Source organism: Muntiacus reevesi, chromosome 1 (assembly GCF_963930625.1).
Source record: "Muntiacus reevesi chromosome 1, mMunRee1.1, whole genome shotgun sequence".
Classification (NCBI taxonomy): Eukaryota; Metazoa; Chordata; class Mammalia; order Artiodactyla; family Cervidae; genus Muntiacus; species Muntiacus reevesi.
In genome coordinates, this window is record NC_089249.1 from 83,111,426 (window position 1) to 83,213,685 (window position 102,260).

At 42.3% G+C, this 102,260-nt stretch overlaps 3 protein-coding genes across 5 annotated transcripts; all 3 read left to right on the top strand.

The window, feature by feature from the left end:
- The first annotated feature begins 20,205 nt into the window (after positions 1-20,205).
- On the top strand, positions 20,206-76,196 carry OTUD7B (OTU deubiquitinase 7B). 3 transcript variants are annotated; one of them, XM_065905117.1, is made up of 13 exons: positions 20,206-20,509; positions 51,200-51,300; positions 52,158-52,307; positions 56,764-56,952; positions 58,874-59,101; positions 60,527-60,628; positions 62,841-62,968; positions 66,688-66,800; positions 68,484-68,611; positions 69,019-69,168; positions 69,750-69,864; positions 70,819-70,903; positions 72,119-76,196. In XM_065905117.1, exons 3-13 carry the CDS (start codon positions 52,223-52,225, stop codon positions 73,325-73,327), a joined length of 2,532 nt encoding a protein of 843 aa, XP_065761189.1. In that variant the 5' UTR covers positions 20,206-20,509; positions 51,200-51,300; positions 52,158-52,222; the 3' UTR covers positions 73,328-76,196. The 3 variants fall into 3 exon arrangements, with proteins under 3 accessions (XP_065761189.1, XP_065761188.1, XP_065761190.1); XM_065905116.1 differs by lacking the exon at positions 51,200-51,300; XM_065905118.1 differs by lacking the exons at positions 20,206-20,509; positions 51,200-51,300 and having other exon boundaries at positions 59,008-59,101.
- Positions 76,197-79,467: 3,271 nt separating this feature from the next.
- MTMR11 (myotubularin related protein 11) lies at positions 79,468-88,474 on the top strand. The gene is given in 18 exon segments (XM_065905171.1): positions 79,468-79,785; positions 80,130-80,220; positions 81,346-81,467; positions 81,694-81,754; positions 81,926-82,068; positions 82,511-82,589; positions 82,717-82,852; positions 83,078-83,165; positions 83,323-83,411; positions 83,497-83,621; positions 84,060-84,126; positions 84,363-84,433; positions 85,096-85,262; positions 85,522-85,695; positions 86,417-86,599; positions 87,031-87,324; positions 87,600-87,731; positions 87,733-88,474. Coding segments are annotated over 18 exon segments (2,148 nt in total). The 5' UTR covers positions 79,468-79,719; the 3' UTR covers positions 87,793-88,474.
- Positions 88,475-89,265: 791 nt separating this feature from the next.
- On the top strand, positions 89,266-93,037 carry SF3B4 (splicing factor 3b subunit 4). The gene is made up of 6 exons (XM_065905183.1): positions 89,266-89,388; positions 89,859-89,987; positions 90,218-90,760; positions 91,079-91,285; positions 92,254-92,427; positions 92,627-93,037. Exons 1-6 carry the CDS (start codon positions 89,355-89,357, stop codon positions 92,812-92,814), a joined length of 1,275 nt encoding a protein of 424 aa, XP_065761255.1. The 5' UTR covers positions 89,266-89,354; the 3' UTR covers positions 92,815-93,037.
- Positions 93,038-102,260: the final 9,223 nt, after the last annotated feature.

The following is a 102,260-nucleotide window of genomic DNA, read 5'->3' on the forward strand; positions in this document are numbered from 1 at the left end:
CCTCTCCAGTGGACTCTGAACTCTGTGCTTAGCACCTGTGGGAATGACAATGGAAGCATAAGACCCCCTCTGGGCAGGGGAATCTTGAAGATCACATCACTAATCACCCCTGCCTCCAGACAGTATCTATCGGAATGTAACCACAGGCTTATCGGTTATTAACTGGTTGGAATGTAACTGCGGGCTTATTGATTATTAACTGTTTGAACACATAACACGTGAATGATGGGGTTATTGTGATTGTATTTACCCTTCCTTTGTAAGCCTCAAGGGATTTGGGCTGGTGGGTTTGGACATGTACACATGGGGTATAAAAGATTTTCACAAATGCTGGTCGGGGTCCTTGGATAAGAGGAGACTCTGCCTTGGGCCCACCGGTGTAATAAACTGCACTCCACTATCTGTATTGTCCTTCTGAGTGAGTTTGTTTCCTGGAAAGCGTGGCTATAACAAGATCGTGAAATCCTTATTACCAAATTCAGACTTAAATTGAAGAAAGTAACATAAACCACTGAACCATTCAGGTATGAGCTAAATCAAATCCCTTACTGTTATACAGTGGAAGTGACAAATAGATTCAAGGAATTAGATCTGATAGACAGAGTGCCTGAAGAACTATGGATGGAGGTTCATGTCATCATATAGGAGGCAGTGATCAAGACAATCCCCAAGAAACAGAAATGCAAAAAAGCAAAATGGTTGTCTGAAGAGGCCTTACAAATAGCTGTGAAATAAGAGAAGTGAAAAGCAAAGGAGAAAAGGAAAGATATCCCCATTTGAATGCAGAGTTCCAAAGAATAGCAAGGAAAGCTAAGAAAGCCTTCCTCAGTGGTCAGTGCAAAGAAATAGAGGAAAATAACAGAATGGGAAAGACCAGAGATCTATTGAAAAACATTAGAGATACCAAGGGAACATTTCATGCCAAGATGGGCACAATAAAGGACAGAAATGGTATAGACCTAAAGAAGCAGAAGATATTAAGAAGAGGTGGCAAGAACACACAGAAGAACTATACAAAAAAGATCTTCATGACCCAGATAACCACGATGGTGTGATCACTCAACCTAGAGCCAGACATACTGGAATGTGAAGTCAAGGGGGCCTTAGGAAGCACCACTATGAACAAAGCTAGTGGAGGTGAGGGAATTCCAGTTGAGCTCTTTCAAATCCTAAAAGCTGATGCTGTGACAGTGCTGCACTCAATATGCCAGCAAATTTGGAAAACTCACCAGTCACCACAGGACTGGAAAAGGTCAGTTTTCATTCCAATCCCAAAGAAAGGCAATGCCAAAGACTGTTCTAACTACCACCCAATTGCACTCATCTCACATGGTAGTAAAGTAGTGCTTAAAATTCTCCAAGCCAGGCTTCAACAGTACGTGAACCATGAACTGCCAAATGTTCAAGCTGGTTTTAGAAAAGGCAGAGGAACCAGAGATCAAATTGCCAACATCTGCTAGATCATCAAAGAAGCAAGAGTTCCAGAGAAACATCTATTTCTGCTTTATTGGCTATGCCAAAGCCTTTGACTCTGTGGATCACAACAAACTGGAAAATTCTGAAGGAGATGGGAATACCAGACCACCTGACCTGCTTCTTGAGAAATCTGTATGCAGGTCAAGAAGCAACAGTTAGAACTGGACATGGAACAACAGACTGGTTCCAAATTGGGAAAGGAGTATGTCAAGGCCGTATATTGTCACCCTGCTTATTTAACTTCTGTGCAGAGTACATCATGAGAAACGCTGGGCTGGATGAAACACAAGCTGGAATCAAGATTGCTGGGAGAAATATAAATAACCTCAGATATGCGGATGACACCACCCTTATGGCAGACAGTGAAGAAGAACTAAAGAGCCTCTTGATGAAAGTGAAGAAGGAGAGTGAAAAAGTTGGCTTAAAACTCAACATTCAGAAAACTAAGATCATGGCATCTGGTCCCATCACTTCATGGCAAATAGATGGGGAAACAATGGAAACAGTGAGAGACTTCATTTTTTTGGGCTCCAAAATCACTGCTGATGGTGACTGAAAACCATGAAATTAAAAGATGCTTGCTCCTTGGAAGGAAAGTTATGACCAACCTAGATAGCATATTAAAAAGCAGAGACATTGCTTTGCCAGCAAATGTCCATCTAGTCAAAGCTATGATTTTTCTGGTAGTCATGTATGGATGTGAGAGTTGGACTATAAAGAAATCTGAGTGCCGAAGAATTGATGCTTTTGAACTGTGGTGTTGGAGCAGATTCTTGAGAGTCTCTTGGACTGCAAGGAGATCCAACCAGTGAATCCCAAAGGAAATCAACCCTGAATATTCATTGGAAGAACTGATGCTGAAGCTAAAACTCCAATTTTTTGGCCACCTGATGTGAAGATCTTACTCACTGGAAAATATTCTGATGCTGGGTAAGATCGAAGGTGGGAGAAGGGAGTGACAGAGGATGAGATGGTTGGATGGCATCACCAACTCAATGGAAATGAGTTTCGGTAAGCTCCCTGAGCTGTAGATGGACAGGGAAGCTTGGCATGCTGCAGTCCACGGGGTCGCAAAGAGTCAGACACGACTGAGTGACTGAACTGAGTGAACTGAATGAACATCTGGGTGAATACCCGTTTTCAAATTATAGTTTTCTCTGGATATATGCCTAGGAGTGGTATTGCTGGGTCACATAGTAGTTCTATTTTTAGTTTTTTAAATGAACTTCCATACTGTTTTCTATACTGGCAGTACCAATTTACATTCCCATCAACAATGTAGGAGGGTCCCTTTTCTCCACACGCTCTCCAGGATTTATTGCTGTAGATTTTTTGATGAAGGCCATACTGACTGGTTTGAGGTGATACTTCACTGTAGTTTTGATTTGCATTTCTCTGATAATTAGTGATGTTGAGCATCTTTCCATGTATTTTTTGGCCATTTCTGTATGTCTTCTTTGGAGAAATGTCTATTTACATCTCCCCCATTTTTTGACTGAGTTATTTGTTTTCTGATATTGAGTTGGGTGAGCTGTTTGTGTATTTTGGAAATTAATCCCTTGTCAGTTACTTTGTTTGCAAATATCTTCTCCCATTCTGAGGGTTGTCATTTTGTTTTGTTTCTGGTTTCCTTTACTATGCAAAAGCTTTTAAGTTTAATTAGATCCAGTTTATTTTTTAAATTTTTCATTACTTTAGGAGGTGGATCCAAAAAAGACCTTGCGTGATTAATGTCAAACATTGTTCTGTCCATTTTCCTCTACTAGCCATGTAATTCTAAAGGAGGCTTCCATGTTCTTTCTTTCTTGTTTTTTGGGCTGGGCTGAGTGGTGTGCTGCAGGATCTCTGTTTCTGATCAGAGATGGAGTCGTCATCCCCCTGCAGTGGAGGCTCAGAGTCCTAACCATTGGACCAACAGGGAAGTCACCCTCCATATTCTTATATGACTCCATGTCACTGGCCACACTCTGGTCTAGGCCGGACATGTGATGCAAACATATTTCACCATCCCCAACAATAGACATAATTCATTGATCTGATGGGCACCAGACCCACTGCATGCTTCAGTAAGAACTATTTGCCCAGATTTTTTTTTTAACTTGGACAGAGACAGCTGGTCTCCACCTTCTCTGGTGGTGAGCACTGTGAGACACGAGGCTTTGGAGTTGTTATTCCCTCTTGAGTGAAAGAAGTCAGTCTGTGCTGGGATAGAAGGAAGCTCAAATGAAGAAAGAACTTTCAGTTCAGTTCAGTTCAGTAGCTCAGTTGTGTCCGACTCTTTGCAACTCCATGGACTGTGACACACCGGGCCTCCCTGTCCATCACCAACTCCTGGAGTCCACCCAAACTCATGTCCATTGAGTCGGTGATGCCATACAACCATCTCATCCTCTATCATCCCCTTCTCCTCCTGCCTTCAATCTTTCCCAGCATCAGTGTCTTTTCAAATGAATCAGCTCTTTGCATCAGGTGGCCAGAGTATTGGAATTTTAACTTCAACATCAGTCCTTCCAATGAACACCCAGGACTGATCTCCTTTAGGATGGACTGGTTGGATCTCCTTGCAGTCCAAGGGACTCTCAAGAGTCTTCTCCAACACCATAGTTCAAAAGCATCAGTTTTTCAGTGCTCAGCTTTCTTCACAGTCCAACTCTCACATCCATACATGACTACTGGAAAAACCATAGCTTTGACTAGATGGACATTTGCTGGCAAAGCAATGTCTCTGCTTTTTAATATGCTATCTAGGTTGGTCATAACTTTCCTTCCAAGGAGCAAGCATCTTTTAATTTCATGGTTTTCAGTCACCATCAGCAGTGATTTTGGAGCCCAAAAAAATGAAGTCTCTCACTGTTTCCATTGTTTCCCCATCTATTTGCCATGAAGTGATGGGACCAGATGCCATGATCTTAGTTTTCTGAATGTTGAGTTTTAAGCCAACTTTTTCACTCTCCTTCTTCACTTTCATCAAGAGGCTCTTTAGTTCTTCTTCACTGTCTGCCATAAGGGTGGTGTCATCCGCATATCTGAGGTTATTTATATTTCTCCCAGCAATCTTGATTCCAGCTTGTGTTTCATCCAGCCCAGCGTTTCTCATGATGTACTCTGCACAGAAGTTAAATAAGCAGGGTGACAATATACGGCCTTGACATACTCCTTTCCCAATTTGGAACCAGTCTGTTGTTCCATGTCCAGTTCTAACTGTTGCTTCTTGACCTGCATACAGATTTCTCAAGAAGCAGGTCAGGTGGTCTGGTATTCCCATCTCCTTCAGAATTTTCCAGTTTGTTGTGATCCACAGAGTCAAAGGCTTTGGCATAGTCAATAAAGCAGAAATAGATGTTTCTCTGGAACTCTTGCTTCTTTGATGATCTAGCAGATGTTGGCAATTTGATCTCTGGTTCCTCTGCCTTTTCTAAAACCAGCTTGAACATTTGGCAGTTCATGGTTCACGTACTGTTGAAGCCTGGCTTGGAGAATTTTAAGCACTACTTTACTACCATGTGAGATGAGTGCAATTGGGTGGTAGTTAGAACAGTCTTTGGCATTGCCTTTCTCTGGGATTGGAATGAAAACTGACCTTTTCCAGTCCTGTGGTGACTGGTGAGTTTTCCAAATTTGCTGGCATATTGAGTGCAGCACTGTCACAGCATCAGCTTTTAGGATTTGAAAGAGCTCAACTGGAATTCCCTCACCTCCACTAGCTTTGTTCATAGTGGTGCTTCCTAAGGCCCCCTTGACTTCACATTCCAGTATGTCTGGCTCTAGGTTGAGTGATCACACCATCGTGGTTATCTGGGTCATGAAGATCTTTTTTGTATAGTTCTTCTGTGTGTTCTTGCCACCTCTTCTTAATATCTTCTGCTTCTTTAGGTCTATACCATTTCTGTCCTTTATTGTGCCCATCTTGGCATGAAATGTTCCCTTGGTATCTCTAATGTTTTTCAATAGATCTCTGGTCTTTCCCATTCTGTTATTTTCCTCTATTTCTTTGCACTGACCACTGAGGAAGGCTTTCTTAGCTTTCCTTGCTATTCTTTGGAACTCTGCATTCAAATGGGGATATCTTTCCTTTTCTCCTTTGCTTTTCACTTCTCTTATTTCACAGCTATTTGTAAGGCCTCTTCAGACAACCATTTTGCTTTTTTGCATTTCTGTTTCTTGGGGATTGTCTTGATCCCTGTCTCCTGTACAATGTCATGAACCTCCCTCCATCAGGCACTCTGTCTATCAGATCTAATCCCTTAAATCTATTTGTCACTTCCACTGTATAACGGTAAGGGATTTGATTTAGGTCACACTGGAATGGTCTAGTGGTTTTCCCTATTTTCTTCATTCGTAACAAAGGCTGTAGACAGTCCTGAAGACATTTGAGTCCCTGATTCCAGTCAGTTCTTCTTGAGGTCACACATATAGTTACTGTCCACACCTCAACTCAGATCAGGTTGTGGTGTCTTATAAAACTTCACTGAACACTCATAATTAAAAGAAGAATTGCTAAGAGGATTAAGTAAGAAAAGCATCATCAGTCCTTTAGCTTTCTATGCCTGGCATGTAATACACTCTAAAATGATAGCTGCAATTGTTGCTATTTATTGAAATATTTGTTCTCAATAGCTATATTTATGTCAGTACAATTCTTGTCATATAATGTCTCTCAGGCTAAGCTCCTAAAAGATCAAAAATAATTTTTCTAGTTATTGTGAAAAACATGGAAAGCAGCATAGGAATTGATATCTTTAGTCTTCTTCAGTGTTCTTCATCAAGCCATCTGTTCCTAGGCTTTATCACCTTGTACTCAAATCCCTTATCCTCTTTATTGCTCCCCTCCTATTTAAGCTAATGTTCCCTCATAAGCCTGTGAGATCCTTTATTCCCCAGTGTGCAGAGGCAATAATCAGGGACAAGCTCCTAGCAGAAATACTGTTACCTCAGACATTATTGTTTGCTATCGTCTCATCCTTGACAACAAAAATGAAAATGGCTGTTTGAAGGGACACATAATTTGTGATCTAAAATCGATCATAGGTGCTTAGAAAAACTAAGCAAGGACTAGATTTGACTTGTGGAAAGGAATACTTATTCCATTGCCTTATGCAAATAAGTGCTTGGAAAGTATTTTATTGTGTGTGAATTTTATGCTAAGTGTGGTGCTCCATTGAGAAATTATTACCTTTCGTGCCCCTAGAACTGATGTAACTGATGTGTTCCAACTAGGAAGGAGGTAGTTCTTGGCTAAAAGTTAAATCCTATCATCAGTCACTGACATCTGTAGGAATAAGCAGGAAGTATGGCTGTCATTAGGTCAGGTTACTGCACCTTTCTGTATTTCTGTCAATTGTCCCTCCTGATTCTGCTTTTAGACTATACACCAGGTAAGAGGCATCTCTTTGTCTTTTCTACTGTCTAGTTTCCCACTGCCAGCTATCATTTAATTGTGATAAACCTCTTGCCACAAAAATGGCAAATAATAAAATCTTATTGGATTCTAATATTCCTTAGCTAGAGGAAAAGACCCTGATGCTGGGAAAGACTGAAGGCAGGAGAAGGGGGAGGCAGAGAATGAGATGATTGAATGGCATCACCAACTTAATGGACATGAATCTGAGCAAACTCCAATAGACAGTGAAAGACAGGGAAGCCTGGCATGCTGCAGTCCACGGGGTCACAAAGAGTTGGACACGACTTCACAACTGAACAACAATGAAAATTCCTTAGCTGAGGCTGCTGATCCTGAGGATAATGTTCTGGCCTTTTAGGAAAGAGATTCTTCAAAGTTTATAGTAATTGGGTGCTTTGAGATTTTTTTTTTTTCTCTTGGGTCTTAAAAACATAGCTACTATTGAACTTAAGATGAATCCAGTGAGATAATAGAGGGCTTAATAAACTGAAGGTAAATGGAGAGCGACTCCTCACTGACCTGCTCAGGAGATAGACTCCCATGTGTTGCTTGTGATTTGCAGAGCCTGTTTTAGAGACATGGTGATAAGCTGTCATTATATGGCCTGTGAAATCTCTCTATGCCCACAGGTCTATTTCAAATGAATTTCCAGGTCAGACCAGTCTGAGAACCACATGAAGTACACGCTCTAGTCACATGAGCACGTGTGGACAGGGACCAAGGGCTGGAATTGCTCCCTCAGTCAGATCAGCTGCTTTGGAATTAGGCAGGAGATTTTATGGTATTTGTTACAGATGAAGACTGTGGAACTAACCCTGACTCATCACTGCTTCCATTCCAAGTTCCAGACGTTTGGGTAGGGAAGCAGGAAGAATCATTTTTTTAAAAAAGAGACAGATCTGCTAGATTGTTCTTCATTTTGGAAGAAGAAGCTGTTTTTTCTTTTTTTTTTTTTAACAACAGTTGAAACTATTGAAATGCCTGGGTTAGATGTTGCATTTGGTGGCAAGAGAAAGTCGAGAGTAGCCACTGTGCCTGCAATGTTAGTGAACTTTAAATGTCCACGTTCATATGTTTTTTTCCCTTCCGCCTCTCTTCAGGAAAGCTACAGACTTACATAAGCATATTCTCATACAACTTATATATTCTTCATACATATTATTGACTAGTTAATAAGTGATTTCATCATCTGAAAAATATTCATTGAATACTAGAGCCTAGATTCCTTTGGGCTGCTGCTGTCACGTCTTTTTCACTAAACCTGACCTGGGCTTAGCCCTTGTTTTCTCATTCCACAACAGGGAGCTCTGGGGGCTCAGTCTGTTTCATTCTATAGTGGACTCTTTCACCTCATACCTGCCTTAATCATGGAACTTAAGTTTACCGAGTTCTTGATCTCTGACTTCATCTTCTATTTTTGGCTCTCAATTTGCCCCTTGGACTTGATGACAAGGTTTGGCTTCTCCAGATTAATAATTAACCCCTGCCAGACCTCCTTAGTATAGTTTTACACTCACCCTCTGGCTTCATTCCCTCCCAGCTGCTGTGAGTAAATACCTTACTCAAGTCCTCCAAGCCTCTGGGACCTTGCCCAGGGCTGCCTGCCTTCCTCCTTAACCCAACTGGAAAGAAATCAGACATCAAAAGACTTACAGTACATTATTAGATAGAGCAAAATAGAGTGCTTCCTACTAAAAGTATATGACCCAAAGGGGGAAAAACCTGACTCACTTAAAAAGATTGCAAATTATTTTTTCTTTTGAGAGAAAGGAATATAAAAGTCTATTCATTTACTATTGACTAAAAAGTCTTTTAATCTATGTACTTTAAAAATATGTGACTTTTGTTTCATTCAGAGGCTGATGGAAGTGGAAGGAGGGGGACTAAGCCCAAGCAGATGAGAAGAAGTGGAGGGGCTCCCCCAGGAGAGACCCCAGCAGGGTCAGAGGAGGCAGACTAGAGATCCAAGCCCTTGTTTGGAAACTAAGAAATCAACAAGTGCCCATAATTATTTTGTTACCCCAAACATGTTTAGGGAAAAGGTAATATTTAGGTACAGAAATTATTTGATAGGGGTCTACTTCACTTTAGAGGAAAATTTCCAGATAAATCAATCAGTAGCTGTAAATAAAAATCTAGGTTTGTAGCTAAGCTTTTAGTCAATAGCAGGGAAGAAAATATGCTCTTAAAATTTCTCTTAAATATTTTCTCTTAAATACACAGTTCTTCAGTCCCAAGCACTTTATTTAAAATTTTTTTTTTCTTATTTTTTAGTCTTCGCTGCACTGGGTCTTTGCAGCAAGCAGGGGCTACTCTCTAGTTCCGGTACACAAGCTTCTCATTGCAGTGGCTTCTCTTGTTGCAGAAAATGGTTTCAATAGTCACAGCTTGCCGGCTCCAGAACACAGGCTCAGTAGTTGCACCGACCAGGCTTAGATTCCCTACAGCACATGGAATCTTTCAGACCAGGGATCAAACCCATGTCCCTTGCATTAGCAGGCAGATTCTCTACCACTGAACCACCAAGGAAGTCCTAGCACTGCATTTTAAATAGGGTCACCCTTAACATTTGTAGGCATGGGGCAAGAATATCAGTAGAGGCCCATATACTATATGTCTAAATATTTAAAGCATAAAACTAACAAGTTTTTAGATAAAATATGTTTTAGGCTCCTAACTCCACAAATATATTTTCATTATAACTTGGAAGGCCAGGTTCCAATTTAAAATTACTGGACTCTTGGGGTTATGGCTTGGGGTGTAGCAGGGTGGGTGGAGTTAGCCAATTGGTGATCATCCTTAGGAATCTGGACCCAGAAAAGAGACCCACAGAGTCCCTGGAAGCAGACTCAGGACATGTGGGCTGAGAATTCCGAATTCCCAGGCACCCAGAAGTGGGTCCCAGGCTCCTGATATCTATGTCTCCCGATTCTACAGACTCCTCATCCGCTCATTCATTCTAGCCAGAGAAAGCCTGAAATACCTTTTCACGCTCAGGCCTCAAAGCAGAAACCCCTTGCATGGGCCTGATGGTTGGTGTGATTTGTCACCTGGAAACCATCCTTTATAATTTCTGCGTGTGTGCTAACTCATTTCAGTCGTGTCCAACTCTTTGTGACCCTATGGACTGTAGCCCACCAGGCTCCTCTGTCCAAGGGATTTTCCAGGCAAGAATGTCCATGGAGTGAGTAGCCATGCCCTCCTCCAGGGGATCTTCCCGACTGAGGTATCAAACCCAGATCTCCAGCATTGCAGGCGGATTCTTTACGGTCTGAGCCACCAGGGAAACCCCTTTATAATTCCCATTCTACTGCAAAGCCTCTGTCTTTTGCTTCTTCTCTTGTCTACTGTCTTCTTTCCAAACACACAGAGGCGACCGATTGTTAGGACACAAGGATGGTATCTTCCATTATTTTTCTCTCTGATTCCAATTCCCTTTACTAAATATCTGGGACCTTTCTTATTAGCAAAATTTACCTGGAGGCCTCTCCAGGAAGAAAGAGTGTGGATGGCAGTAAGTCTGGGGAAGAGACATGGAGTTTTCTTCTCACTGAGGAGAAGGCCTTAAGAATATTACCGTTTTCAGGGTCCGTGGCAGATTTCACCCCTGGGGAGAGGGGCACTGGCCTCAGCAGCACTCACATGGGAGGGAGGGAACCCTTCTTGTGAACACAGATGGAGGAGCAGAAAATGCATGATGGACCAGGCCTCTGAGCAAACCATTTTACACAAAAGGACAATGAAACAGAAATGTCAACACTATTATCAGATAGGTATCTATTCAGTACTCATGTGGGCTTCCCTGATGGCTCAGCAGGTGACGAATCCCCCTGCAGTGCAGGAGACACAGAAGACTGGGGTTCAATCTTTGGGTTGGGAAGATTCGCTGGAGCAGGATGTGGCAACCCACTCCAGTATTCTTGACTGGGAAATCCTACGGACAGAGGAGCCTGGTGGGCTTCAGTCCATGGGGTCGCAAACAGTCGGACACGACTGAAGGACTAGGCACACAGGCGTGGTGGGCACTGAGCCCCACAGAGAACAGGGGTAAAGAGCAGTGCACACTGCTCATCACATCGTAACCCACATCTCTGCGAAAGATCCAGTGCTTTTGTGCAGGTAGCAGGGAGATTCAGATGAAACTGCCTTAAGCTCATTCTCCTGCACAGTAAGAGCCCTCAGTCTCCCCTGCAATTAAGACCAGGGTATGTGTGTGGGGGGGTGTCTTATGGCTTTCCTGGGTACTGATTGGTTCAATGGATGGATTGGTTCACCATCTCTAATTGCTGTTGCTGTTTTGTACCCCCTTGCCCCAAGATGTGCAATGCCAACTTTCATTTTCCCCCCAAAATACTCCTCACATAGGGTATTTGTGTATGTGTTAAGCTTTGCTGGAGATTGGAGGCAATAAAGAAGTTTTATATTGCTCAGTCCTTTCTCTTCCTTTAAAAGACTCTTTATTTTCTTGACCCCCTTCCATGGGGCTCCCTTTAGATAATTTTATTTTCTTTGATGAGTTATAGCCAAGGACTTAGTGGGCTTACCAGGTGGCACTAGTGGCAAAGAATCTGTCTGCCAATGCAGGAGACATAAGAGATTCAGATTTGATCCCTGGGTCAGGAAGATCCCCAACAGAGGAGCCTCGTGGCCTACAGTCCATAGTGTAACAAAGAGTCGGACGCGACGGAAGCAACTTAGTATGCATATGTGCAAGGACTCAGTAATGTGTTGTGTTAATTTGTGAATCACCTGTTCCAATTCCCATCCTGAGAATCAGAAGGGTTAACAGGCTGGCAAAGGCCACCACTCCCTTTTTATAATTCTGTGAGGGAAACAGGCAGTGTGAATAAGTTTTTCTTTGCTATATGAATTACATCACTGCCTTTATTTTATTATTATTTTTTTACATCATTGCCTTTAAAAGGCAGCAGTTGTAGTCAATTTTGGTTTTAAGTAACATTACATATTTTCTTTCTCAGTTTACACAATTATCCCAAAGCAGTCTACAAGCTCTTTGAATTCTTTTAGTCCTTCAGGGATGTATAGTGCCAGCCACACTGACCAAAAAAAATTTACTCTAAGTATAAGATAAGAATATAATATATGTAATATAGTTATAATATTTAATTTTTAATATATCTATAATAATTATTATTATCATTATTATTATTTTCTTTGAGGACAATTGAAGGCTTTTGAACAGGGGAATGATGTGACTAGACCTTAGGTTCAGACAGAGCATGAAGGATAATAGGAGAAGAGAGATTAAAGACAAGAGACTAGCTGTGGGGTTTTGTACAGTAGTTTAGGTCAGAGGTAAGGAGCTAGGATTATGGCAGTAGGAATTGGGAGAAAGGAATAGATTTAATGATTTGATGTAGAGGTATTGACAATAGATTGAGACATTAAAAGAAAACTCACCTGGGTTTTAAGCAGAGACACAGAGCCCGTGTATTTCTACAGTAAGTCTACAGTAAAAATCACTGTAGATTTTTGTATGTCCAGTGCTAGGGCTACCCCTCAGAATAGGCAGGATGACACCAACTCACCGGGCTGTGCTTCAGTATTAAGAAGTAACCACTACGGGATCTCCCTGGTGGTCCAGTGGCTAAAACGCCCCGCTCCCAATGCAGGGGGTCTGGGTTCAACATCTGGTCAGGGAAGTAGATCCCACATGCTGCAATGAAGATGGAAGATCCCAGGTTCTGAGTACTGCACTAAGATCTGGGGCAGCCAAATAAATAAATAGATAAATGTTAAAAAAAAAAAAAAGTAACATGCTCTGGATATTAGAAGGAGTTTGCCACAAAAGGGCCATATAAATACTATTCTCTAGAGAAGGAGGGGAAGAGGAAACTAAAGATCAAAAGGAAAGTCTTATAGGAAGCAGATAATAAATGACAGAATGTACTGTATGGGCAGTGAGAATTGGCCCTTTCAGCTTCTTTTAGGAATGGATGTCTGTAATCAAAGGCCATATTGTTGTCCTTCCATAGTCTACATCACCTTCCTTTTTTTCTTTTCTTTTTTTTTCTGGATTAGGTGAAGGATATACGTTAAACAGAAAAGGATTTGGACTTCCAGTGCCTGGTCTTGCTCATGAAATCTCCTTAAGGGCTATGATTGTGTTTTTGCATTCCTTACACACGGTGGGTGCCTAAAAATATCAACAGAATTCATGGGTGGTATTAATTCCCAGTTTGCTGCTCCTGTAGAGGACCTAAATAAGGAGGCAAGCATTCTCGTGCTATATTCAGTATCATTTATTGGCCCGTGAGAGCAGAGCGGCCACTTGTGTGTGATCTCCCGCCCAGGGGAGGGGCCTAAGGTCACGGCTTAGGGGAAACGGGCCCATTTAAACATGGCTGCAGGGGCAGCACCTCTGTTTAGCATTTGTAACCTTCTTCTTTGTTGTTGTTCAGTCGCTGAGTTGTGTCCAACTCTTGTGACCATATGGACTATAACTCACTAGGCTCCTCTGTCCACAGGATTTCCCAGGCAAAAATACTAGAGTTGAGTTGTCATTTCCTTCTCACAGGGATCTTCCTGACCCAGGAATCAAACCCACATCTTCATTGGCAGGTGGGTTCTTTACCACTGAGCCACCGGTGAAGCCTACTTCCTTCAAGAAGGCCTCAATTATCAGCCCCTCAGTTTTCTTTCCTTTATTTTCCCATAGTCAATGCTTTCTCATAGTCAAGGTCCCTCTGGTCTTTTCTCTTGGTGTTCCTGGAGTAATTTACTCACTCATGGATCTCCCTAGTTCTTGGTCTTGTTCTGATTTCCTCTAACCTCAGGGTTTGATCTCTTCTTAAACTAGGAAGTTTACCTGACATGCTAGGGGAAGTGTAACCTAAGGCAATCTTGTGATATTTTTTCAGACCCAGATTTTGTTTTTCCCAGCTGGAAGAACTATCATCTGTTTACTTCTCTATGAGGAGTTGCTATGATCGGCAGGCTTGTCCACAGACCACAAGCAACATGGGAACAAACCTGATAGTGATTAACTCAGTAACCTGGAAAGCGACAGTCAGAGGGCACATCACAAGAGAGGTTCTAGTGGATGCCGATTACATATAGTCACTCAACTGCACCACTTATAGCTGGATGGTAGCTCTCCAAGGCAGGATAGAAGCACGTATTTCTAATTTAGAAAACATTCCTAATGTGCAGTACCCATAGAGCTCAATGTGGGCCATTTGTCACATTAAAAAAGAGTTTGGTACAGTCTCACATCTCCTGTCCCCTGAATGCTCTATCAGTTTCCAGTAGCCTGAATTTGGCCTGCCTCCCAGTGCTGACCTAGTCAGGGGACGGAGTGACTTAGTCACCCTGTTCCCTGACCTCTCCTCATTGTGTCGGCCAATGTGTTAGCAGTTGAAATATTTGCTTTTCCTCCAAATATGAGGGTGTGTCACCTGTGAAGTGGAGATGAAGCTGACATGAATGGCATTCCAATCAGGTAAGGTAGCACTTACTATCTTCAAAGTCTCAGGAACTGGCTTCTCTTTCTTTATCTACTTGTTGCTAGGTCCCTGATGGCCTTAAATGCCCATTCTTTCCTTCTCAGGGGATTTGTCAGGATCAGACTAGGAACAAGCCCAAATCTTGCCAACAGCCCTGTAGCTAATGTCCTAACGTAGCTCTCCTGGGGACCAGCACTTGAAATAATGGAGAACTGATAAGTCCTATTTACAACATTCCTTCCAGTGATCTTTAGCACTCCTAGGGCCTGGAGGCAGGATTTTCTGTTTAGTATTTTCCTTAATGGGCTTCCCTGGTGGTTCAGACCACAAAAAAATCTGCCTGCACTGTGGGAGACATGAGTTTGATCCCTGGGTCGGGAAGATCCCCCAGAAGAGGGCATGGAAACCACTTCAGTATTCTTGCCTGGAGAATACCCATGGACAGAGGAGGCTGGCAGGCTACAGTTCATATAGTCACAAAGAGTCAGACATGACTGAGCGACTTAGCACAGCACAGTTCCCTTAATGGCTAACCTTAGGAACCCCTTAGAAGATGTGTGAAAGTGAATGGTATCACTGAACTCTTCTTTCTTGCTGTTTTGTTACTCCTAGGTTCTTTCTTATTTTTAAGATTTATTTATTTAATTTTTTGGCTGTGGCGCGTCTTTGCTGCTACACTTAGGCTTTCTCTAGTTGCGGTGAGCAGGGGCTATTCTTCGTTGTGGTGCACAGGCTTCTATCGCTGCGACCTCTCTTGTGGAGTACAGGCTCTAGATATGTGGGCTTCAGTAGTTGCTGCCCATAGGCTCAGGAGTTTCAGCTCATGGGGCTCTAGAGAGCTGACTCAATAGTTGTGCACGGGCTTAGTTGCTCTGCAGCATGTGGGATCTTCCTGGACCAGGGATCAGACTGGTGTCCCTTGCATTGCAAGTTCTTAACCACTGAACCACCAGGGAAGCCCACTCCTAGGTTCTTAACTTAATTGACTAAATAGTTGACAGATGAGCAAATGCTTGTGAAGACTAACAGTTCAAGGCAATTACTGGATTCCAATTGACTGGTGTTGACTAGTGAAGACATTTATAATTTAAGATTTTATAGGATGTCTTTAAAAGGGCATGATACAGGTTAAGCCTTGAACTCCAGTGAGAAACCTTATAGACAGAGGAGAGGAAGGTGGGTAGTAGTGTGGTAGAGTGATCTTACTGGCTAGCTAGTTGGCTAGTTGGTTGCGTGTCTCTCCCCAAGTCTGTGTTCAGTGACGTCACATTAGCAGCATGAAATTAATCAGAGCAGGAATATTTACACCATGGAAATTGGTAAATGCTATAAATCAGGGCCTTTTCCACCTGGAGAGCTGGTTGTTAATATTTACCACTGGTGGTAAAGAAAGCAGAACACAAATGGAGAGATGGAAGTTAACAAGCCACTTTCTGGAGTTAGTACTAGACTGGGATCAGGTTATATAGGATCTTACAGGGCAGACTGAGGAACTCTGGCTTCATTTTATAGATACTAAGGAGTTGTTGATGGCTTTATTAGCTCAGATGCTTTTCATTGCAAGCAATAGAAAAACTAAGTTCAATGTGGCTTAAACAATAAGGAGGATGTATTCTTACATAATAAGAATTTCAAGGAGGATGGTTGAGGGTTGGCTAATTTAGCAGTTCACCCAAGACCCAGATTCTTTGCATTTTTTTGCTCTGCCATCCTTAGTATGTAACCTTGTCCTCCAAACAGAACAGCAGCTCCAAATCCAGCCACACTCAGCAGCAGAAAAGAATCATTTCTTATTTCTCTTTCTTTGTCTCTTTGTAAGAGCAAGGAAGTCTAGTCGACTTCCTCAGATCTCACTTTGGAGAGAATTTTATCATATTCTTAAGCCAGGCACTGGCAAGGGCAATGATCCCCGTGATTGGTTTAGATCCATCAGTGTTTCACCCATCTCCCTCCCACTTAGTCCCCACCCTCCACTGGAGTCAACCTCCCTGAAGTCCATGGCCACACTGAAAACGATGGCTGCTTAAATGTGATCAGGATTCTATAAGCAAAGAGAGAGAAGGGGAATGGATACTGGTTAAGTGGCCAACATGCTGCTACAGCTTTTGAAAAGAAAGGAGAATAGCGATGAAACATTTTGGGAAGCATAATCTAGCAAAGGTATGCAAGCAAATAGAAGGTCAGGAAATAGACCCAGTTATATTATTCTAAGTCTAGATGTGACTCTAGTATAAATAGAGTCTGATATTTGCTACCAAAGCAATGGGTCTCAGCTGTCAGTTTCTTCATTCATTCATTCATTCACTCAATAGATATCTAATGAATGACTGCCATGGGTTAAGCAGTATGCCAGGTACTATAATTAAAAAATGGTGAACATTTGCAATCTAATGGATGAAAAAATGTAAATTTATAATTTAATTGTTATGAAGGAACCCAAGATTTTTTTCTATTTTTTTAAATTGAGGTAACGTTCACACTGTGAAATGTGCAGATCTTCAGTACACAATTTGACATACATGTGTAACAGCGATCACTGTCAAGATACAGAACACGTCTATCCAAAAAGTTCCCTTGTGTCCCCTTTCTATTCAATCCCTACCTCCACCAATATGCAACTATAACTTTGATTTCTGTCATCAAGTTTACTTTTGCCTGTTCTTGAATTTCATATAAATGGCTTCTTTTTCCTCAACAAATGATTTTGAGATTTACCCATTTGGTGGTCTTTAAATGGGGTTCATTTTTTAAAGATTGTATTCCATTTTTTGACTAGTGTATTTGTCATTTTTCCATTGGTAGACATCTGAAATATTTCCTGTTTGGACCTGTTACGAATAATGCTGTTATGAACATTTACATAAAAGCTTTTTGTGAACATGTTTTCATTTCTATTGGGTAAATCCCTAGGAGTGGAATTGCTCAGTCATTTGCTTCCCTGGTGGCTCAGTGGTAAAGAATCTGCCTGCAATGCAGGACACTGCCTGCAATGCAGGTACACATGCATTTGACACCTAGTTTGAGAAGATCCTCTGGAGAAGGAAATGGCAACCTACTCCAGTATTCTTGCCTGGGAAATCCCATGGACGGAGGAGCAAGGTGGGCTACAGTCCATGGGGGTCACAAAAGTTGGACGCGATTTAGTAACTAAACCACCAGTCACCGCAGGATAGGAAAACATTTCACTTTATAAGAACTGTGGATATCTTTAAAAAATATAGATTCATGGTCCTCAGTCCCAAGAGTTCTGAGTTAGTCCTCTGAGGTTCCCAGGCACAAACAATATGTAGTTTTTAAAACTCCACATAACCACTGGCTAAATTATAGTGATAGTAGTGAAAAGGAAGTTATTTTGGTTTGGTTTTCTTTTCTACCACAAAACCATATAAATGCAAACAATTGCTGTTTTTTTTTTTTCCTGGTTAGCTGCAAAATAGCTTTCTCTGAACATTTCCCTCTAGTCTATCCATTAGCCCCAGTGTTGAAATAATTTCTCCTTTTGGTTCCTCTGCAGAAAAGGCAAAGCTCTTTTCTTCTGTTCCTGCATAAAGTGAAGTGAAAGCTCTTTTAACTCCTTGGAGCAGCCCTTAGAATCACAGAAACAAGCTTTTAGGGAGGAGAAGAACTTTGTACTGAATGGCAGATAAGGGTGTGTGGCCCTGAGAACACAGGTAGGGCTTTCTCTGCTGTTTTTTACTTTCTTTCCTTACTATTCTTCTGTCAGAAAAAATAACCACCTGTGTTCTGGCTGCGGACAATGACACCGGACAGCTGCTTCGGAGAGTTTAGCATAGTGGCAGCCTGAGTGACCACTTCACTACAAAAGAGGTCCCCTGATCCTAGGCAGAGAAACTGACACGTAGGAATAGGGAGTCCCTTAATGGATCAGGGGCTGGCTGAGCCGGGACCAGAACCCAGGTGGCCTGGCTCCCAGCCCAGCTGACCACACTGCTACCCACACAGCCTGGGCTAACCCAAAACAAGCAGTCCATTGAGCAACTGCACAAACAATGAGTGATGGATGGTCAGAGCAAGAAACAGGCACACAGCAACTGCAGCTCCCTCACTTCCTGGCCCCTACATTTCCAGACAAGCCTGTAAAGTGTGGTCACTTAAATGAGTTTGACCAGCAACTTGGCCCAGCTTTCAAGTTTGGAAACTTTTCATAGTCACTGCCAAAAAGTAAAATTCGGCCTTGTACTGAGGGTGGAGCGTGCCTTTGAATGTCATACCTGGTCCTAATAAGTCTGTGGTAGTGGAGTCAAGACTAGAAAGACATAGTTGACAGATGGGCATAACCTGGTCCTGGGAGGGCCTTAGTGAAAAAGACAGCTTTAGATTTTTGATTCCTTATCTGTGGACCTTTCCTCCTACTTCAGATTTAGCTGGCAAAGGGGGTGGGTGTGACCTTAGTCTGGTCCCAGGCTCAAAATCTTCAACTCTAAACTCAGGGTATTACCAAGAGACATAGCTGTCTAGGAAGTTTCCTGTTTCAGGTGTCAATTTTCTGGTCTTGAGTTGGATAATTCTCAAGTGTCTATGCTCCTCTCCTTCCCTTTAGAATCTGAGGCCTTCAGAAAGTAGTCAGGGGACAGAAAAGTCAACTATTTGTTTTTAAATAGGCCTAATGGGCACAACATTTTGAGGATGCAAACCAGTTGCCACAATGTTAGGAATCTGAATTAAAATCCACCATTTCTTCGGCCCTATTTTGTGTTTGCCATAAGCGGGTTGTTTTTAAACGGCTCTTCTTACTTAAAACAGTCAACGTTTGTCTAATATTTTATTCACTCAACAAATATGAAAAGTCTGCTATGTGCCAGGCAAGGCTTATGTTCTCATAGCCATAGGTCCTCCTAACTCACACAGCACTTAACGTGAGTTCTGCTTTATATAATACGGGCTTCTCTGGTGGCTCAGATCGTAAAGAATCTGCCTGCAACACGGTTTGATCCCTGGGTGGAGAAGATTCCCCTGGAGGAGGGAATGGCTACTCACTTGCCTGGAGCGTTCCATGGACAGAGGGGCCTGGTGAGCTACAGTCCATGGCATTGCAAAAAGCTGGACATCACTGAGTGACTAACACTTTCACTTTATGTGTTTTACTAAAGTGTAAGGCCCTTGATGCCTGGAATTATGTCTTACTCATTTTTGTGATCCCGATATCAATGAGCACAATGCCTTGTACACAGCAGGGAGTCAATATTTGTGAATTGAACAATGCGATAGCATAGTTTAAAGGCATTACCAGTTTAAAAGGCATTACCAAAAAAAGTACAACAAAACTTGTTTTGATTACGCTGTCTAAAGTAGATATGTCAAGAGGATATAATTGTTATGCAAGCAAATAAATATTGAGTGTTTATAGAGAAAAGCATGTTCACTACATGAGTGAAGGAGAGAGAGTGGATAACTGGGTGGACACAGATCTAGAAGAAGCGTTATTAATTTTCCTCCAGTTAGTCCAGAATGACCGAGTAGGGTAACTAGAATTTCAGTCTTCTGGTTCTCTGAGAATTTTCATCCCTCTCACCTTTCTAGAACTATCCCGCCTCTTTCTGCTTCTTCCCAAAGGGCTGTGTCCAATTGACTACACCTCAAAGTCTCAAGAGTCCACCCAGTACCCATCTAGCTCCGGCTCAAGAACTCTCCAGACCAGGGATTTTAGGAACACCAGCCAGGAAAACACGGGTTCACGAACAGGGCAAGCGCCAAACTGGTCACAGCCAGGGGAGCGGCGCTCAGGGCGGGGCTGTTACGGGGCGGGGCCGGGCCGGGTCGGGCCGAGCGGGGCGGGGCGGGAGGAGCCTCGGGGGCCGCTTGGGTGTCACCACCAACCAGCTCCGGCCGGAAACTGGTGCTTGTTTCCGGCCGGACGGCCGAAAACCACCGATCCTGAACCAGCAGTCGGGAGTCCGAGTGGCGACCGAGTGTGGAGCGGGCAAAAAGCCACTCGGGAAGCCAGTCTAGATCAGTCCTGTCTGGCTCCAGCTACTGATCCTGTGCGGAGCAACAGCCGCGGTCTCAGTCTCAACCAACGCCTCCGCCTCCATCGTCGACGGGGGAGGGGCCGGCCGGACCCCTGGGTCACAGCCGAGGAATGAGGAGAGGCAGCCGGGCCCCGCGCTCCGCCCCGGCCTAGGGCCTTGCCCCAGGAGCCGCGAGGGTAACGGAGCCCCCGCATTGTCACCCTCCCCCGTCTGTTCCCGCCCCTCCCGCCTCTTCAGACTCCCAAACTCTGACCCTCTGATCGCCACTGTCCCTCTTCTCCTTTCTGATTGTATTTCACCCGGAGCCGTCTCCTCTCGGCACCCCCTCCTCGCCCTGACTGTTCCTTGCTTGGTCCCAACCTTTCTCCCGTTACTCCTCCCTTTTACCTGCGTCCCACCTTCCCAGCCCCCCTTCCCCGCTCGTGGCCTCCCTTCCTCAGCTGTGTTGGGCAGTTTGGACGGTTCTCCTTATCAGCTAGACTTTCGGGGAGGGATGGTGGAATTTTAAGGTGGCCAGGAGTGCCGGCTACTACTCTCATAGTACGATAAAGTTCATTTTAAAGTCTCAAAAGTAAAATGAGCAGAAACCAAACTGTTCTGCCATATCGGTAGTTAAACTGAGGTGCGTCCAGTAATGGAGGAAGGGAGCGAAAAAGAAGTGTGTATATGAGAAAGAGTGATAGAGAGATAGATTGATTCTATGGTAGGCTTATGAACTTTGGAAAAAAGAAAAGTTGCCATGAGCCGATGGAAACTTTAGAAGCTGATGATGAGTAAGCCGGGGGCTGCGTGATCTCACTCCTCTTCTCATAATTACTAGGTTAACGGTGTGGCTCCGGTCTGGATGGAATGGGATTTGTTTACTGGGCCGGCGTATTTTTAGCTTGTCGGCTCACAAGGAGCAGCGCTCTGAGTCTCTCTCTCCCCTTCTCTGTCCCTCTTCCTCTCTTTTTCTCACTCTTCTCTCCCTCTGTGTATAGGTAGTCTGTCTCTGGAACCTAGGTGGCCTCTCTGGGCACAATAAATATAAAAATTAAACTAAAATAGATTTTATATAAAAGATTCTCCCCAGCTCTTGAGGGAGTTTTCATGAATGCAAAGGCAAAAATTAGTTGACTTGTAGTTCATATATGTATAAAGTACTTTCTATAAAATCAGAAACGGGTAATTGTTTAGTCTTTGGCTCATCATCCTGTATATTTAGATGTTAGAGGACGCTGGAACCCTTTGTCTTTCAACCTATTTCTGAAGTGAGAAAAGACAGAGGGAAAAAGTAGTAGGAAGGTGGGTCCATAAGGGTAGCTAGTCTTAAATCTTTTAAAAACATTTTCTATACTATGTAACTTTAAAAGAGAGAAAATTTCCTTCCTAATAAATGAGGTTGCATTCTTGATGGAGAAGACAGTAGGGACTTAGGCTGGGTGGCTAGGGAGAATCAGACTTGTAATTAAACATTTGCTGTGCATAATTTACAAATGAATACATTATGGGCAAACAATTATACTCTTTGTCCTCATTGTTTTTCCCAGCTTTTCTTTTAAAGGTTAATAACCAACCTGCTGTGCTAGTCTATTGATATTTTGAAGGCTGGACAGAACTGTAAAATAAATGAAATTGATGTTGTTCACGGGGAAGCCGAATACCAGGAGTTCTAATTTCCACTGGCTACTTGGCATGCCTCGGAGCACTGGCCTAAGTTGGTGGCCAGTTACTATGTACTTAGAGATTAGAAATGAATACACATATTAGGTGATGCTAGGAGTAATTGAGAAGTTAAACGTACTGAAAAGATTTTCCAAAACTGAAATAGATTATTTTTTGATTTTTTCCATTTTGGATTATCAGCACCTTTCTACTGATAGTCATCCATTAACATGAATGAATAATTTAGAATTGAACAGATATCCACTTTGGACAGTACACGTTGAAGCAGGAAAGAAAGAAGGAAAATAGTTTCCAAACTATCATTTTTGTTGTTGTTGTTGATGCCTACTTTGACTTATCCCTTTCATTTAATGCCAAAGACTTCCTTGTAAAAAAAAAAAAAAGATGAACCTGTGCTAAAGGAAGGTCTGTATACTGACTTGTATAAAGCAGGCTGACCAGTAATGGATTTTAATTATTAGTTGGACTTTGATGCAGTTATGTTGCCAGTAACTTGGAAATTTTCCTGACACTTGTTTCCCTTAATCTCTTTCTTTGGGGCTCCTATTGAAAATGATTTAATTTGGAGGGTAATATCTAATTTTTCAAAATTACACACACAGTCCCGGAATCTTTTGACTGTCAATAATTGTTTTAATTTGTGAGTTAGTTGGTGCCATTATTAGTGATGATATGTGGCAAATTCAGCTTATATCTGTATTAGCAACTTCCCCTAGTTGAACTGCCTGTGTTATTCCCAGGGTTAGGGTTAGGGGTGGGGATTGAAGGGATGAATAAAATTTAAGAATAAGTGTAGGGCAACCCAACAGCCCATCACTATTTTCAGTTCTCAGAAGGCTTTGTTGGTAATTTGGAGTGTCAATATATGTTACCAAATGAATTATGATGGAATAACTCAGTATTAAAAATAAGTTTTCAGATTGTTATGGGGCCACTTGTTAAAGTTTTAGAGCTCCTAAATGTCTCAAGCATGCCTAAGTATGCTGGAAGAGGGCATTGTAAGGGAGCACTCTTTCTCCTTACTCCAGACACTCATCCCACCAGGGAAAAAATCCTGAAACAATGCTTTGAAGTATGACTTCAGCAGTATCTTTCCTATGCAAGCTTAGGAGCTGTGGAGTAGCAGCCTGGAATCCACTCAGCAGCGCCTGATAAGTGAGTTAATTAAAATCTGTGTAACTAGAATATAGATGGTGTAACTAGAATATAGATGGTGTAACTAGAATATAGATGCAGAACAGCTTTTTCATGAATGCTTGAAATTAGTTGATTTTTCAGTATGATAGAAGAAGGAAGTTGATTTTTTTAAAGTAATAAATCCTTACTGAATAATGATTGAATACTCCTATGGATAAGACAGTCTCCAAGCTCCAGTAACAGGCTTTGGGGAGATACAAAAGATGTAAAAAACAGGTGTTCTTGCCCTTGGGAGAAGGGTGATGTTGGGGGAGGCAGTATATAAGTGAGAAGGCAGACTGTTGTTATAAGCTTTAACATTTAGGAAAAAGCGTGTAAACAAAACCACTTTTGATGTGCTACAAATGGGATACGTGAAGACTAGAAAATTTTAAGTAAAGTATGAATGAGGTAAATTAGAGAAGATTTGAATTAGGGAAATTTGAAATGGACTTGGGAAGTTATGGATTAGAGTCATAATGATGCGTGGGGTATGAAATTAGGTGGATCTTGGTTCAAATTGTGGTTCTTCTGTGACCTTGGACAATTTACTTCTCCATCTTTATATAATATATGTGAGCAAGTAAGTGAAATAGTTATTTTGTGTTGGGAGTAAAAGGAAATAGATCTTCTGGGCAGAAAGTATAGAATGTACAGTGTGCAGTTATGGTATGAATGACTAAGTTGTGTTTGTGGGGAGAATAAATAAGAATGGCTAGAGAAAATGTGGGTTGCTCAAGTCATGGGTAGAGCAGGCGAGAGGGTGGAGGGGACTCAGAGGCCAGACTCTGTTGGGTGCTGATGAAAGGGTCAATAGAGTCATTGTAGGTCCTTGAACAAAGGATGGATTTAGTGAGAAGTGAGCCCTCTGGTCCAGGAACTCAGGGACAAGGAGTGAAGCACCAATACATTGTGACTCTCCTTCTTTTCTGGACTGTCCAGGCCTAAAGAGATCAGCCAGGAGACCTAAGATTCCTTGTAGAAGTCTTTGTATTCACACACCTTACTCACTGTGTTGAACTCTGCTTATTACTGTCTCACAGTGTACCAGCCTGTGAGGCAGTCGTGTGACTATGGTTGGATTCTCTTCAAGCTTATGGTAAGGACAGTGTTGTGTTTCAAGTGCCTTTGACTTTCGGTTACCTCTGCTATTGTAGGGAGCACTAGTTTAGGTAATTCAGAGCTTAAGAAATTTCTTGTTTTAAAAATCACACTTACTTTAGTGTTTGGGGATCATACTGATGGAATGAATTTGCAGTTCTGTTTCTAAACCTGAATTACCTGATAGGAAAATATACTGATAGTCAAGAACCATCAGTCTTGAATTAAAAATTTTGCCTCAGAAATCCATAAAATGAACAGTCCATATGAGGATAATTAAGACTGGACTACACTGAGTCTGTTAATGAAAACCAGTTTCTTTTCAAAATCTGTGTGGGTCCAATGCGGCCTCTCAGGCTGTCTGCTTTGTTCCTAAGAGTGATTGGTAGAAGATGCCTATGTTGCGTTCTGAATAAGTCTTTACTCACAATATCTGGAGGAGTCCTGTTGCATCATACTACATTGTTGAAGATTAAGCTGGCCTTTTCAAAGGATTTGAGCTAGAGGCTCTGCAGGTATTAGCTCCTTTGAAAAATCTATTAGATTTTTCCTCCTGAAGTAAACTTGTTGAAAATATGGCCAATTTAAGAAAAAAGAGAAAAAGGAAGGAGATGTGTCCACACTTAAGAAGTAAACAAACAAACAAAAAACTCACACAGCTGTTCTTCCATCCTTGTCCTTTCAGTTGGCTTGTTTTCCTTCATCCTTGCCTCCCCCAGCCTTCTCATAATCATTACCAGACTATGTGCTTGTGATGTCATGGGCACAGGATTATTATTTACCACTGAAGTCAGGAGATTGTATTTCTGAGCTAAAATTCAGAGGTGGAAAAATCAGGCATTTTCATTTATGCGGTTTAGTCCAGGATTATTTGTAACTGTGTTTTTTAGAATTATGTCTTATACCTTAGACTTTAAGAAATAGTTTTGCATAGGAGAGACCACTAAACTATTATTTTTTGTGACTTGCTGTGAATTTGGTTCTATCAGGTGGTATGGAGGATCAGGAAAAATGACAGTTTTGTGCCCTTGAGGAATTTACAGTTCAGTTGGGAGTAAGGGGAGTAGGAAGAGGTGAATACCTATTGAGCCTCTGTTGAATACCAGAGAAAATTTTAAAATGTGAAAGTATATTATCAATTGCATAATACAGATTTCAAACCATAAGTATTTTGGGAGAAGAATACTCAGGTAATTATGAGTGATATCACAGAGGAATTGTAGTTTACTACAGATCTTTAGAAAATTGTATTAGGTGCAGGAAATGAAGATGAAGCAAATAACAAAAAAAATCATTTCATTTTGGAGCTTGGAGGGATCAAGCAAAAACTTGGAAACAGGAATGTACTTGGGTTGTTCTTGGGGCAGTGATGAGACTGACCTGAGTTGAAGTGAATAGTCATAAAACAAAGGTGGTTGGGTTGGTTTGGAGCTGTGGTTTATAGAGGGTCTTAAAAGTCAGGCTTGTAAGTTTATATTTTAAATGATGGAAAACAGCTAACCACTGAGAATTTTTTATTAGGATCATAATATGATGATAACGGAAATAGATTTGGTTTGGAGGGAAGGGAGGCGAGCACCTGGGGTGTTTGCGGTGATGAGACCTGAGTTAGGGTTGTGGAGGGGAAAGAGTGAAAAAAAAGATTATGAAGGGAAAATCAAAATCAGTGAGGACTGGATGTGGGAGATGAAGAAGGGTGATTGATCAAACGTGACTATGGCATTTTAAGCCTGGGTTTCTGAGACATTGACTGGAGTAAAGAAGTCGGGGAGGTTTCCTCATTTCTTAGGGAAATATGAGCTCAATTGGAAATGTTTTCGACTTACAAAGTGGCAACGAAATGTCCAAATGAAAGCTGTTCCAGTTGTTAGAGATGAGCCTTAGCTGGTGGAGAGGTGGGGGTAAATAATGCTTGAAAGTATGGTTTTGGAGTTCATTAACATTACTGTTACAGCTGTAGCCAAGAAAATGAATAAGCTCTCTGAAGACTAGAGCTTAGGGAAAGAGTGGAAGGCCACAGATAGTGGTACTGGTAAGCACTACTATTCTCTATTTTTCAGGCCATTTTAATCGAGTTTTTCCTTCTCTTTTCATCTTTTCCATTCCTGTCTTCCCTACCCCATCAAATATCCTTCGAATGTGTCTTACCTTGTAAGCACTGTCTTAGGCACTGAGGAAGCAGATAAGTTAGACAAGGTCTCTGCCTCCAGGGAGGTTATGGGTCTAGTGGGAGATAGATGTATCAATATATAGATGAAGTGAAGTGTGATTGATGTTGTGATAAAGGTATGTAGGGGGCGGTTCTGCCTTGGACGTTCAGAGGTTGGAAAGTGCCTCCCAGAGGAGATGATATTTGAGCTGAGTCTTGAAAGATGAGTTAAGGATGTACCCTACAGACGAGAGAGACATACACTTGAGGCCGAGAAAACAGCATGAGTAAATGCTTAAAGGAACGAAACGGCCAGACTTCTCCAGGTAACGTTGAAGTAATTATTAATATTATGGTTGGAGGATAGCGTTGGAGGTCAGGGATGAGGCTGGAGAAGTAGGTAAGGCTGATCATGGACAGTTTTATCTTGTGCTGCATGAAATGATAAGCCATTTAAGGCTTTTTAAACATTGGTGATAGTTTCATGTTCTAGAAAGATTATTTTGTCAGTGGTATAGAGAGAGTAGATTGGAGATGAACAGAGCAAAAGACTTTTGAAATAACTTACTAATACATTTTTTGTTGAGTGATCATGTTTGTAGAAATAGAATCAGAGAACAAGAGGGACTGTTCCCCTTTCTTAGTCTCCTTCATTGATTTTCAGATAGAATACCTGAGACTTACTCTGGATCACAGAAGTAGTGAAGTGATGGCTTAGTCTGAAGTTCAGGATTCATGGCTGTAATGTAGTGGGTGATGAGTAAACGCCAGCTCACCTCTAACTCCCTCCCAAGTCCTGTTGCAGTGTTTGCTCCGTTCGGCCACGCTGCATTGTGCTTGAAGACAGGACTTCTGTCATTTCATTCCATCGTCCTTTTTTCTAGTTGAGAGTGAACAGTGCTCTTTTCCTGGGTCTGACTGAGGAATATCTGCCCCAAGAGTGCCATGGGGATTTGGGGCTTTGGCCTGGGGCAGTTGGATGCCCTGGAGTGGAGTGACTTGGGTGTTAGAGTGCTTCAGTGATTCAAGTGATTCAAATGTGGAGGGATGTCAAGGTATTTGTTTTATTGTGTGTGCAGATGTATTTATCTCTCCTGCTAAGTTCCCTTCTAGTTTTCTTTTAAACTTAGTTTTAAGCTGTATCAATGAAACTTTGGTAAAAGAAATAAGTTATGATAAATTGGGTACCAGCAAAAAGTATATCTAAAAAAAAAGATTTGTCATTATTCTTGGATTCTGGCTCTTTCTTCCCCATGTTTTTAATGTCATTGGGTTTTTGTGAAGGTAAATTGTTTGGGTTTAAAGTGCAAAGTAAGAATTTGGATTTTGTGTTTTAAGTCTTTTTTTGCTGGTGAAGAACAGAATAGGATAGAAGACATCTTAGAGATCCTTAGGTTCCCCTGGGAAAGTTGGAACATGAGGGGGATGTGGAAGGATGGATGACTTCCATTGACAAGCCTTCATCAAAACTTAACTGATTTATGAGTTCCTTACTCCTTCCTCTGGGCTCTGTCAACATCTTCTCTAGAGAAGGGCCTTGGATTGGATACTGTCCACTTTAGCAGAGCTGCCAATTCTTAATTCTTTCTCAAGTGGGCAAGGGTACATTTTGTTTTTGTTTGTGAGTGTTTGGGGGAGGGGTGGAGAGAGAGGAGGCACAGAATAGCTACTCATAGTGAGTCTTTATCTGAATTCCTATGTAACTGGAAGTTTCCTTGGCTTTGTTTTAGGGGAGATGACTTGGTTACGCCGGCATTTAAGTTAACCACGTGGGAAGGTGGTTCTCAGTCCCTTCAGTTATCTGATCTAGGATGGCAATAAATACTTCTTTCTTGTCCATATTTGTCAGCCCCGCCCCCCCCCCCCCCCGCCCCGACTTTGCTCCCAGTGTCTTTTGTGCACATTGACTGAGGGATGTGCAGGGTCCTCTTCAGTCCCAGCTAAGCTTATCAAGTGTCCTCTTCAAGTTTAGGGGAACCTAAACCAGCTCCTGATTATTCTTGTGTGAATGACTCCCCTATTCTTACAATCTCCCGGCCCTTTCTTAATTTTAACATTTTGAATAATAAGGTATTTTAAATATTTTGATAAGTTCAGGGGAAAAAATCCTAACATGATTCTGAGCCCACAACCCAGATTTAGTGGATATTAACATTTTGTCAGGTTTATTTTAGATTTCTCACTGTCTTTAAGATATAAACTGTTAAGTATTAGATATAGCCAAAGTCCTACTCTGCATCCTTATCCCCTTCCTCTTTCCTGGGAAATGAATACTGGCCTAAATTGGTATGTATCATTGCATTTTATCTTTTATACTTTAAAAAAAATGTGTAATGTAGGCACAAGCAACATATAGTTTTCTTTTGAAATCATAAATAGAATCATACTGCAGGTATTTTTTGCAACCCTATCTCTTAGTGTTGTTTTTCAGAATTATTTACATGTAGATCTAGTTCATTTAATCACCTAGTCTTTAACCGTATTTCCTCTACTGCTCTCCCCACTTGCCTTGTGAAATAGTCTACCATCAAAGTCCCAGTTTAAACCCTATCTTCCATGAAAACTTTGCTGATTTTTTTTTCTCCGGCAAGCTGTGATCTTTCCTATTTCTGAAGCTGCCTGTCATTTTATTGATACTGATCTGGTCGTAGTTGTGTATTTTTGTGTTTTAGTTTATTTATGCCCTTGGCTTGCCGCTCCTTGAAAGCAGATACGTTTCTTTCATCTTTGTATCCCTCATGGCACTTGCCACAGTAACATAAACATATTAGGCATTTAGTCACTCTTAGTTACTAAATGGTTAATTAATGAATAAAACAATAAAAACAGTCCTCTGAGTTGATAAGCTGTGTAATTATGAGCAATATAGTGTGGCCTTTATGAAAATAAAGCTTATAAAGCACTGGAAATTATAGAAAAATGTACATAAATGTTGAGTACATTCAAGACTGACTTCCTGTGGGAGATGAGAGCAAACATTCCTGAGAAATGAAATGCAAATTGATTGGTGATATCATCCCAGTGAGGAAACTCCTGGGAATTGATCCTGATGGCATTTGAGGCAGTGTACTTCTGTGGCCAGACTCATTTCACTAGCTATCAAATTCTGCTATTGTCATCAAGGTCTTGATACCTTCACTGGAGATTTACATTGGTGGTGAGAAAAAACAGCCTATCTGTTCACTTAATAAATACTGCTGAGAAACAGGAATTCTTTGGCCTCTAAAAAAGAAAGCCTAATAAATGTACACATTTGTGTGTATATGTACATGTATTTTTAACAGCACCATTTTAATCGATGAGATCAGATTGTACCTCAGCAAAATATTCTTAGGCTTTTAATTCTGGAATGTGTAGTACCAACATAACATTGTTTAGGCCTCCCCAAAGCCCTTCCCTCCCCTGCCAGGAAGAAATTAAATGTTAAGTTGAACTATAATGAAATTGCAATTTTATAGATAAAATAAGTCATATTACCAATGGTTATTCTTTAAACTTATGTTTAGGTTGTTAGGTTTAATGGTTATTGTGTTAAATGGTTATTGCTTAAGCTTGTATTTAATGGTCATTGCTTAAACTGTGGTTAAACTTAATGGGTCAGGTCTTGATTTCCTGTTGGGGTTCTGAAGAACATTATCACAGACCTTTTTGAAGTGAATAATTCCAACTCTATTTATAATTCTAAAATGCACTTCTGAACTTTGCAACAGATTTTCTTTTTGTAGTTATCTTAGCTCCAATTTTTGATAAAACGTTCTTATTTCTCAGCAGATGTTTAGTATATTTGGGAAGGTTGTGGGGGAATGTGTGAGGGTTTTAGGGCACACAACCTCACCTCAGGAAAATGAGCCTGAGATGAAAACTCTTGCTGTCAGTAGCTATGATACATGTAATTGATTGAGTGGATTTTAATGAACTTACAACCTTTGAGTAAAGGACTCCCCCACTATCATTTCCTGCCACCCTCTCATGTCTTTTCTCTAGTCTTGATAAGGGAGATCTGGAGTGGTGGGGAAAACCATGGAAGAGAAAATTTCTTGTCACCATTGACTTTATCTGGAGACTTAACAGGGAAGAGTGTAAGAGCCCTAACTCCTGGCACCAGACTCCTACCTGTGGTTCCCCCAACAGTTCTTAGGTTAAAAGGGAAGAGGAATGCAGATGTCAGGGGAAAGAGCAAAGAAACAGTGTAGAGAGCGGGAGTTAACAGATATCATAGAATAGGACTGAGGAACAGGGGGTATGCATACAAATTTAAAGAGGTTCTGTTTCCTCCTGTCATTCCAAACCTGGCTTAGAATTCTTTATAAACCTTGTACCTTAACTATACCAAAGGTGTATCGAGGAGGCCACATCAGCTTTGAAAGCATCATCTTTGTGTTCTAAAATCATTCTTTGAAAAGTCAGGTCACTTTAAATGAGGTGGTCTACTAGCGCCTTTGGAATCATTAATAGCCAACTTTAAAGGAAAAGAATTCATCTGAGGCTTTAGAACTAATCAGTCTTGATATTTACATGAAGATAGTCCCATGTGAGGAACTGAGGCAAGATAATGGGAACATATAATAATGCTAACAAAAATATTTTAGTATGCTCTCATTTCTTTTAAAAATTTTCCTGCTCTTTTGAGTTTCTTTGTGGGTATTTGCTTTCATTGTTGAACTGGCAGCTCACCTGGCTGAGTGTTTAGATTCTTCATTTTCTGAAAATTTCCCTTAGTACTAGGGGCAAGATTATCTAATATGAGGAATACTTGGTCCCTGTTTACTGACCTGGATAAAGACTTCCCAGACTCCTCAGAAGTCTGCAAATAGAATTTGAGAGTTAGACTTAAGGTTTGCTGCATCCTAACTTCTTTGGATGCCTAAAGTAGATTCCTAGCTATTCGACACATGATGACCTCTCATTTTAACGTTAAGTTCCTTCTGTCACACATCTTTGTAATTGTAGTATTCTAGTTCATTATGGAAATTTAGATTGAAAAAAGTCATGTGCAGAATTCTCTTGATGTTTGCTTCCTGGCTGAGATGATAAATTCCTTTTTACTGAACATGTGCTGTGTACTGGAATTTGGACAAGATGCTCTAAGGAGATGCCAAGGTTATGTTACCTACTAAATAAACTAAACAAGTATTAGGAGAATTGGCTCCTTGGGAATTTATATTCTGGGTTAAAATAGGATACACACACAGAGACACGTTTAGAAAAAAGAAAAACAGACTGTGTAGTATTATGTATAATCTCACATAGTATTTTAAAATGGAAAAGGAATTTACATATTGTCATCATTTTCTGGGTGAGGAAAATGAGGCCCAGAATATTTAAATGACTTGTTCAAGGTAGTTACCCTTACCAACAAACATTTTATTGGATATCTGCCCTCTGAAAAGTTAGACCTCAGGTATAGAAAGATTAAAGTCATCAAGAACTTAATAATTAGTTATGAAGACTGAATGTATGCATAAAAAGATAACTAGTAATACAAAGTCATGGGTATTAAGTGTCAGTACCCATTGACTCTGCATATACTCTCCAACCCCCAGTTTTGAAGATAAAATAGTCCTTCCCCCTGCTTGTAGGTAGGTTGCTTTGGTTACAAACTGTAGGTGAAGTAGCCTCAAAGGCTGCATTAGTCTTTTTGGGGTAAAGGGATAAAGATATATAGTTATATAGAAGTCTAGAGAGAGTGGATAGGGAAAATTTGTACCCTTAGGATAATCTAGGCCTCAGAGAGGAGAGAAGACTGGGTAAGTGTAGAGGGGAAACATTCAAGGTGTGAGAACAGGGGGCTGAGCCTGTCCTGTTTGCGGGGGCAGAACAAGTAGACTCAGTGTTTCATCTAGGAGAGCAATGAGATTAATAAAGCTGGAGGGTTAGATGAATTGGAGAGGACCTTAAATCCCATGTAGAGGATTTCAGTTTATCTTTACAACAAAAAATCCTTGAACAGGGAATTATGTATGTAAATCAGCATTTTCGGAAAATTGTTTCAACCATGTGGTGTGAAATGAAAGAAGAGAGAGCAGTTAGAAAACTATTAAATTCTGGGAAAGGAGTCTTTACAGGGCTGATGGGAATGGAGAAAGGGGAGAGATTCAGGTGATTTGAAGAAAACTAAACACCATTTGGTAACTGCTTTTATAGGAAAGGGATAGATAAGAACAATGCACATGTTTTTAATCTGGGTTATAGCAGTAGGGGAGCTGGTTGGTTTCTAATACATTTATTCTCCAAAGGAATGCCTTGGTGGAAAAAAGCACTGAGTCTAGCCCAACATTCAGATAATACTGAGTACAGAGTTTAAGTGACTGGTTTGCGTGCCTCGTAAGTATTGGAACTTGGTGTAAACCCATGCTTCTGACTGTTGTCCAGTGCTATTTCTATTATATACAGCTTACGAGGGGGTGGGTCAAGTGGTTAAAAACACAGAGCCTAGAAGTGAAATGGGAAGTTGAAGACCACATGATGATGAGGTTTAACCACAAGCTGTTTCGGTTCTACATAGGTTTTCCTTATATTTAGGCTGTAAATGTGTATAGTTCTCTCAGGCTCACAATGTTACAATGACCTGGGTTTCTTAGAACTATCTTCTGAGTTTCACTTCCTCACAGTCAAGGAAAAAAATTCCCTTTAGATTTTGGACTTATTTGCATATACTCTCTGACCCCCAGTTTTGAAGATAAAATAGTCCTTTCCCCTACTTGTAGGTCGGTTGCTTTGCTTACAAACTATGGATGAAGTAACCTCAAAGGCCACCTTAGTCTTTTTGGAGTAAAGTGAGGAGAGTTCTGGACCCAAATCTTTCAAGCTTATTTACTCTGTCAGCAGTTACAAACAGTCTCCTTAGACAGATCTTATTACCTAAAAAGGGCTGTAAATTGTATGGATCAATATGGTATTTTTGCTAATGGTATGTTTTTAGAGAATCAAATGGCCTTGTGAAAAATCATTTATATTTTGTTTTTAAATATGTAGTCAGGTATATTTAAGGTGGGACTCTTTCTTACACCTTTTTTCCTTTCCTTTTCTTTCCCTTTCTACCAGGCTTTTACCAGGTGTGGTAACAGATACCTGCAGACTCAAAATAGCATTTTCTGGATCAGCTTACTATGTATCTGCTGTAAGGGTCTGACACTGTTATGTAATTTCATTAGCCAAGATTAACTATTTCTAGATTTTATGCCAAGTCCCTACTAGCCAGCGTATTCCAATGTTTGGCTTCTACAATTCTTATCCTATCTTATTCCTTGCCATGACTCTTCTTCTGTAACTTTTTTTGGTATATGATTTTATTTATTTATTATTTAGGCTGTGCTGGGTCTTCGTTGCTGCCTTCCTCTAGTTGCGGAGAGCAGGGTCTGCTCTAGCTGCGGTGCGCGGCTTCTCATCGCAGTGGCCTCTGGTTGCAGAGCACGGGCTCTAGGGCGTGCGCGCTTCGGGAGCTGTGGCCGCGGGCTCAGGAGTTGTGCATGGGCTTGGCTGCTCCACAGTACGTGGGGTTTTCCCGGATCAGGATCTGCCTTGTATTCTATGTTGGCAGGCAGATTACTGAGCCCTTCTTTTATAAAAAAAGGGAAGCCCTTCTTTTATAACTTTTGCCCTGGCTAGGGAATAAAGGGGAGAAAACTTTACTATTTATTAGTGAAGACCCTACGCTGAGTTATACTAAGGGCTTTATATTACCACCTTATTTATTACTAATAACAATTCCATAGGTTAGATATTCTTATACCTGCTTGCAGATAATTCATCCAGAGCATTTATTACTATGTTAATATTAATTCACCAGGATATTTCGGCACAGTGTAAGGTGCTGAGGGTTATCGCAGTGAATATCAGATAAGGCCCCTGCTAAGGCATAGAGAAGTTAAATAGCTTGCACAAGGTGACATAGCAAGAAAGTGGCAGAGCTAGGATTTAAATATAGATCTGATGGATTCCAAAGGGAATGTCTGCAACAGTTATTATAATATGCTGCCATTTACATATATTACATGTTCTCTGTAACTTGCACATATCAAGTTGTAAAAATAGGTGAGTTCCCCCAGTATTTCCTTTTTAAAGGGTTCTTGATGAGTCCAAGAAAGAAATCTGCCTCGGTGCTGGCAAGCGCAGCTGCACAGTTATTTTCCTCTCTTCCCCCCCTTCTCCCCACTCTGTCTGAACCCACTCATACCTGGGTATAAACTGGACAGCCTGACCGACTTTGGCATTTGGATGTGTTTGTGCTTTGAGGACTTTGTTTCTTTGACTTCCTTGCCCACTTGCAAGTTCTTTCTTGTAGCGCAATGATGAGTAATATGTTGTTAACATTGTAATGTGGTCATGCCAGTTGGAATTTTTTTTTTTTTTCTTTTTCCCTTGGTTCTTTCTGATGAGTGTGTGACTCTTGGGTCAAACTTGCTTTCTACAGCTCATTCAAACAGAGAAGACTTTCTGTATTCAGAGGACTAGAAAATAGTCTCGAGATTGGGAGGACTATTAAAATTCAATGTCTTCTGCCCAGCTGAAATTCAATTTTGTTAGCATTTTGGGTTTATTCTTTAGCAAGTGTGATCCAAGAGAGTACTTGTTAGATTAAGGCCATTATTACCATGTGCCATATTTGGAATGAGCAGTGTTCTGGAGTTAGGAGCTTAAAAATAGGCACAGGTTTTTTTTTTCATGAGCATTACATAGTAGAAAGCATTAAAAGATGCTTAAATCTGTGAGAGTAATGTGCTGAATTCCAGTAGGAGCTGAATTCTAAGAACTAATAAGGTGGAATCAAGATTGTAAGTGTTAAAACTAGTATTGGGGATCCATTCAATTTAGCATTTTGATTCCAGGAATTTCTGGGCATGACTCAGGAGGTTAATGAGGTGATTTATGTGCGTGTGTCTAGTCTAGTGCTTGATACTTATTTGGTGCACAATAAATGTTAGTTAAATCTTTAAAAGATACTTGAATACGGAGTGTTGTCAGTTTGTCTTTCTAGAGCAGCTTCTTCATCATTAAGTATTCCTTCTTTTGAAGAATATTTGTTGAGCCTTTAACTGTGGGTAAAGCATTTGGGACAGATTTATAATAGCAGATTCTTACTGAGTCTGTGATCTTAACATTTATAAATTGAATCAGTTAGGCCTAGTGTTTAACGGGGAATTTGTGATTTTACTTTGCTAGAGTCAGTCCTTTGCTTTTTTGAGAGAAATAACTTTTTGACTCTTCGGTGGAATTAAAAATGCTTGCTTTTTAATTCCAGTTAAACTAGGTTTGATTTTTTTGATATTTGAGATAGTTGCCTATGATGTTTCCTTTTATTTATCCTTTCTTCATTTTTTTTCAGTAAAGAAGACAATATATTTGAAAAATGTATTGTGAATTGCAAAGCTAGTGGTTGTTATCTCCACAACTGCCAGTACTAATATTATGGATTAGTAATGAATAGGATTCATTCTTAACAAGGGTTAGTTTCCATGATTAATTTCAAGGAGACAAATTCAGAGGACAGTGGGATATTTGCCATATGATTTGTGTACTAGTTGAAACCTTTTGTACTTTTTGTGGAAGGGAGAAGGAGAAGCAGAGACTTGTCACCCTGAAAACTTGGCCTGCTGCTCTGTCATTGTGAAGGGTTACCTTATACTACTTTGCTGTGCTCTGTAGTGGCAAGAAAATTAAGCAGGATTTATTGTCTGTTAGAAGCTTATAGTACATTTTACTGGAAGCATCTGTCTACACAGGAAACAGTTCATCCCAGTTTGTTGGTAAGATCAATCACATTCCTACATTATGGACCTTATAATGAATAACAAAGTTAAGTTGGTCAGTCCAGGGTAGTATCTGCCTGGCCTCGCAGTGTAGGAAGATTGAGGAGACAGTGCCATTGACCAAAATATTTGGTTAGCTGTTATCATCAAAAGCCTTTGCAGTCAACTTCTGATGACTGGCATTTTTGGAGAACATGTGATTTTTATAATCCAAAATAAGTTATTCAGTAAATTTTGAAAAGACTACTTACTTTTCAAAATTTCCTTTTCATCTTTTTCTGTCTTTTGTCCCTCTCCCTTGGTAAATCTTTGTCCAATAAAGGAATTTCGCTGATACCTATCTGGCGTTTTCTCTGGAACCAGCCCATTAGATGAACATATAGAAAGCAGGGATACTACTGTCTCATAGCTCAGTTAGTAAAGAATCTGCCTGCAATGCAGGAGACCCTGGTTCGATTCCTGGGTTGGGAAGATCCACTGGAGAAGGGATAGGCTACCCACTCCTGTATTCCTGGGCTTCCCTTGTGGCTCAGCTCATAAAGAATCCATCTGCAATGTGGGAGACCTGGGTTCAATCCGTGGGTTGGGAAGATCTCCTTGAGAAGGGAAAGAGTATCCACTCCAGTATTCTGGCCCAGAGAATTCCATGGACTGTATGTAGTCCATGAGGTCGCAAAGAGTCGGACCTGACTGAATGACTTTCACTTTCAGTTGATGCATGGTGTGTTCTCTTCACTCAGCAGGCTGCCTGGCATTGAGTGGGTCCTTAATAAGTGCTTACTGAATGACCGAGTCCGGAGGCTAAGGTTTTCATCGGGGAGAACTCTATGACTCTCGGTGCTACTGTGCTGATAATGGCCCTTTCTAAGAGGACGAAGCAATGTAGCTTTCTTGAAAATAAATGTGAATGCAAGGAAAGTTTTTGCTTTGATATCTGCAGGCATTTTACATTTTTGGATAAGGAGAAGTAATATGTTAAAGGTTTGTGCTTTCTCTCTTGATTTTTGTGTTTTATTCTATTCGAAGTTTAATTATTGCTATGATATTTTAATAATGTATGAGAAGCATAGCTTCATACTATCAATAGAAAAGGAAAAGAAAAATCTCTCTGTATCTCACACATAATTTTATAAAACTTCAGACCTAAAGGATATAAGTCTAGAAGAATATGGTATCTCAAATCCAATTTATATTTTTAGTGTTGTTGAGCAAAACAAAAATGATGATTTGGTATGAATGTGTCTTTGTGATTTTCTTTATAAATGATTTCCCTTTTTTAATATGGTTTACTTAAGTAATTAAATTTCCCAGGTACACATTTTTTTCTTTGATATACATCTGTAGAAGTAAGAGATTTAGCTGGGTAGCAGGAAGAGATGGAATTTTCATAGAAAAATCCACAAAGTGGATTACATGGAGAATTGAAAGTTAGCAGTATATGTGAAGTCAAGTGAAGATTTCTGGAATAGAAGTTAACCAACTTACGTTCTACACAGTTTTCTCACTGGTTAGCTTTGGGCAAGTCACTTAATCTTGCTAGTCAACTAATCTCACTCACCTGGTTCTCATTGTTCTAATCTGTCACTTGAGGGTATGGAATGAAATGATCTCTGATACCCTGGTTCTAAAGTCCATAATTCTAAAGGGCCAAATAAAGAAAATAGACTGACTTTTGGTCCCTTACCACCAGCCTTGTTCCACATAAGTTCTGAATGTGACATGCTGATTATGTAAATAATAGAAGTGTATAACCTATATTCCCAGGTAGACTAGACTTGTCAGATTGTGTTATATGCTCATAATTGATTTTATGTGCATAAATATAAGAGGCTTGCTTGCTTTTAAAAGAGCAGTTATTACCACAAAAGGCACAACCTAGGAGGCGCTAGTGGTCAAGAACCCACCTGCCAATGCAGGAGACATAGAGCTGCGGGTTTGATCCCTGGGTTGGGAAGATACCCTGCAGAAGGAAATAGCAACCTACTCCATTATTCTTCCTTGGAAAATTCCATGGACAGAGGAGCCTGCCAGGCTACAGTCCATGGGGTCACAAAAAATCAAACACAGCTGAAGCAACTTAGCATACACATGCATACAAATGAAAGGGACCCAAATAATGCTCAAGATACCCTGGGTTGGAGTTTCTGCTTCTTACCTGTAACCTGGAAATAGGAATATGTTTGTGTTGGCAGGCTTGGTGGAGGGCAGGAGAGAGTTGTGGTGGCTAGTAGACAGTGTGGGTGAATGTGGATAGTAGTTATAAAAGCAAAATATTCAAGAGTTCTCCAAGCTGTGGACTTTGCATGGCTAGACTGATTTGACTGTGCTATAAATCCCTGGGGAACTGATATGAACCCTGTGTTGTATTCAAATTCAGAATACGTAGGTCCAGGCTCCTTGCTATCTGGGTAGCACTTAAGCTTTGTAAGCTGCTCTGTGTGTATGTGTTTTCCATCAGAAAATAGGGGATAAAAGTCTCAATGGGTATTTTTAAAATTTTTATTAAATGAGGCCATATTTGTGAAAATGCTTTTAAAACAAATAAATTACAGCAAAAGAGAAGCTATTCTAGTGAACAGGAAGCTGTACAAATACATTGATTCATTTAGACCTTGATTATACATATCTGTGGGTTGAATGGTGACATTTAATAGTTCAGAAGCTATTTTAGGTATTTTTTTAGGTATAGATTAGCTCTCGATTATCCACACACATGTACTAGCATGAATAATTTAGAACCACAGATATTTGTTAGGCATCTGCTATCTGCCAAGCAGTTTTATTAGGCCTGTTTAGAATTTTTTAAAGTACAAAATAAAGGTGCCAAGCTCAAGGATCTTAGTCCTACCTAGAATGCATCTTGTTTTTCCGTCTCATGAGCTCTTACACATCCTAAAGCCTCAGTTTGAGAAACTTCCCTAACCCATCCAGGTAAACTCGTTGCTTCTTATACTTCTTACCCCAGTGGGCACTAGAAACATGTTTAGATTTCTCACACCAGACTGGAGTCCCTTGAAGGTAGGACTGTGGCTTCTCCCTTTGTATCCTCAGGCTGTGGTGGACCCAGCTTGGTAAATTTTGAATGAGTGACTGATAGATTGGTGAGATAAATGTCAGGAAGGCCAACTAATATGACAAGGTAGTATATGGTATCAGCAAGTGCCAGTGAGCGTTTCACACATTGTACCTATGGGAGTTCAAATGAAGTTTAGATATAGCCAGGAAAGGTGGTTCCATGGAACTGCATTTGAAGAATTAAAAAAAATAATAGTGATTAAACTATCTTTCTTTGAACTGAATTATATAATTAAAAAAAGATAAATTTCTTTTTCCAGTTGTTTGAGGCTTTTATAAAAATTAGTAATTGTATGGTGAAGGAAGTTAATTTATCAGAAGAAATTTACAAAGTGAATTAATTTCATGTGGGTAACTAATCGCAGATGGGATAGTCATTGTAATTTTTTTTCCTTCTGCTATTTCTTCCCTTAAATGGAAGTTCTGTAATTGACAGTGAAATGACCATTAATTAGGAATCAATAAGGGGAGAGAAGGTTGTCAACTACTAAATATTTGAGGGTTGATTCTAGAGAAATGGTGTGTTATTAAACTAGCCTGTGTGGTTTCATAGTATTTATTTTTCTCTCATGTAAAAAGTTCAGTAATCAGAATATTTTTAAGGGCTCGTAGAACTTTTGTTTGTTTGTTTTACAGGTTTTTCTTCTAAAAGTTGAACTTATTGGTAGTCGAACCTTGGTCTACCCTTGACCCTAGCTGAAAGAAAAAAGAAAAAAATCATTGTGTGGGCAAATAGGCATACTGGTCTGGATCTAAAAAAAAAAAGTAAACACTAACATGGTTTCTGTTTCTATTCAAGTTACTCTTGTTGTGCCAATAATATAATAATAGACTTTCTTTGTGACTCTCTCTACCTTTATTTTTCCAAAGGTCACTTCCATTGTACAAGCCTTCCAAATTATTAAATTTCCTAAATAACTATAACCCAGGGAGCCTTTTATCAGTAGCACTGAATAGACAAATGCCAGTTCATAAGGAGTTCTCTGAGCTTCTCCCTCATTTGTATATTAGCATTTGGCTGTTGATGGGATTTGTCCTTTAGGAATTCATTTTGCTATTTGTAGCCTGATTTAAAAAAAAACAAACTAGAAACTTTTGGAAAAAAAAATAGTTAAATCTTGTTCTGACACATACCAGTGGTAGTGATAAAGTCAGAGAGCCAATTCTTGAATCTTTACTGGTGTGTTTCCACAATAGCCTATGATATACTGATAAATTGTTTTGGGGGTGGTAAATTATATGATCGGGTTCAGTTTTTTTGTCTTAAGTTTGTTTCTGGGGGAGAAAATAGACATCTGGAATGAGTAGGATAGTAAGGGTTAAGGGTAGGGAAGTAGGGCTGGTAGATTAAGGCATGAGAATTTTGGTCAATATGTGGGAAATTGCTGTTCCTGGAGATCTGGGGATAAATGAACTATTTAATTCTGCCAGTGCAGGAGATGCAATAGACACGGGTTCAATCTTTGGGTTGGGACGATCCCCTGGAGGAGCAAATGGCAACCCACTCTAGAATTCTTGCCTGGAAAATTCCATGGACAGAGGAGCCTGGCAGCCTACGTAGTCCATGGAGTTGTAAAGAGTCGAACACCACTGGGAGGCTGAGCACACACACAGTGAGCTATGTATGTACCTCTAGGAGAAGACAGACTTCTTTTTTTTTGCTTTTTTTTTTTGAGGGATTATCTGGGAGAAGATACAACTAAGGGTCTCTCTTTATGACATTTTCTTGAGGACTTGGAAGACACTGGAATGGGAGTGATAGAATAGGTACTGTGTTTATGTGTCAAGACTGTGCCAAGAAATGGTTGTAGGACTGGAGGGTTTGTTTGCAAGAGTAGAGGGAGCTTCTGAAGGAGAGAGACAAAGGCTGTGTTGGACACCAGTGGAGTGAGACAGAGCTTGTGGGAGGGACTTAGGTGCAAAGAAGGCAACTGACATGTTTTGAGGACTTACTGAATGCTAGGCACTGTCCTAAAAGCTTTTCATATCTTACATTATTTAATCCTAACAGGAAGTTTGAAGTGTAGATAATTCCCCCAGTTTATACATGAAGGAACAGAGGCACTAAACAGCCTTATTGCTTACCCATGATTGCACAGCTGTTAGTAGTAGATAAGGGATTCGAACCTAGATCTGTCTGAATCCAGAGCCTATTCTGTCTCTCCAGGTGGAGTTGAAAGGAGTTGAGGCAGTGAGGGTGGACTTGGACATGGCAGACTGCCCATGTTTCCTCAGTTTTCCTCCCTGGACTAAGTGGGGTTTAGTACTTGGGAGTCAGATTGGCTGGACTTATAAAAATCCTGGTCCTACCACTTTTTACTGTGAATTATAGCATTTAGTGATACATCAGGCTTCCCTAGTGGCTCAGAGGGCAAAGAACCGCCTGCCCGTGTAGGAAACATAAGGGATGCAGGTTTGGTCTCTGGGTCGGGAAGATCCCCTGGAGAAGGAAGTGACTACCCACGCCAGTATTCTTACCTGGAAAATCCCATGGACAGAGAAGCCTGGTGATATATAGTCCATGGAGTTGCAAACAGTCAGACTTGACTGAGTGACTAACACTGTAACATTTAGTGGTACATAGGTCTTTTTAACATAGAATTTAGTCAAATCTTTCTTTTTTTTCTAAGAAGATAATATTCTGTTTCTTTCACTTGGAAGGACACACGTTAACTAAAAACAATCTGCCAAGATAGTCTTCCATCTCTCCCACCCACCTAGTCATCAATTGTGTGAAATTCTGAGGGTTTCTGTCCTTTCTCTTTTTCCTTGTCTGGATTCCTTGGAACTGACATCACAGACATGGAGGAGTCACTGACCTTTGAAAATTCTTGACGGTCTTGAATGTTGTGGTTTTCCAGTGAGTTTGGGGAGGAGTAGGAGAGTACTCAGACACAGCTGTAATGCATCAGTGGACCAGGAGAGTGGGTATAGTGTGAGAATGTGGACACTTTGGGGGATATTTTAGATGAGAGAATGTAGGGTCAGTAGTTTCTCACGCATTTCAACATAACTGTATTATCTACAGCTATGTATTATCTGTAGCTATGTTAAATATCAGTTAGTATTTAATTTTGAGTCACTTTTCTCTGTTACTAAACAGTTGGGCACTCATGAAGACTGATTTTAATATTAGTCTGAGCTAAACAGCGTTTCGGGAGAGAAATCTGTTGCGAATAAGATCATATAACAATCTTAAGCAAATGTATTTGAGATGCCCACTGTTTAAAAGATGGTGAACACTTTGAGATGCCTGTTTATAACACTGAATATCTGGTTATTGTCAATACTAGAGGGGTGTGTGTGTAGTGGGATACCATACAAATAGAATTCAGTTTATCTGAGTGAAAACTAAGTACTTACCAGGTGCTTGGATGCTAGGAATACAGGATGAACAAGACAAGATTCCTGCCCTCAAATTGTTCATGGTTTAGTGGGGAGACAGACATGTAAATGAACACAAATACTGTGCAGTATAATATGCTAGAGGAAGAGTACAAGATGAAACACCAAGGAGGAAGTGGGCACTTTAACTTGGGAAGCCAGGGAAGGTTTTGCAGAGGAGGTAGTACTTACAGTAGCCTTAAAGACGAAATAGGAATTCACTTGCTAGACCAGGAGCCAGAGGGAACAACATTCACAAAGGAACTGAAATTTGAAGCCTGTAATAAACTTGGGGAACTATCAGTACAAGGAGGGGAAAGGTGGGATGTAGATAAGGCCAGAGGATTGGGTAGAGCTGAATCATGAAGGGCCTCATTTGTCTTGAGTAGGAATTTAGATATTAAGCTTTAGTCACTGAGGATCCATTGAGCAGTGGGATATAATACTATCATATTTGTGTTTTAGATTGATCAGCCTCTACAAGCAACCACTGTGAAAAATGGCTGGAAAAAGGAAGAGGGAGAAATTAGGAAGTTATTTCCTGGGGTCCAGGTTTTGAACACCTGAGAGAAGATAGAAGAGATGTAGCCTGTAGAAGATGTTGGATGAATCTGAGAATTCTTTAAGATTAAAATTACTAAACTTTAGTAAAGGACAATTTGTGAGTGAGGTTAAGGCAAGAGAGAAATCCAGGGTGGCTCCCAGGCTTGTGACTTAAGTGATAGGAGGGATGATGGTGCTACTTGCTAGAAAAGGCAATTCTAGAAGAAAAATAGCTTGAACAGGTGGAGGGATAGTGCTGAGTCTGAAGTACCTGTGGGATTCCTGGTTGAGCTGGAAAGAGTTGGGGACAGCAGATGCCTTTTGAGTCATTGACATTTGGGTGCTCAGGGGCATGAATGAAGTTCTTCAAGGGGATGATATAAAATGAGAAAGTGGAAGGCTTGAGGTTAGAACTGTGGGTAAACTAACCTTTGGTGCAGGCACAGAAAGAAAAATTCACAAAGGTGACCAAGGCACAGAACGAGAGAGGCAGGAAGAGTGGTCCGTGTGTCTCAAATGCTATAAAGAGACACTCTAGATAAGCAGTGAGGAGGATGGTGATGGTCTTCTGTATAAGACAGTGGTGTCATTGTCTTTCTGTTGAAGCCAGTTTTAGTCTGTCGAGGACCGACCATCAGGTGAGAAAGTACCATCAGTGCATGTAGTCTAATTTAAAGAATTTTGCAGGGAAGATGAGAATAACAGCCAGCCGATAAGGCAGGAGGAAAATCTGAAGGAACACCTCTTGCTTTGTTTCATAATTTTTTCTGTGAAGTCGGAGGAAAGGTCATCTACTGGGAGCAAGGGAGATGATAAGGATTTGGTGGGAGGCTCAGGGTGAATGGTGAAGGGATAGGAGAGTAGCCGAGAAGACTGGTTAGATAGTAAAGTCAAGCAAAAGACAGCAGTGTCTCATTGAAAGGAATGAGACAGAACACGATATATCTGTGGTCATATTACTCTGTATTATTGTGGGCTTTTGTCTTGTACAATAGCCTCATTTAGTAGCGGAGAAGTTAAATGTGAGGTCTATCCAGATTGGGCAGATGAAAGGATAAGGGAACTAGGTTTTTACGGGAACATAAAGTGATCATTCATTATGTTTATGTTTAGGTAGGCAAGAAAGGACAAAGTGGAATCTAACGATTTTTCTCGTCTTCTCTGCTCTCATCCTAGTCTAGCTCACTGTCATCTCATTTTACTGTGGTTTTCTAAACAGTTCTCCCTAAATCCACTTGTGCTTCTTGTAAAGCATTCTTCCCACTGCAACTGGAGTGATCTTGTAATATTTTAAATCTGATTCTGTCCTGTCCCTGCCTATAACTCTTCAAAGGCTTCTCCTTCCTTTTAGGATGTTAATAAGATCTCAGTCTTCAATAGGGTCCACTGAGCCCTCCCTTTGTCCTCATTTTTTACCATTTTCACCTCTCTGTACCTCCTTGCTACAGAACATTGATATGTTTCCTCCGCTCAGACAATTCTTTCTTTCCCAATTTGTCTCCAGTTCCTACTCATTTTTCAGTTCTTAGATGTAATATCACTTCCTTGGGAAAGCTTTTCTTGATTCCCCATATGCTATAATGCCCCTCCCCCAGTGTTTTTCCCTATTATAATTACAGTTGTTTGTGAAATTTTATGTTTTTTACTCTATACTAGAAGCTTTGTGAAGATAGAGGTTATGTCTAGTTCATGGTTATGTTCCTATTCCTGACCATAGGGCCTAGCCCAGAGTAGGCACTCCATTAATTTTTGTTGAATTAATGAATAAGATGGTTAAAGAATTGGATGGCTTAGTCTTGAGGTAAAAATGTCCTGAGGTGAGATAGCAGGTTTAGTAGTAGAGAGAAACAGCTGGAGGAAGATGAGGTTGTAGCCAGAGTAAGATGTTGGGAGTTGAAGATTTAGAGGTAGAACGGTTTCAGGGCATGGTGGGTCTGAGTTGCTGAGGTAGAGATGGAGGTCTTGGCATTTGATGAGTTTATGAAACTTTAAGGCAGAAATGTTGGATAGATTATGCAGGTGGGTGTTGGAATTGTTCAGGAAGGTGATAGGATTTGAACTGAGGAAAATATAAGGCAGAGTCATGAGTTATTAATAAACATGAGAGATGGGCACAGCCCTTTCCTGTGGCGAAAGAATTAAATGGCTAAAAATCAGTGCAGTTCTGGGAACCAGTCATGACTGTCCCTGGAGGTGGCCCTAGTGGTAAAGAACCCACCTGCCAATGCGGGGGACGTAAGAGACAGGGGTTTGATCCCTGGGTTGGGAAGATCCCCTGGAGGAGGAAATGCCAACCAACTCCAGCTTTCTTGCCTGAAAAATCCCATGGAGAGAAGAGCTTGGTGGGCTACAGTCTGTAGGGTCACAGAGTCGGACACGACTGAAGGGACTTAGCAGACACACTTGGAAGCAGTATGGTACAGTAGAGAGGGCATGTGTTCATAGTGTCTGGGTTCAGATTTTAGGTAACCCACCTGACTTTTCAAGCCTTATTCCTTTCTGTGTAAACTGAGAATAATAAGCCTGCTGCAGGAGTTTTGTTGTTAATGAATAAGAAGTGTTTTTGAAAGTGCTTATTATTAACTTGCTATTCTTTTTAAATTATTCATTTATTTTTAGCTACATGCAGGCTTCTCTCTCTAGTTGTGTCAAGTTGGGGCTACTCTCTGGTTTTGTTGCACGGGCTTCTCATTGTGGTGACTTCTCTGGTTGAAAAGCACAGGCTTCAGTAGTTGCGGCTTTCAGATTCTAGAGTTTGGGCTCAGTAGTTGTGGCACACAAGCCTAGTTGCTCTAGAGCATGTGGGATCTTCCCGGATCAGGGATTAAACCCATGTCCCCTGCACTGATAGGCATATTCTTAACCACTAGACCACCAGGGAAGCCCTGACTTATTTTCTTGATTACTATCCTCACTTCAAGAGAGCATGGCATTAGAAGTAGGGATGAGAAGCAAAGATAGTAGCAGAAGTGAACTTTGAACAAGGAGTACATGTTTTCATTTATTCTACTTGTTGAGTTTGTAATATAGGGTCAGCATAAACATTTATGCATGAATACAGGTAATGGCAAGTACTGATATAAGGAAGAATTTTGTAAAAGAAAAAAAGAGGCCACTGGCTGGCTCATGATAACATTGCAGTGTTGACCTACCACAAATTTTTATGGAAAGAAATGCTTTATATAATCATTTTCCATGGAAATTCCACCATTCCTGGAAGTAGATCAAGCACCATTATTATGAGAACAGATCAAGCACTATTATGTGAAAGAGAGAGGGGGGCTGGTGATTTAGTTAAGAAAAGCATTTTCTAACAATTAGAGCTGTCCAACAATAAAATGAACATTGTAGCAAATAAATGAGTCTTCATCAGAACTTGTATTCTTGTGGAGACTGGATGATTTATCTGTCAAAGAGGCAGTAGAAGGATTCTTGTGTGGAGGCTGACATTTATTAAATTATTGCTTCAGTCCCTTTTTGCTGAAGAAGTTCAACTTCATGTTTCAACTTGAAAACTTCCTGTAACTTGTAGTAAATATTAGTGATTTCTACACTAGTGGGAAAAGTTAGAAGAGTTGCTTACCTGTCCAGATCAGTGATTTAAAAACTATGGGAGATTCACAGTCCTGGGTGTTCATTGGAAGGACTGATGTTGAAGCTGAAACTCCAATAGTTTCGCCACCTGATGTGAAAAGCTGACTCATTTAAAAAGACCTCGATGCTGGGAAAGATTGAGGGTGGGAGGAGAAGGGGACGACAGAGGATGAAATGGTTGGATGGCATCACTGACTCATTGGACATGGATTTGGGTGGACTCCGGGAGTTGGTGATGGACAGGGAGACCTGGCGTGCTGGTTCATGGGGTTGCAAAGAGTCAGACATGACTGAGCAACTGAACTGAACTGAATATCCAAGAATTGGCTTCGTAGGTGGCACAGTGATAAAGAATCTGCCTGCCAGTGCAGGAGATGCAAGAGATGCAGGTTCGATCTTTGGGTTAGGAAGATTCCCTGGAGTAGGAAATGGCAACCTGCTCCAGTATTCTTGCCTGAAAAATTCCATGGACAGAGGAACCTGGCGGGCTACAGCCCATGGGGTCATAAAGAGGTGGACATGACTGAGTGACAGCACGCGCACACTAAGTCCCTCTGATTGGAAGATTGGAGGATTGGACTCCAATTTAGATTTGTCTAAACACCATTCTGTCAACAAATATTTGAGTGCCTCTTCTGTTTCATTTGAAAGTTTGAAAGCCAGTATTTTCCTTTTTTCCTTCCTGTGTGCTGAGAGCCAAGGACTGTGAGTCTTTGTCATCATCTTGGATAGTCCCAGTTGGAATTTGAGAAGCTCAAGCCAGATGTTGGTAGTGGTGAAAAAAAGGCTGCAGTCCTCACCTGTTGGGTAGGGAGAGGGTGGAGTCCATGGCATGCACCTTAGACACATCAAATGTAAGAATGTGCTGCCAAGAAAGTTTGGTTTAGTGCTTTGAATCTTTGAGCAAGTCATTTTAGATAATGTTGGACCTTGAAATTATTTTTAAAAACTGTTTGGAAAAGAATGACCTACTGTGTTGGCATGTGAGGTCTGAGATGCCATGATGTTGATGGTTTTCATTGGCTTCTCTCACTCAGAAGCCTCTGGCTGGCTTGGAAATTGCCTATGAACCTGTGGCTTAATCAGCTTCTCTCTTCTGCTGAGCACCTTTTTGTTGATTGTTAAGGAAATGGCAACTCACTCCAGTATTCTTGCCTAGAGAATCCATTGAGCAGAGAAGCCTGGCAGGCTTCTGTTGTGTATTTCCCACATTGTTTCAGAAAGTTATTAAAGTGGCTTTACCTAGTTCCTTTACTTTTTTTTTTTAAGAGATAAAGTTGAGATTCATTTAGCAGCTATGCTCTTGGTCTTGGATTATTCATGTGTTTTAAGTTATTTGGACTGCTACCATCTCCTGTGACCTAAGATGGTGTCTAAAATGGGCTTGAGGAAGGAATCTTGTCTGAATTAGAAGAGGGGGAAACCACTCATTCACCTGTGAATTTTGAACTAATTCAATTCTTAAGCATTTAATCTAAGGAACTAATTTATTTAATAACTTAGCATTTTGAATTTGAGGTTCAGTTCAGTTCAGTCGCTCAATCATATCCGACTCTTTGTAACCCAATGGACTGCAACACGCCAGGCCTCCCTGTCCATCACCAACTCCCAGAGTTTACCCAAACTCATGTCCATTGAGTCAGTGATGCCATCCAACCATCTCATCCTCTGTTGTCCTCTTCTCCTCCTCCCTTCAATCTTTTCCAGCATCAGTGTCTTTTCAAATGAGTCAGCTCTTCGCATCAGGTGGCCAAAGTATTAGAGTTTCAGCTTCAACATCAGTCCTTCCAATAAACACCCAGGACTAATCTCCTTTAGGATGGACTGGTTGGATCTCCTTGCAGTCCAAGGGACTCTCAAGAGTCTTCTCCAACACCACAGTTCAAAAGCATCAATTCTTCAGTGCTCAGCTTTCTTTACAGTCCAACTCTCACATCCTTACATGACCACTGGAAAAACATAGCCTTGACTAGATGGACCTTTATTGGCAAAGTAATGTCTCTGCTTTTTAATATGCTGTCAGGTTGATCATAACTTTCCTTCCAGGGAGTAAGCGTCTTTTAATTTCATAGCAGCAGTCACCATCTGCAGTGATTTTGGAGCCCAAAAAAATGAAGTCTCTCACTGTTTCCATTGTTTCCCCATCTATTTGCCATGAAGTGATGGGACCAGATGCCATGACCTTAGTTTTCTGAATGTCGAGCTTTAAGCCAATTTTTTCACTCTCCTCTTTCACTTTCATCAAGAGGCTCTTTGGTTCTTCTTCACTTTCTGCCATAAGGGTGGTGTCATCTGCATATCTGAGGTGATTGATATTTCTCCCGGCAGTTTTGATTCCAGCTTGTGCTTCATCCAGCTCAGCGTTTCTCATGATGTACTCTGCACATAAGTTAAATAAGCAGGGTGACAGTATACAGCCTTGACGTGCTCCTTTTCCTATTTGGAACCAGTCTGTTGTTCCATGTCCAGTTCTGACTGTTGCTTCCTGACCTGCACACACATTTCTCAGGAGGCAGGTCAGGTGGTCTGGTATTCCCATCTCCTTCAGAATTTTCCACAGTTTATTGTGATCTACAGAGTCAAAGGCTTTAGCATAAAGCAGAAATAGATATTTTTCTGGAACTCTCTTGCTTTTTTGTTAATCCTGTGGATGTTGGCAATTTGATCTCTGGTTCCTCTGCCTTTTCTAAATCCAGCTTGAGCATCTGGAAGTTCACGGTTCATGTATTGTTGAAGCCTGGCTTGGAGAATTTTGAGCATTACTTTGCTAACTTGTGAGATGAGTGCAATTGTGCAGTAGTTTAAGCATTCTTTGGCATTGCCTTTCTTTGGGATTGGAATGAAAACTGACCTTTTCCAGTCCTGTGGTGACTGGTGAGTTTTCCAAATTTGCTGGCATATTGAGTGCAGGACTTTCACAGCATCATCTTTTAGGATTTGAAATAGCTCAACTGGAATTCCATCACCTCCACTAGCTTTGTTTGTAGTGATGCTTCCTAAGGCCCACTTGACTTCACATTCCAGGATGTTTGGCTCTAGCTGAGTGATCACACCATCATGATTATCTGGGTTGTGAAGATCTTTTCCATACATTTCTTGTGTGTATTCTTGCCACCTCTTCTTAATATCTTTTGCTTCTGTTAGGTCCATACCATTTCTATCCTTTATCAAACCCATCTTTGTTTGAAATGTTCCCTTGGTATCTCTAATTTTCTTGAAGAGATCTCTAGTCTTTCCCATTCTATTATTTTCCTCTATTTCTTGCGCTGATCACTGAGGAAGGCTTTCTTATCTCTCCTTGTTATTTGGAACTCTGCATTCAAATGGGTATATCTTTCCTTTTCTCCTATGCTTTTCGCTTCTCTCCTTTTCACGGCCAAAAGTTCTTTATGTATTGGTAGACTTTTCTGACAATTGTGATAGTGAAATGGAAGTAAATTAGACATTGATAATAAGCAGAGCAAAAGAGAATGTAAGAATCATAATTTATGAAGATTTAGGAAACTGTGGAGTTATTTTTTTAAACCTGGAAATCATCTTAGAAGTCATCAAATCCAAGTCTAGGATATACAGGAGGCAACTGAGACCCTGTATGTAATTTGACCAAAGTCACCCTGCTAATATATATAGGTGTAAAGTCATATGATATGAGGGTAGTAGAAATAATGACAATATGTTAATATCTCTTTAGATAGGAGACCTTGTAAAACTTTGAGAGATAGATTGAGACTGGGACAGACCATTAGAAATAGAGGGGTGATGTGAAAGATAAATTACTCTTGAATTTCTGATCTGAATTTTAAACCTTTAATTGATTGGTTTGGTGGTGGCTGATGTGGAGGTTCAGTTAGTGATTTAATCATTTATTCATTTATTCATCAGGCATTTATTGACTGTCTTCAATATTGTAGATTCTTAGCTAGATATTGGGACTACAGATATGAATTAAACATGTCCTTCTACTCCTGGACTTCCTGTCCTCCTGGAATAGAACAAGAAAGAATACTTTCTATTTTGTCTTGTCTCTCCCTCTCAAAAAAAAACACAAAAAAACCTACTTGGTTATACAAATCACTGTTGTTTCTTTGCCTTACTGTTTCTATGGAATGCAGAAAATTAGGATCTGATCACACCAATAAGTAAGTTGTGTCTTGGGGTCTGGGGAGGTGTGATGAGAAAGTACCTGAGAATCATCCTTTGCGTTTAGGTTGTTTAGAAGGAGTTGTTTCTGGAGAGAGAGTCCCCCGAGCCCCCCTGCTGCCCTTGGGAACTCCACTTTGGCATTGCCCCAGAGCAGGGGGTGGTGGGTGTGGTGGGGCAGGTGTGTGCCTGGTGGCTTTGTGAACAAGCCCTCTTCTGCAGAGAACTGTAAACCTGTCGGAAGCGGCAGCTTTTGCTGAGAAGTTCTTCTCTTGGTTATGCTTTCTCAGCTGGGACTGCTAACTTTAGAGGAATGTGGATTGGTGCCAGGCTGACGGGTCGAGGACATAGTTCCTGCCAAAGTCAAGTCTGAAGAAGAGACCTTTTTCAGGTGAATTTACTTGGCAGTCATTTGTCCTGAATGGAGAAAAGCATGTTTCCTGGGTTCATGAAGTTAGTGGACAAAGATTGACCTTTGTTACGAACTCTTGGCATCTCTACCCTGCTTTGCGTAATTGCACAGTGCTTTATTTTGAGTGGTTTCAGGTATCCGTTTGCTCCTCCCATTTCCTCAGCTAGCATGAGAATACCAGTCAACTCGAAAGTTACTCAGTGTGTAGTGTTCATTGATTCAGCAAATGTTTACTGAGGGCTGGGTGCCAAGGACTGTGCCAAGGGGTGCATGCTGGGGATCCATTAGTGAATAAGACACACCAGCTCTGTACTTTCAAGAAACTTGTGTATTGGAGGAGGAGGCTAGACAGCAACTAATTAAAATAATTTCAAAGTATGTTGAGTGCCTGGAAAGAAAGAAACCAGGTGCTATGTTAGGGAATAACGCAGGTGGGAAATTCTTCAGGATGGGAGTTTGCTGCTGCCTTCCATTAGTTTGGACAAGCAAACTGAGGAATAGAAATGGAATACTCTAGAATGGCAGAGGAGGAGCATTATATAGGGGGAATGGTGAACTGTATGTAATGAATGGATGATAACTAGACTTGTGATGGTGATCACTGTAGTGTTTATAGATGTTGAACTATATTGCTGGGCACTTGAAACTTATGTAATAAAAGGGAAAACGACTAACGTTAATAAGGAATTAGGAAACCATATTACTCTTTATAGTAAATTCAGCTGATATGAATGAGCTGGAATAGTTTCCCCCTTTGGTTAGGAAGCTGCTGATACTGGGCTATGATCATCCCGTTCCACTGTGAGTTAGGCCTTATGTGTTTATTCCCTCCTCAGGTGGAGGCTTGACTTTTGATCTATGTCCTCCCTACATCAGCTGCCTGAAAGTACTGAATGATCACATGACCCTGGACATGGATGCTGTCCTGTCGGATTTTGTCCGTTCCACAGGAGCAGAACCAGGATTGGCCCGAGATCTTCTGGAAGGTAAGGAGTCTGGGGGAGAATGAGAAGAGAGAAAGTAAAATGTGATATTTATTGTTAGGATAATTTGGAATGTAACGTGATCAGAAAGATACTTTGTGTATGGTAGGCCTTACATTTAAGTTACTTCTAATAATCTATTTTTGTGTGACCCCCCCCCATAATTTTAAAATGCAAAATTCCTTTTTCACCTTGAATTTTTGGGTAGCTTTTCACCACTGTCAATGTATGCTTAGGTAATACAAGTGAAATTTGAGATTAGTTCACTAAAAGCTTAATTTTAGGTCTGTAAGACTTCCTTTTTATATATAAATGACTTTGGATTTTCATATTTGGGATCATCCATATTTGTTTTTTTCTTTCCTTCCCTAACTTATATGGATCACTATATATAGAGTGGATTAATGTTTTTGTTTTGCTGCTTTTGTTTACTTATATCTGTATATACACAGAAGTGTGAATATTCTAAATTTTAAGATCATTTAAGCTTGGCATCGTGTCAGCAGGATTCTTTGTTTGGAGTCATAGTTAACAGATGCTTTTTGATGATGAAAATACATAATGACACAGTTAGGTAAACATGTTGGAGGATGGGCCAGTTCTTAGTACACACAGGTAATTTTTTAGATTGTCAGTCCTTAGTAAGGTGTGGCAGTTTGACATTTACGTAGCTACCTGTGAGACTAGTGTTGATCTGGAAATGGAAGATCAGGGTTTAAATGGCTTTGCCCTTAATTTACATTTGCAGTTTCATCTCCTGCTACTGTTTGCTACAGTGCCCGTGCTCCAGCCAGGCCTGACTTGTCACCTTTTCCTGATCATATTAAATTGTCTCCTAAGTCTGCAGTCTCCCTTCATTCATTATTCTCCTGAAATTCTCATCCTTCTGGATTCAACTCATATGCCTTCTCTCCCACTTGTAGCATGTGTTGAACACTTCTATGTGTTTAGTATGTGTGAGCTACTTGAAATATTTTATTCTCACAACCATTCTGCAAAATAGGTTTTATTTTTCCAGTATTCCAGTTTTAAAAAACCTGAGGTCCAAGAAGTGAAGGAGAGTTTGAACGTATGTGATCTGGTTTCAGAGTTGGGCTCTTAACAAGTATGTTACAAGTTAATGTTTGCATGCTGTCTCTCTTTCCGTCGTATACACATCCATGTACACTCACATTCATGCTATGAAAGAAAAGTTGAGGGTTGAAAGAAAAGTTGAGGGTGCTGTGGAAGTTTATGAGAGAAACCTAATTTAGATAGAGAGTGCAGAAAGGCTTTTTCTGAAGAAGTGACATGTGAACTGAACCCAAAAGGATGCATAGGAATAGCAAGACAAAGTAGCTTATACAGGGGCCCTAAAGTGAAAGAGTTTGGCACTGATAGTGATTGAGGTAGGAAGAGTAGTACAAGAAGGTGGTAGGTAACTGGTTAGATAAGTGGAAAGCAGAATACAGAGAGCCTTTGTAGGCTATGGTAAGGGTTGTGTATTTGTGTATGTTCAGTGGGAAGCTTGTGGAGAATTTTAATCAGGGGAGTGAAATGACTGGATTTAAGTTTTTGAACAGGATACTGATTAAAGATAATGGAACTGACTGGAAGGTGGCCAGAAATGAAGTGGTAAAATCAGTTAAGAATATTGTCATAATTCAGGTGAGTGGTGATGGTGACTTGGACTATAGTGGTAATAGCAAAGTGAGAAGTGGGTGAATTTAAGATATAATTTAGAAAGGGAACCAAAGGACCTGATCCTCACTTTCTGTCTCTTTCTGTCTTTCGCTTTTTCCTTTGAAGTTAACTCTGGTTATAGTGTAAAGAACAATTTATAGTGGGGAGGGATTAGCAGTAAAGAGACCAGAGAGCCACCTCCCAGAAGACCAAAGACTGGGTGACAATATGAGGACTTGAATTGGGGCAGTGATGATAAAAATGGACAAGAAAGAATAGATTTGAGAGATATTTTAGGGGTACAAACAACCCTGAGAATCGAATAGATAGTAAGGGAAGAGGAAAAGTAGGGTCTGAGGAATGGTGAGAGCTAAAATGACTCTAGTTTCTGGCCTGGAGGGGTTGAGATGCCATTCCTGATTCAGGGAATATAGGAGAAGAAGCAAGCTTTAGGAGGGAAGATGATGGACATTCAGGTTTAGTCATATTGACTGTTAGGAGGACTTGATTTTAAGCAGTTTAGCAGGCAGTTGGAAATAATGATCCATTGCTCAAGACAGATCATTTATTCATTCATTCAATGGAGGACAAAAGTCCTCCATTCTTCAGCAGATATTTTTTGAGTACCTATTATGTGCCAAGTTCTAAATGCTTGAATAAAACAAAACAAAAATCTCTGCCTTTATAGTCTAGAACAAGGGTCAGTAAACAATAAACTTGATAACCAAGTAAATTGTAAAGTTCAGTTCAGTTCAGTAGCTCAGTTGTGTCCGACTCTTTGTGACCCCGTGAATCGTAGCACGCCAGGCCTCCCTGTCCATCTCCAACTCCCAGAGTTTACCCAAACTCATGTCCATCGAGTCGGTGATGCCATCCAGCCATCTCATCCTCTGTCGTACCCTTCTCCTCCTGTTCCCAATCCCTCCCAGCTTCAGGGTCTTTTTCAATGAGTCAACTCTTCGCATGAGGTGGCCAAAGTAATGGAGTTTCAGCTTTAGCATCAGTCCTTCCAATGAACACCCAGGACTGATCTCCTTTAGGATGGACTGGTTGGATCTCCTTGCAGTCCAAGGAACGCTCAAGAGTCTTCTCCAACACCACAGTTCAAAAGCATCAGTTCTTCGGCGCTCAGCTTTCTTCACATGTATACATTACCACTGGAAAAACCATAGCCTTGACTAGACGGACCTTTGTTGGCAAAGTAATGTCTCTGCTTTTTAATATTGCTGTCTAGGTTGGTCATAACTTTCCTTCCAAGGAGTAAGCGTCTTTTGATTTACTATATTATAAAGTGTTAGGTGCTATGGAAAATGGTTGGGAATGGTGAGGCAGGTTGTGATTTTCTTTTTTTTTTTTTTTTTATGGACAGGGAAGCAGGTTGTGATTTTTAATTGGGTAGTCAGGGTAGGCCTTATTAACTTATTAAGAGTGTGACATTTGAGCAAATACCTAAAGGAGTTAAGGAATTGACTGTGTAGATATAATGGAGATAGAGCCTTCTAGACAGTGGGGATAGTTGGTGAAAGGCTGTAAGTGGGAGCAGTCTTAGCAAGTTTCTGGGAGCAGCAAAGAGGCCAGTATGACTGATGCAGAGTGAGTGAAAGGAGTTGGAGCAGATGGTGAATCTGAAGGTTCAGAAGTAAATTCATCCAGCATGGATGATTAATACGGCTTAACTGGAGAATTATAATTACAACAAGAAGCATAACAGCAATGGCAGTAAATACATGTATAATGCTTTCCGTGTGCCAAACATTGTTTTAAGTGCTTTCAGTTAATTTAATCTTAATAACAGCTCTATGTGGAATCATCTCCACTTTCATAGCCAGGGAACTTGAAGCACAGAGGAAAGATTAGAAAAGTAGGCCAGGTCATAGAAAGCCTTGAATGTCAAACAAAAGAGCCTGAGCTTTATTCTGTAGGCAATGGTGTATACCACTAAAAAAATTTGATTATGGAACTAAAATGATCAGCATTGTTCTATAGAAAGATTAATCTCATGGGATCCTTCACAATAGATTGGAGGTGGGCACTAGGTGATACAGGAATTGAATTAAGGTGGTGACGAGTGAAACAGAGCAGAGAGAAGTGTGAATAGTTACTTGTTTATTGGCTGGTTTAACTGGAGAAAGCAATTTTAAAAGTCAGTGGTAACAGATCTATCATTTGAGTCTACTGATAGTCCCTCCCCTCTATAATTTGTTCTTTACACTACAACCAGAGTTAACTTTCAAAGGAAAAAGATTAGTGATTCTTAAGTTTGAGGGGAATTAACAATTCCCTTGGATAGCCTGATGGCAGCTATCAGCTCTTTCTTTAGAAAAATACACATACCTGTAACTTTGTGTACAACTTCAGGTGACTTAGGACACCGCAGAGCACATCTACGCTCAGAACCCTGGCTCTCAGAACTAGGAGGCCTGGGCCTGTGTCCTGCAGAGGCCCTGGTGCAAGCTAGCTGTGACTTTGGGCAAGTAACTCTACTTCTTAAGACTTGCTTTGTCTGTAAAATGACATTACTAGGTCTCCAAGGGCCTTTTCAGTTCAGAGAGACCAATGTTCTGTGCTTGTGGAGCTTGCTTAGGAAACAAACAGCAAGTAAATAAAGAAATTGCGGTATTTCAGACTTAAGTGTGTTGAAGGAAATTAGAGTAGGGGAAGGAAAAGGAAGACCGGATTGTGCATAAATATATGCTTGCTAGTTTCGGTAAGATGCTTAGAATGATGGTCCTGTGTCTTTCCTCAATTTTCCTGTACTCTCAGCACCCAATTCACTTTTTGTTTTGTGTCCTGACAGGAAAGAATTGGGATGTGAGTGCCGCCCTCAGTGATTTCGAGCAGCTACGTCAGGTCCATGCTGGGAACCTGCTTCCACCCTTTAGTGAAGGGAGTGGTGGCTCCAGGACCCCTGAGAAAGGGTTTTCTGATCGAGAGTCTACTCGCCCTCCCCGGCCCACCCTACAGCGGCAGGATGACATCATTCAAGGTATTGGGGTACCGAGGGCCGTTTCTTACATGGAGTAGGAAGGAAGGGAGACAGCTGCTAACCGGTCAGAATTTTGTGATCCTTTGGAAATGATTCCTTTCTTCTTCTACCTCCCCAGTCAAATGATCAGAGGTGACCTCAGTCCTCCAGCTGCTGGAACCCCTCATTGTTTGTATCTGGAGTACTGTCCAGGATAAAAGCTTTCTTCAGATACTATGAGAGAGAGAGAAGAAGAGTAACAATCTCATTGTCAAGATAAAGTACACAGAAAGATAGAATTCAAAGGATCACTATCACCTACCCTTTTGGAGGGCATTTTGTTAATATTTATTAGTATCTGTCAAAATTTTTAAATGCATGTATACTCTGTCTCAGCAATTTTGTTTCTAGGAAGATTTTATCATGTGTGTGTGTGTGTATCTGTGTGTGTGTATCCTTTTAAATAAATACATACATAATTCATAAGTAGACACAAAGACATGTAGTGTAAAGCTTGAAAGTTAAAGCCTGAAAACAACTTTTAATACCCATTAGTAAAGGAGTGGTTAAATAAATGGTAATCATCCATATTGTGGAATACTTTGCAGCCATTAGAAAGAATTAAGTAGAACGTAATGGAACTTGCTTAGAAAAATCTCTTTAATCTACTGAGAAAGGTAAGATGCAGAACAGTATAGTATATTCCTGTTTATGCTTTAAAAATTATTATAAAAGCTATGTGCACTTCTATGTGCATAAAAAAGTTGTACAAGGATACAGAAAGTCCCCTTTAGGGAGGGGTCAGGAATTTTGAATGACAGGGAGATTTCTTTTTAACACTTTAAACCTTTTGGTAGTATTTTTTATTTTTTACATGGGCATGTGGTACTTTTAAAACACCTTAAAAAAGAGCTTAAAAAACAACATCACTATAGAACAGCATTAGACTGACTCTTTACTTACTTTGTGCATCATCCCTGGCAAATACTAGATTAAAATCTGCTATGCAATATGATTTTTAGGTCTTTTGATAGTCTTTATATAACTTAGGCCATGCAAATGAATTGTAATACTATACTGAGCAAGTTACAATCACAATGGAATATCTACTGGAGAATTATAAGTGCCATGTATTCAAAACAAATTAAATAATTTGGGGGGCACTGTCTATTACTGCCTTCCTCTGTTAAGTAAGAATTGACTATACCTGTAAATTTCTGATAAATGTATCAAGAAAAGTTGTAGTAAATAGTGTAAGTAAATGTTACTGATGGTAGATAAGAAAGTTCCTGAATGTGTAAGATTTGTCATTAATTTTTTGTTTTAAAAAATTTAATTTTTAAAATTTATTTTTTAAATAAAATTTATTTATTAAAAATTTTTTTTCATTTATTTTTAATTGGAGGGTAATTGCTTTACAATGTTGTGTTGGGTTTTGCTGTACAATGTGAATCAGCTATAAGTATACATATGTCATTAATTTTCTATAATGGAAATCCTTTTTTTACATTCTCCAAGACCCTGAAAATTATCAGCAAGATTATTTGACTCAGTCTGTTGATAGCCAGATGGAATTCTGTTTCTCTTATTCCCTCTTCCTCTCACCAAACAATGACCAAGTTGCCAAATGAATAGGTATTATGTTGTGAAATGGAAATGGAAGAAGACAGTGTCATGGGGAGAAGAAGTTCAGGCAAATTCCAAAAAGGGTAGAAAGAGGAATGTATATTTGGTGCTAATGTGAGTGCCTGAGAAAAGGCCACTTTGTATATTAAACAATTATATTTGGCATGAGAAAGAGGGTCGTGAAATTTGGTAGCCAGTTAGACTTAGAGTTTTTCCCTGAGTGGAAACCTTGTCAAGAGGTAACCATCACCACATGAGCGGAAAGTTCTTTGAGTGGGTTTTGTATGTTCTAAGGTGACTCCATTTCTCATTGCAGAAAAACGCCTGTCTAGGGGCATCTCCCACGCCAGCTCCAGCCTTGTTTCCCTGGCCCGGTCCCATGTCTCCTCCAATGGTGGGGGTGGGGGGAGCAGTGAGCACCCCCTGGAAATGCCCATCTGTGCCTTCCAGCTTCCAGATCTCACTGTGTACAATGAAGACTTTCGAAGCTTCATAGAGAGAGACCTCATCGAGCAGTCCATGCTGGTTGCCTTGGAGCAGGCAGGTCAGTGAGCGCTTCCTTCCCCGTGCTCCTCCACCCCTCTGCCGAGGGGCCGGGCTTGACCAGCAGCTTCCAGTCTAAGCCTATGATCTGATTGATGGCAGTCAGACTCGTGGTCAGTCAGAGAGACATGTGCTGAGCTTTAAGTTAACTTCTTTAAGTTAAAGAAAGGACACAAACAGGATACTTGGCTCTGGAAATTTCCTGTTTGATGGAAGGGAAACCAGATACACATGTGAAAGGCCTAGGAATCAATACCTAAAAATCAATACATTAAAAAGACCAAGTGAATTATAATTGGCTCTGGAGCACCTTGTGAACAGAAAGAACCAGTGTTGTAGACGATACATAGTGGTGATTAACTAAGTCACATTTATTTATATAAACCTTTCCCAAAAGATTTATTTACCTTTACAATTATGTTTGTCTTAAATTATTGTTAAAATTAGTTGGTATAATGGATGAGGCAGCTGAGATTTCTGGGAAACCTAGTCAGGTATTAACTCCCATGGAAGAAGGACTGGGGGATGGGAGTTGGGGGCATGGAAAGGAAGCTCTTATTTTTCATTTTGTATCCTTCCATACTAATCATGCACATCTATTTATAATTTTTAAGTAGTTAGCCATTTGTCTGGTATGATTATAGGCCAGTTTTTCTTTCAGTAGACTTTTCAGTAATTGAAGAACATTTTTAAGCATCATTCATACAATATTTTCCTTATGTAAGTAACAGGTTGACAATTGTAGGATGACTACAGAACTGAGACTCATTTTCTTAGGTGTTTTAAGTACTTCTTCTTATTGCTCGTGTCTTTAAAATCATACCACATGCATGCTTACATGTGATATATGCAGATGATACTTGCATGACACTTTGAATATATGTGTTGGATTGATTTTCTTTTACTGATGATTGATTTGTGCTGATCTTTATTGCTACAGTGTTTGCTGGTCTTCTGACCAGAGTGAAGGAATCAGAGCCAAACTAGGTAGCCAACACAGATTTCAGTCTATGACCTTGGCCTCATCATCTATCCCAGGGTCGTTCAATCTTAGCACTATTGACATCTAAGACCAGATTATTCTTCGTTGTGTGAGCTGCCTTGTGTATTATGTTTAGCAGCCTTTCTGGCCTCTATTTACTCGATGTCAGTAACATCCCCCTCACCAGTTGGGACAACCAAACATATTTCAGGATGTTGCCATATATCCCTTTGGGGACAAAATTGGCCCCACTTAAGAACCTCTAATCTAACCAGATTCTGATGAACCAGATATAAGTGAAGAAGATACACAGAGTAATAGAGTGGTGGTTTGATTCTAGGTAGGCTTTCTAGAAGAGGCAAGCTTGGAGTCTTGTATTAGAAGTGAAAAAGTAGAGAGCTTTATGGATAATCTGCTCGTCTCCCTTTTCTCATGTTTCTGTAGGGCGTTTGAACTGGTGGGTGAGTGTGGACCCCACCTGTCAAAGGCTCCTTCCTTTGGCAACTACTGGAGATGGAAACTGCCTCCTGCACGCAGCCTCTCTTGGTGAGTTATGAGGATGGCCCTTCCTTCCCTCACAGAAAGGAACCAGTAGTTAAATCGCATGTGAAGGACTCGAGCCAGCCAACCTTGATCTTAGAAATGATGGCTCAGAGCAAGGGTGTGTGTGTGTGTGTGTGTGTGTGTGTGTGTGTGTGTGTGTGTGTGCGTGCGTGCGTGTGCGTGCGTGCGCGCTGGTGCAGGAGAAGATAAGGTTGTGTGTGTGTGTGTGCTGGTGCAGAAGATAAAAGAGAGCCCTGTCCTGGTTGTTCAGTCTTGTTGAGAAATTGTATGGAGAGCACAGGATTTAGCATAAGTCCCACTCAGAGAACTGACCCCTAAAAGTAATGAACAGCAGAAAGCAAGTAGTATACTGTTTATGTATATAATTCTACTTAATATTCATTCTTTTGGTATATAAAAAAGATATGTTTTCATCAGACCCCTATGAAACTTGTTTATTTTAATATTTTTTTAATTAACCTTTATTTAATGTACCTTTTATTTTTAATTTTTACTTAGAGGATAATTGCTTTACAATATTGTATTGGTTTCTGCCATACATCAACATGAATCAGCCCTAGGTATATATGTATGTCCCCTCCCTCTTGAACCTCCCTCCCACTTGCCACCCCATCCCAGCCCTCTAGGTTGTGTATGTCTAATCTGGAATAATGTATTTTTCTTTTTCTTTCTTTTTTTTTTCACTTCTAGTTGTATTGATGTAATTGACATACAGCACTGTATAAGTTTTAAGATATACAGTATAGTGATTTGACCTGCACATATCATGAGATGATTACAGTAAATGTAGTGAACATCCATCATCTCATACAAAATTAAAGAAATAGAAAAGAAAATTATTTTTTCCTCATGATGACAACTTTTAGGATTTACTGTCTTAACTTTCATGTATAATGTACAGCAGTGTTAATTGTATGTATCATGTTGTACATTACATCCTTAGTACTCAGTAGTCTTAGTCTTGTATATATGGAACTTTGTACCTTTTAACTACCTTCATCCAATTCTCCCTGCTCCCACCCCCTGCCCTTGGTAACCACAAATCTGATGTCTTTTTCTGTGAGTTTGTTTTTGAAGTATAATTGACCTATAACACTTGTATCCTGGCACACAGTGTGGTGATTTAAATGTTTCTATACATTTCAAAATAATCACTGTGTTAAGTCTAGTTACAGTCTGTCACCATACAAAGATATTGCGTTATTATTGACTTGTTTACTTTAAATTGTTATGTCTATTTAAAATTCAGTATATTATTTGCCTTAGTTTTTTAAAAAAGTGTCCCCATTTTCCAGCCATTCCTCAAGCTGATTGTCATGTGCCAGACCCATCTTGTCTGCTGCTACTCTGTGTTTTATTTATTTTTCAGCTTTTTAAAAAAGTTGTCTGAGCCATGTGGCTTACAAGATTTTAGTTCCCCATCAAGGAATTGAACCCAGGCTCTCAGCAATGAGAGTGTGGTGCAATGAGAATATGGAGTTCTTAACCACTGGACTGCCAGGGAATTCCTACTCTGTATTTTAATTTGTTAGACTTGGTATCAAGAGTAAAGGCTTTCTGGGACTTCCCTGTTGGCCCAGTAGTTAAAGACTTCCCCTCCCAATGCAGGGGGTGCAGGTTCGATCCCTGGTTGGGGAGCTAAGATCCCACATGCATCATGGCCAAGAAACCAAAACAAAACAGAAGCAATGTTGTAGTGAGTTCAATAAAGACTTAAAAAAGTCTTCTTGTCAGGAGTTTGTAGGATGTGGTCTGTCCTCTGCTTTTAGGCTCTCAAAAGTTTCTGAGCCTCTAGAGTAGGAACATCTTTTCTTTCCTGATCACCTTTCTCCTGAGTTACAGGGAGTTTCTTTGAACCTGGGCTTCAGGCCTGATATCCTTCATGCCAGAATCTGTATATCATAATTAATAAGTGGAGTTGGGTCAAGGTAAGGTGTTTTCAAAGTGAAAGTGTTTGTCACTCAGTTGTGTCCGACTCTTTGTGACCCCATGAACTATAGCCCACCAGGCTCTTCTGTCCCTGGATTTCTCCAGGCAAGAATACTGGAGTGGATTGCCATTTCATTCTCCAGGGGATCTTCCCATCTCAGGGATTGAATCCATGTCTCCCGCATTGCAGGCCGACTCTTTACCAACTGAGCCACCAGGGAAGCAATGCAAAAGGTGTCTTAACCATTATGTTTTCTTGCCATAGGGATGTGGGGTTTCCATGATCGGGACTTGGTGTTGCGGAAAGCTTTGTATGCACTGATGGATAAGGGAGCTGAGAAGGAAGCATTAAAACGGCGCTGGAGGTGGCAGCAAACTCAGCAGAATAAAGAGGTCAGGAAGCTTGGGTGGGAGCACCTTGTTTCCTAAAGTTATGTAAGGGCATGCTCAGTGCCTGCCATAGGAAATGTCTCCTATTTAGGTGCTCTTTGGTCAGTGTTACTCTTAATCCTTTTGAAAATTCAGATACCACCAGAGGGTACATGCCTTCTGATAAGAGTTATGAGAACTGGTGTGGTGAAGTGGGGACCTGTAGAGGAGGTATCTAATGCTGTGCTTTTCCTGATAAGGCACTCAGTAAGCCTTTAGTGACTGTCTTTTGCAAAATGAAATACAAGCTTGTAGGATTTTTGTATTGTTTTGGTTTTTTACTTATAATAAGACTAGACCAATTTTTAAGGACTTGTGTTTTCAACTCCTGTTAATATAAATGTGTAAAAAAATTTGGGGCTGTATATACCATTTGTTTTTCGTAAATTCAGTTTACTTGTTAAAAAACTGTAAAAGGATGAGTTTGAATGTTTTATTATTATTAGAATTTCATGTTCTGAAGATTTAAAACATGGAAATAGAATGTCTTATGTTTCTCAAAAATGAACTCAATTGTTAAAATTAAGATGCTATTAAGATCAGAATCTCGTCTTTGATCAGCTAGTCTTCCCCAGAAGATTCCTGAGGGAAATGAATGTGCAGGGTCAAGGCCAAGTAAACAGCATTCTTTATTGACACCAACCCCCCTGGCTTTCTGGTGAGATGAGCGGGACTTTGTGGAGTTTGTCTGAGCTAGAGCCAGCCTAGAGTTTGTCTTCTTCACTGTTGAATTCACACTATACCTGAACCTTAGATTTGACTACTTCAGACAGGAAAAGGCCAAACCTGATCCTGCCATTTAGCTAAGCAGACAGCCACAGTCAGAGGATAGATACCAATTCCAGCTATATTAAGCTATTTATAGTTATTATTTTAAAGGTGGGGTTAGGAGCTTCCCTGGTGGCTCGGTGGTAAAGAATCTGCCTGCCAATGCAGGAGACACAGGTTCGATCCCTGCTCCGGGAAGAGTTCACATGCCTCAAAGCAACTGAGTTCATGAGCCACAACTACTAAGCCAGCACTCTAGAGCCCAGGAGCAGCAACTGCTGAAGCCCACGTGCCCTTGAATCAGTGCTTTGCAGCAAGAGAAGCCACCACCGTGAGAAACCTGGGTACCACAACTAGAGAGTAGCCCCCGTCACTGCAACTAGAGAAGGCCCACACAGCATCAGAGACCCAGCACAGGCAAAAAAATAAAATACAGGTGGGGTTAGATGATGATGATAGTTAGCCAGGAGCCTCAGAAATTCCGAAATTCTCTTCTTGGTCAGCCACCTTTTCCCTCTCAAAGTCCCCAAATGGAAATACATGCCTCGTGAATAGTAGATATTGGAAGAGTAGTCTTTTTACTCCTTTTGCTCAGCACGTTGAAAGTTCCATATGGAAATGAGCTAATTCTTTTAGCTCAGACGATTTATAGCACTATAGTGGGGTGGGGAAAGGGAGATGGGCTGGGGAGCTACTTTTAGCCAGTACCAAACACTAAACAAATTAAATTGGTTTTGATTTCCTAGGCCTCCCTGTTTTGTTGTTGAAAATGGTGGTAAAACCCAGTAAGAACATTTTCAGCCTAGAAGGGTACACCACCTAGTGGCTGTGTGTATAAAAACAGCAAGCGAGAATAGGTGAGAGGAAGAAGGAGACAGTCTCATGAATGTGTATCAGGACCTCTTATCAGAGTGAACAGAGCACCCAATATATAAACTGTGCATTCTTCTTACTTTGAGTTGAAAGAAAAAGTTACAGAATTATACAAATTGAAAATAGCTTTGTTGTGTATTTGTTGTTTTTATTATTAACGTATGCTCACAATAGCTCTTTAATTCCTTTTACATTTGTTCTGATACTTCTCATGTTTCTAGTGTCATTATTTCTACTCTGTCAGTGTGTGTTTAAAGCGTAAACTTGGGACTTCTCTGGTGGTGCAGTGGCTAAAACTTCGAGCTCACAATGCAGGGGCCCCGGGTTTGATCCCAGGTCAGGGAACTAGATCCCATGCTAAAAGTCTGCATGCTGCAATGAAGATCAAAGATCTTGAGTGCTGCAACTAAGACCCAGTGTAGCCAAATATAAATAAATAAATATTTTTTAAAAATAGTATAAACTTTTTTAAACACTTGGCCAAATACAATTAACAAGATAGACTTTCTTCCAAACCATCATATACATCCTAAAGCCAATATAATATTTTAAGATTATTTGTACTATTTCTTTCACTCCTTTGATAAAAATTATAGTTTTACTGAGCATGTGTTTATTGATTATTGATCACGTGGTAAGCACTAAGCATATTGCTTAAAACATGGTCCTGGCTTTTCAGAGTGGTAATAGGAGATGGACATGTAAGTATATGATTACAGCAAAGTAACCGGTTATGACTTCTGTGATAGAAGTCTATGTAGCAGTCCAGCAGGGAGGGCACAAAGGAAGAAGTGAGTGGTTGATGGGCCAGGGCGATTTAGGAAAGGCTTCATAGAGGAATGGTACGTGAGTTCTTTCCTGACAGTTGAGAGACTATTCACCAGGTGGACATGGAGTGGGCTGTCTCAGGCAGAAGGCTGTCGAGGCAAAACCTAGACAGAAGCTCAGAAGTATAAAAGGACATGGTGCATTCAAGGAAGTATGACTAATTAAATGACGTTAGAGGGGTAGGTCACAGCTCAGGAAGTGGAGTCTTTATGCTGTGCTTAAAGAGTTTGCACTATTATCTAATAGATAATAACAATTCTTAAAAGAATTTGTAGCAGGAAGCAAACATCATCAGATTTTAATTTTAGAAAAATCTTTCTGGTAGCATTGTAGAAAATGAATCATAACAATGTATGACTAGAAGTAGTGAAACCAGCATCTATTACAGTAGCTCATGCTTAATAATTACTGACTAAAGGGATCCAGGTGTGGGATGGGTGAAAGGAGAGGAGTCATCAGTAACTCCCTGGTAGTTCTAATTGGGTGTTTGAGTGATAGTGTTGCTTACAAAGGTTGGAAAACAGGAAGAGTAAGTTTTAGAAGAGGTAAAAGTTCCAGAGTGTAAGGTAGTCATGGGCAGGTGACAGCCTTCAGTAGGCTGCTGGATGTGAACATAGAGATGAACGGGAAGTCTGGGCTGGAGAGGAGGATAGCTGAGTCCTGAGCATGTAGATAGAAGTAGATGAGATTATAATAGTAGAAGAGATAACCTGGATAGAACAGGGCTAAAATTATTTGACCCAACAGCAATATTTTTAAGATAGAGTTCAGAGAGGTTGGAGAAAGTAGTGTTTTGTGAGCTGAAGGAAAAGAAGGTTTAAGGGGGAGATAAATGCACATGAATGCTGAGAAAGATGAGAACTGAAGAGTTCACTGAATTTGGCCAATTAGAAAGTCACTGTCTTTAGCCAGAGTCAGTTAGGGGAAGTAGTGTGTAGGGGTAAGGGGCATAGGCTGGAGGGCAGAAACAAGCTGGATTACAGTGGGTTGGAAAAGAATGGAAGAAGCGTGAGGGTGATCATAGACTATTCTTTCATGAATCTTGACTATAAAAGGGAGAAGAGACTGGACTTTGTAGTACAAATTGTAAGAAAAGTGCTTACAAATTATAAGACAGGAGCATAGAGTGGAATAACATGAGTGAGTTGGAGTGGCTATTTCCTTTTGAACTTAGCCTCTAACTGCTTAATATACCTTGCCTGTCTTTCACATAGTCAGGGCTGGTATACACAGAGGACGAGTGGCAGAAGGAATGGAATGAACTGATCAAGCTAGCCTCAAGTGAACCCCGCATGCATCTGGGTACCAATGGAGCCAACTGTGGTGGGTAAGTATATCTAACTGGAGGAGGAGAAAGTAATCTTTGCTGAGTCCTCAGTGTCCAGAGAGTTCTATCCTAAGAGGGTGTTAAACAGAAAGACAGGAGAGAAGCCATGACAAGGGCAAAGAAGGGTGTGACAGCATGGTATGCTCTAGGAACCACAGGTAGTTCAGTATTACCAGAATACAGAATATGTGATGCTGAATGATAGATGAAGTAGGCAGTCCAGATTTTTGTGTGCCATACTGAAGAATTGAAATGGTACTGTATCCAGACTTTGGGAAACTGCAGGACAAGTGACTTGGTTTCCTCAATAAATAAAGGCAAAGAAAAGACAAAGAACCTAAGTTTAAAGACACCTAAGAGTCGCATCAACCTGTTGGAATGTATGGATATGTATAAGACAATTGGGGAAATGTGAATAATGTCTACATTACTGTTAGGTTTTTAAAGTGTGATATTGATGGGATTATGGTAGTTTTTAAATTGTGATATTGAGGGTATTGTGGACATCTTTAAAAATAGTCTTTATTTTTTAGAGATTGAAGCTGAAATATTCACGGATGAAATTATGTAATCTGGTGGGGTGGAGTGGATGTAGGAGCTGATCCCTAGGGAAATATATCAAGGTCTAGGTGTTGAACAAGATTGACCATGTATTTATGATTATTGAGGTTGAATGATGGATATATGAGAGTTTAGTACTTTTCCTTCTAGTTTGAATATGTTTAAAATTAAAAATTTTTTCTAAAGTAAAAAGTTAAAAAATATAACCTATCCAAACTTTACTGTGTATAAGCGTAATTTGGGCGGTCTATTTAAAATGCAGAATTTTGGACCTCCACCCTAGGGAAGTATGGTTGCATTGCCCAGAAATCTGCATTTGTAGCAAGGACCCAATGTTGAATGAGATTGGTTTAGGGGGCAGGAAGCCACTCAATTGTGAGTATGTGAGTGACAGGAGCAAATTGATGTATTTGAGCACAGTGGCAGCCAAATGGCTGAAGAAGTGGAGGCGGGGAGTAGTGATCCAGGAAAGAGGGGACACAGGTATGAGCACGAGAGGTGGTATGCCAAATGGCAGATATGCCAGAGGAGACACTTAAAAGATGGAATTGGTCGGGCCAGGTGATTAACTGCAGATGCGATATAAAGAACAGTAAATATTTCACAGATTTCTGATTAAGCTACTAAGTATTAGCCAATAGATGGGTGAGGCTGTTCTTCTTCAAGTAAGGGAACATCAAGAAGGGATTTTTGTTCTCTTTCCTTTTTTGTTTTTCTTTTTTGATAGGACATGATGAATGTGATGTGTGGGTGGTTGTGGTGGGTCAGGTAATAAGCAGAATGAGGCTACACAGTTGTATATTGAACTACTGGATAAAGAGAGTTGGGGAAGGTTGTTGAACCAGATAGGTATTAAGAGGGATTACTTCCCAATTCTGAGCACTACTTTAACCCTCAAACCTTCACATTTCTTTTCTTGAATTTCCCAGTCTGTGAAATGGAGGTAGAAATAGCCACGCTAGCATAAAATAATCAGCTGTATCTATGGCAGCCTTCAGAATGGAAAATAGGAAGTGGACATTTTTTTCCCTCTTTGCAGAACTGGTCTTCAGAGGTCTCTTGATTTGTTTTCTTCCCTCTCCCACTGCATCCCTTCCATTCTCTCCCCTCCTACAACTCTAGGGTGGAGAGTTCAGAAGAGCCTGTGTATGAGAGTCTAGAAGAATTCCACGTCTTTGTCCTTGCCCATGTGCTTAGGAGGCCCATAGTCGTCGTGGCAGACACCATGCTGAGGGACTCTGGTGGGGAAGGTGAGCCAAGCAGTCCTCACTCTACCCTGAGCAGCCCTGTCTGCACGGGGGATATATGACCCTCGGGGAAAAACACGGTGTAAATTAGAACAATGCACAGTTCTCACAGAGTCAGAGTAAAGCTGCTGCTGCTAAGTCGCTTCAGTTGTGTCCGAATCTGTGCGACCCCATAGACGGCAGCCCACCAGGCTCTGCCGTCCCTGGGATTCTCCAGGCAAGAGTACTGGAGTGGGTTGCCATTGCCTTCTCTGCGAGTAAAGCAGTTGAGGTTAATTGATGAAACTTCTTAGGAAAGAATTATTAAACACAGGTTGGACTGAAAGGGGGGCTCAATTGACAGAGTTGGATGGAGAGATTTCCCACTAGGTAGGAATATAGCCATAATAATAATCTGTGATTTCCTGCAGCATTTGCCCCTATTCCCTTTGGGGGAATCTACCTGCCCTTGGAGGTTCCAGCCAGTCAGTGTCACCGCTCCCCTCTGGTGCTCGCCTATGATCAGGCCCACTTTTCTGCACTTGTGTCCATGGAGCAGAAGGAGAATGCCAAGGAACAAGGTACAGAATGCAGTGTCTGGGTCTCTGGTGTCTTTTGGTCTGCTTTATTTTCACTTAGAAGAACTGAAATGAGAGAGGATGGAGGAGGAAAGAACTGAGTGACATGCAAGCCCAGACAGAGCATGTTGATGCTGTTTTCTTAAGCTCTAAGATAAACAGAGTTTTGTTTTGTTTTTTAAAAAAAAAGGCTCGGGGGGAAACTCAGCCTGTGTTCCCTGATCTGGAGTAAAGAAGCTTATACATTAAGGTCAAGAACTTTCCAAATGATGCTTTGCTCTATTTGCCTTAATAATGACTTTGAATTCCCTGAATTCACTTTAATTGGCAGAAACATCATGGGTGCTAGCTGACTGGTGGGAAGTCATGGAGATAAGTGGCCTAAATTGTGTTCTGAGTAATAAGGGAAACCCTGCCTGTTATTTTTTTCTGCTAAGACAATTCATCATTAAGAACTGAGATGTGACTGTAGTTAGAGACCTTTGGTATGATTCAGCTGCCTTTTTCCTGGAGTCAGTCTGTGTTCAGTTGCCTTCATCTTTCCTCAAGAAGACTCCTTGATCGTATGTGTGTTTCCTCCCCAGCTGTGATCCCACTTACAGATTCAGAGCATAAGCTGCTGCCTTTGCACTTTGCTGTGGACCCTGGAAAGGGCTGGGAGTGGGGCAAAGATGACAATGACAATGTCCGATTGGCGAGGTGAGGCACGCCTAGCCTTTCCATCTGCTTTGTAGCTTCGATCTCTTCCACATGCAGCGTCCATCTCCTGGGGATTTTCCTCAGCTCAGGGGTGGAGATGGCCACATCCTAGTTCCAGTGTCTTCGGGAAGACGGAGAGGTGGGAGACATATTGGGCACCTGGACTCTTGCTGCTGCTTTTTCTTCCCATGAAACGGAAGGGAATCCCGGGATCTGTTTATAGCATGAGGAGTGTTCTCACAGAATCCCCAGAACAGTGGTCAGAGAATCGAGATGATCAGATCACACTTCTCCCAGCCCAAATGAGAAGGGTTTAAAATAGCTGATCAAAATCATTTGCTCTAGACTTTTACATTTTTGGGGGAACTTAAATGGCAAGAAAAATATGTTCTCCCCACCACCACCCCCATTTCCCTGAAGTTGGCTTCCTCCTACTTCCAGAGCTTTCTGTGAAGAGCTTAGGAGTGTAAAAGCTCCTTCCTCACCTCTTATCCAGTTCTGCCTTCTTTGGGCTCCTGAAACTGGAGCCAACTGGGAAGATTGCGTTAAAAAAAAAAAAAAGAGTTTATGACTTTTTAAGTAAGTTCTCACCTAATTGTCAGAAGCGCCTTCTAAGTAATTAAGCAACAATAATAGTGGGTACTGTTTAGTAAGTACTTCCTATTTTCCAGGCCCTAAGCTGGGCCCTTTCTCAATACTATTTTAATCTTCACAACAGCCCTACAGGATAGATACTATTATCTATACTCATTATCAACCCCTACTGAGTTTCAGGGAGGTTGAAGTGACTTGCTCAAGCTTATAAAGCTTAGTAACTGGTGCAGCCATAATTCAAATCAACCCTGAGTTCTCAGCCATGTAGGCTTCTCCCACCCTGCCTCCCAACTGGATCACACTGCTTTGCTGTTTAAAGGCCAGAGTTCTTTGAAATTCTTTTTTTTCTCCTTTTCACAGTGTAATCCTATCCCTAGAGGTCAAATTGCATTTGCTGCATGGCTACATGAACGTGAAGTGGATCCCAGTGTCCTCCGATGCACAGGTGAGGCTTCTCCCACTCCGCCCTGGCATGTCCTCCTTTTCATGTCAGGGAGAACAAGGAAATCTGGTGGTGGTCTCCTTCCGAGTCTCTTCCGGATAGTGGCTTACGATTCAGTATCAGGAGTAACTGGAAAATACCAGAGAAATTCCAAAAGAGACTTCTCCTGCCTTTCTGCCTGTTAGTGCCCTTTGTTTTCCACATCTTCTCACCAACCAGGCTCTGCTTTCTGAGGCTAAACACATTCTTCAGGAAAAGTTTTCTTGAACTTGAGATTGTTATTACTTTATTCTAAGCCCTCTGTACATAGACCTCTGTGTTGGGCACTGGAAGAGATAGAATAGCTTAAAGAGCTCCTGATCTAGTAGGTTCTGAGGATGTCATTATCCATAGAACAGGAACACAGGAGCAAGGGCCAACTGATGGACTCTGGTGCTGAATGTCTGAAAGTGGATGCAGAATGGTTAAGACTTGGGGTGTTTTTTCAAAACTTGAGATTAACTTTGGGCAGAATCTGGCATAGAGAAATTTATAATAAACGCCATTCTAGTGTCTACAGAATATTCTCCCACCTTACCCAGAGGCTATGTATTTGTATAGTTGCACATTGTTCTAGAAGAGCAAAATCTAGTCTTCATTTTGCTATTTCCTTATTACAGAAGGGCATCACGTTGCAGGGGGTGAGATAAAAGCTAGACATTAGATACACTTTTCCCTGGTTCATGGGAGAGCTGATGAGCTGGGGAAGGACAGTGCCCTCCTGGGTGATCCTTCCCCTCATGACAGCAGCGCTTCTCTGGAACCTGGCAGTTATTCCAAGGAAGGAGTTCATTGGGGTGTTACCACCCCTCTCCACATGGTTAATTCCTATAGCAACAGCTGCAGAAGGCCCCATGAGCCAGGTGGATGGGCTGGAGGTTCCTGGGGGCTTCCTTCAACCTAGGCCAATGGAATAACTGTCAGCCTTTTTTTTTTAATTTAATTTTTTTTATTAAAGTATAGTTGATTTACAGTGTTGTGCCAATCTCCACTGTACAGCAGAGTGACTCAGTTATACACATATGGACATTCTTTTTTTAGATATTCATTTCCATTATGATTTATCACAGGATCTTTTCCATTATGGTTTATCACAGGATATTGAATGTATTTCCCTGTGCCATACAGAAAGACCTTGTTTATCTGTTCTGTATCTGTCAACCATCTTGTCTCTTCCAGGCTCCACTGGCCCAGCCTGAGTCCCCGACAGCCTCAGCTGGAGATGAGCCCCGGTCCACTCCTGAGTCTGGGGAATCAGACAAAGAGTCAGTTGGCAGCAGCTCTGCCAGCAATGAGGGCAGCAAGAGGAAAGAGAAGTCAAAGCGAGATCGGGAAAAGGACAAGAAGAGAGCAGATTCTGTGGCTAACAAACTGGGCAGCTTTGGCAAAACCTTGGGCAGCAAGCTCAAGAAGAACATGGGAGGCCTGATGCACAGCAAGGGTTCTAAGCCTGGAGGGATGGGAGCAGGGTCGGGGGTAAGCAGTGGCACTGAGACGCTGGAGAAGAAGAAGAAAAACTCACTGAAGAGTTGGAAGGGTGGCAAGGAGGAGGCAGCTGGGGATGGGCCTGTATCTGAGAAGCCCACATCTGAGTCTGTTGGTAATGGAGGGAGCAGGTATAGCCAGGAGGTGATGCAAAGCCTGAGCATTATGAGGATTGCAATGCAAGGGGAGGGGAAGTTTATTTTTGTTGGCACCCTGAAGATGGGTCACCGCCACCAGTATCAGGAGGAGATGATCCAGCGCTACCTCACTGATGCTGAGGAGAGATTCCTGGCAGAGCAGAAGCAGAAGGAGGCAGAGAGGAAGATCATGAATGGAGGGGTAGGGAGTGGGCCGCCTCCTGCCAAAAAGCCAGAGCCAGATGGCGGGGAGGAGCTGCTGACTGCCCCTCCAGCAGAATCCAAGGCAGTGGCATTCTCTACCGGCTACCCTGGTGGCTTTACTATCCCTCGGCCTTCTGGGGGTGGAGTCCACTGCCAGGAACCCCGGAGGCAGTTGGCAGGGGGGCCATGTGGGGGGGGCCTACCACCATATGCCACCTTCCCCAGACAGTGCCCTCCTGGGCGACCCTACCCCCACCAGGACAGCATCCCTTCTCTGGAGCCAGGCAGTCACTCCAAGGATGGAGCTCACAGGGGTGCACCGTTAGCACCCCACTTCCGCGTGGCTGATTCCTATAGCAACGGCTACAGAGAGCCCCCTGAGCCAGATGGATGGGCTGGAGGTCCCCGGGGGCTTCCCCCAACCCAGACCAAGTGCAAACAACCGAACTGCAGCTTCTACGGACACCCTGAGACAAACAACTTCTGCTCCTGCTGTTACAGGGAAGAACTGAGGAGAAGGGAACGGGAACCGGGTGGGGAGCTGCTGGTGCACAGGTTCTGAATGGGAAACCTTGGAGGGCAAGGGGGCTAAACAAAGAACGTTAAGTCAATTAATTGGCTCATAAGACCCAGCTCCCATGTTGATGGGGCGAATGCAGTAATGTTGGTGTGAGCCTGGCTAGAAACTCTTAAGTGTATATACTCTGAAGAGCTGCCAGGCTGGCAAGAGCAGGTCAGGGCTGCATGGTGCCTCGAGGGCTATACTGGTCCTTTGCCGATCTTGACTTGATGGTACTGAGGAAGTACAAGGGGAGAAAGATGATAATTGTGTGTCATAACCCCTTGGGTCCATCCCAGGCCTAAGGGAAAGTATAAGGGAAGATTTGGTGTGGGGGTGGGTAGGTGGGCAGAAGTCTGGGGGAGAAACTGGCAAAGGAGGTTCTCAGTCAATAAAAGAAAAAACAGACCAAAGTTCTTTTAGGTTGGAAAAAAGCACACGGTGGTGGAGTTGGGAGTGTGGAGGGAAACTGGGAAATTAGATTTGCTATTGACTTGAATTAAAGTAGATGTTTAGTGTTGGGTAAATTTTTCCTTTTGAAGGATCTGGAAAGACAGGCAGAAATGTGTGCTTCTGGGTGCTTATTAGGAGGGGGATGGCTTAAATCGGTTTAGTGAGATGGCAAAGGCAAGAACTTAAAGGGGGAATCTTTTTCCTCTGAAGTTTGATTTCCTTCTAAACAGCCATCTGTCATCCCTTCTAGTTCGAGAGGAGATTGCCGATTGCCCCCTATCTTTTCCTCATCCTTTTTGAGGGCTGAGCTCAGCTAAGTTAAGAAGGTTGTGATTTTTTTTAAGACTTTAATTTTATTAAAAAAAAAAAAAACAAAACACAAAAAATGTTCCCTCTGGGGAAGGCAAGAGAATGATAAGAGCAGCTGTGTATGTTGAATTTTTTCCAGGTGAATTGGTGCAGAGGTGATCTTTTTTTAACTACTAGCAATAACCACACATTTGAGTGCGCCTTGTGGGAGGGAGTGGGAGGAGGACAGACTTCTGGCCAGACTGTTTCAAACAAAACCAAAAACCTAAATAGAGCACTACCATCCTCTGCTGCTGCATTTCTGTAGAAAGCAACTTATTTTTTGGATTTTTTTTTTTTTTTTAAGAAAAGAAACAATAAGACCCTAGCAAGCAAAAAACATTAAAAAAATTAGTTTTTCCCCTCCTATTTAAGTGAATCTTTCTCCTTCCTGTCTACTTTTGGAGAATGAACTTAACATCCCGGCTTCTTTTGTTAAGCCATAGCTGACCTTAATCTGTGGTTAGTTTATTAAAATAATTAAAAAAAATACTTTGTAAGAAGAGATATTTTTGATAATAGGACTGATGTCGAAACTTGGGATAGGGGTTAGGGGCAATTTATAAAGAGGTAGTTAGAGAAATATATATTTTAGTGAACTATAACCACAGATCACAGATTACTCCCAATGAGCTGATATGTCATTGGATCTTCCTCCTCTCCCCAAACCATCCTTTTCCCCAGGGGGTGGGAGTGGGTCTGTGGACACAGTAGTGGGGGGAGCTCCTTTGCATTTTGCACAAAGCACAAGTCTGGACAGCCTATGCTCTGGCCAGCACCATTTTTAAGAGCTTTAAACTGGAGGACCTATCCTAGGCCACTTTTCCCTTTTCTTTAAATTACTTCTTTCTGGGGGAAAAAAAAAAAATCAACTATGCAATTGTATACACTCCTGGGTGCATATGAAGAAGGGAAATAAGTGTACTTAAATGTGTCTAGAGTGTTAATTGGGGCTATTTTTCTGTATTTGGATTTCTCTTTTGAGGTGTGTACTCTTAAACCATCCTGTGGAATGTAATCCTCACATTGATCCAAGGAGACATGGACTGGGGGCATGCTTTGGAGGGACTTGTGTTTGCCATATGATGCTTCTGCCCAATCAGGAAAGTTGTCATCCCACCTCCCCCTTGATAACAAAGTCAGCCAAGACTGTCCTCTTCATTGGAACTGCTCACAATTTGGAAGTTTCCTTTCTCCTCAAGAAACTTGAAAAGCCACTTATTTTCTAAATCTGATTGTCTGTTGATTTAATAATTTCCATGGCTATTAATTCTTAAGCTTTTATTTGGAAATGGATGTGTTAAGGAAGCAATGAGATCAAAGGAGGTAGGTTCCAAAGGAGGGTATGTTTGTATTCCCAGGCAGGACTGGGGCTGGTGTGAGAGGAGCATTCCCTTCAGGGTCAAAACTTAAGGAGATGCCAGAAGCTCACTAATCAAGAAAAATACTGTTTTAATGCAGCATTTAAGAAAATTAATGCAAAAAATCCATCATGAGCAAAATATAAAAATCTTTAAAACAGACAGGATCCATCAGGACTGGGATTAGAGTGAGGGAAGAAAAGCTGAATTGAGCAAGGAGGGGTTGAATCTTGTCTTCATTTAAAATTTTGATAACTTTATTCATTGTGACTCTTTTTATATTAGTTTTGATTTTCAGAATATATTGTGTGAAAATAGCATCTTGGTCACTGGCTTTTGAGGCATCCTTAAATTTTGTGCCCAAAGTGAGTGCCTTGCTCACCTCACCCCATGTCTGGGCTTAGAACCACACTGGTGAGACCACCACCATATGAACTTCTGTCCCTTAATATGCACCCAAACAGCAGGTGACTCAAACTCACACCTAGAATTTGCACAGCTCACCTAGCTTTCCCGTAGGCATCCATCTATATCATAGGATTTTGGCCTGGACCAATAGGAATGGAAACAGACCAGGGATTTTCCCAGAGAATAAAACCAGGAAACTTTTAATTCTCCACTGGACTGCTGTGTTTGGATTTGATCTATTAGTCTAGTTAATACTTTTGTTTTTAAAAACTGAGGACAAATGAACAAAAATGGAAACCTTGTGTCATGTTTGCTTTTGTTTTGATTTATAAATTGACCAACCCCAATCCCTTTTGACTTCTTTTCAAATAAAAAGGTGGAAATTCTGAGGGGTGCCCAAGGGGGTGAAAATGATGAAAAAAGGGGAGGGGGAGGTTATTTAGGCCCTATAGCTTTTTCATTAAGAATTTTTTGTTTTTAATTTGGGAAGGTAACTTTATTGAGGCATTAAGAAAAAAAAATAACCTCTCCATTCTAAAAATGAGAGACCCTGAGTCAATGGATGTTTTTCCGTAGGGATGAGTAAAGTCTGTTCTGCTTTATATTTTGAGACGGCTGTAGGATGGGAAGGTGGTGAAAAATTGCCTGGGAAATGACAGTATTTGGGGAGGGAGAAGAGGCAACCTCGTGCAATTACTGTGTTGTGGGGAAGGGAGGAGAGGGGTATGTGACATGAGTCAAATTCCTTAGTTGAGGGTGTGATTGGGGTGGGGGGGCAGGCCCTTCAATCCTAATTGAGTGATATCATCTCTCAGGCTTAAATAAGTGCACTTAGTTATTTTAACCCAAGGCACTGGGGTACCTACTGAGGTGGTTATTGGAGAGGGGAGATTTTCAGGGCTCTTATTTTTCCCTTTTTGATTTCAGACAGTGCTACTGCCTCTACCCACCCTAGGTTCTCCATCTCAGCCCTGATGGAGCAAATAGGTCTATAGGACACGCCTCCAGATTCCTCCTTTTAATTTATGCTGGTTTGATTTGAGAGTTACAAGATTTAACCAAACATTTTCCCCTCACACTGGATTCTACAGCAAAATAAAATGATGATATTAAAAGGGTTTTTTTTTTTTTTTTTTTTTTAAAGATTCAGTCTCTTTATGGAGTGGGATGGTGTTCAACTCAGTGCTCTGTGGGGCCTGGATGGAAGTTCCTTCCCTCTGCTGTTAGCTGTTTCTTCTCAAGTGAAACTAAAGCTCACAGACCAACTAAACAAAAATCAGCAATGACTTTTTAGTATATGTTTGGGAGTGATACTGAGCTGGAAAGGATGGAGCTGGTTCTGAATGACTTCTGAGAACCTAGCTTTTGCTATTCTTACCACTTGCTATACAGCCACATGTCCAAAGTTCCAGTCACATTTTATCTTTCCCAATAAAGGAGTTTCAAAAATAATTGTCCCCAAGTTAGTCCAACACCTCTGGACTCTGCATTCTCTTCTTTCTCCAAGGAGTCAGTGACCCAGACCCACCACCACAGGTGAGAAGACAGAATTAGTAGTCCCTTCTCGTCCTGGAAACACCTGCACCACAGATTTTTCTAATTTCCTTTTCCCTCCAGGCCCTTCAGCTACAGATTCAGTGACTCATACAGGCAGTCTGTTTCTTTCACTTTGTAGAAATCACAGGCTGTTTTACCCCCTGAACTTAAGTGGATTAACAAAATATTAGGATTCCCTCCATGGAGACTTTCTCCACAATCTCTCCCTTTACTGGCCACTTGGGTAAGGGGTGCTAGAAAAGAGGAAGGGAAGCTGGCTGCCAGTAGTGCAGAGAGGAGCAGGGTGGGGAGGACCTTGGCCTCTTTCTGTGCTTATAACTGGATCTATGATTCATCTTGTGAGTCACTCAGCTCCACCTCCTTCCTCTAACTGCCCCTCCCGGCAGCCTTCACTCCTGGCACAAACCTGCAACCAGACCAGGATTCTGAAAATGGAAAAATCTGATACAGACACTTGCCTCTCCACCATTCCTTTCATCCCCAAAACCTCCACTGGGGGTGTGGGGGGTGGTCAGAGGCGGGGCCGGGGGGGGGGGGTCCTCCTGTTACTTAACACTCAGCTGCTGTCCCCTTTGCATTCCTGGTTAGATGCTGATTCAAGTCGCCCATCTTTTTTCTGGCTCTGACCTTCCCCCATCCCACCTCATGTCTTCTCTATTCTGCTGTTCTACACCTCAAGTATTAAAGAATAGAATGAGGCTCTTGACTGAAGGGTGGTGGGGAGAAGGAAAGTGGATAATGGATTTTTAAGTTGTGGTACACACCTTTTTCTATTGCCACAGACCTTGGGAAATATTTTCTTCCCGCGAGGGATTGAGGCTGATGAAATGCAGGTGGGGGTGGGGAATGTAGCAGCTCTTAGGACTTCTAGAATCAGGCTTCTGGGACGCCTTCTTAGCAGGTGTATGCCTCTTTGTTCCAGATGGACTCTCTGTCTCACAATATCTTCACTATTTCCACAGTTGGAGCCAAGACAGGGAACTTTTCAAAACTGAGGCCGGAAGGGTGTGTGTGCTGGGGGGAGGAGAGTTGAGTGTCACTCTGGAAAACTGGGGACCCCACCTAAGGACTGCTGCCTCTGTACAAACTCAAAATCAATAAAACAGCAGCTCAGTAATTTCTTATTTTGTATCTTGTCTTTTTCATATCTAAAGGTAGATTTTTGCATACCTACCCTAGTTAATGTTCCTTTACTTCCCTCCTACAGCCTTCCCCACCCATCTTTGCTTCTTGGGTTTCAAGGGGGAGGGTTGGGGGATGGGACGGTTGCACTGAACAGAGGGTTCCAGCCCTCAGCTTTCAAAGTCCTCAACATGAATCATTAATTTGGAGATCTGATGTCTGGGTTGGAGGGAGGGCTCCTGTACCTGGAATGGGCTCTAGTTTCCAATTGTTTGGATGGGGGGTGTGGTGTGTGTGTGTGTGTGTGTGTGTGTGTGTGTGTGTGTGTGTGTGTGTGTGTGTGTGTGTGTGTGTGTGTGTGTGTGTGTGTGTGTGTGTGTGTGTGTGTGTGTGTGTGTGTGTGTTTCTTTGGGCCTCCCACCCTTCACATGAGATATGTTTCACGCTCTCTGGAGAAGAATATACAAAAACACTTCCACTTGCCACCACCCCAATTCTTGGGCTTCCCCAGGCAAAAATCCCGAGGGCCAATTTCCATTTATTTCTTGTCAACCACTTTAGTTCAGACTGTCAGGAGAGGTTGTAAGGAGACCTGAAGTACTTCTAATCATTCCTCCCATCCCCTTAAAGAAGACAAAAACAGCTTCCCAGGGAAGCCATCAGTGAGAGTCCAGGGAAGTGGCCCAAATGATTCCAGTTTAATACTTGTCATTACTGCTTCACTCAAATAGTCCCCAAAGCTCATGAACAGAAAGAGGGTAGGATCTGGGTTTGGAGTAAAGAAGGGAATGTGTTTATTTTCTCGGTTCCCCAATTTTTCCTCACCTTTCTTAGGCTCCTCCACTTTCTCTCCACTTTTCCAAAATTGTGTGTCTTCTCCTTTAAGGGGCTGGGCATCTCTTCCGCCCTCTCCAGAGTCGACTGAAGTTTCCGTGGAGCCTTCTCTAGCTGGACTGGACACACCTTTCAAAAGACCCCAAATCGTGCTCCTTGCACCTCAAATGCTCCTTTCCCTTGAATCTTCCTCCTGCCCCTCTCCCTGACTTCCCTCCTGCTAGCCACAGGATTCAGCCTCTCCCCAAGGGGCTTGAGCATCCTCGAGGTTTTCCACCCTTGACTGCTTCATCCCCGGATGGAGCCAGAAAAATGTGGTGGGGGGGCCGGGGCCAGAGTTTCAACATCGCCCCCCAGAAGGAGGAGCCAGAGATGGGGGTAAGGAGAGGAAAACGGCTTGGGGGAAGGGTTTGTCATATAGAGGGTGCGAATGGGGGTGATGTGGAGAAAAAGAAAAGAATCTAGAGGCGGAGGGTATGTCTCATATCAACCTCTGGTTGATGGTGCTTGGTCTTTTTTGCAGTCTCAAGTTCATTGTCTCATTATCCATTAACCAGCCCCTCCCTTCCTTAACTCTCTGCTGACGCCTGTCCTGAGCTCTCCACAGCCACTGATCGCAGTGTCTCCTGAGAGTCTGGGTGTAGGCCTCCAGGGTGGCTGCTGAAGTAAGCCCAGACTCCAGGACCAGAGAAGCTTGGGGATTAACCCTACACCCTTCACAGCTCTCTGGACCGAAGTCTGTGCAGGGGACTGGGATGCCAGAGCCCAGGAGTCGTCAGCTGGGCAGCTGCCTGGCCTCTGGAGGCCTCCCAGGTAATAATGCCTTCCCAATACTTCTGATTTCCAGACTGTCCCAAATTTCACACTCCTCAAACCCTGTTTCAAACCTCACTAAAGATGCCTCTGTATTCCTCTTCTGGCTCAAAGTGCTTTTGCCTGAAGTTTGCTCTGTTCTCTGTTCAGGGCTGGCTAGGAGCTTGATGGTCCCTCTGTTTTCTTGACCGTTACTCCTCCTCTCATTAACTTATTCAAAAATAGTTGAGGGCCTAAAATCTCTCCTCCTAAGCTTTCATTCTTGTGGGGTTAGGGAGGAATCTTAGTCTTTCCTCTTTAGATTCCCCTGTCTGTTGCAGAAAAACTGGCCTCTGTTCACCTATGCTGAATAGAAAGAGCTTTAAAGGAGAGAGAGCTTTAAAGGAGTAGAAAAGAAAAAAAAAAGGAGTAGAAAAGAGTAGCTTTATTACTTTGCCAGGCAAACGGGGCCACAGCAAGCTAACGCTCTCAAGACTGTGCCCTTTCCCTTCCTGGGAAGTTGGAAGAGGTCTTATAGTTTTAGGGTGGGAAATGGGACTGAAGATAAGGATAAGTATTGATGTAGACTTGCATTCTTCTCCTCTTGGAGTCACTGGAATCATTAGAGCTGGCTTGGGGCCATTCCAGAACAGGTTCTGGTGGTCCTCAAGGTCATTGTCCTATGATATTCCTTCTGGAAAGAAGAAAGCTCCCAAGGAAAGGAGTGTTAGGGAAGGTTGTCTTGGAGGGGTAAACATCAAGTAGCCAGAAGGCAATCATTTTCAGAGTGCAATTAAGCAAGAAAGAGAGGGAGAACAAACATGGGTAGGTTGAGTGAGTGGAGAGAATAAGGGCTGCCTAAGGGCTAACCTTCTCCAAGACTTCTTCCTTGGAGATGGAAATGGCAACCCACTCCAGTATTCTTGTCTGGAGAATCCCATGGAGGGAGGAGCCTGGTAGGCTACAGCCCATGGGGGAAAAGAGTCGGACATGACTGAGAGACTTCACTCACTCACTCACTCAAGGGCTAACATAATGGAGTGCCTCAACTAGTTTCTACTACAGAATGTCTGAGAGGAGTGTGTGTATACAAGTGGGGGCAACACTGCGAACAGTCATAACCTGGCTTCCCTTCTTGCCCTGCAGGGGAGCGGATTCTAGCATGGGCCCCAGGGGTGAGGAAGGGGCTGGAACCTGAAATGCCTGGAACCCTGATCTGCAGCAACTTGAGGGTCACCTTCCAGCCCTGTGGATGGCAGCGGAGTCAGGTGAGGAGGTTATGGCAGTGGAAAGGACAACTAGTGGCAAGTAGAAAGGGAGTCTAGAAGATTTAGACAAACATTATAGAAGTGAGAGAGTTATGCTTAAAGGGCTGTCTTCTAAGAGTATCAAGGATTGTTGTTGAGAAGCATCTCTAGGGAGGTTAGGGCTGTCAAGATAGGACAATGAATGAGACTTCAGATGTCTTTAGTGTCAGTCATGTGCTTCTTCTAGGAGACTCCCCTGAGCAGTGAGTATGATTTTTCCCTGGCCAACATTGGGCGATTAGAAGTTGGTAAGTGTTGCGGTTTGGTGAAAGGGCTCACTGTGGGTGCTGGAACCCTTCCTCATCCTTTCCTGTATTCTCAGAGGACAGACTGAGTGGATGGAGTGGGATGGGCTAGAAGAGTTCCTCCTAGAGGGACCCTGATTCATGGCTATACCACTCTTTAACTCTTGACTTCAGTGAATGGCCCTTCCCGAGTCCAGCTCCTCCGACCAGGGTCCCTGCTTAAATTTATCCCTGAGGAGATTCTGATTCATGGCCAAGACTTCCGGCTACTCAGAGTCGGTTTTGAGGCTGGAGGACTAGAGCCTCAGGCCTTTCAGGTAAGAGGTCTTCAACCCAAGAATCCCTCCTCCCCTTAGAATCTTGGGATCCTTTCCCTCGCAATCTCCAATAGTCCCATCTCTCAAGATCCCTCTCATCATTCTCTCTGCTTCTCTCGTCTAGGAAAGACTAAAATGAGAGTATGGTGAGAGTAAAGGCCTGAGGAGTGTAACTGTGGATGAGTGTCTTCCTTTGAAAAACAGGGAGGGTTGGACAAGATTATTCCCAAGATTCCTCCCAGCACTACCATTCTGTCATTTTGTGGTTCTAAATGTGTTCTCCTGACTCCAGTTTTCATGACCAGTGGAGGCTCCCTTTGTTAGGGACAGTCTTCACTTTTCTTCTCTATTAGTGGCCAAGACAGTGAAACAACATATGAGCCTTATTGCCTCCTTTTTACTTTAGTCTGAGGCAAAAGATGGGCTGTCCTTTCTTCCACAGGTGACCATGGCCATTGTCCAAGCCAGAGCTCAGAACAGTCTAGCCCAACAGTATGCAGGAATAACCCTGAGCAAGGCTGGTGAGTGAGGGTGCTTTGGGGGTAAGGAAAGGGTAGAGTCTGAAAAGCAGAAGCTGGCTGGAGACAGAAGAGCTAAGCTGTCTCTGGTTCATCTTCCTCCTCCTCTTGTGCCCACCTCCTGCCCTAGGCCAGAGTTCTGACTCCAGAAAACCACCTATTCCCCTCTTGGAGACAATAGAAGACTGGGAGACTGAGCGGAAAAAGCAGGCAGCCAGGGGCTGGAGAGTCAGCACTGTCAATGAGAGGTTCGACGTAGCCACCAGGTGCTGCCCCATCAATCTTCCCACGCTATTCTGATCTTCTAGAACTTGGCACTTCCCACAAACTCCAGCCTCCAAGGATGTACACAAAGCCAGCCCCCTTATCTCCTAGATCTCTAAACCTGAGATCCTTCAGAATGATGCCTCCTAAGCAATTTCCTTATAACGACAGGTTTGCATTGTATTGAGGTACTGGGCCAGGCTGTGACATAACTCTCAATTTCACAGCCTCCCCCGTTACTTCTGGGTCCCTAACCGAACTCTGGACAGTGAGGTCAGGAGAGCATTTGGCCACTTCCATCAGGGCCGTGGACCGGTCAGTGTGGGGATGATGGTAATATTGGGGGATTAGAGGGTCATGGGGCGTTAGGGGTCATTGTGATGGGAGGGGATCCTTGAGGTCAGTGTTGGGGCAAGGGTAGGGTGGGGCTAGGAGTTTCTCCCTCAGTGATCCTTCTCTCATCCATGTGAAGCGCCTGTCCTGGCATCACCCTGGGGGCAGTGATCTTCTTCGTTGTGGGGGCTTCTATACAGCCAGTGACCCCAACAAGGAGGATATCAGGTGAGGGGAGGTTTGATAAGCAGAATCAAGGGTTAGATGTGAGGGGCAGACACCTTCCCTTACTTTCTGATTCCCTTCCCTCCAGAGCAGTGGAGTCCATGCTTCAGGCTGGGCATTCAGACGTTGTCCTGGTAGACACCATGGATGAGCTGCCTAGTCTTGCCGATGTCCAACTTGCCCACCTGAGGCTGAGGGCCCTCTGCCTGCCTGGTGAGATAACCTTTGACCCCTCACCCCACCTCTAGGTCTGTTGACCCTAACCTGGTTTGCCCTTTTGCCTGATATGGATGAGTACTCCTTCAGCCCAATAATCCTTCGTTTTCCACTCAACTCCCAATTCCCACAGACCCATTGATTTCCTATCTTCCTGATCCCAACATTTTTGTTTTAAGGCAGCTTTATTGAAATATAATTTACATACCATAAAATTCACCCTTCACCCATCTTGAGTGTACAATTCAATGCATTTCATTGTATTTACAATGTTGTACAACCATCACAACTTAATTGTAGAAACCTCATAGCCATTTATAGTTACTTCTCATTCCATAAGCAACAGCTACCCAACTTATTACCCCTTAATTCTGGACCCTGAGTCCCCAGTTCTCCTTATCTCTTTGCCCTTCTGACTCCTCTGCACTCTCTCAGATTCATCTGTGGCTGAGGATAAATGGCTCTCAGCTCTGGAAGGAACACGATGGTTGGACTACACCAGGTACTCCATCTTTTTCTGGCATGATTTATAATTCAAACTTCTGTTAGCTTGGACTCCTCAGTCTTCCATTAACTCTCCTTGGTTCCCCAAGACTGTTATTTGTTGCTCCTTAAAAGGGGGGGGGGGGGGGGGGCGGGGCGGCAGGAATTGGGAGTCTGCCTCCATAGTATCCCATGATCCATCACTCCTTTCCTCTAGGCCTATTGTTCTCTTCTCTTCCTCGCCCACCCCTCCAGGTCTTGTCTTCGAAAGGCCAGTGACATCTCAGTCTTAGTGACATCCAGGGTTCGCTCTGTAGTACTTCAAGGTGAGTTTCTTGGGCCAACCCACTCCATTCCTTGCCTTTTTTCTTTACTCACCTGACTGGATTCTGCTCAGGAAGGGAGCTCTAGAAAGTTTCCTTGTCCCCTTCCAGTGCTGGCATCCTCCTCTCATTTTGCTAGGCATTACTCGTGGGAAGATCCCCTGGAGAAGGAAATGGCAACCCACTCCAGTATCTTGCCTAAAATCCCATGGATGGAGGAACCTGGTAGGCTACAGTCCACGGGGTCGCAAAGAGTCGGATACGACTGAGCGACTTCACTTTCACTTGTGTTTCAGTGCTATTTCTGCCTCCCCATTAAGCTTGTGGTCCCTAACAGAGAGGTTCTCAGCCTTCTGTTCTTGTCCTTCCATCAGTGGATGGGGACTGGGATTGGGGGCGGGGGAAGGAAAATGAGGAAAACTGGTTTGGCATTTGATTCTGCTTCCTACATGTGAAGCTGGGTATTTCTATCTTGGTGGAGTGTATGAAGTGAATTACTCAAGGTCTTTGTTTTCTCTTCACTTTTATGTGCCCTCTCAATCCTACCTACCCAAAACTTTCCCCCTCTGTGCCTCCTCCTCTTGCCATGTTTTCTTTTCTCACTCTCTTCTGCTCTAGTTTCTTGGCCTTTCTTTCTTTGTCCTTTATCCCTCTTTATCACCCAGAGCGCGGTGATCGTGATTTCAATGGCCTCCTCTCTTCACTCGTCCAGCTGCTTTCAGCCCCTGAAGCCCGAACACTGCTTGGCTTCCAGTCACTAGTACAACGAGAGTGGGTGGCAGCTGGACATCCTTTCCTGACCCGACTTGGGGGATCTGGGGCCAGTGAAGAGGTGAGAATGTTTGGGGAGGGTATTAAGAAGTACAGAGATGAGGAAATGACATACTAAAATCCATTGGAGGTTAATTAGGTCCAAATTGGGTCTGAGGTTGGGCTGAGCTTGAAAGGAGATCCAGATGAGGGACCACAACCCCCTACCTCAACTGATTTCCACTCCCTGACCACCTTAGTATCTCCATTCCCACGTCACTCATCCTCCCCATTTAAGTCTCCACAACCCCTTCCAACCTCTTAAATTTCCCTCTTCTCAGGCCCCAGTGTTTCTCCTCTTCCTTGATTGCGTCTGGCAGCTCCTCCAGCAGTTTCCAGCTGAGTTTGAATTTTCTGAGTTCTTCCTTCTTGCTCTTCATGACAGTGTCAGAGTTCCTGACACCCTTACATTCTTGAGAGACACTCCCTGGGAGCGTGGAAAGCAGAGTGGACAGGTCAGCGACTTGCATTTTTGGCTTTCCCCCACCCATTAAGTACTCTCTGGGAGTCTCCAGGTGGGCTAGTGGTTAGGATTCTGGGCATTCACTGCCATGGCCCAGGTTCAATTACTGGTCGGGGAACTAGGATCCCACAAGCTGTGCAGTATGGCCAACGAAAGAACTACTCTCTGAAGTTTACTCTTGGATATGAAAAGTGGTCTGTGGGTGGGAAAGGGGGAGGAGATTGGTGCTTTCTTTCAGGATCGGACTTTCACCCTACATCTGATTCGTTTCTTTGTGTGTGGCTGTGCTGGGTCCTCATTGCTGAGTGGGCTCTTTAGTTGCAGCGACTGGGGAGTGGGGGCATATTCTCCAGGTGTGGTGCATGGAGTTCTCCTTGCGGTGGCTTCTCTTGTTGCGGAGCATGGGGCTCTAGGGTGTGCTGGCTTCAGCAGTTGTGGCATGTGGGCTCAGTAGTTGTGACTCCCAAGCTCTAGATCACAGGCTCAATGGTCGTGGTGCTCAGGCTTAGTTGCTCCAAGGTAGATGAGATCTTTCCGGACCAGGGATCCAACCTGTGCCTCTTGTACTGGCAGGTGGATTTTTTACCACTGAGCCACGAGGGAAGCCTTACATCTGATTCTTAGAGTAACAGATGAGTTTCATGATTTATCTCTAAACTGGGGAGGATTATATATTTTTGTTTAACCTTCCTCTTCTTGTTTCCTCCATCTAGTTCAACAACTATACACAAGTCTATACTGCTGGGTACTCCCAGCCCCTGGCTGGGAGCCCTATTAACCCACAGCTATCTGTCTGGGACTGGAATTTACGCTACAGCAATAAACAAATACTACAATTCCATAATCCTGGCTATGACCCAGAACACTGCCCAGATTCCTGGCTCCCTAGACAGCAGGTAAGGTGTCCAAAGTTCCTAAATTCCTTTGATTTTTCTCACAGGCTCATCCTACTAGATGAGGAGAAGTGATAGTGTCTGAGTTCCTCATTCCCCTTCTGTTAGTTGCCATTTATAGTCCTAACTGTCCCCAGGAAGACAGAAATCCTAGAAATCACAAACGGCATCTTTTTTTATCCTCCTCATCCTTATTAGTCTTCCTGTCTCATGCACACATTTTTATGTTTTCCTAAAATCAACTTTAATCAGTCCTGAGGCCTAGTTTGAAGTCTAATCAGGAGAGCAGATAAAGTGTTCTCAGGGGGAGATTTGTACTTTGATCACCGGTGCAGTGTGCAGTGTGACAGCTGGACATTACTTCATGACCCAGTTTGGGGAAACTGGGGTCATCAGGTTTCTAGGTTGCCAGTTGATTTCCCTTTCCTCCTTAGCCAAGCTTCATGGTTCCGGGGCCCCCCAGTTCTGTGTGGCTCTTCTCTAGAGGGGCCCTGACACCCCTGAATCAACTCTGTCCTTGGCGGGACAGTCCCTCCCTGCTGGCAGTCTCTTCTCGTTGGCTCCCTCGACCTGCTATCTCTTCTGAAAGCCTGGCTGATCAGGAGTGGGGGCTCCCCTCACATTGGGGTGCTTGCCCTTTACCCCCGGGACTGCTGCTGCCTGGATGTCTGGGACCCCAGATCAGGCTCTGGAGACGCTGCTACCTGAGGGGAAGGCCTGAGGTCCAGGTGAGAAGGGAAGACAAAAATTGGGAGTGGGAGAAGAGGTCTGACTGCTGAACCAGATATTCTAGGAGAAACCAGATGTTTCCAGGAGGCAGAAGGGCAAGGGTTTGGGGGACTGGGAAGTGAGATACAATTCCTATTGGTATCAAAGTGGATAGATTTGGGAGTGTGGGAAAACGATTTCTGGCTTATATCAAGTGGAACCTAGGGCAGAGTTGGAGGGGGAAAGGGAACTAAGAATTAAGGATCCTCTCTGCCTCTCTTCACCCTCTTCCCAGATGGGCCTCTCAGCTCCCACAATCTCTGGTCTCCAGGAGGAGCTATCCCACCTTCAGGAGTTATTAAGGAAATGGACACCACGGATATCTCCCGAGGATCACTCCAAGAAAAGAAACCCAAATACCATTCTCTCCCAATCCTGTTGAAATTTCTGGCTTTCTCACGGGCAGGACAGAAGGTGGTCTGGGGTGAGGGAGAGTTTTGTCTAATCCTTTGGTTTTTCTTGGACTTCTTGGTGTCTCAGATGGTAAAGCGTCTGCCTACAATGCAGGAGACCCGGGTTCCATCCCTGGGTCAGGAAGATCCCCTGGAGAAGGAAATGGCAACCCACTGCAGTACTCTTGCCTGGAGAATCCCATAGACGGAGGATCTTGTTAGGCTACAGTCCATGGGGTCGCAAAGAGTCGGACACGACTGAGCGACTTCACTTCGGTTTTTCTTACCTGGTCTTGCTGCCTCTGCTTTCATAAACATCACTGGCCTGAGTTTCTATTGCAGATGAGCGGTGCTAACCTCATCCAACTCTTACCCTGCCTTGTTTGGTTTAAATAGTTCTTGTCATTTGAAGAATTAAGAAACAAAAACAATCCAGAACACTTCTTTTTTCAGGGCAATTCCATGCCTTTGGGATGGAAATTTTGGATATCGCGCTAGTAAATTGTGATAATCAGGTATACTGTTTATCAGTGCCAACAAGATGGCCTACAGACCTCCTTCTCACCTCCTCTTGCTGCTTCTTTAATTCCAATTTCTATTTCTTCCCTTATAGTTTCCTATGGGTATGGAGTATACGTGGGACACCCCATCTCTTCCAATTATATATTTTCATGGTGACATTTCTATTTAAGGAGTTCATTAAAGCACAATATTTATACACGCCGCTGGCATTATTTGTGTCTGATTAAAGGAACCTTAAGTAAGGAAGTGGTGGGAGAGGAGGGAAGGGAATGTGACCCACGAAGGGACCGCATCGACCATATTACTGCTAAGGAAGTAAGGGGCTGGGTTGCGTGAGGCGCTGCAGGATTCACAATTTAAGGTCCTCTCTTCCGTGCAGACGGGGCAAAGGCACACCCAGATGTTGCTGGGGTTCAGGGTGTGCTCTAGAGGTCGAGGTCGAGGCCGAGGCCGAGGCCTCTGGGCTTCAGTATCAAATCCCTGTCACCTTCGGTACCACCCCACCTCCAAGCCTCAGGTTCCCCTCACCCTCTATGCTGTGACTAGGCGAGCTCAGACATTCCATAATTCCCTCCCTGAGGAAGAAGGAAATACCTCAAGCCCAGGCCTGGGCTGTGAGGCCGCATCTGTTCAAGGACTGCGGATTGGAGTGGACGGTTGTCCCCACGCCCTGCGTTGAGGGGTTCCTCCGCACACCCTTCTAAGGGGTAAAAAAAGGCTACAAAACACATGAAAACTAAAGTTTTGTTCTCCCAGCTTCTGAAGTGACATTTTCGGGAGCAGTGTGACCCTTTAACTTCTAACATTGCCTTAAAAGACACAGAACGTTTCCTTTTCACGTTCCCCGCCCTATCCGCTCACAGTAGCACTTCTGCACAGGACAGTAGACTGAAGTGCACAACTGCCTCAGCCGCTTCCAGTCCCAGCGTTTTCTAAGATGGCCGAGGCCGCTTCCGGCTCCTCCCCTGCCGCGGCCCCGCCCACCACCTTACGTCAGCCTTCGCCTCGGAAGTAGAAGTAGTGACTGAGGTCAGGGGGCGGGATCGCTGCCTGGAGACGGCGGGAGCGCTTTCGCCATGGCGGCCGGGCCGATCTCCGAGCGAAACCAGGGTGACTGGAGGGGACAAACCCAGAATGGACTCTGGGGGTTTGGGGGACCTCGACTAGGCTTAGCAATGTTTCCGCTGGGGCGGGAGATTTTACCTTTCCGAACGGCGCGAGACTGGTGCCGATGCCTTATGGGGACGGGATGGACTGGCTTGAGGCCTGTAGTTGTGATGCTGTGTTCAAGCCTCTGCTGCCTTCCCACTCAGAAAAAAAAAAAAAAAGAAAGAAAAAGAAAAGTTACAGAGTGAACTTGCACCGTAACTCTAAATTAGACTTAAGAAGATTGTCTATTTTCTGAAAAGGAGGAACTTCTAAAAGCTTGATCTAACGTCTTTTTTTTTCTTTTTTTCTTATTCTTTGCTTTTCTACCCCATCTCCACCCCCACTTCCTCTGCCTGGGTTCCATCTTCATGTTACCGCTACCTCCCTATTTCCCCTCATCTCTGTCCTCACCTCCTAATCCTGTCCTCCAGATGCTACTGTGTACGTGGGCGGCCTCGATGAGAAGGTTAGCGAACCACTGCTGTGGGAACTATTTCTCCAGGCAGGGCCAGTAGTGAACACGCACATGCCAAAAGATAGAGTCACTGGTCAGCACCAAGGTGAGTACACGGCACAAAGTGCAGTTATGAATAGCGGGGACAGACTGCTCCTGGAGGTCCCCAGTGGTGTTAACTGTTTTGGAGTGAGCATACTAAAGACTTTGTTTCTGGAACTATTCTCAATTGAAGTTGGGATTCTTATTTCTTATCCTTTGTGCTTTAGAAGGCAAATGAGTTAAACTCGTTTTTAATCACTTCAGTTGCTAACTTCTTCTTTTCCACTTCCCCAGGCTATGGCTTTGTGGAATTCTTGAGTGAGGAAGATGCTGACTATGCCATTAAGATTATGAACATGATCAAACTCTATGGGAAGCCAATCCGGGTGAACAAGGCATCAGCTCACAACAAAAACCTGGATGTGGGGGCCAACATTTTTATTGGGAACCTGGACCCAGAGATTGATGAGAAGTTGCTTTATGATACTTTTAGCGCCTTTGGGGTCATCTTACAAACCCCCAAGATTATGCGGGACCCTGACACAGGCAACTCCAAAGGTTATGCCTTTATTAATTTTGCTTCATTTGATGCTTCGGATGCAGCGATTGAGGCCATGAATGGGCAGTACCTCTGTAACCGCCCAATCACTGTGTCCTACGCATTCAAGAAGGACTCCAAGGGTGAGCGCCATGGCTCAGCCGCTGAAAGACTTCTGGCAGCACAGAACCCACTCTCACAGGCTGACCGCCCGCATCAGCTGTTTGCAGATGCACCCCCTCCACCATCTGCTCCCAATCCTGTGGTATCATCATTGGGATCTGGGCTTCCTCCACCAGGTAAAGCTTTTGATAAAAAATGTTTGTCTTGGGTTGGGAAGGGTGGGGCCAGGAAGAAAGAAAAAGAACCTGGCAAGGAGGGGACATTGAGTCATTAGGTGATGAGAAAGGGGTTGAGGGATGATGATTGTGGTGGGAAGAAAGTTGTTGAGTTTCTCCAGAAGGTTGTTATTTAAGTCATTTAATGTTGCTTCTGACTTTAGAGAGCTGGGAGGAAGGGAAAAGAACTCATTCTGCCTGGAGAGGCCAGGATGGAACGGGGTTTCTAAAGGCACTCTCTGCTCACTATCTTTAACTGTTTTTCCGTTTTCTCTATAGGCATGCCTCCTCCTGGCTCCTTTCCACCTCCAGTACCGCCTCCTGGAGCCCTTCCTCCTGGGATACCCCCAGCCATGCCACCACCACCTATGCCTCCTGGGGCTGGAGGACATGGCCCCCCATCAGCGGGAACCCCAGGGGCTGGACATCCTGGACACGGACACTCACATCCTCACCCATTCCCACCGGGTGGGATGCCCCATCCAGGTGGGTGTTCTTTGCTGGAAGGAGAGGGAAGAGCTTGGTAGAAGAGCTCTGTCAGTACTGCTAATGCTGCTGTTCTTTGTCCTTTAACAATAATAGATAGTGCCCAAGCTCTCTTTTCTTTCAGACATTCTTTTATGAAAATAAACGCAAGCTACTTTACTGTTTATTTTAACAACCATCATGCTGTCTTCATTTCTTGTTTAAGTTTTACCAAAGAGAACAACAGGCTCTTCTGCGTTGGTAGGTGGGTTCTTTACCACTAGCGCCACCTGAGAAGCCCAGGCTCTCCTATCCTCATTATTTCACACCTAATTTATTTTAGTAATACCCTAACTGACACTTTATCTCTACTTTGACTATCTTAGAATAGTTTTTCTTAAATACAGATATTCACACACCTTTGCTCATAATTCTTCTGTTGTTCCCTTTTACTTACAGAGTGAAACCCAAACTCGCTATCATAGCATTCTAGGCATTGCATGATCTGGCTCCTGCGGGTTACTCCCATAACTGCAAGCTGTTTTACTGGTTTTCCTTTAACATACTGTGTTGTTGATCACATTCATGCTTTACGCCTGCTGATTTTTTTCTGCCTGGAATGTTCTTTTCCCACTCTGTTGTCCACCTGAAAAATTCCTGTTCATCCTTTAGAATTAGATCTTTGCTGTGATGGTGTCTCTGTTGTCTTCCCAGATTCTATTCAGTAGAATAATCACGCCATTCTGCAGCACTGTTACAATGCCTAAATCCTGGAAGGAGTGAATGGGCTTCAGGGAGTAGGGTGCTGTTGGGTAGTTGGTTGATTTAGTCTCTTGGGATGGAGTCAAGGATAAGGGCACTTTTTACAAGCTTTAATTTCTGTATTCTATCTGATGTCACTTTGTTCATTTTCTTTGTCTTGTTTTCTTTGCCCTCCTGTGTAACTTTCTTTTGTCTCCTTTCTCATTGTGTCTTCTTGTGTTCTCAAGGTATGTCTCAGATGCAGCTGGCCCACCATGGCCCTCATGGCTTAGGGCACCCCCACGCTGGGCCCCCTGGCTCTGGGGGGCAGCCACCACCCCGACCACCACCTGGAATGCCTCATCCTGGACCTCCTCCAATGGGCATGCCCCCCCGAGGGCCTCCGTTTGGCTCTCCCATGGGTGAGTAGTCTTTAGCCACCTCCCTGATCCTCACATTTTGTTCTTGCAGCTTCTTTTGTCACACCTCTTATCCCCTGCACTTGCTTTTCTTTCTTCTATTTCTTTTCACTGTCTCCCTGTGTATCCTCTCCCAACATTGTCCCAGTATGAACTGTCTTCTATTCCTTGTTTTTACTAAGTTTTCCTTTTTTACCTGCAGGTCACCCAGGTCCTATGCCTCCGCATGGTATGCGTGGACCTCCTCCACTGATGCCTCCTCATGGATACACTGGCCCTCCACGACCTCCACCCTACGGCTACCAGCGGGGGCCTCTCCCTCCACCCAGACCCACTCCCCGACCTCCAGTTCCCCCTCGAGGCCCACTTCGAGGCCCTCTTCCTCAGTGATTTCTCATTGTTTTTCCTCCTGTTGTAGCCTCCCAATATCTATTCACTTCCTTGGACCAATCAGAGTTGCTATAGCTCGGAGGGGCTAAGGCGCTAATCCCTCTCAGGCCTTTCTTTTGTAAGTGTAATTTTTTCACAGGAGGCTTCATTATTATTTTTTTTCTATGTTGGCCCTAAGTGTTTTATAAATACCCAGAGAAAATTAAACTAAACTCCTTGTTTATCGTTTGTGGTGCTTAACTTGACCGAATAACTTCTTTTTCTCTGAGAAGAGATGTCAGTATATTGGGAGAAGAACGGTAAGGTAGGAATGAGGGTGTTTATTCCAAGTTTTAAAGACTTACTCTATAATGTGCTATTGCAAGTGCTGGACTGCTCTGTACTGCAGCACTTGATTCATTACATTAAAGTTATGCATAAGATAAAGACCCAGTGTCTGTGGCATAGAGTTATTGTGAGGATTAAGTGAGAAGAGAAGTAAGTTCCTGGAAATAAGATGGCAAAAATAGGAAGTAACATGCACAAAGCTATTCATTGCAGCACTATTTGTAATAACAGATTGGAAACAATTCTCATATCAGTCAGTAGGGGACTGGTTGAATAAACTGGTAAATTTATACAATAGAGTACTAAGCAGCAGTAAAAAGGAATGAGGGAGACTACACACTGATTGAAGAGATCACGAGGTTATATTAAGTGAAGAAAGTAGCATGTAGAACAGAGTGTATAATGTGTTTTCCTAACTAAAGGGTGACACATAATGTATATTATACATTTGTCTCCATTTTAAAACTGGAAGGCTAGGGCTGCCCTGGAGCTCCAGAGGTTAAGACTGTGCTTCCACTGCAAGGGCCACAGATCCAATCCCTAGTCGGGGAGTTAAGATCCCACATGATCCCACATGCTACACGGCCAGAAAAAGGAAGGATAAACCATAAACTGATGGAAATTGATACCCACTGGGGAAAGGGATATGGAGGGAAACTGGATTTCTCAAGCATACTATGTTACTGTGGAACAGTGTATCTTAAATGATAGCAAAGCAATTGCAGTGGGACTAGGAATTCAGTAATCCTTCATTTTCTTTTGTTCTTTATACTGCCAAATATCTTGGGTAAGGGATTTGTATCTCATTCCTATTTCTTCTCAATCCTTCCAAACCTGATTTCCTTCATATTTAAATCTATGCTCAGACTTAAGTAACTAGATCAAATCCAGTGGCCTATTCTGTCCTTTACCACATTTAATCCTGTTATATCATCCTCATCTCCAAAGCTCTTTTTGGCTTATGTAACCACGAACTTTTTTACACTCTAGGCAAGAAAAGGTAAGCCTGGCCCTCTTGTTCTTTTGCATCATTCTCATTCAGGTAATGAAGTACACACAAGGGCTCTGCTGGTGGCTGCTGAAGATACAAAGATGAGCAGGGCAGTTCTGCTGTCTGATCATTACCAGGGGGATGTGAAAGTGTTAGTCACTCAGTTGTGTCTGACTCTTTGTGTCCCCACGGATCATAGCCCACAAGGCTTCTCTGTCCATGGAATTCTCCAGGCAAGAACACGAGTGGGTTGCCATTTCCTTCTCGGGCATCTTCCCAATCCAGGGATCAAACCTGGGTCTCCCACATTGCAGGCAGTCTCTACCAGTCTGAGCCACCAGGGCAGTAGACTGATACATAAGAGATTATTTTGAAACAAAATACTTGGAGAGGGTAAGGAAGGGTATCCAACCTGCCCTGAAAGTCCCAAGAAAATTTCCTGGGAAAATGACAGTTGAATGATCTTGAAAGTTAGAAGCTTCTCAGACAAAGATGAAGGGAAGCTCATTTCAGATCTGTGGGATGCTTTTGAGCAGAAGTAAGAGATCGATAAGTAGCATAGTATTTAATGTGCTAAAGCTAAAGCTGTTCAGTGCTGGAGGCAGGGTGAGGTCAGAACCAGTCAGGGAGTGCCCAAAGATTAGTTCTCAGCCCTTCTCACATTGTGGCACAGAGAACCATTTCAAACAGCACACAGATAGGATGCTTCAGGCTTTAGACTATTGGCTTAAGAATTCTAGCTATCCCGGGCTCTGCCTAGCAGTCCAAAATGCTGAGGGAATTAACATCATTGTCAAGACACGCTGGCTGGGAAGCTGCTGTCCATGATGGGAAGCCACTGGGAATTTAAGCAAGGAGATGGCAGATTTGGTGTTTTAGAACCATGGTTGCACCGTAGAGGGTAGATTTGGGGGAGACGAAGACTGTTAGGCTATGCATCTGGCAACAGTTCAGGTGAGAGAGTGTGTGTGTGTGCTCAGTTGCTCAGTTGTGTCCGACTTGGCGACCCCATGGACTGTAGCCTGCCAGGCTCCTCTGTCCATGGGATTTCCCAGGCAAGCATACTGGAGTGGGTTGTCATTTCCTCCTCCAGGGGATCTTCCTGACCCAGGGATTGAACCGGCATCTCCTGTGTCTCCTGCATTGGCAGGTGGACTCTGCCACTTTACCATTGGGAAGCCTCTGGTGGGGAGATACTTAAAAGGCAAGTTAGAACTTGGTATCAGATTGGGTACAATGAATAAAGGGAAGAGTGGAATCAAAGATGAGAGTATGCAGCAGGAAGAACTTGGGGAAGCAAGATAAAAATGATAAGCACAGTTTTGGGTATGTTGACTTTGAAGTGTGTTGGAAGGTATGCAGGTTGAGTCATATAGTGGATGTCTGATTACATATGCCAAAAGCTTGAGGGAAGGACTTCTCTGGCGGTTCAGGGGTTAAGACTCTGTGCTTCCCCTGCAGGGTATACAGGTTTCATCCCTGCTCCCGGAACTGAGAGCCTGCATGTCGCACTTAACATTGGTCAAACGAAAAATTTGGGGGAAGATTAGACATGGTATTTCACATCATGACTAGATGCCAGGCTTCTGAGTAACAAGGGGACAAACTGACCATCTTAATTTCAAGCAGAGTTCTGCTGTATGTGGTCATAAGCTGAGGTCCCAGAAACGCTTGGAACCTGGCACAGCCAGCAGCTGGATCCTGGCCCCACACACCAGAGGCCAACACTGGAGCATCCCCAGGTGTTGGGAAGCTTTGTCTCAGTCTCTGTGTGCTTTCTGCCTTCAGGTTATCTTAATGAATGGATTCTTCTGATATCTCACTTCTTGATTGGAGATTGAACCTGGGCTGTGGCAGGGAAAACCTGGAATCCTAACCACTAGACCACCAGGGAACTCCTATGAGGCATTTCTGGCTGTTTTCTGATATCATGTTGATGAATTCACACTGTCATAGAGTAAATTAGTGCCTTTGCTGAATTCCCTACTGTCTTTATTCAAACCACTGTTTTCTCAGGCATTTATTCTCAGAATCATCTCTGAGCTTTTATTCATTCAATGATTCCCGAGTGCCTCCTCTAGTTAGCAAGTTTGACTACCCTAAACTCTCCTTTATCTCTCCACCCTCTGGTTCTTTCAGACTCTAGTGCTCAGCAATTCTCTGAACAGAGTACACCTTGCTACTTCAGTTCACGCATCTGTTTGTCTTTTAGTTTTTAGTCTTTTAGTACACCCTCTGACATTTTTTGTAATTCCCCTCCCCCTTGCATGAAATTTTAATATCACCAATATGCTATTGTATCTGTATACATACTATGGCCCTTTGGAAGGACACAAGCAATTTAACATCTAAGATTCTCATCCCTGTATCAATTTTTGACTTCTTAGGAGGGGGGCAATATTACTCCCATTGACAATGCAGGCTCTAGACCATGGGGCCTTAATGTTTGTAGGCCATGGGACAGTCCTTTGAGAATATGACAAAAACTCTGGACCCTACCCAAGAAAAAATGCATGCATGCATATTTACCCAATATCCTGAAGCAAAAATTCCAGAAGATTCATGGATCCCAATCTAACTATCTCTGCACTAAACTGAATCCCTTAAGAATTCTTAATGATTTTCATTCTATTAATCTGTATCCCCTGAGAGTGTTGAAATTTGTCTAATATATATAATAATTGTAAAAATGGTGGTGGTGGTTTAGTTGTTAAGTCATGTCCAACTCCTGTGTTCCCATGGACTGTAGCCTGCCATGGGATTTCCATGGGATTCCCCAAGCAGGAATACTGAAGTGGGTTACCATTTCCTTCTCCAGGGGATCTTCCTGATTCAGGGATTGAACCCTAGTCTCCAGCATTGCAGGCAAATTCTTTACTGACTGAGCCACTAGGGAAGTTCCAACTGTAAGAATAATAATAGCTAACATTTACGGAACTCTTACTATATGCCAGGTACTGAACTGTTTTATATGCACTATCTCAATCCTTAAAACAATGCCTTAGGTAGATTTTACTTTTATGATTTTTAGATTTTGCTTTTACACCAATTTTAAGATGGGGAAGCTGACATTAAGTTCCTTGACCAAGATCACATGCTAAGAAGTGGTAGATGTAGTAAATGAAATAAGATCTGTCTGTATGAAGGTCAAGAAGCAACAGTTAGAACTGGACATGGAACAACAGACTGGTTCCAAATAGGAAAAGGAGTACGTCAAGGTTGTATATTGTCACCCTGCTTATTTAACTTATATGCATAGTACATCATGAAAAATGCTGGGCTGGAAGAAGCACAAGCTGGAATCAAGATTGCTGGGAGAGATATCAATAACCTCAGATACCCAAATGACATCACCCTTATGGCAGAAAGTGAAGAAGAACTAAAGAGTCTCTTGATGAAAGTGAAAGAGGAGAGTGAAAAAGTTGGCTTAAAGCTCAACATTCAGAAAACTAAGGTCATGGCATCTGGTCCCATCACTTCATGGCAAATAGATGGGGAAACAGTGGTTGACTTTATTTTTCTGGGCTCCAAAATCACTGCAAATGGTGACTGCAGCCATGAAAAGAAAAGATGCTTACTCCTTGGAAGGAAAGTTATGACCAACCTAGACAGCATATTAAAAAGCAGAGACATTACTTTGTCAACAAAGGTCGGTCTAGTCAAGGTTATGGTTTTTCCAGTGGTCATGTATGGATGTGAGAGTTGGACTGTGAAGAAAACTGAGTGCCAAAGAATTGATGCTTTTGAACTGTGGTACTGGAGAAGACTCTTGAGAGTCCCTTGGACTGCAAGGAGATTGAACCAGTTCATCCTAAAGGAGATCAGTCCTGGGTGTTCATTGGAAGGACTGATGTTGAAGCTGAAACTCCAATACTTTGGCCACCTGATGCGAAGAGCTGACTCATTTGAAAAGACCCTGATGCTGGGAAAGATTGAAGGGAGGAGGAGAAGGGGACAACAGAAGATGAGATGGTTGGATGGCATCACCGACTTGATGGACATGAGTTTGGGTGCACTCCGGGAGTTGGTGATGGACAGGGAGGCCTGGCGTGCTGTGGTTCAGGGGGTCGCAAAGAGTTGGACACGACTGAGTGACTGAACTGAACTTCGTAGCCAATTGCTTAGTCACATTATATGATTGTATTTACTGAATAAATACTTGTTGAATGAATGTTTTGCTTTGTGACTTATTGGCTTTCTATATAAGCTATCCCCTCTCTAATTGGATTAAAAGTTCCTTGGGGATAGGAATTTTGATGCTTCACTTGTTAGCATCTCTCACTGGAACTTCATGGTATCTTAGAGAGGCTGTTATTGACCCTCTTATATCCCTCTTTATACTCCCCATCCTGACAATCTCATGTGTATGAAGTGGAGGTGGGTGCCTGATGTTGAGGAGTAGTCAATATTCAAAACTACTTTTTTGGCATGCTACGTGCTTGGCATGCAGGATCTTTAGTTCCCAACCAAGGATAAATTCATGGCCCCTGCAGTGGCAGTGCAGAGTCTTAACCACTGGACCACCAGAGAAGTCCTGAAGAAGAGCCAATTTGGTGGGTAAGTGGTGAAAGAAGTTACACAAGAAAGTAGTATAAGGCTACGATTAAAAACCTTGGAAAGCTCTGAAACCCAGAGCTATCAAGCCAGAGACCTATATACTGTATGAACCTACATATATGAAGCTCTAGAACAGACAAGTCTAATCTATGGTGACAGAAAGGAGATCAGTGGTTGCCAAGGATAGGGAGATTAACTTCAGAATGGCCCAAGGGAACTTTTAGGGGCAATGTTCCTTATCTTGATCAGAAGGATGCTTACAGGGAAATATACATTTGTTAAAACACATGGAACTATACACCTAAGATGGATACAAAGCTCTCTGCATCTATACTGCCTTTGTTCAAATCCTAGTTTTGCCATTTCTGAGTTGTGTGATTAATCAAGTTACTACTTAACTAATCAATGCCTCAATGTCATCTGTAAATGGTGATCATTTCATAGGTTAATGGGGAGGTGGGGTGAGTTAATTGTTGTAAAGTGGTCAGAAAAGTGCCCAAGTCAGGTAATTGCTCTAACAATGTCAGCCATCATTACTATACACCCATTTATCACCTCCTGCTCCGTAGTCTTATTTCCCACACCCAATATAAGCCATTTGTGGAGAAGAGTGGTCTGAGGGGTAGGAAAAATCCAGACTAAAAGACTTCCCTGGTAGTCCTGTAGCTTAGACTTCGTAATCCCAGTGCAGAGGGCCTGAGGTTCAATCCCAGGTCAGGAACTAGATCCCACAGGCTGCAACTAAAAGTTCGCATGCCACAATGAAAGATCCCGCATGCTGCAACGAAGATCTAAGATCCTGCATGCCGCAAATAAGACTCGGCACAGCTAAATAAATAAATCAGAGATAAACATTAAAAAAGAAAGACACACACAAAAATCTTCAGTATTTTTACTTAAGAAATACTTAGCAGTAGTAGTGTTAGTCGTTCAGTCGTGTCTGACTCTCTGCAACCCCACAGACTATAACCCACCAGACTCCTCTGCCCATTTAATTCTCCAGCAAGAATATTGGAGTGGGTTGCCATTCCCTTCTCCAGAGCATCTTCCCCACCCAGGGATCAAACTTCAGGTCTCTTGCATTGCAGGCAGATTCTTTACTGTCTGAGTTACACAGATCCGTAAACAAACAAAACAAATTATTTAAGTATTTCTGTTAAGTATTTCTTAAGTATTTTTACATATACATGTACCTTTTTCACTGCCATTTAGATTAAAATGTAGCACATTCCCACCATGTGACCATTATTTTTTCTCACTGTTTAATTTGCTTTTTCTTGAACTTTATGTAAATGGAATCATATAGTGTGTACTCTATTCTTTTGGAGGGGGGTCTGGCTTCTGTGCTTAGTGTTTTGCTTGTGAGATCTTTTTATGTAGCTGTATACTACTTTATGCAGCTATATACCCATGGGGTTGCAAAGAGTCAGACATGACTCAGTGACTGAACAACAAATACAGTAGTTCAGTCTTTTAAAGTAGTATTCCCTGTATGGGTCTTCCCCACTGGTTCAGCGGTAAAGAATCCACCTACAATGCAGGAGACACGGGTTTGATCCCTGGGAAGATTTCCTGGAAGAGGGCATGGCAACCGACTTCAGTACTTTCACCTGGAGAATCCCACAGAGAGAGGAGCCTGGCGGGCTACAGTCAATGGGGTCACAAAGAGTCGGACATGATTGAAGTGACTGAGCATGCACTCATTTGCTATATGAATATGCCACAATTGGTTTATCCAAGTTTAACCATTCTTTGGCTGACAGACATTTGAAGTTTTTGACTATTACAGATAGAGCTGCTGTGGAAAATCTTGTACTATTTTTTTGTAGGACATATGCACTCATTTCTCTTGGGAGAGTATTTGTTGGATCAGATTTGACTTGTTTTTAAAGGATCACTTTGACTGCTGAGAATAATGGGTTTTAAGTAAGCAAGATTGGAAGTAGGGGAGCCAGTTAGGCTGTTGCCGTAGTTGAGGTAAGAGATGATGGTGGCTTAGACTAGGGGGCAGGGGTGGAGAAGTGGTTGACACAGAATTTATTTTAAAGGTAGGGCCAACAAGACTTGCTGATGTAGGGATAAGAGAAAGAAAGGAAACAAGGATAACTGTAAGGTTTTTGGCACCGTGGTGAAGAGATGGGAAAGAATTCATATAGAAGTTTGTTTAAGGATCGGTTAAGTTTGATATTTATTAGATATTCATATGGTTGAATTGAGAGATGTTGAATTGACAGATGATGATTTTGAGTTTGGGCTTGGTGGAAAGGTCTGGACCTTTGGAGATAAAAATGTGGGAATTAATATCATACAGACAGCATTAAGGTCAAGGATTGACTTGAGGTGATCACAAAGAGAGTAGGTGGAAGCAGAGAAGGGCCCTGAACTGAGCCCCTAGGAAACTTAATGTTAATGGACCCAGAAAAGGGGCCCATGAAGGAGTAGCTGGTGAGGTGCATGGGTCCTTGGTTCTAGGGAGAAATGATAAAGTCTTTCCTTAGAACTTGAAAAATATATCCACCCTTCCCTCTAAGAGTACAAGATTTCTATTTTGGAAATGGATAAGTAATGGATAAGTAGAGAGTATGCAGTTACCTTAAAGAGAAGACATGGCTCCCTGCCAGCAGAATTTGGCTATAACCTAATTGAAAATATTTACATATTTAAATGAAGAATATGTCAACCTGAAGAGAAGTCAGCAGTGAATGCTAGTAAAGGGAGAGTCCCTCAGCCCCATGTCGGCACAGCCTTTCCAAGAGCCATCCTGGAAAGAGTGCTTTAACCAGCAGAGTTAGAGTAGTCCAGGACCATTGGCAAGACTGCCCACAGTGTAGAGATGGGGGTGGAGAATCGTAGCCAAGAAGAGTTTTCTGAACCCATTGGCACGACTTCTTGCTGGGGATGGCCAGATGCCATTAAAGATACAACTCCTCCTCTTTGGTTATATCATTGTGCATTTATATGTTGACATTATTGTTGACTTGGTTTAAAGGGAGAGAATGTGCTGGACATGCAGACATGAGTTTTCCTTCAGTGCGAGTGATAGTTAAATTTCTTGTTGTAAATTAATGCTTATGTATTATGGCTTTATGTTTTAGTAAATTGTAAACTTTGTTGGCACAGAACAGTATTTCCAAGATGTAGCTTTGTGAAACTCCAGAGACCCACATCTTTGTCAGTGGTAAACTCAATACCGCAAATGCCACCTTGTGAGGCTGGGGACACACAGCCTGCCAGCCCTCTTCATGTAACGTATCCCAACATTTTGAAACCTCTGTGCTTAACAGAAAAGAATCACACATTATTAAATATAAAAAAGGTCCAATGCAGCATCTACTCTAAGTCTCTCATTTTCCAGATGAGAAAACTGGGGTTCAGAGAGACAGAGAACTTGACCAAGGGCCCACAGCTTATTGGAAGTGAGAACCCTGGTCAGTACTCTGTCCAAATAACCCAGACCTTACCTTGAATAGGTAGACCCACATTCAGTATGAGCATCTCCAAAGCACCCTGCTTCCCTCATCTCTGAAGCAAATATGTTCACCAAGTGGTATGTGTTGGATCTCTAAGCCCA

Bases quoted from the DNA above. Each gene is read 5' to 3' on its own strand.
- OTUD7B (XM_065905117.1), top strand. From the start codon at position 52,223: ATGACCCTGGACATGGATGCTGTCCTGTCGGATTTTGTCCGTTCCACA. The intron at 59,102-60,526 runs GTCAGTGAGCGC...ATGTTTCTGTAG, and splicing joins GGTTGCCTTGGAGCAGGCAG to GGCGTTTGAACTGGTGGGTG. The intron at 70,904-72,118 runs GTGAGGCTTCTC...TGTCTCTTCCAG, and splicing joins CAGTGTCCTCCGATGCACAG to GCTCCACTGGCCCAGCCTGA.
- SF3B4 (XM_065905183.1), top strand. From the start codon at position 89,355: ATGGCGGCCGGGCCGATCTCCGAGCGAAACCAGG. The intron at 89,389-89,858 runs GTGACTGGAGGG...CCTGTCCTCCAG, and splicing joins GATCTCCGAGCGAAACCAGG to ATGCTACTGTGTACGTGGGC. The intron at 90,761-91,078 runs GTAAAGCTTTTG...TTTTCTCTATAG, and splicing joins ATCTGGGCTTCCTCCACCAG to GCATGCCTCCTCCTGGCTCC.